This window comes from Rosa chinensis, chromosome 5 (genome assembly GCF_002994745.2).
Source record: "Rosa chinensis cultivar Old Blush chromosome 5, RchiOBHm-V2, whole genome shotgun sequence".
NCBI classification, from domain to species: domain Eukaryota; kingdom Viridiplantae; phylum Streptophyta; class Magnoliopsida; order Rosales; family Rosaceae; genus Rosa; species Rosa chinensis.
The window spans coordinates 4,582,026-4,705,306 of record NC_037092.1 but is presented as its reverse complement, the minus strand read 5'-3'; the positions used below and the strand labels follow the sequence as shown (position 1 = coordinate 4,705,306).

At 37.6% G+C, this 123,281-nt stretch overlaps 10 protein-coding genes, 2 long non-coding RNA genes and 1 other non-coding gene across 67 annotated transcripts; 9 read left to right on the top strand and 4 right to left on the bottom strand.

Annotated features, from left to right (window-relative positions):
• Nucleotides 1–4,236: 4,236 nt before the first annotated feature.
• Nucleotides 4,237–7,272, top strand: LOC112166666. The gene is made up of 2 exons (XM_024303537.2): nucleotides 4,237–4,738; nucleotides 6,854–7,272. The coding sequence occupies exons 1-2, from the start codon at nucleotides 4,451–4,453 to the stop codon at nucleotides 7,022–7,024; spliced, it is 459 nt and encodes a 152-aa protein (XP_024159305.1). The 5' UTR covers nucleotides 4,237–4,450; the 3' UTR covers nucleotides 7,025–7,272.
• Nucleotides 7,273–18,640: 11,368 nt separating this feature from the next.
• LOC112166669 lies at nucleotides 18,641–20,067 on the bottom strand. Its single transcript, XM_024303539.2, has one exon. The coding sequence runs from the start codon at nucleotides 19,895–19,897 to the stop codon at nucleotides 18,953–18,955; it is 945 nt and encodes a 314-aa protein (XP_024159307.1). The 5' UTR covers nucleotides 19,898–20,067; the 3' UTR covers nucleotides 18,641–18,952.
• Nucleotides 20,068–24,152: 4,085 nt separating this feature from the next.
• LOC112165126 (protein STRUBBELIG-RECEPTOR FAMILY 3) lies at nucleotides 24,153–30,253 on the top strand. Its single transcript, XM_024301558.2, has 16 exons — nucleotides 24,153–24,603; nucleotides 25,127–25,256; nucleotides 25,349–25,420; nucleotides 25,672–25,737; nucleotides 25,834–25,905; nucleotides 26,002–26,073; nucleotides 26,154–26,225; nucleotides 26,406–26,471; nucleotides 26,610–26,675; nucleotides 27,319–27,689; nucleotides 27,801–28,192; nucleotides 28,440–28,711; nucleotides 28,816–28,945; nucleotides 29,091–29,227; nucleotides 29,440–29,596; nucleotides 29,806–30,253. Exons 1-16 carry the CDS (start codon nucleotides 24,498–24,500, stop codon nucleotides 29,866–29,868), a joined length of 2,244 nt encoding a protein of 747 aa, XP_024157326.1. The 5' UTR covers nucleotides 24,153–24,497; the 3' UTR covers nucleotides 29,869–30,253.
• A 2,745-nt stretch (nucleotides 30,254–32,998) lies between these two features.
• Nucleotides 32,999–41,480, top strand: LOC112165125 (katanin p80 WD40 repeat-containing subunit B1 homolog KTN80.1). 4 transcript variants are annotated; one of them, XM_040506081.1, is made up of 18 exons: nucleotides 32,999–33,303; nucleotides 33,795–33,925; nucleotides 34,420–34,537; nucleotides 34,872–35,098; nucleotides 35,211–35,313; nucleotides 35,828–35,898; nucleotides 36,062–36,136; nucleotides 36,212–36,355; nucleotides 36,478–36,655; nucleotides 37,104–37,601; nucleotides 37,989–38,045; nucleotides 38,130–38,383; nucleotides 38,710–38,835; nucleotides 39,187–39,261; nucleotides 39,377–39,489; nucleotides 39,986–40,102; nucleotides 40,186–40,254; nucleotides 40,892–41,480. In XM_040506081.1, exons 1-18 carry the CDS (start codon nucleotides 33,279–33,281, stop codon nucleotides 40,974–40,976), a joined length of 2,466 nt encoding a protein of 821 aa, XP_040362015.1. In that variant the 5' UTR covers nucleotides 32,999–33,278; the 3' UTR covers nucleotides 40,977–41,480. The 4 variants fall into 4 exon arrangements, with proteins under 4 accessions (XP_040362015.1, XP_040362014.1, XP_024157323.1 ...); XM_040506080.1 differs by having other exon boundaries at nucleotides 37,098–37,601; XM_024301555.2 differs by having other exon boundaries at nucleotides 37,098–37,601; nucleotides 40,916–41,478.
• A 126-nt stretch (nucleotides 41,481–41,606) lies between these two features.
• Nucleotides 41,607–101,639, bottom strand: LOC112165129 (secretory carrier-associated membrane protein 3). 9 transcript variants are annotated; one of them, XM_040506086.1, is made up of 15 exons: nucleotides 101,248–101,639; nucleotides 100,861–100,982; nucleotides 99,789–99,897; nucleotides 93,493–93,596; nucleotides 92,813–92,888; nucleotides 92,620–92,682; nucleotides 92,133–92,166; nucleotides 91,852–91,974; nucleotides 91,400–91,462; nucleotides 91,198–91,291; nucleotides 90,787–90,829; nucleotides 90,565–90,632; nucleotides 90,364–90,408; nucleotides 90,108–90,173; nucleotides 41,607–41,970 (listed from the first exon to the last, which is right to left on the bottom strand). In XM_040506086.1, exons 2-15 carry the CDS (start codon nucleotides 100,959–100,961, stop codon nucleotides 41,925–41,927), a joined length of 1,035 nt encoding a protein of 344 aa, XP_040362020.1. In that variant the 5' UTR covers nucleotides 100,962–100,982; nucleotides 101,248–101,639; the 3' UTR covers nucleotides 41,607–41,924. The 9 variants fall into 9 exon arrangements, with proteins under 9 accessions (XP_040362020.1, XP_040362019.1, XP_040362023.1 ...); XM_040506085.1 differs by having other exon boundaries at nucleotides 100,861–101,639; XM_040506089.1 differs by lacking the exons at nucleotides 100,861–100,982; nucleotides 101,248–101,639 and adding an exon at nucleotides 97,449–97,666 and having other exon boundaries at nucleotides 92,620–92,685; nucleotides 92,772–92,888; nucleotides 99,789–99,903.
• Nucleotides 42,695–62,965, bottom strand: LOC112165127. 5 transcript variants are annotated; one of them, XM_024301560.2, is made up of 5 exons: nucleotides 62,050–62,965; nucleotides 61,532–61,943; nucleotides 60,169–60,524; nucleotides 59,103–59,211; nucleotides 43,090–48,480 (listed from the first exon to the last, which is right to left on the bottom strand). In XM_024301560.2, the coding sequence occupies exons 4-5, from the start codon at nucleotides 59,205–59,207 to the stop codon at nucleotides 47,650–47,652; spliced, it is 936 nt and encodes a 311-aa protein (XP_024157328.1). In that variant the 5' UTR covers nucleotides 59,208–59,211; nucleotides 60,169–60,524; nucleotides 61,532–61,943; nucleotides 62,050–62,965; the 3' UTR covers nucleotides 43,090–47,649. The 5 variants fall into 5 exon arrangements, 2 of the variants coding, with proteins under 2 accessions (XP_024157328.1, XP_040362018.1); XM_040506084.1 differs by lacking the exon at nucleotides 61,532–61,943; XR_002922643.2 differs by lacking the exons at nucleotides 59,103–59,211; nucleotides 60,169–60,524; nucleotides 61,532–61,943; nucleotides 62,050–62,965 and adding exons at nucleotides 42,695–42,713; nucleotides 42,800–42,916 and having other exon boundaries at nucleotides 45,120–52,086.
• Nucleotides 71,023–72,466, top strand: LOC112165139. The gene is made up of 4 exons (XR_002922663.2): nucleotides 71,023–71,126; nucleotides 71,349–71,439; nucleotides 71,530–71,763; nucleotides 71,858–72,466. It is a non-coding gene; the product is annotated as an uncharacterized LOC112165139 (long non-coding RNA).
• LOC112165135 lies at nucleotides 73,827–74,603 on the top strand. Its single transcript, XR_002922658.2, has 2 exons — nucleotides 73,827–74,063; nucleotides 74,389–74,603. It is a non-coding gene; the product is annotated as an uncharacterized LOC112165135 (long non-coding RNA).
• Nucleotides 74,669–75,748, top strand: LOC121049529 (UDP-rhamnose/UDP-galactose transporter 3-like). The gene is made up of 2 exons (XM_040507155.1): nucleotides 74,669–74,675; nucleotides 74,890–75,748. The coding sequence occupies exons 1-2, from the start codon at nucleotides 74,669–74,671 to the stop codon at nucleotides 75,705–75,707; spliced, it is 825 nt and encodes a 274-aa protein (XP_040363089.1). The 3' UTR covers nucleotides 75,708–75,748.
• LOC112165132 lies at nucleotides 76,232–78,803 on the bottom strand. 3 transcript variants are annotated; one of them, XM_040506091.1, is made up of 7 exons: nucleotides 78,611–78,803; nucleotides 78,276–78,495; nucleotides 77,538–77,615; nucleotides 77,055–77,173; nucleotides 76,783–76,864; nucleotides 76,629–76,697; nucleotides 76,232–76,549 (listed from the first exon to the last, which is right to left on the bottom strand). In XM_040506091.1, exons 1-6 carry the CDS (start codon nucleotides 78,670–78,672, stop codon nucleotides 76,665–76,667), a joined length of 594 nt encoding a protein of 197 aa, XP_040362025.1. In that variant the 5' UTR covers nucleotides 78,673–78,803; the 3' UTR covers nucleotides 76,232–76,549; nucleotides 76,629–76,664. The 3 variants fall into 3 exon arrangements, 2 of the variants coding, with proteins under 2 accessions (XP_040362025.1, XP_024157338.1); XR_005799547.1 differs by having other exon boundaries at nucleotides 76,232–76,382; nucleotides 76,461–76,864; nucleotides 78,611–78,795; XM_024301570.2 differs by having other exon boundaries at nucleotides 76,232–76,864; nucleotides 78,611–78,795.
• LOC112165134 lies at nucleotides 79,154–88,585 on the top strand. Of its 37 annotated transcripts, none has more exons than XR_005799583.1 (15): nucleotides 79,155–79,380; nucleotides 80,066–80,729; nucleotides 80,815–80,926; nucleotides 81,446–83,114; nucleotides 83,331–83,497; nucleotides 83,685–83,801; nucleotides 83,894–84,080; nucleotides 84,318–84,433; nucleotides 84,634–84,746; nucleotides 84,828–85,100; nucleotides 85,470–85,522; nucleotides 85,685–85,750; nucleotides 86,082–86,234; nucleotides 87,055–87,325; nucleotides 87,440–88,585. It is a non-coding gene; the product is annotated as an uncharacterized LOC112165134 (transcript). The 37 variants fall into 37 exon arrangements; XR_005799579.1 differs by having other exon boundaries at nucleotides 84,318–84,486; XR_005799578.1 differs by having other exon boundaries at nucleotides 84,318–84,746; nucleotides 84,828–84,936; nucleotides 85,037–85,100.
• Nucleotides 101,640–104,270: 2,631 nt separating the features above from the next.
• LOC112165131 (nuclear pore complex protein NUP205) lies at nucleotides 104,271–108,947 on the top strand. 2 transcript variants are annotated; one of them, XR_005799546.1, is made up of 9 exons: nucleotides 104,271–104,445; nucleotides 104,965–105,111; nucleotides 105,768–106,211; nucleotides 106,538–106,625; nucleotides 106,842–107,008; nucleotides 107,196–107,312; nucleotides 107,405–107,591; nucleotides 107,829–107,997; nucleotides 108,131–108,947. XR_005799546.1 is itself a non-coding variant. In XM_024301569.2 (7 exons), exons 3-7 carry the CDS (start codon nucleotides 106,065–106,067, stop codon nucleotides 107,519–107,521), a joined length of 636 nt encoding a protein of 211 aa, XP_024157337.1. In that variant the 5' UTR covers nucleotides 104,271–104,445; nucleotides 104,965–105,111; nucleotides 105,768–106,064; the 3' UTR covers nucleotides 107,522–107,677. The 2 variants fall into 2 exon arrangements, 1 of the variants encoding a protein (XP_024157337.1); XM_024301569.2 differs by lacking the exons at nucleotides 107,829–107,997; nucleotides 108,131–108,947 and having other exon boundaries at nucleotides 107,405–107,677.
• A 491-nt stretch (nucleotides 108,948–109,438) lies between these two features.
• On the top strand, nucleotides 109,439–112,067 carry LOC121049322. The gene is made up of 5 exons (XM_040506094.1): nucleotides 109,439–109,471; nucleotides 109,579–109,731; nucleotides 110,552–110,639; nucleotides 110,754–110,822; nucleotides 111,512–112,067. Exons 1-4 carry the CDS (start codon nucleotides 109,460–109,462, stop codon nucleotides 110,819–110,821), a joined length of 321 nt encoding a protein of 106 aa, XP_040362028.1. The 5' UTR covers nucleotides 109,439–109,459; the 3' UTR covers nucleotide 110,822; nucleotides 111,512–112,067.
• The last annotated feature ends 11,214 nt before the right edge of the window (nucleotides 112,068–123,281 follow it).

Below are 123,281 nucleotides of genomic sequence, written 5' to 3'. Positions count from 1 at the left end.
GTCTTCAACGTCCCAATCTCCTCCATTAACTAGTATATAATGATCCAATCGAAGATATATTTATTTATATTTTATCTTTCAATGTCAATAACGACTGAAATTGACACATTAGAGACGGATTGACACAAATAAAACCTGATAAGTTTTGAACAAAACTAGAGTCTTCAATGTCACATTCTCCTCCGTCAATTAACTGTTAGCCGACACGCCGGAGTAGGTTGCAAATTAAAAAGAAATTAAAAACCGAAAGTGGTCGGTCCGGGTGCCGGTTCAAAACAGGGTTTAGGACCCATCCCACCCTTCAGCTAGGACATGACCATGTTGCAACCTAACCCTAATTGGGCCATAATTGGCATGACAAGCCCATATAGGGAAACGACCTCACTACCTAGTAACCACCGAACACACACCATCTCATATGCCCTACAAAAGGAGGACCCCAGCATCATTTCTAGGCTGAAAAATAGACCCAGCCTCACCCCATGCTCTAAATTCCAAGCTTTCAAGTGGTCAAGGGTGTGTGCCCTAACCAGCTTTTGTGACCCTCAAAAGAAGAGAAAGAGAGGAAAGCGAAAGAAAGATTCATCATTCACGTGAACCGTCGCACGAGCCACCACACCCCACACGCCGTGGTCCCTGACCCGGCCTGAACCCTGACCCGGCCCCCGACTCCGACCTCTGAGCCACCTGACCCATGTGGACCCCACCCCCTCCTCCTCTTTCCTAGTCCACATCGAACTTGAGATCACTGCACACTTTGGACACGCCACCGCATGTGTGTAATGTACGTACCCCTGAGCACGCGTGCGATTCGAATAGCGTGTTCTTGCCTTGAACCTCGCATTCCTTTAATTCGCAGGTTTACCTATTCCTACTAGGAGTAGGTTGATTAGGCATCTTCAAGTATTGTATGATTGAGACTCGAAATCTAGTTAATATTACGCACCATTGATCATGGATTTTGAGGCTCTTAAGCTTATTGACGAGTTGAGTTTTCTTAAGAGCGTGTTGGTCTACCTCATAGTCTACGGTATTCTAGCTTGTTTTGAGAATTATGTGAGGATTGAGAGTAGACCTAGACCGAGATCTATTCGTGCATGCGTATTATTATTTATTTTACACTTACTTTCAGCACAAATCGTCGGTGGCAATAAGTTGAGTTCATACTTACCCATGAGTACTGCAGGTATTTGTGTGATTATATTACACGGCATTGTCTATCACCAGTTAAAAGTGCCACATCTTTGTCAGCCCAATTTGTTCACACTATTGGGCAATGATAACAAATTCTACACTACTACTTGAGGAACAACAACTGCAGATGAACGTGAGTACCAAGAGGCCCTAAGGCTGTGAATTTCAAATATTGATTTTGCAGGCGTGGGTGTGTTATTTGCTTGAAGAAATACAAGAACGAAAACACGTGTGCCATGCTAGATGAATGCTGACACGTATTTCACTGTGAATGTCTTCACAAGTCGTTAATTAATTTCAAATATTGTCCAATTTATCGTCAGAGTATCACGTATTCTATTTTAAGAACTCTAAATAGTTAAAATTTTACACAAAATACAACAATTATTCATGTAATTAGTTTTTATTTTAACTTTTGACCAAAATTTTGTTCAACCTTTATGTTGTTTGATCAAATTTGATAAAATCGATTTTCATATTCGAGCTTGATCACCTTTGTATTCCTGTCTATTTGCATCTCCGATTAGGGAATCTCAGTGAGCGATCAGAGCCGTTCAGAGGGGGGACAATCTCGAGGATGCGATGTTCCACCTGTTCGTTACGACCTGAAAACCCCGACACACGAAAGCTGATATGTCGGTCTTGTCATGGGAAGAGAGTAATTAATTTTAAGCTTTTGATTTTAATTTCTTTTTTTTTTCTTTGACAATTTTGGGACCAGTCCTTCTTTCCCACGTGGCAACAGAAATAGGGTCTCTTTGTGCGACGCGTGGCAGTTGAGACATACCCGACAAAGCGCATGTGACAGAGGTTAATGAAGGGTTTAGGTCACTGTTTAAGGAGCCCTCCTCACTCTTTAGGGTGCTCAAGTTGCTAATAAAGGCCATCGATAACCACCTTTGTTCCCAGTACTTTATTTGTCCATTTTCTGCTAATTTATCCATTCATAAAATAATCTCTCATCTTATTCTAAAAAAAAAATATCTCTCATCTTCGTATTCTTTGTTCTGTTTGTAACTTTGAAATCGATTAATCAAACATGTAATCTATCAGAAAATAAATTGATTCTGACATAACTGCTGATTTAAGGGACAATTTATGATGAACAATAGAGAACAAATATTTTTAACGACTGAGAATAAATGTATAGTTTTAAGTTATTATAATTTCAGTATTTTAATTTAATATATGTGATTGAAATACATTTATCTTTTACTGTCCTTTAAAACAGCCTAATAGTTTCAATGCCTATATCAAATTGTCTCTATTGTTTGATTGTTTCTATTAATTCTAGGGATATATTTGTGAGACTATTTAAGAAGGTGAGATGTAATTGACACAGATTGACTAAAATTAGCGGAAATAATTAAGGTGTTTCAGGTTATATTATATTTATTAGTTTAAAGTTTATGTACTAATACATATATACGATGAATTCACATATCACTTAGTACTATATACTCCACTTCTTTTTCATTAAACTAACAAAAATAAAGTTAAGAGAGCAGTTTTGGAGAAGAAGTTTGAATGCAAGAACTCTAAAATATGCTTTGGCAATTTCAAGGCGACAATGACACAAAATCACTTATTTTTCACCATTGAGGTAAATACATAGTGTTTTTTTGTTTTTTTTATTCAATCTCTGAATAAAACGTATGCGGGGAATTACCTCAAGAATCAAAAGAAGAGCAACTAGAGAAAAGCAAAGCAAACTAAACCCTGAAACCCAGAACATGAAGACCAATAGACATTACACATCTAGAGTAAACACTCTTACCTACACACAGTATATTGCCCTTCTGATTCTGATCAACCACAAACATGGTCCGACGGTGAAGCTGCTATTGCCTAATGATACGCAAGTCACGACAGAACACTGAAGAGACTTAATTATGGACTCGAGTTGCTTAAGTTTGTAGGGTACCCCCCATGTACATGTTGCCCTTCTTTCGATGAGAACGAAAGCAAAGAGAGCACATAGATGGTACTACTTTGTTTTCTCACTTCCCAATTCCCATGGAATCATCTGTGGCCTTATAATCTGCAACTAGCACTTTGGACTATACCGCTTTCCGCCACAAACCTTTTTTAGAGCCTACTAATTTCACCCAAATGCCCCTTTGAGGCTTTGATCACAACACAGATACGTGCCTCGATCCAAAGGTCATTGTGTCATTTTTGCCGAGAACAAAACAAAAGAGAAAATGTTTTGGAGCTGGCATGGCCCAGATCATTGATCAGTGTTTTTCTTGCTGTTGATACAATTATTTGATGGGTGTTTTGTCTTGGAAAAATTAGGATTAAGATAAAAACTGGAAAAGATATTCCTTGGGCCTGTAGTGTCTTACAAGCTTGTGGCTAGGAACACAGATTTGTCTATTGCATGTTGTTATGTCCTCCATTTTATTTGAGCTTTTAGACCTACAAGATAGAAACAAACGGTGATAAATTGTGGTCATGATTGAGGAATTGGACCTATATAATAAAGTTGGTTTTGACAGCCTAATTAAGGGGAAAGATGAAAAACCCAGAAAAATAATTAAGCACAAATACCATTTGGCTCTTGCCAAAAAAAAAAAAAAACAGTTGGGCAGAGCAAGCCATAATCCTATGTATAATTCACACCAATTGGGAAAAGGTCTCCTGCAATAGTTAAAAAAAACCCACCTCAAACTTTCTGGTTAAACAGCAAAATTTGCAAAGCTAAAGGCTAAAGCTGATATGTAACCACACTCAAAACCATGGTACAAACCAGAAAGTTAATAAAGCAAAGCCATATAATCTTGTGCAGTAAAACCCAGCTCAAACTTTTTGGTAAAACAGGAAATTACTGGTCTAAAAACATGTGGGAACCTCCAAAACTAGGCAGAGGAAAAGGCCTAGCTATTTATCTCCCCCCATTCTTGGATAGAGAGAAACTGAAAAGTCATATTCAGTGGCCATTTGACTCCTTGGTTCTTTTACATTTTTCTCTGCTTATTCATTTCAATTTCACTTAATTATCAGGGTATATATATATATATATATATATATATATAGATTATCGTGTACCTGAGGCCTGAGCTATCCAAATTCCATTAGCTTTTCCACATGCCCTTCTCTCTGTCACTAGTTTAAGTAGTCCAACAACGAGCTCTTTGATAATGGTGTAAAGGTCTTCACTTTACCACCACTGCACACAACCCTTGTCTCTGTTTCTCTCAATCTACATGGAAATGGTGTGAAGTCTGAGCCAAATTTAGTAAGGGAGTTGAAAATGGTTGGGCAAGAACATAGCTTCCAGTGGCCTCCAATTGGAGCACCACTAAATAATATGCAGCAGCAGAGAGATGAGCATATGAGTCCCTTTAATTCTTCAGTCAATGCGGTGTCGTTTGGTTTTGTAGCCACTGCCATTCTCATCTCCATGTTCTTAGTCATGGCCATCTTTGAAAGATTCCTCAGACCCACATCGCCGGATTTCTCGCCGTCCGGCCGCCGGAGAAGTGGAGATCTTGAGGCCCAGTTGGAGTTTAATGGAAAACTTGGTTACCCATCACCCAAAGTAAGCCACCCACATTCTCAATTTGCTTTTGGATTCTTAAAAAGGTTTCTGGGTTTTGTTCTGATCTCAATGGTTCTGGGTTTGGGTTTAGTAAAGTTTGTGTCTTTGTTTTTTGTTCTCGACACTTTGGGTGGTTATGTTGGTTATTTCTTTCAGTTTTTCTAGTTAATTTACAATTCTGCATTGTTATTGATGAGCCTATAAGTTAAGTTTAAGGGGTTTTATTTCATTACTTTTTGTTTCACAAAATGTGGCACCCAAGTGCATTTAGATCTCTTGCACCACATTTTGCTTTTGCTGTGAAACTTCATGAACTTCTCAAACTTGCTTCTCTTTTTCCAGTTCTTTTCATTTTAGTGGTCTGCTCTTTCTAGTATGAACACTCATTTAAGTACATAATGGTGATCCCAAACTATCATAATGTTCTTCCTCTTATTACCCTTGGCTGAATGACAGTGTTCATTTTTCACTTTCACTTTCACTTTTCACCCATCAATTGTGTTTCTGAGTTGTCTACCTTTGTGAGCAAATCTGGGTGCATTGCACTGTTTATTTTTATTTGAATTGATTTGTTTTTCTCCTTGTTTTCTGTGATATTCTTAAGTTGTCAAGAACTATGCTTTCTTGTAATTAAGACACTGGTCTGTAGTTAAGGGCCCAATCCATGTATCTGTCTGTTGAGTGGTAGGTACTTTGTCCCAAACAAGGGACGTAGGACTTTACTTACTCTTGTGTGTTTAGAGTCCCACCACTGTTTATCAGGTCCATCAATGCCAATCTTTTTCCTGATAAGCATGGCTGAGTCCTGTGTTATAGACAGGTGGTCAAACCTTTCTTCTGGGCAAGTCTTAGTTTATTCTCTTGTTATATGTCTGTACCAGCTTTAATCGTGCATCCAACTAGCTTCACTAAACAAAGAAACTAATGGGTAAAGAGGTTTATGTCCTGTGATTGTATGCTTTTAATTGAAAAGATTTTGTTTCAAAGTAACATATATATATAAGGCATGCTGTTGCCACTTTCATGAGCAACCAGGCATTGGCCTAAAAATTAATGAGGTTTTCTCAACTTTTTTATTGATATTTAAAGCCAATAGAGATCTCTATATATGATTTTGAGAGTTGAGACCATGAGGCTGAAAGTGTCTTTAAGACTGACATAGTAAGTATTGCACCAGAAACTTATAAACCTGACAGTAATGTAGAAATGAAACAGGCTCAAATCTAAATCCTTATTAAACTGATATTTTCTCTCAACCACTGAATAATGTAGGAACATTGTTCAAGAAAAAGGAAAAAAAGTCAAATGCATATGGTAGTTGTTGGGAACTTAGGATGACATTGCAACCTTATCTAATAGGTTGGAAAAATAAAAGTAGTAAAAGATGTAGTGCATCATCAAACACAGTCATGTGATTATTAGGTTTCAAGTATGTTGTTTAATGTGTTCTTTATTGTTTTTGGTACTTTCTGTTATTTTCTATTTGTATATTTCATTTGTTGCCAGAGAAATATGCACTATCAGGTTATCCATATCATTCTGGTACTGATCTGAATAATTCTATTGATCAGCATAGCATGTGCACAAAATTGTGACTCAATGGTAGCAAACCAAAACAGCATGAGCAGCGCAAAACTAGCCCTGCTGTTGTTTGAACCATTTGTTCGTTAATAATCCTATTTATTTTTTGGTGGATCATCTACTATCACAGATTTTTCACTTAACAAAACAAGGAGCTTTAATATCACCATTCACCTATCATCATTATCATCACACTATGAGGTCTTATAGCAGCAATGCAATGCAATGCACTATCTATTAGGTGTAGATTGTCTTCTAGTTCAGTGGATACTGTAAGACATACCATTGCCATATGAGATACCAGCTCACGAGTTGGGTCAGTGATGTACCAAACAGGATTAGTATCCAATTTTCTGTGATTGAAAAGGCTTAACGAAGCTTTGTTGAAAATGCAACTTTTCTTGAGTTTTGGATTTGGGTTGTAAAGTTAGTTTTTCAATCCAGACTGTAGTGTCTGAGCAATATCTTTCTCGATTTTTTCTACATTGTCACTTTTCTGGTTTATAAGTTTGTGATTGCCACCATGATGTGCAGATGTCTGTGTATGCAAGTGGAGTTTCTGTTTTGATGCCTGGAGATGACATTCCGTCCTACATTGCACACCCAGCGCCAGTGCCTTGCCCTCCCGAACGCATGTTTTGGCCTCCACACCAACACATTTCATTGCCCAATCCCGCCACCAACTCGAGCCTGAGCTCAGGTTGATAGTACATATACTAAAACAAGAACCGTCTGCCTTTTCATACCTAATGTAATTCACCATCATGAATTGAAGCAGCAGATGCAACCACATTTCTGGTTCTGCACCACACTTCGATTGCCCAATTTTTGAAGGCACGAGCACTTGTTTCTGTATATGTCATTTATGTGGGACTAGGGGAATTGGCTTCTGTACATCTAATTCATCTATTTAGTGACAGAGCCGAGAATGCATCTTAATTGCTTCAGATCCATTATCCTTTCCATGATAAGCAGGTTTATAGAATATGACTTATCCTTGGAGAGGGATTATGATGCCCATCAGCAAGTGTTTGTATAACCAGTGTTATGAATGGTAACCGATCATTAGTAGTAGAAATATAAATGAACTATAAATGAAGAATGGAATTAGATGAACTATAAATTTGATCAACTATATTATCAGTCCTGACCTTGGTTTCTCTTGCAAAATTATATTGCTGTTAATCTGTTTAATCTGACTGAATCTTTGTCTGTCATAGGTCTCTGTTAATCTTTCTTTGATCAAAAAGATAAATATATTGATAAGCAACTACATCAGAATTACAATTTCAAACTCAACAGCTATAGACTGAACAACTAGCACAGGAACACTATAGCTAAATCCGTTCGTCACCACATGCTATCTCTGTTGTAGAAAGTCATATATAGCTAAATCCGTTCTTCACCACGTGGTATCTCTGTTGTAGTAGTCATATATAGCTAAATCCTCACTTCATTTATAATTACACGAAGGCAAAAGTAGTCTCACAAATTCCTATCATGTTATGCTTGTTGTTCATTTCTGAACCTTTGTATCCACCAGACCTGCAAATCAATCAAAAACCAACGATAAGAGAAATGAATAAGTAAAGATGGTTCAGCAACCCTCCTATACATACCTTTCAAATGTGTCCAATGTTATTATAAATTAAGAATTCATATCAGCTGATCTATCTCAAACATTGAATCAGCCTTACTTGATAGCCATCTAATATATAAGTATACATTACAAGATGTTCTTTTATAGGTACAGCAATGGTTATGGTTTTGATAGGGAGGGGATATTAGCAGGGGCTAATTCTCAACTAATAACTGGTTCAGATCATGACTATCAGAAAGAAGATTTCTCATCAGATAAAAACCGTATCAAAACTTGAAAAAGGTGATGCTCCTACCAGGCTAAACAACACATAAGACCAACAAACAAGAGAAAAAAATAAAATAAAATAAACAGCAACACATGGAAAAGGCATATATCTCTATCCAATTCATATACTTCTATTCAACTTTTGCCGCACGTATATAGTTATATTACAAACCAACCTAAATTGAAAAGGGTGTACTAGACATATATGTACAACTGGTCCATGTTTGTTAATTGCTTGCAAGCATATGTGTACAGTGTGCCTTTCCACTACATTTCAATTTTTCCTAATCCCAGTTAGGTCTTTATGGTTTAGGGGGTCTCATTCTTTAAATCAATGGGTTTCCAACCAGGTGAAATACAAACGCCTTGATGGATAATACTATGAAGCAAAACATGGATGTTGTGTCCATTACACGATATCTATCGAAATTGAGATCAGTCAATTAGCACAAAAATAGCTTATGCTTTGTTGTTGTATTTGGTTCGTTCTTTATCAAGATGATCATGAACACAAGTATATAGCAAATGATCAGAGAGGCACACTACATCAAACCAAAATCTTCAAACATGAACTGCGCATTATTTTTTCAGCAAGCAAGTTCCCAAGGAATGCCTCCTATATATAACTCGATCCCTTGTCTGATCTAATATTCTAATTTGTTGTTGAGCCTTTACAGGTAGGGTAGAATGAACAAATACGACTATCATGTGTGGTATTTCTGTGACCAAAAATCAAATTCATGAAAAATGTATATTTTACACCGGGGAAGGGGGGAAAACAGAGTGGCTAGCTAGACCTTGGTCCAAAGTTATTTGAAGTTAATCGTACACCAGTTAGTGTCTTCTGATCACATTTGTATGCTCCTTTGCCTCTAGCGAGGACCTCACCATCTGAGTCCACTATCCCTTCCTTCGTTGGATCCTCAGCACGAGCACCAGGCTCCAGAATAAATGCTTTTACCTGTCGTATGTCTGCAGGAAAAAAGAGAGAGAATTAAACAGATGCAAAAAAGTTAGTGGACCTTCTCCCAAGCTCTTGGTATTGAATTCGACCTAATTTTGTGACGTTTTTGATATATTCAAGGGTTTACTACTTTTACCCACATCTATATATGCACTGAATTATTTTTGATTCGTGCATTTGAGTCAAAAATCTCTAACTAATCCCAATTGGTGGATTCAAATCTCAATTTATGTAGAAAAATTTACCGGGCATTAATTTTCCAATAAGTAGGTGCATGCTATCTAATGGCATAAGTCACAGTAAGGACTATTGTAACAGCCAAGTCTCTTGCACAATATGACTATTTCAACCTTGAATGAGGCTAGCAAATATGCTTGGCCAGTGAATCATACTCTTGAAGCAAGCTAGGCGAAATGAATAGAGCTGGTTATTTTTGGCTTGTAGTTGGGGATTGGTCACAAAATTTACAAGATCTTGTAAAAGGTACCAGTCTATTTACTCGATCAAACTAAATCTGATTGGATTCGATTCTCTCTCTCTTTACTGTTGAGAGAGAAACTGAGATCACAACTGTGATTGGTTATAAATTTATAATTTACGGCTTGTAATTGGGGGATATATTGGTCACAAAATTTACAAGATCTTGTAAAAGGACCATTCTCTTGGTCACAAAACTTAAGTTCTGCATCAATAAACCCATCTGAGCTAAATTATGAACCCAAAAGTCAAAGAGAACGATTTTTATTGTACCAAAAAGAAGTTACTAACAGAGACCCGTATTGGAAAATATGAAGAGACCATTGTGGAATGTCAATGCAACCGTTTTTTTAATGTGTAATGCAATATTTGGTGCAGAGTGAAATACTCAATTTAAACTACAATTGCAAGATACCAAGAATGAATATAGATCCACAATATGCCAATTGAATGTGAAAATTAAGGGACTAGCTTCTACTTTTACAGGTGAGGTTAGATTTGACAAGGATCGATATTGACTCGTTAATGCTCCTTCTTCCCCAAGTTTCCCACTTCCCTAAGCTGCTTCTCTTTTCTTTCTTCAGTTCCATCTTTAAAATAAAATAAAAAAATAAAAAAAACCCTAACTCACTCTACCCTTACATTCGGTGAGAATTAAACTCATAACCTTTACAATGTTAGAATTATAACTTACTAATAAGTCACAACTCACCTAACAAATTTGAATGTGAAAGTCTAAATCTTATTCCAACCGTAACTACCTTTGATAGGATTCGACTCTCTCTTTACTGTTAAGAGAACGAGAGAGTGAGATATTTTATGTAATGCAACCTTTGGTGCACCAAGTATTTCACTACCTAAACTACAATTATAAGATAACAAATTAAAAAATATATAGATCCACAATAAGCCTAAGCCAATTGCATGTCAATTGCATGTGCAAATGAAGGGACGACGTCTTGTACATGTAAGTTAAGGACTCCTTGCTTCACCGTATCTCTGTTGTAGAAGTTTGTTTCCCACACCTCCCTTTACCGTTTCACAACCATGAGACACAGCTTGTGAGTTGTGATAGAACGGTTCTGATCTTGAACCTCTGTCAAAGCATAGAACAATAACTTCAATAATAAGAAGTTATTATTGCTGGTGAGGAGTTTAGATTAATTTGACAAGGATAATGCTCCTTCTTCCACAAGCTTCCCACTTCCCTAAGCTGTTTCTCTCTTTTCTTTCTCCAGTCCCATCTCAGTTAAACAAGCAGGTTTCAATGTACCTGAACCCCATTCCAACCCTAGCTACTTTCCTAGCCTATTTATAACCTCATTTCATCTAGCCGCACTCGATCATCTCATCTTCTCATTTCATCATCTGGTTTGCTTCTGGTTCGAGCAGGGTTTGCTTCTGGTTATGGACTGTGCTTTCTTCTTCTGGTTCCGTCGGGTATGATTTTCCAGTTTTTGATACAAAGTTGTTTCGTTCTTTTTGGTCGCAAACATGCATCAATTACCTGGTATTGGTTTTTAGGGTTGATATAACTGAATTGAATTGAAAGAACTTGACATTTGTATTTAAAGAACTGCTTTGATACGTGGATTATACAATAATTTGTGGATTATTTCGTTACATTATAGGCAGCACAAGAAGCATGAACTTCGGGATTGAGTTGCATTGAAAGAACTTTGGATGATTTGCATTTGGATGCTTTCCTTGAACTGAATTGAAATAACTTTAATTTGGATGATTTACATGTGGATACCGATGTATGTAATTTTATCTACCTCAAATAACATGAACTTCTGGACTGAGAATTGCATTAATGAAAGAACTTTGGATCGGATGATTTGCATTTGGATGCTTTGCTTAAACTGAATTGAAAGAACTTTTGGATGATTTGCATTTGGCATGGATTCTGATGTACGTAGTTCTATCTATTTGATTGTGTATTTAATTAAGGAACTGCTTACTATGTCTTGATAAAACCCTTACACAATGATTTGTGGATTTATCTTGTTAAAGCTAGCCATGTCTATAGCCATGTCTCTATTAAAGCTAGCGCCGTGGCTGGTTGAATAAGAAGAAGAACCTGCTGCTGGAGGAGTTGCTGAAATTGCATTAGAGTAATAGTTCAACTCATGAGACGCGATCAGCTGGGTTTCAAAGCCAGAAGCGAGCAGGAAAGAGTTTTTGGAAATCTCGAAAGGGATCAACGAATTGTTCCTGAAAGTCCTTGCACTATCAGTTAGAGGCCAACACATTTTAGTGGTTATTGGCGGTGGCGGTGTAATGACTTTGTTGGCAATCTCGGGTTCATGTTTTTAAGTCTACTAAATTATGCTTTCTATTATCAAGTGTTTTTGGGTCTATTGTAATAACTTGATAACTTTGTTTATTTATGCACTTTGTTATATCTATGATATTTGGGACTGTATTTATGCACTGGTAGATCTATGATATTTGGGACTGTAGGATGTATGATTAGTTTGCCGAACATGACTACTCTTGATTGTAGCTTTAATTAATTAATCATTTCATTAGCTTCATGAGACTTACTCATATATATATATATATATATATATATATATATAGCTTTAATTAATTAATCATTTCATTAGCTTCATGAGACTTACTCATATATATATATATATATATATATATATATATATATATATATATATATAACCAGAAGTTTGCTTTAATGGAAGTATCACTTCTTATTTAATTACCAACTAAAACTAAGACCGACTTGTATTAATCATATTTCAGTGCTTAAATGTGGTTTTTCACCTTCAATCTTAACTTCGCATACTGTTAGTATTGAAGGGTCTGTCTTGAATCTTGATTTGTATACAAAGCCAGATTCATCAATGAAGCGTCCGCACAATATGAACAAATCGATAGTACATGCTAGTGTAGAATAGCTGTAAATCTTATGTAATTGTGATTCTTATTTATTTAGGTTATCATGTAATTATAGGAATGATTGTTTCCTATTAGGGTTAGACTACTCCTCTTGTCCTTGTATATATACCCCTTTGTGGGATGAATAGTATTATTATTGAAAACCCTAAAATCAAAGTATTCTTTTCTACTTGGTATCAGAGCAGGTTCAATCCTTTGAACTTGTCTGCATCCTTTGAATCCTAAATCCTGAATCCTGAATCCCAAAGCACACCACAAACCGCTGCGTACCACCACCATTAAAATCAAGCCATCCCTGAATTATTTGAAACCCTAGAAAAACCAAACCTGAAAAAAAAAAAAAAAAAACAAACAAACAAACAAACAAACAAACAAACAAACCCCAAATTCCTCAATGGCCGTTCAACGCCGACCAGGTCCTCCTCCAGGCTTCTCAAGTCCTTCTCCACGCCGTCCTCATGACAAACCAAACCCATACGCAAACAAAAAATGTGTTGTCTGTGGGGAAGTAGGTCATACCAAGGAGCGGTGCTATGAAGTGATTGGCTACCCTGATTGGTGGGACTTCACCAGGAAACCGCGAAAGAATCCGGGCAAGGCGGCTATTGCTACTACAGAGGAAGATCATCTCGACAATGCCTCCGCTAATGTAGCGCAGTCAGGTATGAAGGGTAAGGCTACTTTGAATAATACATGGATAATTGATACAGGTGTATCTGATCATATGACCAATGACCCTAGTCTTGTGAAAAACCTTAGACGTTCCTCTCAAAATATTGTCTCTACTGCTGATGGTACTCCAACTCCGGTCACCGGAGAAGGTTCTATTGTTGTATCTGATACCTTAACCCTTGAATCTGTCCTAGTTGTTCCCTCACTAGCTTATAATCTCCTATCTGTTGGTCAGATTATTTTAGCACTTGCATGTATTGTGACCTTCTATCCATCTTTCTGTGTGTTTCAAGACATTCTGACTCGACGGATTCTTGGTTATGGTGTTAGAAGGGGAAAATTATACTACCTGAATCTGACAGAGACTGGAGAAAACCAGAAGCATCTTTTGGGGCAAGCTAATCAGATTAATGGGGTAGAGAATGCAAAGGAAGCAGTATGGTTATGGCATCGCCGTTTAGGTCATCTATCTTTTAGTTATCTTAAGAAGCTGCAACCTCATTTGTTTTCGGTTATCAGTGATTTGGATTTCCATTGTGACATTTGTGAACTGGCCAAGAGCCACCGTATTTCATATTCACCAAGTCTTCATAAAAGTCATGTTCCTTTTATGAAAATTCACTCTGATGTCTGGGGTCCTGCAAAGATTCCTTCTCTTTCTGGAGCTCGGTATTTTGTAACGTTTATTGATGATTGCACTCGCATGACATGGGTGTCATTTCTGAAGAATAAGAGTGATGTATTTGGAATGTTTATCGAATTTCACAAAATGGTGGCAACTCAGTATCAATAATCCATCCGAGTGTTTCAGTCTGACAATGGTGGAGAGTTTGTGAATGGCCCTATGATTGAGTTTTGCTGGTCACATGGAATTCGTCATCAAACCTCCAATTCTTATACTCCTCAACAGAATGGGTTAGCAGAACGGAAGAACAGGCAGTTGATGGAAGTTGTTCGTGCTTCCTTATTTGGCATGAATGTACCTCGGTCCTATTGGGGAGAAGCAGTAAAATCTGCAGCATATCTTATCAACCGTACTCCTTCACGGGTGATTGAGTTTCAGAATCCTCATCAGAAGCTTCATACATTTTTGACCATCCCTTCTATGCCTAATTTGGAGCCCCGGGTGTTTGGGTGCACAGCCTATGTTCATATTCCCAAGCCTCAACGCAAAAAGCTTGATCCCCGTGCCCGTAAGTGTATCTTTGTTGGTTATGCTGACTTCCAGAAGGGTTATCGATGTTATGATCCCCTTACTGGCACTTTACATGTCTCTCTTGATGTTGCTTTTCGTGAATCCGAGCCTTATTACTCAGGGGGAGTTTCTCAGTCTTCCCTTCAGGGGAAGAGAGGTTGTGAAGGGAATCCTCGTTCTATTATTGATTTTGATGTCTTTGAAGACTTAGAAAATTTGGAGGATACATTTGAGGGTAGGAAAAATTTGGAAACAGAAAATGCAGTTGCCGAACAGAGCATTGTGAATTCTGAAATAGACAATGCGACTGCCGAACGAAGTGTTGCGAATTCCGAAACAGAAAATGCGACTGCCGAACAGAGTGTTGTGAATTCCGAAACAGAAAATGTAACTGCCGAACAGAGTGTTGTGAATTCCGAGACAGAAGAGACGACTTTTCTAGATAGTTTGAATCAAAATCAAGACGTATCTGAAGCTCACACACAAGATATTCCCCCTTCTACATCACCAACTGAAGATCTCGGTCAGAATGATCCGCCTCAGGTACCCCTAAACTTTAATGAATCTTCTGGGTTAGAAAGTGTCGAACCTAGGAAATCACAAAGGGTTACCAAGGGAATTCCTAAGAAACAATATGAACCAGATATCAAAGCCAAAGCTAAATACCCTATAGCTAATTTTATGTCTAACCATAGGATTTCTGGGTCACATGCACTTGTTATTGATCAATTATCTACTGTATCTATTCCTAGTAACGTGCAGGATGCATTAACGGATCCAAAATGGACAAAGGCGATGAATGAAGAATTGGAAGCTCTTCAAAAGAATGCAACATGGGAACTAGTACCTATGCCGGTTGGAAAGAAGACTGTAGGGTGTCGTTGGGTATTTACTGTGAAGCTTAATGCAGATGGAACTATTAATAGATACAAGGCGAGGTTGGTTGCCAAAGGATACACACAACGTTATGGGATTGATTATGAGGAGACTTTTGCACCTGTGGCAAAGATCAATACTGTTCGGATTCTAATCTCACTTGCAGTAAACAAAGATTGGCCCTTACACCAGTTTGATGTGAAGAATGCGTTTCTTAATGGGAATTTGGAAGAAGAAGTGTACATGGATGTGCCCCCAGGTGTTAAGAATTACCCAAGTGAAGTTGGCAAGGTGTGTAAATTGAAGAAGTCTTTGTATGGCCTGAAGCAATCTCCAAGAGCCTGGTTTGGGAGATTTTCAAAGTCCATGAGAGCCTTTGGGTACAGACAGAGCAATTCTGACCATACCTTGTTTATCAAGCGCAAGAATGGTAAGATTACAGCTCTTATTGTGTATGTTGATGACATGATTGTTACAGGGGATGATCCGAAAAAGATGAATGAGTTACAAAAGTATCTGTCAAAGGAGTTTGAAATGAAGGATCTGGGGCAACTGAAGTATTTTCTGGGTATTGAAGTTGCGAGGTCTAAGAAGGGAATTTCACTGTCACAGAGGAAGTATGTTCATGACTTACTTACTGAAACGGGGATGCTGGACTGCAGTCCAATTGAGACACCCATTGAGATGAATCACAGACTTGCCATTTCTCCTGATCAAATTCCAACTGATAAAGGAAGGTATCAACGTCTTGTAGGAAGGTTGATTTATCTTTCACATACTAGACCTGATATTGCTTATGCTGTGAGTGTTGTCAGTCAGTTTATGCATTGTCCTAGTGAAGAACATATGGATGCAGTTTTTCGAATTTTGAGGTATTTGAAGATGGCGCCAGGTAAAGGATTACTGTTTGAGAAAAAGGATGAATTGGAAGTTGGGGGATACACATGTGCAGATTGGGCTGGTGATAAAACTGACAGGCGTTCTACATCTGGGTACTTCACTTTTGTAGGAGGGAACCTTGTCACTTGGCGTAGCAAGAAACAGAAAGTTGTGGCCAGATCAAGTGCAGAAGCTGAATTTTGAGGTATGGCACATGGAGTCTGTGAAATGTTATGGATTCGTAATGTCCTGAAAGATCTAGGTTACAAGCTTAGACAACTTATGGATTTGCATTGTGATAATAAAGCTGCAATTGAGATTGCACATAATCCAGTTCAGCATGATAGGACAAAGCATGTGGAGGTTGACCGTCATTTTATTAAAGAAAATCTTGACAGAAAGGTTATTCGTTTTCCATTTGTAAACTCAGAAGAGCAGTTAGCTGATGTTCTTACTAAAGGAGTGTCCAGGAAGATATTTGACAGCTCAGTTGACAAGTTGGGCATGATAGATATCTATGCACCAACTTGAGGGGGAGTGTAGAATAGCTGTAAATCTTATGTAATTGTGATTCTTATTTATTTAGGTTATCATGTAATTATAGGAATGATTGTTTCCTATTAGGATTAGACTACTCCTCTTGTCCTTGTATATATACCCCTTTGTGGGATGAATAGTATTATTATTAAAAACCCTAAAATCAAAGTATTCTTTTCTACTGCTAGACAGCATGAAAACCAGAAAATTCTATTGCTCTTTTCATATATATAAACTGTAAATGCTATTGTTCATTGAGCAATTCCCAGCTTCATGAGAGTTGAGAGACTTGAACCTTTCCTTGGTTTAGGTCCCATGCATAAACACTGACAATGATCATTTACTGTAATCGGGAAGTGCTCTTTTGGCGTAGGACATGTTTTTGCGGTTAAGCATTTGTATCATAAACTCCCAAACTTCGAAGTTCAAGTTCTTTTCTCCATTAATAGATTTCAATTATTGAAGGATAAAACTAGAAAGAGTTTCTTATCAAAAAACTAGATAGAGTTATGAGTGTTCTTTGAATAACCTCGAGGAAGGTTTTGAGTAGTGAGCTTCATCAAGGTTTATTCAAAAAGCACTCATAGGGACTCCTAATTGTATCGATCGTTCATACGAACACTTCCTTAATGAATGTTTGTTATTTGATCAAAAACCTTAATGAAGCTCATAATATATAAAATGATCCGGAAGCTTGTTTCCAAATCCAAAGTGGTTGAGGCAGAAGCTGATATGCTCCACCCATCAAGTCCAAGTCTGCAACTGCACGTTGTGCTCCAGACTTTTTAAGTTGAAACTTGAGGATTTCCTTCTCTGACTATCCAATTTCACACGCATATGATTGGATTTTTAAGTCTATCTTTGTGTGAAAAGGACTGCAAAGATATAAGTCCAAAATAAGTGACAGACTATTTTGCTTTGTACAGAAAAAGACCAACCAACCATGTAACTAAAACAAAGCAACGCGGGCAAAGGCTAATAATGCATAATTAGAATAACATTATATATAATTAGGAGTTGAGGACCAATCTCAAAGTGCCTTAATTAACAAATTGTCCTATCCTTCAACGGCTACAAACGTAAATGGATTTCCCTCCACAGCTCCACTCTAAACAATACAAATTACATTTCAACATTTGTTAAGGAAAAGGTTATGTGCCTCTTTTAATTTTGCATCATAGGAAGTCTTAAGTTTGGCAATGTACCCTTAAGTTCCAATCTTATCCATGCTATGCTCGTCTCAAATCCTCAATGTTGTTAATTGTTTTGATAAACAAAAGAGCGTTTTCATCCATTTGGGGTTGTAGCCAATAGATGTTAATACTTTTATTTGACCCAATTTCACTCACTTTAATACCAACGGACCAACCCTCCTTTACTAGTTTTGTGTTCGATTTCTTACTACCAAATTTCTCTCTGTAAATTAAACTCGTGTAATACGTTCACAACCCGTAATTGACGTCCAAGTTAAATATTTAGTTAAGATTAAAGCAAAACAAGAATCTTATCAAAGCTAAAGAGGATTGGTTGAAACTACTTAGCCAACCACAAATAAAGTTTTTTCAACTTGGGATTGGACCCATGAGAATGTGAGATCCATGCACATCACTCTTTATGGGTTTGTTGCTAAAGAAATGTTCCCCCAAAGTATAAGAAAGAGTTGCAAATTTTCATGCATTGTCTGGTTTATTGGGTGCAGAGTCCATATAGCGCAAACAAAAAGCTAAAGTAGAAACTGCACAGTTCAATGCCCCCTCGAAGTTATAGAAACCCCCTTCTCTAAGTTAAACTCCTTTTCACTATTCTATTCACCCCATTCTGCAAAATTGCAAAATATTGATAATTTTCTAAATTCAAAGACACTAATGCAGCTACTAAATTTCCATAACTTGAGGTTGAAAAAATGGTCATTTTGACCAAGAAAACTCTAAATCCAACAAAAGTGCCAATAAACCCGTAAATCATTCACTATAGTGATTACAAATAGTACAAGGAGAAACAAAGCAATAGTAAAAATTTACAGGAGTTTGTAATTGAATAAATTACCTCAAAGTCGTGATCTTTACACAAACTAGCTAGTACAAGAAAATAAAACTTGCAGTGGAAGAAAATATCAGACATATACTACTACACTCATTTACTTGCATCAACTAGGTTGAGCTCAAGACTTGACCTCTCTACCTTTTCTCTAAGCCAAAACAGTGGAGGTTCGGATTCAATGATTCGGGGTCGGGTCAGTACCCGTTTTCATAAGAAAATGAAGCATTCCAAAGAAACATGTGGGTTATCAAGGGACTCATTTGCGGGCCATTTACCCTCCTCCATTTTGGGCTCCTCAAATATTCTCCGGGTCGAACTATTCGAACTCTCAACCGGACCAACGGGACTCCGACCCGGATACCTCCTATTAGCGGACGGGCTCCGACCCACATTTGCTCTATTAACTCCACCGTTCTCCGCAATCCTCGTCGCCGGCGATCTGGACCTCCGACCCGAGCTCTCACCCGGGTCACGCCGGTTCGACTCCGTCCTCGACCCGACCCGCCTACCACCCTGACCCGGTTGAACCACCCTCGCTGACCCGACTGCATTCCCATTCGGACCGTACCTCCGACCCGGCGACGCGTCCGTCCTCCGCGTCGGAGACTTACCCACCACCCGGCCCGGCCTAAACCCGACGTCCCGGGGGTTTTTCTGTAATTTCACCGGCGACACTCTGTTGCTGCTGTTGTTGACTACCCTCTGTTGAACCTCATCGTCTTCGTCTCTGGTTACCGTCGTCGCGGAGAAGCTCTCGCTCTGCAGGCTGCAAATCTCCGACGCCTGCTCCGAGATCTCTCCGTCGCCGCCGCCGGAAGTGGGTATTCTCTTCTCCCAGTTCTCCTCCGCCTCAAAGACAGGTAGTAGTTCTTGGACGTCGACGACCCTCTTCTGTTCTTGAACCCGATCCAGTTTCACTTCAAACACCGGTTCTTGAGTCCTCTTCTGTTCTTGAATTTGATCTTGAAACACTGGTTCTTGTTCTTGGGTTGGCTTCGGCCTCGGTGTCTCTGAAACTGAAAGCACTTCCTTCACGGTCTCTTCGTCCACCACCGGCGGCGGAGCCCTGCTGTCGTCGGATCTCTGGAAATGTGGGGGCTGATTGGGAGCTGAGGACTTGTCGGTGGCGGAGGAGCTGAGACAGCACCCCATTTTGCTGATTTAGGAAAATGAAAAATGCAGATACAAGATGAGTGAGTGAGAGTTGAAGAAGAAGAAGATGATGAGGGACCGGGGATCAAATGAGAGAAGGCATTGTGGGGTTTGAGCTCAAGGGAAGTGAAGTGTCTGCGAGGTTGGAGGTTTTGAGGGGTCAATGGATTGTATTTATTGAATTGCAGGAGGTTGGAGTATGTCCTTTTAACTGTTGAACTATTAATACATGCATATGATGAGGATGGACAAAAAGGTGGGAGAAAATCTATAACATGCTTAATTAGTTCACTAGGGGTTAATTCTTTGGTTATGTCTTCCATTACCATTTCCTTAAGTGTAATGATTTTGTATATTTTTTCACTTTGATTAATTTTTCAGTTTAACCGTCGAAGCGGTAACTTAAAAAATATTTCTTCTCAGAACTATAATTATAGCGTTTGTTTTGACATGTGAGAAGATCACGTAAGTACATTTTTGACCGTAACGCATTAATAAACATAATTTTATTAATGCTGCAATATATAATGTTGAAATATAAATAAAATTTTATTAATGTTTATTATTTCAGAGATGCTGTGTAAGTTTCAATTTTTTGAACGTCCTCCCTGTCTACTGCCTACTGGTATGTGTCACTTCTATGTTAAAGTTGGGTTTTGTTTTACATTCATTCTCAGACCAAAAAAAAAGTTTTACATTCATTCATGTTAGTGGTGTCCCTATTTGCTGCTACTTGGATTCAATCACATTGCATTGCTTACTTCGTACGAGACTTCTCTCTCTCTCTCTCTTTTTAACCTCTTCTCTTATGCATAATTCACCGAAAGTACAAATTTAATGATAACTTACACTATAACAGTACATTTTTTCCCCTAAATCTAAGAAACTATCCAAACAAATTGTGTAGTTGATGAAAAAAAAAACAATAGAAAATTAGAATTAATGGGCAGCTAAACTTTAACTTTAATCTAATTTACTATGGCTTGACCCAATGAGTTTGGTCCAAATTATTGGTCTTGATTGATACTTAGCGTCGTGATCTGTGCACATCATTTTCTCTGTGGAAAATGATATTTATTGGCAAGCTAGCGGCGCTTGTAATCATTCATTGATTTCATGGCAATTGTTTGTAAGAATTGCAGAAGAGCTATATCTATGGCTACGGCTAGCCCCCCCCCCCCCATATGTAACATGTAAACAGACAAAGGTGATGTCCAATCAAAGCATGGGATTATACGCAAGGGCCTTACCCTCCCTGAGTGAGCCATTGCATTCAATGTTTTATTATTTGGAGGAAGAACAAGTGGCTAGGCACAGGCTTAGAACTGAGGTGAATGATTTTGGTTCGGCTTTGAAGATTCAAAGGGCCAGGGGACCCCAGATATGAGAATCATAATCCATGCGAACATGGCTCTGTTTGCGATCTTAACTCTTTGACTTGTGTAGTAAATAGTGATGAACATTATTCTGCTAAATATTTGGTCCGTGATGAACGAGATATGAAACACGAGGACATGCTTTGTTATGGCATTATGCGGTCTCTACAAAAAGAAGGAGATAGCTAGACAAGCGATTCCAAGATAGACGCCATGATGCATGCTTGGGGCATGAATGACGTATATATGTGGCATTATGTAGTCCATACTGAAGAATGTTTCTTAACTACCGAGTTAAGTGAACCGAAAATTACAGTGTTATCCCTCTATGAGTGATTCAAATTTGAATCTTTATTCTTCAAGAAGGTAAAAAAAACAAAAAAACATATATTAGTACATGCTACCATTAGAAAGTATTTGTCTATAATTCTATCAATTGAATACTATTGTATATAGTAAATTTTGTGTGTCAAACCACGTATTTTATTAATCATATATAGTGTCCATTATAAACTTTAAATATTTCTCCCAATGTGTTATTATCATAGACATTGTCACTTCTAGTGTTCTACACACATTTCTTTACAAGCTCTAGCATTATTGTTATTGATTTGTTCGAATCCTTTCAAAGGCTTCACCGGACCATGGAGTAATGAATAGCCAGCTAGTATCAAAATTAATGCTGTGGAATACATGACAATGAACTAGTCCATTCTCCATTATAAATGAACCGTATAGGATGATGGGGCATACTAGTTTATGGCAATGAAATTAAACTTGTCAGAAATATTGAAGAAAGATTGAACAGAAATATCTATATTTGATAAACGTACAGGTGAGGGAATTAAAATATCAACTTTGGCAATATTAAGAAAACAAAAGTTAAAAGAAAGCTAGAAGTGGATATGTAGAGATCAGATTGGGGAAATGAGAATCAGAAAAGTGATCACTGATAAGTGAGAACCCGTCTTTATTATACCAGATGGTCAGAAGCTGGTGAAAAATGCGATCAAGAAAGGTAATTTATGGTGGATGCGTGCATCGGTAATATTTGCTGCAAAATTTACCGTCCTTGCTAAAACCTAAAGCATGAAACAAGATGTCGACCAAAAGAAAGAACAAAGGAAAAGATGGACCAGAAGTCATGTGAATATATCAATACTGACAGCAAAGTAACAAGCTATTCTTCAACATATTCTTTCATATAGGATCCGTGAAGTTAATGAGCAAAATGATTGATTGCATATGAATCTGGATTGCGGAAGTGGATCAAATTCTCCATGTACCAACTACGTTGTGTATCATATGATTTGTATCTATCTAACTTGCTAGCTTTGCATATATATAATATGCAACGTTCAACTTGAGGCCACAAGTGAGGACACTTCTTGAGGTCTCGTCTCCCTAACTTCAGATCTACGTTCCGAAGCATTCCTTTGCTTACTAGACTTGGTTGGCTAGGTATCTACTGTAAGCCAGCCTCTGCGTGTTCCAAGTACTCACTAGCAACATCCTTAACCCTAATAATGGTAGAAAAATACATGTAACTAACTCATCCAAAACTAGTTTTGAAATTAAGACGATTATATACATTAGGGCAAACAAGGGCTCCAAAGCCTTGTCTTTGGGGGGCATCATAGAAGTTTCACTACTGTTGCTGGGAATTGTAATGGGCTGATGCCGATTAGGGCTTGGGTTGAGTTTGGATCAACAAAAGAAGAAATAGACAGAACGTGGCTAATGTTGCTTGCTTAGTGCGTGCCGCATAATCCACATTTCATGATGGGGAAGAAGAAGAACCATCTATTAATAGAAATTCTACTGTAGAATTGAATATGTAGAACAAAGTTGGAAAGTAGCAAGCTAGCAATGATCATATCAGTAACTTGATTCTTTGATAAAGCTACCAACTATTTAAAAAAACAAGTTTGTTAATGTTGCGTGATATTAGCTACACTAAATCATCACTTTGGAAAGAAAAAACATTATTCAATAGAGGGGATAAAGGGTTTAACTGTGCTACAAGTCTTACTTTGCTAAAAGACTTTGAAGATGACACGACCCCATGGTGATATTATTCTGACCGTGATCACCAATTAACATGCACTGCTTCGGAGAAAGATTCTATTGATAATTATCATTGCGAACTAAGCCACTCTACCTAATTTTGCTTATTGATATGAGAGTTGACGTCAGTATCACATGACTCGAAAATGGATTATATATAAATAGGTTGAGATTGGTACAATCCGTTACAATTTCTTGTGAGCAAAGGTAAGAATGCCTGTAGCTACCAAGAAATGGGATAAAAATCAGAAAACTAATTTCAACTACAAACATTCTTGTATAACTAGTGTTTCTATCAGGGCCATTGGCCAATTTATATTATATAATTCACTCAAACGTAGTATTTATGCATATATTTAATAGCTAAATTCAAAGTGTATAGATGATTAAAAGGCGAATCCTTATTAATTTAATCGTAGAAAAATTAAACGTTATCTACAAACGCGTTAAAATGAGACTCACATTTTAAACGGCGCATTTAGTAAAATATAGGCTTAACCGGTCCAATGACTTATGATGTATTTCTTTTACCCAACTCACTATTATTTTTCCCCCCACTCATCCACAGTCTAGCTCTAAATTGCAATTTTGAACACTGAAGCATTAAATTGAAGTTGACCATGGGGGTTGTGTACTTTGTATTCTGAACGGTAGTAATTGACCCTCCAGCTATTTTAAGCTATGCCAAATACGACTAGGAAGAAGGCCAAGGGACAAAAACTAAGGAGAGCCAAAAGCAACGAACACATACAGTTCAATATATATATTTTGTTGTTGTTTGGTTTTAAAATTTTGAATACTTGAGAAACGCATCCCTTCGCTTTCAAAAAGATACAGACATACAGAGACAGCAGGACCAGCACTCACTAGAGTTTTTCGAAAAGACTGTTTTGAGTCCAAGTTTGAAGTTTTTTCTTCACTAGCTACTTTCTTTCTCTGTCAAAAAAAACCCTCCAAAACCCCATTAAAGATTTGATTTTTCTCCCCAGTTCAGTCTCAGAAGCTCAACTTTGGCTCAAACCCAGTTCTCCTCTCACCTTGAAGCTTCTTCTGAGCTCTGAACCTTTTGATTTGGCGTGGAAATTTGGGTGCTTTGAGGTTTTGTTTCCAAGGGTTTTGCTGGAAAAAAAAAAGTTGGGTTCTTGAAGCAGACTACAATGGGGTTTAGGAAGTGGGGGATATGCATGCATGTCTTCTTTGTTGGGTTTGTGGTGATTGAGAGTATGGAGTCTTCTGTTGTTGCATTGACCGACCCAATAGATGGTAAATACAACATTCATGTTTTCTGAGTCTTTTGTGTGCTTTAATGGTGCTCTGTTTGGTTCATGGGGAAAATTGAAGTAAAATGTTTAGTAGTACTCTGTTTGTTATGCCTATTTTCTCATCATTTGGTGCTTTGCTGTTTCTAGTTCTTAAAGTTTGAGGCTTTTTAAGACGATGGTAAATTTTCTGAGCCCACATTATGCAGTTTCAGTTGAGGCAGACAATGGCTTATATGCTATTATTCACAGAAAAGAAAAGAAAAATCATTTTTTTATGCTTTCATAGAACTCTATTTGGTTGTTTGAACAAAAATTGAAGGGAGTTAAAAGCAAAATCCTTGATGGCAGATTCTGTTGAAATTTGCTCAGTTTACAAAATTTGTCATGCCCATTATCTCATTCTTTTCTGTTTTGCTGTATTTGATTCTTAACGTTTGAGTCTTTTTGATGGAATGGTACATTATCTGAGCCCAATATATGGAATTTTAGTTTTATATTTTTTACTGTTTGTGTTTGCCTGCCAGTTGCTGCAGTGAATAGCTTATATGTTAATCTAGGCTATCCACCTCTTCAAGGGTGGCTTCTTGTGGGAGGAGACCCCTGTGGGGAGAACTGGCAAGGTGTTATTTGTGTCTTCGCGAATGTAACAGCACTGTAAGTTGATTTCATCTTCTAAGATAGCATCAAGTGATTGATCTTATAATCATAGTTCTCTGAACCATTAATCTGGAATTCTGGATTAACAGAAAGCTTAGTAGTGCCAACTTGGGAGGACAACTGGGTGATAGTTTGCAGACCTTTGGGTCAATAATAGAAATGTGAGTCTCATTTTCTATTGAAGTATAGCTCTCGTGCTTGCAGTTATCATATATAGAGCCATAGTTCCCTATGGTGACCATAGTTATCATTGTTTTCTGAATCTGCCTTATCATAATATATTAGGCCTAATGTTTGGAAGCCTCATTTTGTTCAAACTGGAATTTCCTGCTTGCGTAGCTGCATTAACTTAGTTACTTGTGTATCCATCTGTGTTGAATCTTATGGAGTGTTGTTCTGCTTTATGTACCAGAGATTTGAGCAATAATCACATTGGAGGGAATATTCCAATACTTTTGCCTCCGACTGTCAGAAACGTGTATGTCCTCATCCCAATCAGTTTTGGTTCTATGTTCGTATAGCCTTTTGTGCAAATGTCCTTAATAAATTCTTTTGTTTTACTTCCCTGCCTTAGTTCTCTATCAAATAATCAGCTTAATGGAAGCATCCCAGGTGGTTTGGCATCATTATCTCAGTTGATGGAATTGTAAGTTTCATTACTTTGTTGTCTCGCTGTTATATTGTATAGGCATTTCTTTTTTTTTATTGTAACATGACTCTGTTTCTATGTTGTTTCCCTCAGGTCATTAGATAATAACCATATCAGTGGAGAAATACCAGATGCCTTTCAACTGCTTAGTAGTTTGACGAGATTGTATGGGTTTTCAGGTTCAGTTAGCTTTCCCTTCTTTTTCAATTCTTGGTTTGGGTCATGATGAATATATTACGGTGCAGGGATCTGTCTGGTAATAATTTAACGGGTCAACTAGGTCCGTCATTGGGGAATCTGTCATCTCTTACCACATTGTAAGTTTAATCATCTTGATGTACGGTGGTGCTCGTTTCCTAAAATACTAAAGATCTTTGGGTCTAATCATCAGTAACATCTACTGTCTTCACAAAGATTTCTCATTATCTTCTTACTATCGATGGATAATTCCTGTAACTACATATATATATATATATATATATATATTTATATTGCAGGTACCTGCAGAACAATCACCTGACTGGAACCCTTGACGTGTTACAGGATCTTCCTCTACAGGATCTGTATATTCTTACATCCTTTAAAACTTGAATTCCTTTTGCCTTTTGGTCATTTCTTTGCATTTAACTTAAGAGTATTCCATTCTAATTCAGAAGTTGATACTTCTCTTTAGAAACTCAGAATTGTTATTTTGTATATAGGAATATTGAAAATAATCTATTCTCTGGACCAATACCAGCAAAGTTGCTGACTATTCCAGATTTCAGGTGAAGTAAGCTTTCCTTGTTGCTACTTTATTGAAATATGTGTATATGTACATGCAGCTATATTCATGTTTGAGTTATTACAAGGTATAAATATTTTAGAAACTGAATTATGCAAAAAGTGAAAATTAACGACACTAATATGCTTCTCAAGTATCTCTTCTTCTAATTAATTCTGTGCTGAGAATTATATCATTATATATTGTTGACAACCTAGGACAATCTTTTACATAATCTATGAGAACATAAAATGAAAATCGCGGAAATGAAGCATCAAGCAATAACCAATATATCGAGGTTCTTTTTTATGTAATGAGCTACATAGTGCCATGTAAATGGCCCGACAGTAGAAAAGTGAAATATACATTATTCAAGATAGTAGAAAGAGGGCGGGGAACCCTGTTTTCCTTTCAGTAAAAGAGTCCAAATCTAGTGTGTTGTTCCATAGCCAAGTTCTAGAATGCAGCTACCCAGGAAAGGATTTATTACAGTGGATTGATTTTTTGTGTGCACAATTGATTATCATTTCCTATCTCAGAATATCAAGTTGCTGGGTCTTTCTTCATTCTTGCAGCAATGTTCCAGTTATTTTACTTTATGTGCTCTTGTTTAAACCTGTTTTTTGTATGTGATATCTTCTGTGCAGAAAAGAGGGAAATCCTTTCAACACCACTATTCTTCCATCACCTCCAGCACCAGCACCAGTAGCTTCATCAATAGCTAGTGCACCTTCTTCTGGAGCAGGAGTAGAGAATCCGGCTAATGGGCCCTCTCCACTACCAATACTTATTTCTCATAGAACTGGAAAATCCTTGATAACTAAGCCGCTCACTTGGGTTGCAATTGGAGGGGTTTCATTAGTTCTGTTATTGATTTTGTGTGGACTAGTCAGATGTTTCAAAGCAAGGAGTGACAACAAGAAAGCAAAGAGGCATGACATTAGTGCATATAAGCTTCCTACAGAGAATACCAAATACACTCAATCTTCACTTGAGGAAGGTCTTCAAATGGAGAAAGGTAACATTCTTGCTGTCTGAGTGTCCGCCTTACTCAAACGTCATAACTCCCCTTTTTACGTTGCATTTAATTGTAGTGTACGGTGTGTACCTTTATGAACTTGTTTAACAGTTCCAAAAGAGGCCATTTTGAAACCACTGGATGGATATGGAGCAGAGAGCATCAGAATGGGTATGATGGCAAAACCGCAAAAACAGAAAAAGACTGATGTGAAAAGTACTGAAAGTTCAATGCATAGGAAAGATCATGGGATTAACATGACAGACACGGATGAAGAATTTTTGCCGCCGCCACCTCCCCCCCCATTTTTCCTCAGCAAGAAGGATACTGTAAATCCTGTTGGTCCTGCTACCACAAGCAGGCTGAAGAGTCCAAACCCAAGCTCTGTAAAAGTCTTTACTATTGCATCACTTCAGCAGTATACCAATAGCTTTTCTGAAGAAAATTTTATTGGAGCAGGCATGCTTGGCAGTGTTTATAGGGCTAAGCTTCCTGATCAAAAGGTATGATTCCTTTGATTTTTCATTAACTTATCTGCTGGGACTACAATCTGCACCTTTGATGATGTTGTTTTGCCTACTTCCCTGGACCTTGTTTTTGGCGTAGATTTCTTACCTAATGATATAGATAATTAAGGGTTTCTCTTGGCGGTTGTAGTGATGATGTTTCATGCATCTTGTTTAGCTTCCTCATTTCTTATGTCCATGCGCTGAAAATGCTGACATCTAATCTTCCTTGGTTTCTTCTCAGCTTTTAGCAGTCAAGAAACTGGACAGTACAGCTTGCAGCCAGCAGAGTGATGAGGAATTTCTTGAACTAGTGTCTAATATCTCTGAAATTAGACATGCTAATATTGTGGAACTAGTGGGCTACTGTGCGGAGCATGACCAACGGCTACTTGTGTCTAAGTATTGCAGAAATGGGACTCTCCATGATGCACTGCATACTGATGATAATATTCACCAGAAACTCTCATGGACTGTGCGCATCCGTGTGGCACTTGGAGCAGCAAGAGCTCTTGAGTAAGATGATCAGTGACTCAAATGAGAACCTCCTTGATGTCATATATTGGTTGTAATAGCAATCCTAATTGCTAGATTTTCACTTGCTTTCACTTGTGGTTAAGGTATTTGCATGCGGTCTGTCAACCACCAATTGTGCACCACAATTTCAAGTCTGCCAATCTTCTTCTTGATGAAAAGCTTGAAGTGCATGTCTCAGACTGTGGTTTGGCTCCGCTGATAACATCTCCCTCTGTAAGTCACATAACCTTTAGGTTAGACTGAGATTATACTTGTTAGTATAAGTAAATTAACGCGTTTGTGCAACTGAAGCTATAGAGTTGATTAAAGCTATGCTTTCACATAAGTTGTAGCTGATATTGTGTTTTTTGTTTCTCAGTTGGCTGGACACCTCCTCACTGCCTATGGTTCTTCAGCCCCAGAATTTGATTCAGGATGTTATACTCACCAAAGTGATGTCTATAGCTTTGGAGTTGTAATGTTAGAGCTCCTTACAGGGCGAAAAGCCTATGACAGGTTAGCAATAGCATTAAGAATATCATATGCTTATGTGCTTCTTTTATCTCTGGCTTTAATATGGTCAACTTTTTTGTTTTTTGTTTTAAATAAATAAGGGATTCCTTGGAAGCTATAGTGTTCAATATGGTCAACTTAAATGAACCATACCTATTTTGTTTTGAACATCTTTGGCTTCATCTAAGATTATGTGCTTGTTATTAATTCCCTAGGTCAAGGCCTCGTGGTGAGCAATATTTGGTCAGGTGGGCAGTTCCTAAGCTTCATGACATTGATGCATTGTCAAGGATGGTTGATCCCTCTCTAAATGGAGCTTATACAATGAAGTCTTTGTCACGTTTGGCAGATATTATTTCCTCTTGCATACATGTAAGTTTTGCATTACCTCACAAACCATTATTGCAAGTTTGGTTAGATGATGATTCAGGAATATTAGTTTATATAACTCTCCCGCTGAAATATAACTGTGGGAAAGTTGTCTGGTTTGTATAATAAGCATCTATTATAATACATGTATAATACTTCTCATGGAGTATTTAGCAAAGCAACAACTGACCTTATATCCAATCTTCTTGCAGCGAGAGCCAGAATTCCGACCACCTATATCTGAAATTGTTCAAGAACTCCTGCAAATGACTTAGTCAACGCCGCCACTCCAGCAATCAATGAAACGAGGAAGCAAGCTTAAAAACCAACATTACTAACGCAGGTGGTGAGCCTGCAGAAGTTGCAAGCCAGTGTATTTTCACTTTTTCAGGGTTAAGCGACCTTGAAAAACTCCTTTCTCGTATCACTGGGGAGATGAAATGCAATTTTTTCCAACCGTTTGTGTGTCAATATCGAGTGATCAATCTAATTCATTGTATGTATAGAAGACTAGGACCAAAACTGACCCGTAGTTCTGTTTCAAATTTACATCATCTGTGTTATGCTAGTAATATTGACTGTTTCAAATTTACATCATCTGTGTTATGCTAGTAATATTGATTCGGGTAGTTAAACCATTTGCCAAGTTTGTTGACCGCATCGATCTTCAACTCTTTGGCGTTCTTATCCTTCTATTTTGTGTGGAGCCTAAAACAAAGGTTGGACAATGCTGTGAGCATGTGGATGTGGTCTTTATCCTCAGTTAGACGCATGCGTGGTCGTGACTGGTCTGCTGGTTTTAACCGGTAGTGGTTATAGTGGTGGTGGTCATTTGTGGCCAGTTATATAAATCTGGGAGCAAAGTGAGAGACACAAAGTCAGAAATTCCTTTATTAATGGCAAATAGGCAAAGATGGGTGCCATGCATGATAGCTAGTTTGGTATGTCGGGTGACCCCAACATCGTGGTGGTCAAATACTTTTCTTCTTTTATTAACCAAAAGTGGGTTCTCAGTGCTGCCTGCTTCACACGTTGAAGCAATCCTATCAGAATCTATGCACTGTGATTGTGATACACATTTTCTGTTTTATTTTCCAGCTTGAAATTGTCTATGTTTAACTGAAAGTCTGAAAGTGGATTCTTAAATACAAAACACCCTCCCAAGTATCTGAAAGTGGTCAAATACTTTTCTTCTTTTATTAACCAAAAGTGGGTTCTCAGTGCTGCCTGCTTCACACGTTGAAGCAATCCTATCAGAATCTATGCACTGTGATTGTGATACACATTTTCTGTTTTATTTTCCAGCTTGAAATTGTCTATGTTTAACTGAAAGTCTGAAAGTGGATTCTTAAATACAAAACACCCTCCCAAGGTCTTACTTTGCGCCTTCACCCCTTGGACTAATTTCTCTCCTTCTATAACCTTAATTTATTTTTTGTGCGACAAATATTTAGCAGGGAGGACATGACACGTGGAAAATGTGCTTTCTCATCAATTGGGCTGTTACAACATCATGTGACACGCTTATCATACTCAAGAGTTTGTCTTTGGTCATCTAATATTTTTGAAAGAAATATGTAAGTGAATTGACGGAATTAAAATTTTATGACGTGAGAAGTTATCTAGTGGATTAAGCGTCACAAAATATTGGTAGAGGTACAAATCACAAAACCCATCATAGACTCGGCGGTAACTACCAAAATTCAAAATTCAAGCCAAAATTTGTACTGATATATTATATACTTCTTGCATTAATTTTCATTCATGATTATTTCTTGGAATGTTGCAGCAGACTGAGCTTTCATTTTACTCTTTAAACCTTAACCACAGAATAGCTGATGGCAATGGCATGCAAACCTTCAGAAGTTGCAGCCAAGTGTGTGCTTTGTAGCCGAGGCTTAACATACTCGACTTGTAGTAGCCACTGTCCCTTTCCCTGTTTCCTTTTAATTAAAGGATATATGCAGCAGTAAATATATGCCTTCTGTAGCAACACTGGGAATTGGGTTGTTGGTAATTTGTTGGCCATTATTGGATTATTGGTCTAGTTCCTTCCAAATCACGTTAAATCCATGGCTAGTATCTCACAACGGTCTAATCCAAGGTGGTTGATATAGAATGAGTGAGAGCAGAAGCATTCCTATCTTAAAAGCAAACTAGCTATGATAATCACATGCAATGTTTGGTAATTTCGTTAAGAGTTTACAATTAATGCATGACAACGTTATCTTTCATCCAACTGTAATGAAATTGACTGGGGATGGATGTAGTGATGTGCTACTGGTGATTTTTTTTTTTTTGGCACATGATATTGAAGTTTACAAAATTAAATATTTTAAAGATATTTCATCGAGCATAATTATCTTTTATCTTTTTTATAATATCTTTGTATATTATTATTTAGGCCCCATATAACTGTAATATAATGAGATATTTAACATACCTAAGAATACCGAGTCATCTCTCAATTACACAAAAGCTTATTTTAGGATGTGATTATTTTCATTCGTCACATAAAATTCAAATTTTTGTATACATACGTAATAGTTGCCCACCAAATATTCCTCTCAACTTCTCAAGTAAATCATTGTTTTCTTTTTTGTCAAGTCAATAATTAATTGCTTGGTAACATGTCTTTATCAATACAATAACCATCCAAGAAGGTTAGAAACTGTTTTTTAAGGAATCTATCTAGTTGTCAATTAGGAAAATTTCCTAATCCCTATATCCCAATTGGACAAAAGTCATTTTCCAAAACCAACAATAAAACCCAATATTTTACTCTAATCGCTATTTTAATTATCCATTTGGTATAAGTCCCCGGACATTAGGAACAATAATTATTAAATTCTTGTTTCCAAATCCACATGGTCAGAATAAAATAAAATTAAACAAAAACATAAAAAAAACAAAACAAAAATTAGAAAATTCAACAACTAAAACCACACGGTTTCAAATAATCTGTTGTGGTAAAGTTGGTTAAGCAGTCTAGCATGGAACCCCAATGTTTAGTGTTTGAGTCCAAACTCTCACTAATTTAGTAGCCATCGGGTTTAAATGGTATTCATATTTGTGCTCCTGCAGCGGCGTCGATCCTCACACAAAAGTTCATTGCTATAATTGAAACACTGCCTTATTATGCTCATATCATCGACGATGGGCTTTACGGGGGGCGGGCAGTTGGTATATCTTTGAAGGTTCATTCATTGCTAACTAAAAAAGAATGTAAGAATCTCAGCAAATTCATAGATTGCCAAAAAAAAAAAAAAACTTAGAAAGTAAAAAAGCACAGCAACGGTCACAGATACACCGACCACGGGGTTTTACGTAATTTCGCCACCCTCACACGGTTAAAAGCCGAAGGGAAACTGTATAGAGAATTGTGGGCTTTATATTATTCTGACAGTCACGGTCTTCTCAGGTTCTAAGAAAAAAAAAAAAAAAGAAGGAAGGAAGAAAGCTCTCTCTCTCTCTCTCTCTACTGTTTGAATCTGAATTTTCCATTTCTCTCGCTATAAATTTCTCCAATTCCGAATCGAATTCCAATCAGTTGGATTTCGTTTCAAGTAAAAGCTGCTTCAGCTTCAAGCACTTCTTCTTCTTCTTCTTCTTCAGCTTTCCGGTGAAGTCTTCCGGCGTCTGATTCGTGCTCCGGCGTCGTTTTGCCTCCGGATTCAGCTGCGTAATGGCGAAGCGTGCATACAAGCTGCGTATCCTTTTTTTTTTTTTTTTTTGTTGAATTTTTTGATGGAATGCTTGAAGTCGGAAGTGGAATTTGAGCTCGGTTTTTGTGGAAATGGTGGTCTAGTTCTTGGATTCTTAGGGTTTTGGTAGTGGCTAAGCTCGTCTTGGATTTTTTTTTTTTGGTTTCTGATTTTGGAAGTTGAGGAATTTTGGTTAGTGTGAAAATGTAGGAAATGAATAAAATGTGATTTTGGTGCAATGTGGCTGTGGCTCTGTTAGTTTGGGTATGGTTTGTACTAAAGATCATAGTAAGGTAACATTTCGATGAAAAGAGTCGGTTTTGGTCATAAATATATTCTCTTAGGAATTTAATTTAGTTTGGCCTAGTTATTTGATTTTGGAATTTAATGGGAAAAAAGTGGTAAGGTGAAGCGTAAGAAAAGATTTTTTTTGGTAATTTGTTGTGCATTGTGTGATTCTTGTTCGGAGGATTTTTTCTTGACTTAATGGAATATAGAGGAGTTTGTGGCGCATTCTGACAATATTAACTGTCTAAATATTGGGAAAAAGGCGTGCCGACTTTATGTCACTGGCGGTGACGATCACAAAGTCAATCTATGGACAATTGGCAAACCTACTGCGTTAATGGTATTTCTCTAATTTTAATAAGCACTTTCCAGGGGGATATGGATGATTTGTAATTGCTTTCTGCTTTCTACTTCTGGGAGTTTGTATATGATTTGTTGTGTGCAGTTGTCATTTTGGAAATCTAATTACATTGCAATTTAATAGATTGGTTAGTTCTGAAACTAGTATCTATAATGTTGTTAGAGTTCTTCCCTGATGTGAAGTACTAAAAGATGTGAGTATATAAACTGTAATTAAGGCTGGCCTCTTATGTTGTTATTTATTTATTGAAATTCCTACAACTTGTCATTCTTTTTTGTACCAGAAGTGCAGATTTAAAATCGAAAACTCCCCCTTTTATTAGCTGCATTGAAACCATTTTTGAAAATCCTCTCATGCTGGTTTTGGTCATGGGAAAGCCGCTTAGGGTCTTTTCTTTGCTGAGCTGAGCTGTAATCTAATAGTCGAATATTGACCACATGAATTGTTTTTATCTTTTTGGGGTAATTATGCAGAGTCTCACTGGTCATACAAGTCCAGTTGAATCTGTAGCTTTTAATTCGGCAGAAGTTTTGGTTCTTGCTGGAGCTTCTACTGGTGCAACAAAAATATGGGATCTGGAGGAAACAAAGAGTAAGTTGGCTGTTTGATTTATTTATTTTTTCTGCTCAAACATGACTGTCCGTTTTAGGAAAAGGTTACATCTTCTAGTCCTGCGAGGGAAAGGAATGATGCATCTTCACTTCCCAGACCTAATCAAGAGATTTTATATATTTTTAGCTGATTACCACACACTTGATAGGCTTAGTATGATAGAGGTCTGGTACATTTCTTGGGTCCAAGTCTTTTATCTTTGTTGATTGGTGTCTACAGACTAGTAACATGGCTTCATGTTGACGAAACAAGACAGTAAACATAATTTCTTCAGTAAACTTCTAATGTATTTGTTATTGTTCTTGAAGTGTAGTGGTTCGCACACTTACTGGACACAGATCCAGCTGTTCAGCTGTTGAATTTCATCCATTTGGTGAGTTCTTTGCTTCTGGTTCCATGGACACTAATCTGAAGATCTGGGACATTAGAAAGAAGGGATGCATCCACACATACAAAGGTCATACCCAAGGCATTAGTAATATTAAGTTCACTCCCGATGGTCGATGGGTAGTTTCTGGTGGGTTTGACAATGTTGTAAAGGTAACATTCCTGCCATTATACTTTCCTGGTGTGTTTGACACTATCAGTCAGTGGCTTTCAGTCACATATTTTTCAATGACCATAGTTATACTTCCCTGTCATTGCTACGTAGGTGTGGGATCTAACTGCTGGGAAGCTCTTGCATGATTTTAAATTCCATGAAGGACATATTCGGTCTATAGATTTTCATCCCCTTGAGTTTCTCTTGGCGACAGGTGAGTGACTTATTTTGTGTATATCAGACTTAAACTAACAGTGTTATTAATATAAAGTTGGCTCTGCATGTGACTTGAGAAATTGTCAGAGATATAAAATGGGTAGCATTTTCCAGGAAATTCATAATAGCCTCTCATACATCTCAAGCAAAATGAATCTTACACTTCCATATGAAATTTATTGTCTCGCTTGTTATTTATTTTAATTTTTTTATTTTTTTGGGTTTTGGTTGGGAGGTGGGGGAGGAGTAGGTATGCCAAAAAAGATTGCAATATTATGGTGGTATGAATACTGTTATTATCACACAGAAAGGAAAAGGTTTGACACAAAAAAAAAGGCCAGTGTTTTTTTTTTTTTTTGATAAGTTATGCAAAGCTTGTAGCCTCATTAGTTATTAGTGATTTGGCTTCAACTAAGCAATTTGTGTAGCTCCCTTAATACTTTCTACTTTTTCTTCTCGTCATGTTAATGTAGTAACCAGTAAATTGCTTGAATGTACAAAACATGTTCCAGGTTCAGCAGACAGAACTGTGAAATTCTGGGATCTGGAAACTTTTGAACTGATTGGATCTACCAGGCCTGAGGTGATTTATGTTAATAATTGAATATCTTTACTGTTTTGTTATCTCATCTCTCTCTCTCTCTCTCTCTAAGATTGACGGAGCATCATATATTCCTGTTGCTATGCTTTTCTTGTAATGTGACTTTCATCCAGTTAGTCTGACAATTTTTTTTTCTTGTTTCCAGCCTACAGGAGTACGCGCAATTACTTTCCACCCTGATGGGAGGACAATATTTTCTGGATTGGATGACAGTTTGAAGGTTTTCATTTGTTTGTCTTAGTACTCAAGGGGATTGTATTGAGTTAACATGTAAACTTAAGATCCCTATTTGCAGGTTTATTCATGGGAGCCTGTAATATCCCATGATTCTGTTGATATGGGATGGTCAAGACTTGCTGACTTATGCATTCATGACGGGAAGCTGTTGGGATGCTCTTACTATCGAAATTCTATTGGAGTCTGGGTTGCGGATGTGTCGGTATTCACCTTACCTTAAACATCATGTTACTTCTCTTGTACCTCTTCATAATTTTAGACGGTATTATCCTTGACACTTTTGACTGAGAGTTATTTGTCCTATTTTATCTATTTCTGTGGTAGCTTATTAAGCCATATGGAGCTGGTTCAACACCTGAGCAAAATGACTGTTTAGATGAGAAATCTCATGTAAAGTTGCAAGGAATCATGGAGAAGGTAGAGACTGGTATAAGGGGTCCGGGTTTGCGCTGTACATCTCCTGATTATGACACAAAGGAAATAAAGAACATATATGTTGATTGTAAGTTTATATCATTTCCTGTTAATTTTTTTTTTTTTTGGTTGGTTTTATTCCAATTTGGTGCTTCCATCCATATTTTTGGCATTGCTTTTTCCTTAAGCTTGTGATATGGTCATACTTTCCACATAGTTGACTTTGGTTGTTGCCTTTTAGTTACTTACTTACTCCATTCTTTCATCTTCTTTGTTTTGTTTGAGAAGACATTTTGGCAATTCTCATAGATGTGTACAAAACTGAAGTTATTTTTGCAGTTTTGTCATGTAATGGATTTTGTTTCAATTATTATTTGTGATGGTCCACTCTTGATGTTCCAATGTGGCATTAATGAAGGAGTCTAGCTTTCCAGTGTCATTATTTATGCTAACATTTGATTTTTTCTTTTCTTTTTACTTCACTTTTTAATATTGTCTCTCTGATTTATTGTTTTGTATTCTCTGTAAAGCTGCAGGTGGAAAGCCAGTTACCTCACAGAGAATTAATTCTTCAAAAGTTTTACCCCCATTGGATTTAAAGGAAACCAGTGCTAAGAAGCAGATTCCTGCAGCAGGGTTGCTCCCAAAGTCTAATGAAAAGATGGTCAATAAATCCCTGGTTTCGCCTAGCATCGTACCTCGAAGCAGTCCCAATGCAAAAGATTCAGCTAACTCTGGAAGAGAATCTGTTGCATTTCCGAAAAGGCGTGCTATGTTGCTCAGACCAGCTCATGTGCGAAGCCCATCAAATAGCAAAGTTGACATGGAGAAGCTACCGTTGGCCGTTGAATCTGAAACTTTCAGCAGTATGACGAGAAAATTGGATGGTGCAGTGGGTCTCAGTTCTCAAATCAAAACTGTATCAGAAGATAGTGATGGAGAGGCCTGTAAGGAAAAACATTCTGCAATCAAGAGTGTAGAAGAGAAATTTGAAGCAGTATTATCACTGAAGAGGCCCTCTGATCAGGAAACCAGTAAGTTATGGTTCTTTTATAAAGTCATCTGTTTAGACACCAACAAAAAAAAAAATTGGATTTCTCTTGAATGGGAACGTATTGCCTTCTTGCTTATCAAAGCCTTTAGCTGACAATTTGCCATTGCCTACTTGAGCTATACTCATTTTAACAATCTAGATCGAACAATATATTATGCAACTGACCTCAGGAAGTTTGTTTTGCTATCAGAGCCTTTATTCTCCTAAGGTCCTTAGTGAGGTCATCTTTCTTTATAAAATTTCCCCAATTTTATGTATAAAGTCCAGTTACTATTTCATTCATTCTTTTTTAGTTATTTTTATTCTTTATTTTTTAAGTTTTTAACATTTCTATTGTGAGTAGTGACTTATTTTGTTAATGTTTCAGGAAATAGATCCCTCAATAACAGCAAGGAAATGAGCCCTGTTAAAGTTGTCAATGGAGGTTTGTTAATGCTTACCTTACTTCTGGTTCTATATAACATAGTAGTGGATGCAACTTGATTTCTTAAGATTCCACTTTTGGCAGTTGCCGTTGTACCAGGAAGGACTCGCACCCTGGTTGAGAGATTTGAAAGGAGAGAGAGATTTAGTAGCAATGATGATCAAGCAACGGGCGTATTTGGTCCCGTGATACCTGAATATCAAGCAACCAGCATATCTTGTACTGTGATACCTGAAGATCAAGCAAGTAGCATATCTAGTCCTGTGATGCCTAAAGATCAAGCAACTAGCATATGTAGTCCCGTGATACATGAAATGGATAAAGCATTCACCATGCAGGTATCTTCTATTCCTAAACATCGCTTTTCTAAACTGCAACTGTCCATGGTAGTAGCATCAAGAACATTTGAAGTTTCAGTTTCCAATTAATATAGAAGAAGCACTGCACTTCAGGCTGAAAACGAACACTTAATCAGATATCTTTTTGAAACATAATAAAGTTTGTATATTAAATACTGTCATATATGGTATTGAATATATGAAGTTAGTATACTAGCTTAGACCTTTAGAGAAATGCAGAAGAATAAGAACCTTAATATTAATTGTCATGTGCATATCGCTATTGTATCAATCTGGAACATGATCTGTATTTCTTGTTTGGTTAGCGAGAAGAAGAACCTCAAATTTCTGGGAGGCACATGTCATCTGCAAACAATGATCCTGCTGAAGATCTGATGCAAACTCATGATGCATTCCTAAGTACCCTTCGATCCCGCCTGACAAAACTGCAGGTACATATATCTTTTGGTGCATGTTCGTGTCATTCATGAGTAATGACACAATCTGTTACTAAACTTTTCTGAAATAAAGGTTTTGTTGAGACTGCAACCTAATAACGATAACTTTACCACATAAGCTTGTAAAGTGTTGGAAGCCTGTAGTTTGTTTTCAGATTTGCTCCAATCTAGTATTCTATACTAATGCGTACTATTAATGGCATGTGAATTGCTTCATTTATTGTAATGATTGTACGCTGGAATAATGTATAGGTGCAATGTTAGTATTGCATATCTTTCGGTGATGAGTCATATTTGAGTTACTTGAATATTTCTCTGACGCTGCCCCCTTTGTGCAAACTGCAGGTGGTGAGGCATTTTTGGGAACGAAATGATATTAAAGGTGCTATCAGTGCTATCAGAAAGCTGCCAGATCATTCGGTGGGTATTTATTGGATAATTTCGTTTGTTACTTGTACTGATTCCAGTGGTCTTAAAGGTCTGGTGTTTTTCTCTCCATATTTGGTTTTCTAATAATGATCTGATCATGGTGCAGGTACAAGCAGATGTGATTAGTGTTCTCCTGGAGAAAATGGATATTCTGACATTAGATCTCTTTTCGTGTTTGCTGCCTGTGCTTCTGGGCTTACTTGATAGCAAAATTGAGAGGTAACTATTTAATGGATGAGATACTCTTGAGTGTAGGAATTTTTGGGGGAAGTGGTAAAAATCTGACACATGAGAATTGCTACTATGTATGGTTAATAGTGAGTACTGACAGAGGAACGAAATTACTCTACTAACTGTTTCCAATAATTAAGGACGACTCCATTTTAATATGCGAGTCAGATTGTTGCTTCCTAACATTTTTAGATGATATGATTATAGGGAGATTACCTTTGAAAGAAACTAATATTAACATGAGACCGTTAGGAGTTTTAGTCTTTTATACTATTTCTTGGGAGAATTTGTTCTTGATGATATATTATAAATGCCATTTTGAAATCTTCCTGACCAATAAGAGTCATGCAGTTTAATACTTGAATTGAATCATGTGCATGTTGATATGGTATTCATGTAAAAGGTCTATGTCAAATTCCCATGATTGTATTTTTGGTGGTGGATTGTGTTTCTTACAGAAATTTATAATTTTGCAAATGTACAGGCATGCAAATGTGTCATTGGAGATGCTGTTGAAGCTTGTAGCAGTCTTTGGCCCAGTGATACGGTCTACCATTTCAGCACCTCCAGCGGTCGGAGTCAATCTTCAGGCAGAGCAAAGGTATTACCACACTCTTCTTGTAAGTCGTGAATGAATGTCTCACTGTAGAACAAGTTGTGATTCAATATTTAATTTGATTACAGGCTGGAATGCTGCAACCAATGCTCTGTACACCTGCAAAAGATCCAGAAAATTCTCCCAGTCTTTGTAAGGTTAGATCCTGACACCAATGATGTGATAGTACACTTCTATAATAATAGTTCTATGCAATTTTGTGAGTGATTTTGGCTTTCCGACTAGCACTCCACATGTAACTACTTCAAAACTGGAGTGCAAGTGGTAAAATTTGTTGAAAAGTGGAGTGCCAAAGTTACTCCGCAGCTTCTTCTAAAGGTGTCCTCAATCCACCACCCTTAAGGATGTCCATGTGGATGGATGTTCACTTATGAGTGAATATAATGGCAGGCAAAATCCTGCCCTTGTTTGAGAATTTATTCAGCAGAACTAAGTTCCAAACACAATTCTCCACGTGCACACAACCCATTTTGGAGGTGAAATCATGCATTGTAATAGTGACCAAACCATACCCCTTCTTTTCTACTGAATGAATGATATGCAGTAGAATTTCCCATTAAAGTTCTGATATTCTGATCTTATTCTTGCACGTGTAAGTTTTGGAGGTGGAATGACCTTAAGGAAATATTTGTTGCTATTCCTTTTCAATTAGATGGTACAGATAGTAGCTATTCATTTATTGAACATATGGGGTCATCTCTGCATACTTATATCACTTTCATTTGGACATAATTTCTTATCTAGTTGAAAATATAGTAATCGACGCTCAGAAAGTCTATCCTGTTATTTTGTTTGTAGGAAGGGGGGCGTGCTGGCAAGATGTGCTCTAGAATTGAATCTAATTCTTCAAGAGTCATAACAGATACCGTCTGTCAGAACTGCAAAAAGGTGGCTTCGCTGATATAATGTGTAACAGGATTGCATACACACATTCATCCCAAGTTACAGTTCCTATCACAATTGTCTCAATGCTCTCTACCTCCTCTAGTCATACACCGAGTCACTTAATATTGGTAGACTAGCTCAGGAATTTTGTGAGGCAAAGATTAAAGCAGTATCAGTCTTGCCTGAGGAGCTTGAAGACAGAAGTAGTCATCCCTTCCTAGGGTCATCTTCAGCATTACTTAATATCGGTATACTAGAGCTCTAGAATTTTGTGAGGACAGTCTTGCCTGAGGAGCTTCATGACGGGAGAAGTGATCCCTGCAGTATTCGCGTTCAGGCATTGTGCAAATTCTCCTGATTTTGATGGTCTGATGTGGGAGATTGCAATTTGTGTCTTCATTACCGTGTATCTAATTCTCATATATATGTACATTGCAATGTAGATCCTTCAATGATATAAATATAAAAATTAAAAATATATGTTCAAAACTTTGCGATTCTGGGACATGAGTTTCCTATAGTATTTAGCTAACTGCATTGCCTTTAGGATGCAATTAGCTTAACAGAGGAGAAAGCAATACTTAGGGTACTCTAATGAAACAAATTAATTACAATTAAACAACACTGGCATTAATAAAGGAAGTGAGTGTTTGAATCCAAGTGCCCTACACCTTCCCTTGCTTCTGTTGCTTCAATCATTTAATTTGCTATAATATTTCAAAAAGCAACTAGTGAGATGAGATCTCTTGTGAAATATGTGAAATCAAAAAGTAAAGACTCGGGCAAAACATATGTATCCGCAAATCCTGTAGCTAAGGGCCTATACAATCTAGATCAATAGAGTCACCATATTTTTTCTTCTGAATACATGTTTCTCTGCCTTATACAGCTGCCTCACCAACTTGTCATGCTCCCTTACGCTTCATTTTAGCAGCTTTACCACTTCCCGGGACGTACATGTATACTTGCTGCACATGTAAAGAGAAAAAGGTGTTAAAAGAAATCAAGAAGCAAGTGCTGCAACAGAACCAAAGATAATGCATATCATTTCGTGACAATTTGACAAGGAGAACAAGACCTGAATAATCCAGATGAGTCAGAACATGCCGAATCCAATACAATAGAACAACTATAAACAGAACAAATTCATCAGTATCAGCCATCAGATCTTAATACTATAACACGAATATGAAAACTACAAAATTATATATGCCAACTGCTTATAGGTTTTGTACACCATTAAAAGAAAAGAAGGCACAGTCATATGATAAGCGGACTTCTATATAGTCTTACCCTAACCAAAGCATGATCACTTCGAATATCAATTGCAGCCAGAATGCCACTGTTCCAAAAGCACACAACAGGTAAATCATAAGTAGATAAACAATGTTCAAGCATATTCCCAATTTTAATTCCTTAGGCATCCACTAGTTATATAATTTTATTGTGTATAAATCTGTGCAATTCAGTAATCAAATTAATGTTTCGAGCAACATACATGAGAGATTTTCCTTTGAACATTATAGGGGGAGCAACCGCAGCAAAGATGCAGAAGCCAATGTGGATCTGTACAGAAAAGAAAATATAAGTGAAGGGCTATGCTAAAATTTCCATGCAATCAGACTTTAGAATTTCTTTCAAGTCACACCTCTTCACACTTTCTCAGTTCAGCTTCTTTAGCTTGGAGTTCCCTCTCCCTCTTTTTCAAATCCTAAATCAAATAATAACAACTAAAATTAGAAAAACACTATGCCAAATACAAGTAATCTAATTAACAGCCTCTAAATTCAAACTCACCCCACTTCCATCAACAGGTATATCAATGGTTTCACCAACACCATAATTGAAACCAGCACATTCTGGAGGCAGAGGTGATAGTCTGGAGTTCTTGGCAGGAGCAACGCTTCCATGATTCTGGTCAATACAAATGCATTAGAGCTCAAACAGGTATAGTTTCTATGTTTATACATACAAAACCAACGGCTTTCTCCGTGCCTAATGACTTCACAGTCCATGCTACGACTCACCAAAATCGATCTAACAACCAAGGAAAGAAGCACGAAAACTGAAATATTCAGAAAACTATCTTCCAATGAATGTTGTAACATTTCCATTCAAAATAAGGTCAACAACCCACATTCAATTACATTAACATTCAATTACATTAACAGTCAAACTAAAAGCCTGTGTAAGATATCATCAAATCTCAGCTAAACCATCCTTTCTGAGCCGCCTCGGCCCTCTCCTCAGCCTTCACCGCCCCAGCCTTCACCGCCCTCTCCTCGGCCATCCTTTCTGAGCCGCCTCGGCCCTCTCCGCAGCCTTCACCGCTCTCTTCTCAGCCTTCACCGCCCGCTCCTCCTGCCTCACGGCCCTTGCCTCGGCGATCTCCTGAGCCTTCACCGCCCGCTCCTCCTGCCTCACGGCCCTTGCCTCGGCGATCTCCTGAGCCTTCACCGCCCTTGCCTCCTCCCTGACCGCCCTTTCCTCAGCCCTCACGGCTCGCATCTCCGCAAGCTTGGCCTGCTGTGTCTCGTGCAGAAATCGAACTCGATCGAGGCGGTACGCCTTGCGTTGGATGGAAGCTGCATAGAGAGAGATGCCCAAGCCGGCCCCTCCCACAACACCAATCCTGGACCACGGAACAATCCTGGACCACCGAAGAAGAAAACTCCATTTGCCGGCAACCGGCTGCTCAATAAGCATGAGCTCATTCCTTCCAGCCGAGGTGGAGTAAACGCGCACAGGGATCGGCATCGGTAACCGGTAATGTTGTGTGTGTTAGGGTAGAAGCCCCAACTGAAGGGAAATTGCAAAGAAAATTAAAGCAGGAAGAACTATTTTTTCAACGATGAGGCTGATGGTTACAGCAAGGGGGTTTATATACTCCAAATCATGTGGACACTTGTCCCACATCGAGTGAGCAAGATGGGATAAAACCCTAACATGATTAATTAAGCATAACAGACTAATTAACAGATAACAACTAATTAACTTGGTTAACTAATTAGTTAACTAATGAGCACGTGCCAGCCACATGCACGGAGATGACCTTTCCTACTAAGATCAGGAGACCACGTCTTTAACAATCCAGCCCCCATAAGATAAGCTTGTCCTCAAGCTTGGAATTAAGGAAAGCGCTGCGAGATTTTTTCAGCATCCTCCTATGTGGCTTCCTCCTCTGTCATGCCAATCCAATGAATTAACCACTTGGTTACTGGTTCATTTCCCTGTTTAAAAAGCTTCCTATCCAATATCCTAGCAGGATACCACCTGGGATTATAGGGATCTACATTTGGGGGCAAATGTGCGGAGACCACAGTTGACTGTCCAATCTTCTTTTTTAGTAGAGACACATGGAATACAGGGTGAACTCTAGCTGTACTTTGCAGCTTCAGTTTGTAGGCCACTTTACCAATCTTCTGCTCAATCTGATATGGTCCATAGAATCTTGGGGCAAGCTTGTGAACAAGTCTTTTCTTGACTGATTGTTGTCTGTCCGGCTGGAGCTTTAAGTATACCCATTCTCCTTCTTCAAATGTCCTCTCAGTATGGTTCCTGTCATAGAATTGCTTCATTCATGCTTGAGCTACTTGTAAATTCCTTTTAACCATAGCTAGCACTTCATCCCTAGTCTTGAGCTGGCTATCAAAAGCTGCTGTTGCAGTGGAGCCTGGTATGTATGTCCTGATGGAGGGAGGCTCATAACCATACAAGGCTTGAAATGGAGTCATGCCTATAGCAGAATGGTGAGTAGTATTATACCAGTGTTCAGCCCAAGGTAGAGCATCCACCCAAGAGTGAGGCTTCTCTCCCACTACACATATCAAATATTGCTCTAGTGTTCTGTTGAGATTTTCAGTTTGGCCATCAGTTTGGGAATGGTAAGATGAACTCTTATCAAGAGAGGTTCCTTGAGCCTTAAAGAAAGCCTCCCAAAAGTTACTTAGAAACACAAGATCTATATCGGAAATGATGGACTTAGGCATTCCATGAAGTTTGAAAACATGTTGAACAAAATTCTGAACAATGACAGTAGCAGTGTAGGGATGGGCTAAGGGTTTGAAATGACCATATTTAGTTAGTCTATCCACCACAACCATTATGACATTCTTACCTGCAGAAGTGGGTAGCCCTTCAATGAAGTCCGTCGAGATCCTTGTCCATGCCTTGTCTGGGATCACATTTGGCTGAAGCAAGCCTGGTGGCAGTATAGTCTCATAGTGATTCTGTTGACAATGATGACATTCATCCACATACGTTTTAACATCCTTGTGTAGCCCTGGCCAAGCAAAACACCTTGTAATCCTCTTCTTTGTTCTGTGAATTCCAGCGTGACCACCACTATAACCATCATGAAATTCTGCAATAATTTTAGCCCGCCAACCAGCCTGTTGTGGGACATACAACTTCCCTTTATACATTAACTGAGAGTTAAGCAAGGAGTAAAGAGATGAGATATTGGTACCCTGCTCCAGTTGTTGAATGATTTGGCTGGCCTCAGGATCAAGAGCAGTAGCTTTTTGAATATCTGTGAGATAGTTGTGCACAGGTGAAGAAATCCCAGTAATTGTATTTAGTGTTCCATACTCGGTGATGGTTTCAGAGTGGATATTACTGAGCTCTTCCCTTCTTGACAAAGCATCAGGGGCTGAGTTGTTCTTACCAGCCTTATAAGCAATAGAGTAGCCATAACCAGCTAGTTTCAACAGCCATTTCTGTTATGTTGGAGTGGAGATCTTCTGATCCAAGAAGTATTGGATGGTTCTATGGTCTGTATAGATTTTAAAATGGTTTCCCAGTAAGTATGGTCTCCAATGTTGGACTGCAAATACCATTGCAAGCATCTCCTTATCATAAACTGATAATGCAATGTGTCTAGGACTCTAGGGGCCAAGGCTTTACTGAGAAAGGCAATGGGATGCCCTTCTTGGGATAGTATGGCTCCAATCCCAATTCCTAATGCATCACATTCAATAACAAATTCCTTTGAAAAATCAGGCAAGGCTAATACAGGAGTGTTCATGAGGGCTTGCTTCAATTTCTCAAAGGCTGCCATTGACTCATTAGTCCATTGAAATCCTCCAGTCTTCAGCATGTCAGTAAGGGGTTTGGCTATGGTGCCAAAGTGCTGCACATATTTCCTATAATATCCTGCAAGCCCCAAAAACCCTCTCAAACCTTTAAGAGTTTGTGGTCTACCCCAATTTTTGATACATTCTATTTTTGCTGGATCCACAGCAACTCCTTGAGCACTAATCACATGTCCCAAATACTCCACTGTTGCAACACCAAAACTGCATTTGCTTTGTTTTACCTTGAGGGAGTGTTGCTGCAAGGTCTTAAAAATTCTTTCCAAATGATCCAAGTGTGCTTCTATAGAAGGACTGTACACTAGAATATCATCAAAGAAAACCAAGGCAAATTTTCTCAAATAATCTCTCAGTACATCATTCATCACTAACTGAAAAGTGTATGGGGCATTAGTCAAACCAAATGGCATGACCAAAAACTCATAGTGGCCATTGTGAGTTCTGAAGGCAGTTTTTTTTTTTTTTTGGTACAAGTTCTGAAGGCAGTTTTACTTACATCAAAAGGGCTCATTCTTATCTGGTGATATCCAGACCTCAAATCTAATTTGGTGATGATGGCGGACCAATGGATTTCATCTAATAGCTCATCTACAACTGGGATTGGGTATTTATCTTTGACAGTTGCAGCATTCAAGGATCGATAGTCAACACACATTCTCCAAGTCCCATCCTTCTTCTTAACCAACAACACTAGGGAAGAGAAGGGGCTTACACTTGGCTTGATCATCCCATTGGCTAACAATTCTTGCACAATCTTTTCTATCTCATATTTCTGAAAATGGGGGTATATGTAGGGCCTCACACTTACTGGTGGTGTGTTAGGAAATAACTCAATCTTATGATCTTGACTTCTAGCTGGAGGCAAAGAAGTAGGTACAGCAAATATATCCGCATATTTTTCAATGAGTGTCTGTATCTGAGGTTGAGGTGTCTCCACAGTTTGGTTCATGATTGCAGGTTGTACTTGAATCAGCATGGCTTCCCTTTCCTTCTTAAGTAGCTTAGTCATGGACTTGCAACTGATAACAGTAGCTTCAGCTTTGGTCTCCCTTTGCAATTGAACATCATTATTACCAACTGTAAATTTCATCTTCATCGTTTCAAAATTCTACAGAATGTCTCCCAAGGATCTGAGCACCCTGCTCCTAATACAATCTCACATCCAGTTACTAGTAATATATAGAAATCATCCATGAACTTGAACTGTTGTATCTGTAATTCCACCTTCACTTCACCCTTGGTCTGCATTTTAGCTCCACTAGCTAGTATCACATTCAATGGTGAGAACTGGTGTACTTGCACTTTGGAACCCTTAAGCAGCTGGGGATGAATGAAGTTATGTGTGGCTCCCGAATCTATTAATATGTGAACCATCCTTTTGTTGAATACTCTCTTCAATTGCATGGTAGCTGGCTGTGAATTCTCATCCCCCATAATTTGGAGCCTGATTAGTGGTTCATCAAGGTCAACAATGGGAGGTACCTCCATCAACTGCTTCTCATCAATCTCCTCTGTAAGTTATCCTTCATTTGGTATAATTTCCATGCTCATTAACTATCCTTTCTTTCTGCAATTGTGACCAGGCTTGTAGGGTTCACTACAGAAATAACATTGATTCTTAGCTCTCCTGGCCTCGAATTCAACATCTGAGAGTTTAACTCTTACATTATTGCTACCAGGTGAAGGTCCAAAATTGGATTGTGTGCTCCTTGGGGTAAACATGGACTGCCCTGGTTTGGAGCTGGTCTTGGTATCTGAAGTAAACCTAACATTACTTCCAGTGGGTGGTTTATGGGTGAAACTCCCTCTAGAATGATTTCTGTGGCCTTCATTCCTTGTTTCATAAACCCTGGCTAGTTTACATGCTTCATAAAGAGTCCTAGGCTTTTGAGCCTGCACATCAACCCTTATCTCTTCTTTCAAACCTCCAATAAAACAAGACAAAAGCACCTCAAGTGGGAAACCAGGTGCCCTTCTTGATAGCTTAGTGAACTGTTCCATGTAACCTTCAACAGTACCTGTTTGATTCATTCCAGCCAAGGCCGCTTGGTACTCAGACATGTTGTAGCTGCTGAATTCCCGCATTAGCAAATCAACCAACCCTTGCCATGTACTTGGGAATTCATGCCGAAACATATACCATCTGTCTGAGGCTTTGTCCGACAAATGCATGGTGGCAGTTGATAGCTTCCTATCTTCAAGTATTTGGTAAAACTCAAAGTATTGATCTGCCTTGTTAAGCCACTCAACAGGGTCACCCCCACTAAACACACTGAACTCCAATCTCATCTGCTTCATTGTGGGTAAATTTGGATCAACATGGGTTGTGAACAAGGGATTAGGGTATACTTGGTTGAGTGGGTAGCCATAGTTAGGAGAAGTGACCTGAAATGGATGATGATGAGTGTTAGAGACATGGTGAGTGGTAGTGGTAGTGGCATAAGTATGTGGGATGTAAAGTTGTTGTGGTGGTTTTGAATGTGAAAATTGGGGTAATGCAAATGACAAGGGTAGTTGAACAACTGATGATGGGAAATTGATCATGGTAGTGGAATAAGGTCCTGAGTAAGTCATTGTAAAAGGATCAGGACCTTGTATTGTTTGACTGGCTCCCTGCATCATTCATGCATGATATGGGCTAGAAAATGTGTGGCAAGGCTGTGAGTTGCTTAGATGGTGAGACTGATGGTTAAAAGTGTTACTAACAGAGGGACTAACATATCCCATTGAACCCTAACTCTGCAAGGGTTTTGATCCCACATCATTCATCATAGTCTGAGCTCTACTACTACCATTAAGAAAATTAACATTATTTAGATCAGGAATAGTAGCCACAGTGGTAGCAACCACCCCACTAGTAACTTGCAAAGAAGAGTTAATTTCCACACCATCATTCAAAGCTCTAATAACCCATTGAGAGGTGTTAAGTTGTGAAACGTTACCCTCAGATCGAGAAACGTTACCCTCAGATCGAGCCACTGGAGATGAACTCGAAGCGGCCACTGATGGAGATGGGGCGACCGACGAAGGTAGAGATCCAAATCTCACTGTTCCATCCATGTAGGAAATCGCCATACTCCTCTGATGGACGAGCTCATGTGAAGGAATAGGTATGTGTTCCTTGACGATGGTTGTGAGCTGTTGCTTGAACTCATCCATCAACATGGACTTGAAATTGGTCAACAAAGTGGCCATGGCTTCCTGTAAGGAAGTCTGCATCTCATCGAGTCTTGAGTTGGTCTCCTCCCGATGCGCTTACAACTCATATTCGAGGTGGACAAGCTCGCTAGAGACGTGTAGCGCGTCGGAGACATGTGGCGGAGATGAGGGTTTCCCACCCCCTTGAGCTTAACCATGATCGACTGGCTCTAGATACCAATTGTTAGGGTAGAAGCCCCAACTGAAGGGAAATTGCAAAGAAAATTAAAGCAGGAAGAACAAAACAAACTTGTATTCATCGATGAGGCTGATGGTTACATCAAGGGGGTTTATATACTCCAAATCATGTGGACACTTGTCGCACATGGAGTGAGCAAGATGAGATAAAACCCTAACATGATTAATTAAGCATAACAAACTAATTAACAGATAACAACTAATTAACTTGGTTAACTAATTAGTTAACTAATGAGCACGTGCCAGCCACATGCACGGAGATGACTTTTCCTACTAAGATCAGGAGACCACGTTAAAGCTATTTTTCATAACAGTGTGGTTGTCTGGTCTAGAGCCGGACATAAGAGATTGGCGCAAGATCAGAACCTTAGGGCGGAAGCGGCTGGTGTTAATGTGGCTAGGGCTAGCGTGGCTACAACGTCAAATGTTGTTGTTCAGTGTAATGGCCTATATTTATTTTGGTGTATATACTTTACTTTCAACCGTTGCGGTTGATTAATTTAATAAGAATGAATGATTCATTCACCTTTCAAAAAAAAAAAATAGGGACTCAAAAGTAAGCCCTTCCTAAAAAAACTTAGACTTAGGTATTTTACTTAAATTTCCGTATATACTTAAGTAGTTGCAAACATATGGTGAAGATTATGGATATATTTGGAGTTCCAACTGTGGAATAATTTATAAGATAGGTAGAGGATGTAGAGCAAGTGCTTAAGAAAATCCTAATCAAAGTGAAGTTGCAAGAGATCATAATATGACTCAAGGGATTGATGGTTACAAGTTAGGTAGAGATTGTTAGGATTATGCTGGTCGATACAAGCCAAGGGTACTATATGATAACCCTATAGGTGGATCACGCGGTTACATTGCACGACAGTTTGGGGATTATCTTTTATTTTCTTATTGGCTTGGGTCTTTGTGCACTAGTCTTAAATGGAGCGTAAATAAGGAATTTTTGGGGACTTATAATAATTTGTTTTCTGACAATCTAGTTTGGAGTCCACATAATTTCTCTTATCATGCTTAGATGAGTGTTTCATGAACAAAGAGGATAGCTATTATGGTTAAATACTGATTAATATCCTGTGGTTCGGGTCTAAAATCAATTCAGTTACTTAACTTCTAATTTAATAAAAAACAACATTGCACTTTCAATTTTGATCTAATAAGTCAAATCCGTTAGTTTTGCATTAAGTGAGTCCATTTACTCACTGATGTGGCTCATATAGGGTCTATGTTTTATAATGTGGTGTTGAGGTGGCATGCATAGTCAACTTATGAGTGGGTTCCACTATTAAAAATCTATCAAATAAAATGTTTTTCAACAAGTAACCTAACCATAACTTGTATCCACAACCTCTTACGTACAAGTCACTCAACAAATCACCACACTAACCCCACAATATTACAAATTTTACTTAGATTTTATATTTATACTATATTCCTTATAAAATTAAATAAAAATGTTTATTTATGATATTCGGTTAACCTTAGTTTTTATATTAATACCATATCCCTTGAATAGACTCAAGTAATTCAAAAATTTCATCATTAAGTTTTTTAGTTTGTTTTGTTTCTAAGTACTTTTGATGAAGATAAATGAATACTTGTTAAATGAAAAACACATTATGTGTTTCATCAAAGTAACTAATGAAGAGGAAATTAAGGGATTAACGATTACAATTCAATTATCATTTACTGTCATTATTGTAATTGATATTTCCATTGTAATTCTCTCCCAATATGAAAGGACTATCTAATGAAATAAATATACCAATTTCCATTTTACTTTCACACGTTATCAGCACGCTCAGTGCCAATAGCTAAGAAAAAAAATTTAGAATGAAAATATTATCATTCTACCTAAATAGAAATATTCTAAAGAATATGAGATATATTTTTGAATTCTTTAATAATACCCCCCATTTACTTGTAGGAATGAATCTAGGAGAACTTGAGTGCTTAGTTGATAGTGGGACTACCCACACCATATTAAGGAATAGGCAATTATTCATTGAATTAATAGCCTATAATTCCTCTGTGACTGCGATGATTGTAATAAAAGAGCAAGAAACTGCCAAATTTTCGTTGCCTAACGGCACAATGTTTAAAGTCACAAATGCTTTTTATGCACCAAGAGCTAATCAAACCTTATTAAGTTTCAAAGATATTCGTGTCAACAGTTATCATATAGAAACCCACTGTGAGAATGGAACTGAATACCTTTATATTACCTCTAATGAATGTGGAAGGAAACGCATTTTAGAGAAACTAATGAGTCAATTTAGTAGACTGCACCTCACTACTATTCTGATCAGTGAATCATATGCCATCACCAACAATGAAATGTGGGACACTGACTCATACAGGTTTTGGCATGTCCGCCTAAGGCATCCTGGTCGTGACATGATGATCCGTATTTTAAAGAACTCACACGAACATCCCTTCTTTCAAGTGAAAAATGAAATGTAACAAAAATCCACCACATTGCAAGGTGTCGGTCCTAGTACTGCTCAAATGCAGGCATTGCCTTCTGAAGTACCAGAAGCACTACCTTCCTCTCATTATGCCTCATTGCCTATTTCAAAGGCACATCACTCATTTTGTAAAGACTGCTCTTTAGCAAAAACAGGACCGAGACCTTCCTATGCTAAAGATACAAAACAAAACATTCTATTCTTACAAAGGATACAAAGAGATATTTGTGGACCTATCCATCCAGAATGCGGACCATTCAAGTACTTTATGGTTCTGGTGGATGCTTCGACACACTGGTCACATATCGCATTATTCTCTACAAGAAATACTGCATTTGCAAAACCCCTAACACAAATTATACATTTAAGGGCTCACCACCCTGATCTCCCTATCAAATCTACATCAAAAACATTTGATGATTATTGCATGTCTACTGGGATCGATGTAGAGCATCCTGTACCTCATGTGCACACACAAAATGGTCCTGCAGAAGCTACCATCAAAAGGCTATAAATGGTGATTAGGGCACTCATTATGCGCACCAACCTGCCTATATTTGCCTAGGATTATGCAATATTGCATGCAGCTTTATTTATTCGTTTCAAACCCACTGCTAGCCAACCATTTTCTATGTTTGATAACTGGATATGAACCTGACATTTCACACTTACACATATTTGGTTGCGTAGTATATGTGCCTATTGCGCCCCCACAGCGCACTAAAATGGGTTCTCAGAGACGATTAGGTATTTATGTTGGATACGAATCTCCAACAATTATCTACTATTTGGAACCCTTAACAGACGATCTCTTTATTGCTAGATTTGTGGATTGTCACTTTGATGAGACAGTCTTCTAGTCGTTAGAGAGAGATAGGAAAAAAGATTTTCCAAGAGAACGATAGGAATTGTAGTGGTTTGTCCCCACTCTGTCTCGTTTTGATCCCCGCACTTCACAATGTGAAAGTGAAGTGAAAAGAATAATCAATCTTCAGAACATAGCAGATTTGATGCCTGATGTGTTTGCTGATATCGCAAAACTGACGAGATCACATATATCAGCTGCAAATGTGTCTGCAAGGTTAGAAGTCTCCAACAAGGGGCACAGCACCGCAGATAGAGGCGCTGCAACCACACTTAGTGGAGGTGTTGTTGAGGCGGTGGCTTCCTAAAGGAAGAGGGGGAGGCCACTTGGTTCGATTGACACTCACCCAAAGAAGAAGAGGGCGAGTAAGGCACAAACCAATTCATTAATAATCAATGTAGAGAATCCCTCACATGAGATTGTCTCTTATTATAGTTATGCCCCTGAATCAATACTGGAGGACGCTATGATGTATAAAATGATTCTAGAGAACAAAGAAAACTCAATGGATTATGAAAGTGTGTATGAGTTGATGGAAAGATCTTCCGCACACATTGATGATGTATTTGCATGCACTATTGCTCAAGAAATCATAGAGCACGATGATATCGAACCACGCTCTGTTATAGAATGTCAACAAAGAGCAGATTGGCCTAAATGGAAAGAACCAATCCAGAAAGAACTAGATTCTCTGGCAAAGAGACAGGTATTTGGTCCGCTAGTACTAACCTCACCAAGCGTAAAGCTTGTAGGACATTAGGTCTCTGTCAGAAAGCGTAATGAGAAGAATGAAGTCCTGAGGTGTAAGGTTTTCCTTATGGCACAAGGTTTCTCACAACGCCCTGGAATTGATTATGAGGAGACATACCCTCTCATAATAGACGTTATAACATTCCGCTACTTAGTTAGCTTGGTAGTTTTCAAAGGACTTGAAATGCAGCTCATGGATGTGGTTACTGCATATCTCTATAGGGATCTTGATTCAGATATATGTGTGTGTGTAGACACACATATATCTGAATCAAGATCCCCATAGAGATATGTAGTAACTACATCCATGCAGTAACCATATATATATATATGGTTACTGCATGGATGTGGATATATATGGTTACTGCATGGATGTGGAAAAGTGCCTGATAACCTTACATTACCCAAATTTAGTTACTCTAAACCACGGAGTACATTTGCAATTAGGTTGATGGATTGAAACAATCCTAGCGGATGTGGTATACCCGTCTAAGTGACTACTTAATTTGGAAGGGATATAAGAACGATGAATTATGTCTCTGTGTATTCGTAAAGAAAACAAGTTTCGGACTTGCAATTGTACCTGTATATGTCGATGATATGAACATAATAGGTACTCTTGATGAAATAAGAGAAATTGTGGGCTACTTGAAATCCGAATTTGAGATGAAGGATCTTGGGAAAACTCGATTTTTTCTAGGCCTTGAACTAGAACACCGAGTTTTTGGAATACTAATCCACCAGTCTGCGTATGTCCAAAACATGCTCAGACGATTTAACATGGACAAAGCGCATCCTGCTAGCACTCTCATGATCGGTTGAAGTTTGGATGCAAAGAAAGATCCATTTTGTCCAAAGGAAAATGATGAAGAGGTGTTAGGAGCTGAAATTCTCTAAGTGCAATAGGCGCATTATTGTACTTAGCCCAATGCAATCGACCAGACATTGCATTCTCAGTGAACTTGTTAGCTAGATTTAGCTCAGCACCAACGCAACATCACTAGCATGGTATCAAGAACATTTTTCGATACCTAAAAGGAACCATTGACTTGGGACTGTTCTTTCCCTGCAGAGAGACAAAAGGGGCCGCAAATGGAACTGCAATCCCCAAAAGAAATGTTGATGGCGAAAGTGCTAATGACAACACCGAAACCCCAAATAATGTTTTGGTTAGTTTTGCTAATGTTGGGTATCTCTCTGACCCACATAAAGATTGTTCCCAAATTTTTTATGTATTTACCATTGGCAACATGGCGAGATCTTGGAGGTCAACCAAGCAAAGTGGCTACCTCCTCGAACCACTCTGAGATAATTGCTCTACATGAGGCGTTAGTTAGTGTATATGATTAAGAGCTATCATTGCACATATTCTAGGGACAAGTGGTTTGAGTTCTACAACCGAATAGCCTACTTGCATTTATGAAGATAATGCAGCTTGCATCGAACATATGAAGCTTGGTTATATCAAGGGTGATAATACAAAACACATATTGCCAAAGTTTTTCTACAATCAGCAACAACAGACTCTCCTCAAAATTCAAGTGAATCAAGTAAGGTATGAGGGAATGTGGCAGATTTGTTCACCAAATCATTGCCTAAGGCCATATTTGAGAAACATGTGAAAAACATCAGAATGCGAAGACTTTCTAAGATCCCTTGACTAATGTAAGGATCAGAGGGAGGTGTAGACGTCATGGGAAGTCTAACACACACATATCATTATCAAATGTAATAGGTGCATTGTGCTCTTTTCCTTCGACCAAAGTGCACTTTTTCTCCCATAAGATTTTGATTTGACAAGGTTTTTAGTGAAGCAACAATTCATGCACCATTTCGTTTTTAACTTGGCACAATGGGGAGTGTTAAAGGAAAAACACATTATGTGTCTTCGTCAGTTGTGTGTCTTCGTCAAAGTAACTGACGAAGAGGAAATTAAGGGATTAGCGATTACAGCTCAATTATCATTTATTGTTATTATTATAATTGATATTTCCATTATAATTCTCTCTCTGTATAAAAGTACTATCTAATGAAATAAGTAGACCAAGTCCCATTTACTTTTACAATACTTGAGTTTTAATTGAGTTGTATCTATTGCGAAAAAATTAAATATTTTCCTTTGAACAAAATTGTTTCTCTTTTTTATATGAAAATATTTCATTTCTCATAAAAAAAATGGTTAATGAATTTTTGTTTCAAATTTTAAGAGATATAGTTTGATGTCGGTGAGCCGTGGCCTGTTGGTTAGCTAGCCTAACTAACACTATGGAGGTCATGGATTCAAATCTCACTGACATCAGGAGTGGGGTGGGGAGTTACATTGTCGTCCAAAGTCAAAAAAAAAAGAAAAAAAGATATAGTTTGATGAAGAGAAAATTCAAAGGACATTGGATAAACATAAAAACTGAGGATAATTTATAACAATGTAAGGTTAGAATGGTGGTTTGTTGTGTGAGTTGTATTCTAGTGGTCATGGATTTGAGCCATTTTTGATAGTTTTCTAATAGTGGCATCCACTCACCACTCATTCACTCACAAGGTGATATGTCATCAAAGAGGATCCCACCAAGTCAATGTAAACTCCTAATTAGCTGACTAGGCATGTCACCTCATCGTCATATAATAAAATATGGGCCCCACACGAGTCATGTCATCAAGATAACAGACCCACTTAACGGAAGACTAACATTTTGGACCTATTAGATCAAAATTAAAAATAAATGGATGCTTTTGATGAAATTAGAAGTTCATGAACTGAATGGATTTTAGACCTAAATCACAGAGTAGTAACCAGTATTTAGCTCTAATTATTATTATTATTATTATTAAAGGATTTGTGACTAGTATCCGCTGTCAAGATAGAGAGAATATTCCTCACCGATACCTAACGTACATGCGTAAGGAGCTCCCCACCACATAGATATGATGACATTCTTGTAATAAGGTCCATTAGCTAGTCCATTTGTAAAAAAGGTCCTCCACTGCTATGTAAGGAAGACACCCTCACAACATTACACGTTTACCACTCATGAGAGTTAACTCTCCTAATAGAGCTCTTACTTCTTGACCCTTGTAACCCCTTTACCCATAGTGCATATTGAATTGGACGTAGCCTAGCTCCACACTGGACAAAGGTGAACCTCTACAAAACTCTTCTATGTGTGATGGTGTGTGATTGTAGTTATCGATGATTTTTCCTAACTGATTTTGCAGGAAACGGCATAAACAGTTATGATAAATGGAGAGAGACTCTAACGAAGACTACTAAAATGAGGACTTTTTTGTGAGACCCACTTTTGGATTATATTTTTGCAAAGGAAAATATTTAAGAACAATATACCACATATGACCCACTCCAAAATTCTGTTCATTTACTTTCAAATAAATCAAAACAATACCAGACTTTCAAAACCCAACACACTTTTAGTATATAACGTCAATTACACCGTTAATAATTTAGTATATTTCCACCCCCCCCCCCCCCCCCCCCCCCAACACCCAAAAAAAAAAATGTTTGATTTGGACACCCAAATTTGATCTTCTCCCCCTTCTCCCTCCCTCCTTGATATCAAGGTTTGGTTTGTTCTCCTCCTTCTTTCTTGTCCTTCCTTCCTCAGTCCCTCCCCCATATCAAGGTTTGATTTGGATACCCAAATCTGAGTTTCTTCGATCTCCTTGTTATTCTTCTTCCTCTTCCTCTTTCTTTTTATTTTCTTTTTTAATTTTTTGTTTTGTTTTTTTTTTTCATCAATCCTTGAAAAAACAGATTTGCCCTTACAAGTTTGACCAAAATCACATTGACTAAATGAGGATGTAACAATACGTACCAATTTTAGGTTTAGTTTTCAACTTCATGTACTGTCTTGATTTCTTTGAAAGAAAATGTACCAATCTTCATAGTGAGCCATATGTGTTTGGGGATGGGGATCACAATACCATCCCCATCCCCGGGGTCATTCTCCACCGCCATCCCCGCCCCAATCTCCACGTTGGGGATTCCTCGTCCCCATCCTCACTGGGGACTAAGCCTCCAAACCTGCCCCAAATCTCCAATAAGAATTTAATAAATAAAATACTTTTGTTCTCATATTGCCTTTTTTAAAATCAAAATCTACAACAAATAAAATTAAAACATTATTAAATCCATAAATCATAATTCAGTGAGTGCAAAAGTCAAAACACCATTAAATTAAAAGTGTAGCTATTAAAGTAAAATAGTAAATGTATATATTTGTGATTTATATTATAAAAAAATAAATTTATAAATATATATATATATATATCTAAATTAAAAGGTCTGCTCACGTAAGGGACAGTTTTTAAGGGACTGTGAGGGACAAGTGAATATGATGGCTGAAAATAAATGCACAGTTTTAAGTTATTATAATTTCTGCTTTTATATTTAATACATGTGGTTGAGATGCATTTGTCCCTCACAGTCCCTTAAAACTGTCCCTTAGGTGAGCAAATCTGTATAAATTAAAATATATATATATATATATATATATATATTAAATATATGTATATATTATTAGGGTGGGTTTGGAGATCACAATATCATCCCCGCCCCATCCCCAATCTTAGATAGCGGGGATTGGGGATCCCCATTTGTCCCTGAATTCTCCCCCATTAGGGGCGGGTATCCAATGGAGCTCCGCCCCGCTAGGGATTTTTGTCATCCCTAATGTGTTTTTCTGTTCTTAAAAAATTTCCTTTTGCAAATCAATCATTAGATGTTTAGATATTCATGTGTAGATCATTTATTCAATTTTTGACTCAAAATGTAAATCGTTAAGACATTCATAATCGTAATTTATCAATTATAACATGAACAATTCATGTTTGACATATTTGGTTCGTATATTGATTTGATTTTGTTTGGTACCTTAACAAATAACAATTTGGAAGCAATTTTTTAGAAGTGATCTACTCATGCATACATAAACATCTAAATGTTGATTTACCGTAATATAATTGAAAAGTAGGTCTCACATACTGTTGATTGGAAAGTTCTCAACTAGTCTTCATTAAAGTGATCCTTATTAGAAAGGCTCCCATGATAAATGGTTTGTTTACAAAAATTCATGTGTAGTAGTAAATGAATTTATTGTCTTACACTAATATAATTTATTGTCAGACAACAAAAAGAAGAAGAGAAAAGCTTGGAACATAGTGTTCTGGTCCTATACCGTAGTCCTATGGTTAAATTAATATATTGTATCTAGCTAATTTAAGTAAAATTTTAATGCATTAATTTTATTATTATTTACTACATCAACTAGTTTTTTGTAAGTCAGAACTCCACAATCTTCAACTTATGAAAATGAGTCAATATCACTAAACTAAATGGTATTGAGCTACTGCATTAATATTCTATAGATCATCAAATTTAAAATTTTTGTTATAAGTTGCATTACTAGGCAAATATTTTGAATTCATTTAATGGAAACTTTAAAACCACGCTTACTATGAAATAGCTTTGAGAAAAAGTGGATTGGAAGGTCTGCATGAGAGCTTACTGGAATCCAGCGGGCTTGCCTATCAATGAGATGAAATCTGACTAGCCATTCTTTTGACCAAGATGAAATCAACCACGTGAGACCTCGAGTTGATATACCGCTCATATTCCTGCAACGATGAGCACTAATATGAATTAGATGCACAAAGATAAATAAATAATTTTAACAATAATAAATATAATTATAATAAAAAAAAATTGTAAACAATGAGCTCCAATCATCAACTCATTTGTTTTAATAGATCTTCAACTCAATTTAAGTGGAAAACCTGATCGAGAAAAATGATTTTCAAACCAATTTCAGGATATATGCAGAGTGCTAGTCGTTCTGAAGGATATGTTTATGTTTTCATTTTAATTTTGTTTTTCTCATGATAACAATAAATGTATAACCAATATAAGAAGTCAAGAACCAATTCAAACGCACTGATAATGTGGATCTCTCTGTACGGGATGAATGCCACTAAAATAATGATCTCTTTAGTAATAATATGTATAGATGATGATCTCTTTAGTAATAATATGTATGCATATACTGATATTAAGAGAAGAGAGATCGCATCTTTCTCATGTTTAAATAATTTGCATTTTACTTGCTAATAATGTATTGACAGTTCTATTCACCTAAATCACAGATTGTAAGGACTACAACTCAAATAGGTACACGGAAGTTCAATTATAAACAATACTACCAGAGCCCACATATGGAATGGTGGAAAGTTTTTTCTCAATGGGGAAGTAGTGGAAAATTGTTTATAGTCATTCGATTTCGTTATATTTTATATTTTTATTTATTTTGTATTTTATGTATTGATGCTATTGTTCTTGATAATTAATTTAATGTTAAAAATTATTAATATTTCAGGACTATAATCGTAAAAAAATCAGTTATGGAGAGCAAGTTTTATTATCTTAATAACAGTATAGATTAGGTATTTGTTTTTACAAATTCACATATAATTGCATTCACATAGTAGGCCTTCGTTAATGAACATATTTAGTTATTTACAAGTTACTACATACAAGTCCCTGCACTGCAATCAATAACATCATACTATGTAACGTACCTGCTAAATGGGGGGCTTAATAAGCATACCAAATTCCATATAGATAGTACACAAGTTCCATGCAGTTGGAGACAAGTTTCCAATCAACTAACTCATGCAATAATACGCAAGGAACTGGTTTACCACCGTATCCAATATGTCTGTACTATTTGAAGCTCGTCTATCATTGATGTCCGAATTTAGTAGCATATTGTAGACTTCTCCTCCTTCAAAGACCACAATCGAGTCTCCTCTCTTCCTTAAGGATCACACTGACAAGTGCATCTTTAAAGAACGTTTGGAAACCAACACGTGCTTCGATATCGTAAGGAGCATCTAAGGACTCAAAACTCATTCATCACTTCAGCTCGCGACACCTGCTAGAAGCAAACATAAAATACAGTAAGCGGAGGTTGAAAGTCTTATCGTGCTGCATTGGGGAGTATTGAAACTAATAATTATGGAATTGTTAGTTTGGTCATTGTTTGCAGAGTGATCATACGATAAATTAATCAAACGACACCGAGTTTCAGAATTCTAATACTCGGGAATACTACCCCAAAACAGACTAATTAAATTATAAATTATTAGAAAGAAAAAAAAGGAAAACACATTTAATTGAAATCATAATAAATCATTTAATCCTTGGGCTACGTGTGTATCCCTATAGGTTACAGCCTTATAGATTTCTATTAATAACTACTTTTCAGGACAAATAATACTAATTAAAATTGAAAAAGAAGAAGGAGTATTAATAACTACTTTTCAGGACAACATTTGCATAGAAGTATGAAAATGAATGTCAAATCAATCAATTTACATATTAGTGTCAGGTATTTGTAACAAATAATACTAATTAAAATTGAAAAAGAAGGAGTATTAATAACTACTTTTCAGGACAACATTTGCATAGAAGTATGAAAATGAATGTCAAATCAATCAATTTACATATTAGTGTCAGGTATTTGTAACAAATAATACTAATTAAAATTGAAAGAGAAGAAGGAGTAAAAGAAGGACAAATCAATTCCTAACAACGAGGAGATGTACAAATTTACACATTAATATCAGATCTGTAACAAATAATAGTATAATACTAATCAAAATTCAAAAAGAAGAAGTAAAGCATGCACTCGACAGGCTCCGGTTAGGGTATTCTTAATTGTTTGCAGAAAAAACGAGATAATCGTAAGTCTGAAATTAAGGAAAATGGAGAGATCCATCTGAGTGGTTCCTGATCGCTGGCCACCCTACTTGCAGAGAAGAGAATTGTACGGAAAAGAAAAAACAAAAACTTGCAATAAATTATATCAATCAGATCCTGGCCTCTGCATGTAAATCGTCAAGGCCTGTATGAGACCTTGAAGATCGATGGAAATTATACCTTTCGATGAAGTTGTTGATGAGAAAATGCGTCAACGCATCAGTTTTAATGAGTATTAGATGAAATCGAATGACGAAAATTAGTGAAGACCAAATCCATGCTTGTGTAGAGTCCAGAGCCGAAGACGTACAGCAAAAGAAAAAGAAAAAAAATCAGGCAACAAGTCTGCAGAGCTAAGAGATGCCTACTCTCATGATATGATATGTACTGATGGCTGACTGGGTAGGGTTGGTATCATTGGTTCTCAGCCGTTGGATGCCGGAGATTGCCAGATTTGGTAAAAGAAATATGTATGGCTCCAGTTGTTGGAAAACGCACTGGTTGAAATTAAAAATACTTTACTGCTGAGTTTGTTACTAGAAGAGGTCAAATCGATGGCTATGTTTGGCTTCTCGATCTTCTCAACAGTCAGCTGCCCACATCTTGGATTTATAACAAACTACGACCAGAAAAAAAAAAAAAAAAGAAGAAGAAGAAAGAATGCAAGTGAGTGAGACATGAGGATTGTGCTCCTTTACCTTTTCCTTTTTTAAAGACTGAAGTTAAAGAGAAGAGCATGCATGGAGCTTCTGATGATCGGCAAGCTGCCGTTCCAGAGGCTTGTGAGGGAGATTGCTCAGGATTTCAAGATCACCAATCTCCGGTTAATTCCAGAGCAGCTCCAGGGAGGCGGCGGATGAGCTAGAGAGGCTTCACTTGCTTCGTTTCTCCTAACTGTGAGGTAGACTTTTCCTCTTTTGCGTACATGAACAACGACGCGCGAGTTGTCGGTGCATGGTGCGGATTGAGATGCAGAATTAGCAAGCTTGTTAATATGAATACTTTCAAATTGAATAAAATAAGAAAAATTCGCTTGTGGGTGCTGCTTCTTGAACCAGAGAGATGAGGAATCATGGGTTTTGGTGGTTGGCGCAGTGGTCATCTCTCAAAAGAATGAAAAACCCAACACTGATGCTAGTTGTCTCTCAGTGATGGAGCGGTACCGGTAGGCGAGGCTTTGCATGGACTTGCCGGAACCCCCCGCGCCGAGCACAGCCAGCAGTTCACTTTCTTAAGCCTTGCCAGAATCGAACAGGGCTCGGAGTAGCACCGCCAGCAATTCACGTTCTTGAGCCTTGCCGGAGATGTGGGAATCGAACAGAGCTCGGAGTTGATTGAGTCGAACGGGACGTCCATGCCAGCGAAATTGGACGAATCAGAATAATTCAATTTTCGTTGGCGGCGACTCTTTGAAGACGTGAATGAGGCCTCCATCCCACTCTAGCTACTTCGCGGTTCGAGTCGATTCTTCCTGGCGAGAGAGGGACGGCGTCGGAGACCCGTGGCGGCGTGGTCGGTGAATAGGTAGGCGTCGTACCAGGCAGAGAGAGAAGGAGGGGGGAGAGAGAGAGAAGAAGTCACCAGCAAAGAGATAGGGAGGAGAGAGAGAGAAGAAGTCGCCGACAGAGAGAGAGCGAGGAGAGAGAGGAAAGAAAGAGAGATGGCAATATGTAATTTTTAAATTTCTGGAGCCTAAAATCGTCATTTAATCTGTTAAATTGGGTTAATAAGAACAAAATTCTCTTAGAGCAACTCCAATTTGTATTATAGGGAAGCAAAAGTCAAATCTTTAGCCTCTTTTTCTTCTCCAAATCCAACAGATTCCCTATTTTATAACAATCTCTAAAATTTCCATATTCTTCTTTAAAATTTTAAGTTTGCTGTAAATATATGGAATTTGGTTTTCTTTTTCCTCATTTTCTCAAAAATAGGGATAGTTATAGGGAATCTATTGGAGCAAAAGAGACTTATTTTTCCTTAAACTAGAGAAAAATCAAAATATAGGGAATCTGTTGGAGTTGCTCTTAGTGGTGTAAGTTGGCTAATTTTAGTCTATTTTGGTGCTATGGGTCAATAACTCTAAATTATATGCTTGGATTTTGTGGGTAATTTAATTGGGAGAGAGGGGCAAAATGGTAAAACAAGCATGAGGGGTAGAATAGTAATAAACACAACATTAGAGACAAAATAATAAATCAATATGAGCATTACTATTCATTGAGAGTCAGAATTTTAGTAAATGTAATATCAGTGGTAAATTATTTTGTCATGCATCTTACATGTCTGGTTGATTTTTATGATTTGTAATGGTGCCTTTTCTGTATAGAGCTCCTCCGCCTCCTCGATGGGCTAGCGTCAATCTCGGGATCTTTATATGGATGCAGTGTTCCAGGGCCCCAAAAAGTCTTGGGTTACACATCAAAGGTGGCATATGCTTGTCCTATTTATATATGGAACTTCATTGCATATCCATAGTACTTCTATGTGAAAGCGTGCTATATGCTCTGTGTAATTATGATTTTGATGTTGATGCAAGTGAGATCTGCCACTTTGGACACATGACTTCTAGAGCATATTGAATTTATCCAATATGAGAATGGAGTGGGCTGCAATGAACCAACCGAAATGTAGACCAAGGGGGCCGAGTGACGTGGCCAGTTAACGTCCTCACAAACTGATTACTTTTTGTAGACTGTTAATAAGACGTTAACTGTAATTTTTGTGCCGTCGTGGTGAAAGGCCGAGGGGTTTCTGGGATGAGAGGCTTACAGCTAATATATGGGTAGGCATCTTCTTCATCAAAACCACGAAAGATATCTGGTTTGGCAGCTTCTTCATCAAAAGCACAGATAAGCGAGAAGTTCAGCATTCACGGTCCAGCAGTAAGTTGTTTATGCTTCTAGTCTCTCGTTTCCTTCACTTTGCCGTTACTCTATGATTCTAGTTGAACTACAACACCGAAATTTCAGTTGAAGCAGTTCAAAAATTATCTTTGTAGGGTTTACCTCTCTCTATAGTCTCTACCCAACAACACTGAAACCCACAAACCCAGTGGACATGGGTTCTCTTATAAATGAATCAGAGAGAGAGAGAGAGAGATGACAAGGAGGAGGAAGAGCCCATTGTAGTACAGCAAACCCAGAGATTCTGTATGTTTCCCATCAGGTACTAGCAACTTTGGGAGATGTACAACAAGGCTGAGGCTAGTTTTTGGACTGGTACATGTTCATTTAGTGAAACAAAGATGAAAATTTCTTTCTTTCATGTCAATTTTGGAGTTTTCTTGTTTGTATATGTGGGTTTTGAAGTGGGTATCTGTTTGTTTTCTTGAATTTGATTCATATTTGTTTAAAGTTGGGGTTTGCTTTGCTTGGAATTGAGAGGGTATCTGAACAATGGTGGTGGCTTTCACTTGAGTTTATTGGAATTCAGAGGAAATTTAGTGAAATTCATTGATGCATGTTTTAATTTATTTGTATTTAATCTTTTTCTATCTATTTTTATTTAGGGTAAAATCTTTGTATGGTACCTGAACTATTACGAAATGCACTTTTTGGTACCTACAAATTTTTAGGGAGTCTAGTGGTACCTGTATTATCACTCCGTTAACCATTTTAGTACTTCCGTCAATTATTCCGTTAAAGTAAGGGTAAAATCGTAAAATATCTATTTTTCATATTTATTTTACAAATTTTTGATTAAACTAAATTAAAATAAATTAGACTAGGTTAAAATAAAGACCTAGACTTGAATTTAGTAAATATCTAGATTTACCTACCATCTCTATTGATTAATCCTATTAATTGTTCGAGGAAAAAGTTATCACCAAATTAGTATATATTAAATTTTCATAAAATAAAAAAAAATTAAACAAAAATAAAAGTACTTAAATTAATTGACCCAAGTATCCCGATAACAGTGAAGAATAAATTGGGTATTATTTATCTTTTTTTTATGTGTCAAAATGTTTTTTAATTATAGATATTCAATATATTAAATTCTATAATTCTAATTATGAATGAAAATACTATTTTACCCTTACTATTTTACTCACATGAATGTCACATGACCGCCACGTAGGCATTTTTAACGGACTAATGGACGGAGGTACTATAAGGGCTAACGGAGGGATAGTACAGGTACCACTGGACTCCTTGAAAATTTGTAGGTACCAAAAAATGCATTTTGTAATAGTTTGGGTACTATATGAGGATTTTACCCTTTTATTTATTCGGTTTCAAAATTGAGTTGGTTTTGCGGTTATGTGACTTATTACTTGCAAGATATGGTTACTCTCTGACTATGAAAGCAGTTTCTTGACTTCTTCCTTTTCTTTAATGAGGCCCATAACATTACTTTACATAATAGCATCTGGTTTTGTCTCTCAGTAGATCTTCTGATTTGGGAAATGAATTCTTTAATCTTTTCCTTTGTCTTAAAATCAGTATACGTGATATGTTTACAGAGCAATACAAGGGAAGGGAATGAATTCAATCAAATGGAATTTGATGCTTTAAGCACAAACCCATTTGGGGTAGCAAAATTAACTGCAATATATATGTGTGCTCTCAGTGAGTGATGTGCACGTGTATTTCTTTGATAAAATAAATCCTCATGATTCTAGGTGTACAGAGAAACAATAACAGTACTAATTTTGAAAGCCTGGTTTGTGTCTGTGGTAATAGCACTAGCAAGACAATAACGATGACATGATATATGTGCTATTGGACTCCGGATAGGCATATCTGGTCTTTAGGGTCTGTGGATGTATTATAAGTTGGAATGCGTACATAAGCCACAAGGCCTATATCCAGTCAATTTTTTGTTCCCTTTTTTGGAGGAACCTGTTAGTTCATTGTGTTCTGCATCCACAGTTATTCTTATGACATGTTAATTGGCTTACAGCTGAGGAGGTTGATCTCTCCCAGGATGTACAGCAGTGGGAGGCTCTGATTGACTCCAAGAAACACTTTATAAGTCATGTCCTGGCATTTCTGAGGCAAGGTGAGGCCAAGGTTGCTCGACCTAGTTCTGTACCTCCCGTTGCTCTGAAGGTTGGTGGTGGAATGATGAAACTTGGCCCAGTCAAAACAAAGATGCCTTCAGAACTGAGAGTAAGTTTTTCAATTCCTAGTTGTTCTTTATAGGCTTATTCTTATTCATAGTGGAATCTTATATCATTGTCTGAGTTATATAAAATAAAACTTATTAATTGCATGTACTACCTCTTTTCTTGTTTTTGGTTGGAAACTTTAGAACTCATCAATTGTTGACTGTCAAACTCAATGTACTGTTTGTTATTTTGCTTGTTGTGTATAGAAGAGTATATGAAATTTACTCTGTTGGTATTTGAAATTGCATCTATGCTAGGTCTCAGTTGGTATGGAATACAAAACTTATGTAATTATATAACTACTCATTAGTTAAGGAATAGTTCTTAGCTTCAAATGAAATCTTAGAGTGTTGAGTTCTATATATTTATCTAGACATCCTTGTTCAAAGATACATTGATCTGTACTCATAAATTGGTGGTTTTTAAGACTTAAGAGTTGCAAGATGTACAAAAATGAGTTTAGAGGACTTGCTCGCAGCCGTGCTCTTGTTCATATTAACCAAGCTATTTTTGGAATTTTAGGGATTTGTTAGGCTACAACAAAACTTAGTGAAGACAAAGTTAGGCAGTGCATTGATGCAAGACTAGGAGGAGATAGTGAAGACAAAGTTAGGCAGGATCAAATTTTGAATTTACAGGCACACTGCTTCCATTGCTGCAGGAAACCATGGCATTCCATTGGTTGTTGTTGGGCATCATTTTGGACATGCAAGTGGGACGGCTTATCGATCGCAGTAATTAATCTAGACCCGAGTCTCTTTGTATAATCCTGTTGTGTTTGTTGCTGCTGGTAGAAATGTAACTATGTAGCTTTATACAATCACTTTTTTTGTTTTTCCCTTCTCTGCGGCCATTTTGGGTGTGTAAGAATTGTGAGTATATTCGGTTATACCGTTTTAATCACATCACTCACATGCCTATTGATTCCACTTTACAAAATCTTTGGAGGCTTTGCTGCTGATATTGTTGCTGCAATAGACCAGGTACCTGCAATTTGCTTGGCATTTCTGAAAACTATAACCTATTAAACAGCTGATGAATCTTCAGTGAGGTTTCTTAACCAAAACGAAAAACAATTTTATTTTTATGTTATCCTTTGCTAGCTTCTGGAATATTTAATTTTGATAATTTATTTGCATTCCAGGCTGCTTAGGATGGGGTTGACATAATAAGCTTATCAATCACTCCCAATAGATGTCCTCCCGGAGTTGCAACATTTTTCAACCCCATAGATATAGCTTCACTATCAGCCGTAAAGGTTGGTATATTTGTTGTCCAAGCAGCAGGAAATACTGGACCATCACCAAATAGCATGTCTTCCTTCAGTCCATGGATCTTCACTGTTGATTCTGCTTCTCATGACAGAACCTACAACAACTCTATAACCCTTGGCACAACGTCACCATTCCTGGAATTGGACTTGCACGTAAGTTTGTTCCCTGCTGCTTATTGCTCAATTTTTTTTCCTTTTTTTTTTTTTTGGCTTATAGGATCATTGAACATCTCGAGCCATGGCATTACCACTTGCATGTGACGTTGTGAACTATATCAACCAGTTAAAATGAAAGGTGAACCTGATACCTTTCATTCTAGGTGAATTGTTAGCTAGGTGGATGGGCTCGTAAAATAACACCAGAAAAGAACTAAGAATAGGTATTCCACCTAAGAAGTTAGTCAATACATGCATCTAAGCTTATTACAAATTTTTTCTGGTTATCTAAGCTTATATCTTATGCACATTCATTGAGAATTTGCAATTGCTACAGGCAGACATTCCTATTAAAATAACTTGTTGCCTTTTCTTTTACTGCTAACGTAGTCTCTGCTTTGTTGAAGGATTGGTTGGTATATCTGTTGTCATTGATTGCAAGGTCATTGCACACAACTAATATACTGGTGGTTGATTCACAGCGTGACCAATTTTTTCTGGATAGATTGGAGTGCAAGGTCAAACAAAATAGTTACTTCATCTCATGATTGGAACTTGTGAGTACCTAAATTGAGATATTTTTATTCTGCTCTCTCTCTCTCTCTCTCTCTCTCATGATTTTAAATTGACTATATTGACACTCTTATTTGTCTTTGTATCATTTGGAAGGAGAAGACTTCCTTGTACCTCCCTTGAAGAGGAAACAAGTTCGCATCGAATGAATCTCTGATCCACTGATCCATACGATAGGGAAAAGAGGCAGACTTGGCATTGAAAGCCATTTTTTTGTTTTTGGCATTGGAGGAATCTGGATGTTGAAACACGTTGTAAAGAGATGGCATCGTGATCAAATCCAGAGCTCTTTTCATCATTGGAGTATAAATGACAAGTGGTAGTTTTTTTTCAGAAATTTGATGGGAATGTTAAAACAGGCCAAGGTGTCCAAATTCAGAATCAAGTTGTCAATATGATTGAAGCCTAGTCCCCGTTTATCTAATATTCAGTATATATAGACGCTTTAATCTGGTCAATCAAGCACTTACACTAACTTTGAAGTTAGGATAACCAAAATAATGAAAACAGCCAATTTCATCTTTATACAATGTTTATCAGTAACATGTACTAGAATTGAAGTTCTTTACCTCCAAATGCAACTACATATTATCTGCAAGTGTGCAAGTTCAACTCCTAGTCAAACTGTTACATTGAGTGTATACGTATCTATGCAAGGAAGTGATTTATACACAAGTTCTATACAATGAAGGTAATTTAAACATGATTTCTACGGGGAACTCTCACAAAATTTCAATTTACATGCAAGGAATAGATCCACAACAAGATCAAGGAAATTCTGTACAAGGTTTGTGCTTGTAAGCAAGGTAGTCTTGAACAACAATTAAGCATGAACATGTCCCATCCACTTGCCCTCTTTGCTCCCCTATTAAGATGTATCCAGCAATTAGTAACCACTAAAAATTAAAATAGAGCGATACTAGGAAAAACTTCAGAATTTCTGACATCTCCAAAAAATTTCCAACCAACATGGCAGCAAGATTTTGATAAAAAGAAAAAAAATAAAACATTGCAGCAAGACATGTCAGACAAGAATAGTAGTAACAGCAAGAAAACTAACAACAAAAAGCTAGTGCTCCAACATCATAAGCTAGTAGCATACTAAATACCTAGAACTCGAAGATATCAACGATTAAGATCATGTATGTATGAGCATTCATTATCTTTAAAATACTACTTTACTACTTATTTGTTGTTAGTTTATGCAAGACCCACATAATACACATATTGAACTAGCTAAAAGAATATCCGCGAGGACTATTGTACCTGGATATAAATCACTCATGATAGGAAAAGATGGATATAATTAAACTCATTCACCATCATTAAAAGCTGTGACCTGTAAGTACCATTTCTTTTCTTGTTGGGATAATTATGGTTATTGCTTTTTAATTTCTGTTCAAACAAAGAAAACTCTGATTAATTAGGAAAAGCAAACACGAATAAAATTTCAAACAGATACCAAATCCTAAACAAGCATCAAAATCTGTAAAATTTCATCACCCTCAATTTCATTGACAATTTTGAAGCAGATGATGAAATTTGGTTTGGTTGAATCAGATGAAATTTTACAAGATACCAAATCCTAAACAGTTGAAATCTACTTTGTCTACAGCAGAGATCTGGTTTGCAAGAGAAGGACCAAAATCCTACTTCATGGAAAACAATCTATCCTTTCTCCTTACTAAATTCCGTTGTTTGGTTGCAGCATGTCGATGCAATTTTTCCAGTTTTAAATTACTATGACATAAATACATCAATATCGGCTATGTAGAACCTCATATTGGAGATAGTGGTTTATCTTGCTCAGCTTTATGATCTAAAGGTCCTGATGACTGAAAAGTCCACTGTAATTCTTGAAATCACCATACTTGAGTTGCGTAATTTTCTTCAAACTGATAGCTGATTAGAGTGAGCTATGAATTGAGGGGCAAAAACAAAAATACCAATTGAGCCTAGCACCTCAAACAAAAAGAAAACAACTTAGTTTCTTCAAACAGCCTATACAGAAAATCTCATCACTGCCCAAATGCAAAGTGACAAACGGTTCAGAATTAATCAAAAAGAGTAGCAAAATTACGTTATATTAGACTCAACGATCACAAATGAAGGATATCTCATCCTTGTCAGCGTACTGCCGTAGCCATTCTAATTGTTTTGTTTGTTTGTATTAACACTGGTGGTGTATATAGTTCAAACTGGAGTATTAACCAGACCCAAAAAAAAGAAGGAAAAAAAAAACTTTATATGAACATGCAGCTTCTTAATCATGAACTTGGATTTTAGTTTGATACACAAGAATGATTCATAGAAACACAATGATTAACCAGAAAACAAGTGAAAAATAAGAAAGATAAACAGATGCCTAAATCACGAATCATTCTAATTACCATCCGCCTCGTTGAAGAACAATTTGATTGTTGGATTACCTGCTTGTCTGAGATTGTGATTGACGATAGCAAAGCCCGGGCGATCTACTACCTTGGCAACAAAGCGTGTTGGAAATTCACCCTGTTTTGATACATCTGACCCTTTCTTCTCATTCTTATGGTTTGTTTGCAGGTTTATGGTTTCTGAAGACTTCAACGACCACAAGACTTCCAACCTTATCTCCTCCTCGATGCAGCTGCCTCTCTCCTTCTTCCCTAAAAGCCCCCGTGGTAACTTAATTCATACTTCATAGTTTCATCTTCCCTGTCCCATGTGAGTTGATGCGGTTAATCTAATGGAAATCCTGACGGCATCTGTTGGTCTACAATTCAGTTGGTTCATTGTAGACAAGGCCTGAATCTTATTCCATGGGCTTTTTAGTTTGATGGAAGTTGAGTTTAAAATTGTTATGCAATTACTGAACAGTTATTTTGGTTCATTGTTGCTGCTAGCTGTGAGAAATGAGAAATCAAACAGTTACTGGGAAGCAGAGTCACCTCCTAATTATGACAGAGTTGGAATTGAGAATTTCATCCGTGCAAAGTATGACTTACATTGGTTTTTCGTTTACAGTACTGATTTTTTGTGTTATGCAATACTAGTTATTCATTGTGGTTCATATTCTGGGCCTAGGTGTTTTGGTGCTCATGTCATCCATTAGGCATGAATCAAAGAACTGGGTTCCAAGGATGGCAAACTAAAATCACCTCCGAGGGTAACTGGGCAGAAAACTTCTGTTTATAGAGCAAGGCGTGAAATTAGAAGCAAGCATGCATTGTGATGTCAAATATATTGAACGGCCTTATGAGGAGCAGAAAGGTGCATACAGCTGGTAGAATAAAGTCAATAAACAGCACACCTAAGTAGGTACATATTATATGTTGTTCATTTGCCCATTTCTCAGTGCTTCTTGTTTTAGTGTGTCCTGATTTATGGTCTTGAATCTTGATGGACATGTTAGTGATGATTTGAAACCGAAAAGCTTTGAGAAGAAATCACAATTGAAGCAAGTCAAAAACCACGAGAGCTGCTCAAGAAATTAGAACCGGTAGCTCCAAAAGCTAAACCAGCAAGCCAGGGAGCTAGTGCTTTCAATTTGCGTACAGTGGATTATATATGCTACTGATTTGTTCAATATATATATGCTCTCTATGGAGGACTCAAGATTGATTGATTTTGTCTGCAACCTGCCCCCCAAGTTATTCAGTTGGCCACACAAAAGGGGTGAAGCATTGGCCAACAAGTTCCTAGCAACCTGACGCCCCCTAATCTACAATATTAGTGTGGTGGTGCTTATGAAAGAGTTTGCTTACAGCTACTGTTGTCCGTCTGAAATCTTATCTCTTATGTTGTTTTCTTGGGCCAGATTGGGAACGGCTATAATGCACGTCCCACAGGCAATGCAGTTTGTTAAGTCTGAATCATCAATTGAGTCAGATCCCCTAGATTAATCTGTTCATAACTTCTAATCCCCTAGATTAATCACCCATAAATTAATCCCCTAGATTAATTCCTTAGATTAATATCCTAGATTAATCTGTTCATAATTGTAATTATTTTTCACCTTAGCTTCAAGCATTTTTGTGCCCTATTACCCCCTATATATTTGTTCATCGTATCAGATCAAGGAGAATAATTTTCTACACAGTTTCTTACTTGACATCGAAGTACACATCATAAGACCTGGTTGATCAGTGATTTGTTTTGTGTATGTGACCTTTCATGAAAGCGATGAAACTATGATAAATTTACGCCCACGGGGCTGGTATTGCTCGTGGCGGCTTGCGATGGAAACAGATCTGGGAGCAATATCTGGCCCCCACTTCGGGCAAGTGGTATAGCCGTATAGATAGAGAGAATCAATCTTGCATCCCCTTAAAAAATTGATTTGAAATAGTGTCCACACTCCACTCTCTGTGTGCAGTAACAACTAATTAGTGTAGCCACCCTAGTGTTAGAAGGCAAAGAAATTGGAGAGAAAACTTTAAAAGTAAAAGGCCTTGGATCCCATTTGTCTAACCTTATATCACCCTCCCTGGCCTCCATATATCCCGTTCCCAGGTCAAACAGGCACTTTTTATCCCCACAATAAATTTCTCCAAATTAGTGACGCACCATTGCAAAGCCATGAATTCATCCTTTATTATTATTATTTTTTTGCTATTATTATTATTATTATTTTTTTTGCTAGAGCCTCCAATTTGTTCCTGTTAGATGTTTTGCTTTGATCAGCGGGTTGACGAGAGTGGGGAAAAACATTACAAGCCAAAAAGTTTTGGCTAGCAAATATAGCTTTATTGAACATCTCAAAATCTCTAAAACTCAAAGCGCAATTTCTCTCATATGCACCAATGCATCCCATTTTTTATCTCCACCCTTTCCCCACCAAAACCTGGTAATTTTGGCAATCCAAAGACACTCATCGTATACTTACCAAAAAAAAAGACACCCATTGTATGAGGGGTATTGCCCGGGCCACTGCTTTCACTAAAATCATATTCCCTGCAATTGAGGGAAATTTTGCTATGCCAATTCTCCAAGTGGTGATCTAATCTTCTTCTTTATTCCTCACTGTCACTGTTGCCTCTCATTAGGTTCAATTTAAATGTACTTAAATTCTTATGCATGAAACTAAGGGAAGAAAAAGAAGAAGAAGGGTGAGCTACTTATTATATTATACGTGTACCAAGTTTCACTCCAAAGTTACATACCAAAAGAAAAAGAAAAAAGTTTCACTCCAACGTATCAAAAAAAACAAAAAAAGTTTCACTCCAAGCGGAGCTGAGCTTCTAAAAATATAATACACCCCCGGCCCACTTCCTTCTCTATGATGGGACTAGGACTCCCTAAAAAATTAGGCCATAAACCCCTAGGAAACTAAAAGGGCCCAACCCAAGACCGTGTGTCCCGGTATATAAATAAAGGCATCGTTAGCTATAACGAACCCTAAAATCCAGAAAAATTCCCAATTCTCTTATTGTCGCAATCATGGCATGGTCCAACGCGGTCTTTGCTCTCCAAGGCTCCGTTATCGCACTCGGGATTTTAGGCAACGCTGTACTCTGGACACAATTCAGTCGAAACGTGCTAAAAGACTGGATAGATATGAACGAGCAAGACGCTAAAAGGATTGATAGATATGAACGAGCAAGATCTGAGTGGAGGAGGTCGGTTAGAGAAAGATTGATGAGATCAGATCTCAGATATCTTGTATTTCCTTGTTATTTTTCTTTTCCTTTTCTTTTTTTCCAGATTACTGTAATGATATAATTCCTTTTGAGTCTTTCATCGTTAGCAATCTTCTTTGATTCTTCTTTTGGTCCAATTAATTTTGTGTAAAAAAAGTCTTTACATATTCATTTGTTAATCAACTGTTTTTATTTTCATTTTTTTTTTTATCTCTTCAACCTGTTTCTATTTCAACATTGAGGATAGGATTCTTATGTGCCATTAACTTCTTTGTCTTACATATGGTTTTTGATTGATTTGCAGGCATGGATATCCGTAAGCTTCGCAAATGAACCCGAGTACTTCTGGCTTGATATAATTATAACTACCTAAGTGTTGTGGGGATATCTCATGGCTTAGTTTAGACTGTTCTGTTTTGTACCTTAATTTTATGGGAATGTTGTGTAAGACAGTAAACTTGTCTGGATAAGTATCAAAATCTATCTGATGTTTGTTTTAATTTAGTTTATTTTTTTTCTTTTCCTTTTCTTTTTGGTTTGGTGTATTTTTACATATGCAAAAGATATTTACAATCGATATTAATATGAAGGGTATATATCTCTGTTTCTGGGCCGGAGGTGAGAGCATAGCCTGCACTCTGTCTGTCTCTACCTCCCTTTACTTTATAGATTGGGGAAAAAGGCGAGAGGGAGGGAGGTTTTTGTTGATCAGCTTGTTTTGAGAGTGGAGGCTATCCCGCCCTATGTAGTGAATCCGTCCTATGTAGTGAATTGTTTCGAGTTACCGAAACATCTATGCAATGAGATGCATGGATTGATGGCCCATTATCATGGCCAACAATCAGCTTATGCCTCCCGCTCGCTTTGTTCCACTTCTCTGTTACTGCATTGGTTGGTTTCATATCAAATGCATCTGGGTACTCAGCATCGAAACATGTTCCTCTTTGGGAACTTATTTGGTTCTCACTTGTAGCCAATGCCTCGATTACGGGGATGAACTTGAGTCTCATGCTTAACTCTGTCGGCTTTTATCAGATATCAAAGTTGAGCATGATTCCGGTGGTCTCTGATTTCTCAAGGGAAGTCAAGATTGCTGTGGCAGTGGTGATAATAGGTGTGGGCATATGTACCGTCACCGATGTTAGAGTTAATGCCAAAGGTTTTCTCTGTGCTTTTGTGGCCATCTTGTGTACATCATTACAACAAATTTCAATAGGTTCATTACAGAAGTCAGAAGATGAGAAGAAATACTCGGTAGGCTCTTTTGAATTGCTCAGAAAGACAGCTCCAATTCAAGCTATCTCCCTTCTCATTCTTGGTCCATTTGTTGTCTACTTTCTTACTGGAAAACTTTTAACAGATTACAAGATGACGTCTGGTGCATTTGCATTCATAATGCTCTCTTGCTCCCTAGCAGTATTCTGCAACATCAGTCGGTACCTCTGCATCGGTAGATTCTCAGCCGTGTCATTCCAGGTTTTATTCATTTTAGGCCACATGAAGACTGTCTGTGTCTTGACATTGGGGTGGCTTCTCTTTGATTCAGCGCTCACATTTAAGAACTTGATGGGAATGGCTCTTGCAGTTGTCGGCATTATAGTTTACAGTTGGGTTGGAGGCTGAGAAGCAAACTAGGACGTCCCTGCTAAGCACTCACAAAAGATCTGAAACCATTGAATGAGGGAATTGCGGAAATCCCATTGAATGGTGATGCATGATTCTATTAAAATGTCGGGCGTGGGGATGAGCCTCCCAGCTTGGCTGGGTTTCAAAAAAGTGACCATCATCTTAGAATCATATGAAAAAGATTTAACTCTATATTTTCTTTTGAAGAAAAATGACTAATTACAGCCAGGAGATGTAGAAACTAGAAACCACATCAACTGGAAAGGTTATGGAGAAAAGAAAAAAAAAAACACAAAACACCTGCCGCAATTTAACAGCAGTACTGGACGGATGAAATATGACACACCTGCCGCAATTTTACAGTAGAAATCTAAGTTCGTTGAAACTATTTGAGTAGTGTCAATAGAATATGGGCTTTAGCTGCTGGTTATTAGAGATCATACCCCAAAAAGGTTAATATCACATTTTCGTTACTACCTAATAAAACTAGGACGCAGACACCATATAAATCTCAAAACACACCCTGCCCAAAACGTCTACATCTATCCCTGAATGTCGTCTGGTACCTGTTCACTTCCCCGCTATTCTTGTAACCGTCACCTGTAATCTGCTTGGCTTCTTGCAAAACTTGATAGAACTCAGATCTCTCATGTATGACATCTTACGTTTCCTCTTCTTCGACTGAAAACAAACTTAAAAGATCTTATTATAATTTTATGGAAAACAAAGGTAACTGAAAACAAACCTCACCCGAGAGGCACACACCACCTCAGCAACCATGTCACTGAAATCCTCTCGCTGACTTCGCAGCTTCTTCTCCCCCCCTTGCTTGTTCATACCTGTGGAAAACATTACAAGTCACAAACTAGTTCTCTCCCGCTAAAAGGCAAAGTGGAAGAATTTGAAACTCAAAGTTACTTTTCAGGCAAGACGTTCTCCATAGCTTCTAACTCTTCAGGTTGTAGTAACATCCACTTTATATGCTTTCTGACCTCTCAGAAGATCCATCCTTTTAGATTGCTACCGACAACACGTGTTAGTCGTTAAAGAAAGTGTCTGCCATCGTACTTACTTGGTATAAAGGTCTTTCAGGCTCCTTTCTCTGCTGCTTGTGAAGGTCAATGACATCAGGTTTCTCATTGCCAGTGGGAGTACTGAGAAGGAAGTGCGGAAGTTTGTTAGAAAAATTGAACCAACTCAGAAAATTACCTCAAGTGCAAATGACCCAAGGAAAAAGGAGTTCTCTCAAAATTACCAGCATGTTAAACTACAAAGGGAACTACAAAATAAGGAACTTTACAACGATATTAAAACAAAATGAAAATGGGAAATAAACAAGGATACCTTGAAAGGCTATCTACAGATTCAATACCATCTTCTAGATCTTTGCCCTCCATCGGTTCTTCCTCTTCTTCCTCTCTCTCCAAATCACCCCAATGCTTTGTCTTATCAACTGGCTCTTCCTAAATTTCAGAAGGAACAGAAATGTAACGTTATATAATATGCAAATGATACAGTCTAATGCCAATTACAACTTTATAGGCGCCATTCTACTAGTGAAACCTGATTGTCCAAATCACAAGCCATTCATAACTAAAGCAAGTATGGTACATCAGACCAATGTTATGCATGATTGCTTCAAATAATACAGAACAGAAATGCCATTCATGACTATGGGAACTTTTAGAATGGATACTAGCAGCTGTATGAACCACGTGTGGATGACCTAATTATAACGAGTTACACAGACAAATTACTTAAATATAACAAGCAAATAGGTGACCTAAATACGAAAAATCAAAATAAAAAGCCCCATGACCAATTTACCTGTCTAATTTTCTCAATTCCAGTTGCAGCAATGAAATCAGGAAGCTGAAACGGTTGTTTTCCGGTACCACATTTACCCTGCAAAATCAATCCAGTCTGTATGAGATACCAGTAATAGCTACTCTCAAATCAGCAGTCTAAATATATTAAAATTATAGATGAGCGCCGACACTGAGCATTATGGGAAGGCCTCTGAAAGTTCAAAGTAGATACACCAGCATGCACCTTTAAAATAAAATAAAAATGTACATTATGCTAAGAATATCCCAAAATAGGGGCCCTAATTATGCCTTGATCACGAATCAACACTAGCAGATACATAAAAAGATGAATCAATCAAGGGTGCCTTTTGCCAAACACCTACAAGTACAGCCTCCACAGTAGCCACATCGCTCTCCTGCAATAACCACGTATATAAATATAAAAGAAACCTCATCGACGTGATCTTCCCATACGCTATTTACTAATCCTATCAGTTTAACCATACCCAATTAATCATGCATCCACGTTTTAATAAATAGTTTTAACATGGCAGCGAATCACTAACCTGTAGAAATTTCCTTTTCTGGCACCAAGGACCAATGCCTTGGCACCAGTGCAGTATTCCGAAACAATTTCAGAAAGAAAAGCAGTAAAAACAATCTTAATAGCAAAGGTATACAAATGGACAGAAAACAACGGACAGAAACAAAAGGCTAACCAGAAATGGAAACAGAATCAGCGGAACAGCATTCATACCTCAACAACATCACAGAGCTTTTTCAATTCTGCAATCTTCATTCGCCGTTGAAGCTGAAAGAATGACCACATTGGCATTAGCCTGAACAGAAAACTACAAAAACCCTCTTTCTTTTTGTTTGAAACGCCTTTCTCTTTTAGGTTGTTATCCTCTTCAGAATCTGAATCAGCCTTCTTCTTTGAGGCTCCTTCGTTCGTGAGACTCATCTTTCTTTTCCTCCTGAATGCATAAAAGAAATAATGAATCACAGAATGTCATAGAGATACATATGACAGATACATAAAAACGTGACGCACACGAAAGCTGTTAAACCAATCGAGAAGGATCAACGTACTGATCAGGTGATCGAATCGAAGTAGTAACAATCCAGCCAGCATGATTAAAACCCTTGGACATTCGTTTTCATTACTTCACTAGCAGCTTCATACAGAGTATAGACCACACAAAGCAAGCGAACGACGGTGACGTCACCGGCGGTGGCCTGAGAAGCTTTCCGGTTTTTCTCCTCCCCTCCAACAGTCAACTGGGGAAGAAGAAGGAATCGAAAGAGAGAATCATTAGTAATTAATATATATATATATATATATATATATATATATATATATATATTTGGGGGGTTTTGCTTGGCTTGGTAAAGGAAGGAAATCATGGGGATTGGGCACGTGCTAAAGACGCTTTGGGCCTTATCTCGCCCAGTATTGGAGAGCCTGCGAAATTAAATGATGCCATGGAGAAATGGGCCTTTTAATCTCAGAATTGGGATTTTTATGGACTTGAGTTGGGCCGTTTAACGGAGTTGTTGTAGATTTGGGCATAATAAGTAGAGGCCCAAGTATACCTGAGTGGTATGTGGGCAGCTATATATATATATATATATATAAAGGTTGTGGAACCCTAAAATCCCAGTAGATAGATGTTGGGAAGAATGACGATGTGGTCAAAAGTTTTCTCTCTCAGAGAGGGCTATGCGATGGCGGAACCCTCCTTTCGTGCAAAGGTGCAACTCGCTGTGAAAGCCGCAACTTGTGCATCTTTTGCCATCCTTTTTTTGGGGACGGCCCCCTTGCTCGTACGCGTCGTCAAAACGGAAAGGGAGGTCGCCAAGTAAGAATTTCTTCTTTATCATTCATTCATTCTAGATCTAAATCTCCTTCCTTTAGAATTTCTGATAATTATTATCATTCATTCATTCTAGATCTAAATCTCCTTCCTTTAGAATTTCTGATATTATTATCATTCATTCATTCTAGATCTAAATCTCCTTCCTTTAGAATTTCTGATATTATTATTGTTTTTTGTTTCTTCAATTTTATCGTTTCTTACTGCTGAATTGATCTATTATTTTTGTGTAATCACACGTAATCTTTAGTTTTCTCTCTTCGGCGGTGGCCTCTTGTTCTTGTTGTTCTGTATTCATATGTTTTGGCTGTTGATGACATTGAAATTGGGTTACTGTTTTACTCAGCTTCCGTCAAGATTAATACTGAACAAAAAAGTTAGAGAAAATAGGAATGATTAAAGGAAGGACAACCCTAGGACCAATCGATCTTCAATCCGAGTAGGTTGCTAAGGCTCATATAAGAATCCATTTACTATGTTGAAAATTTAATCATGTCAATTGATAAATGAGACACCTTATGATGAGTCTTGGAAACAGTACAAAATATCTATGATTTTCATATGATGAATGAGACACCTTATGCGTTGTAACTCTTGCTCTCAATCCTTATAAATTCTGTTGATTTTTAAACTCTTGCTCTCCCTTACACCATTGTTTCTGGTTTTATAGGAGGTTTGAGGCAGCGCTCTTCCCTGAAGAAGAGGAAACAGAGTGAAGAGAAACAGAGGCCTTAAGCATCCAAGTGAATTTATTTTGCTGCTTATATAGACTTTAATTTAAGGGTGCCCTTAGTCTAATTTCAATATGCGGGAGGTTGTTATTATTCACGTATGTATGTTAACTGTCTAATGTAATATGCGAGTAGTTGTCATTATTCGCATATGTATGTAACAATGGTCTTATTTTGAGACTCAAAAGTATCATTATTTATATGCTACTGAATGTTTAAGCATTAGTCCCATATGGAGGTCCTGCACCTATTTCTTTGCAAAATGTTTTGTGTGAATGGAAGTTCCTGCAAGTATCACCAGATCAAAAAAAAAAAAAAAAACATAACCATTCATGTCACAAAAGAAAGAAAAAAGAGAGGTAAACTGGAAAAGCAAATAAAATGAGGAGTACAAGAAAAGAACATTCTCATTATATTAAGTATGGTTGTTGAAAACCAATCTGTAACTGAATCAATGGAGGTAGAAAAGAGAACAGGAGCACCACACTCTGCCAATATTATCATTTATCATGTTATAGTCCAGACGAAATAGTGGGAAGAGAGCCGGTACAAGTGTTTTGTTGCTCTGGTACACACAGAAGAGGTGTCTATACACTTTTAAGGGTATCTCTGTCCTGATCCTACCTCATCCTTTTACCTATTACTTCGATCTCTTCATTCTCTTGCTAACATAACATTGGTTTCACAGGATTTTGTGCTTGATCGGGGACTTGAACCTGACGGTTGTATCTGACATTCAAATATATTTGGAAAAGACTATCAATCATGGCTTACACAGAGGTTCATATCAGAGATATAAGGTTTGGAATGGTTTTCCCATTGTCTTGGGTTTTGGATATTCTGTCGAGAATTTGTTGGAGAGTGTCTTACTTGTATCTGTGATTTAGTCCAATCTGGTTGCACTGGGATGTCAAAATATTGAAATTACTAATTAGCGTAAGATCTAGAATACTTTACTCTTGTTTTATTGGAGTTTAAAAAAAATGTTGACAACTGATGTCTCTTGTCGTGTCTTTTCTTTAACATTGGGTTTTCCCAATTGAGATGATGATTATGCTACCAATTGCTTCTGACGTTTATGTATTGCTGAGATTATCAAAGGCAACTTATTGTTACTCTTCTGCCAATCTTCTTCCATGACTTCACAAAAGTATTTATCAATTTTCAAAAAGGAATCTTCTTCTATCATTGATATGGTAATATGGAAGCAACACTAAATTTGTCTCAAATGTCACCTTGATTAGTTTCTTTTGATTAATTTCACAATTACTGTCATAGTTTGATGTACTTTTAAGGAACTTTATTGGTTTTCATTGTAGGAACTTAATCGAGAAGAACCAGCTGGCATGGCCTGGGTGGACCTCATTCTGGATGTTATGTTCTCGAATCTAGAGGTGCTCTTGTTTCCCGGGAAGGGCTTATACTTGGACATTGCCTCGTTTTTTCTATTCTGGTTGTGCAGTCAAGTAAGCAACATGTTTATGGGTTTGTTATTACAGTATAGCATTGCTTTCTTACAACATTTGAAGAGTTGACTCCACAGATGGGATGTTCCATTTTTATGCTTAATGCTGCCTAATTGATGGCTACAGTGCTAGATCTTGACCTTTTTTAGATTACATATTGCATAGAGGACTTTGGATGCATTTTGATTGACTCGATGTGTGTGTGTGTGTGTGTATACATACATACATACATATATATATATATATATTTTTTGTGTTAAAGTAGCTTTCTGTTGTATTGGCTATATATAGCTTTTGTTGGAATCGTATGTATTATATGCTTGTTTGAACAAAACCAAGGATAGTGACGGTACTAAGCAATGACTTTCCCATGCTGTCTTTTGTTGAGACAGTTCATGTTAATATCCTTTTGTTATAGACTTATATCTTGTTTGCAGGTCCAAAGAATGTAAAGGATAAATTTCTCGTTTATAAATATAGTGCTTCTGAACTTGGTGGGACTAATGACACCATAAAATGGCAGGGATGTTCCATCCTTTATGTTGAATGATTTACTTCTGCTTCTCTTCTAGCAAACACGATTTTATGTGTATCCATTTATTAAGTAGTATGTTTTTGTCCATTTGTGTTTGCTATTCGTATATTTCACGTTTTTTGCAGATTACATTCAGTCTTCTTTTTTCTTTCGTGATTGCTTTCGTACCAGACACTCTGAGTGCAGCACCTGATAAAGCATCTGTCCTGTCCCGGGTGCCTCCATTCGACATAAATTTCATGAAATTGTAAAAAAAAAAAAAAAAAAAGATTGTGGTTTTTCCTTCTTATTGTTTATGAATTTTGTGTTTGGAAATTGCTGCTCATCATTTGAGCTTCAGGTAATGGCAGCCAGAAATGATCCAAATCTTGAGGGCTTTGTCATTACCATAAGGCCAGCTTGGGATTTACACTTGATGTTAATACAAGATGCTCTTACCGGAAGGGATTCTATTTCAAGTGGTTCATCGAGTGATTTGGGTTATCTACAGTTGTGTTTGGAAGTGTGTTTTTTTTTTCAAAGAACGTCTTCCAGTTTATATTAGATAAAGTTCTTAAAACTGCAGCATTTGAGGTTGGTTCTTATGCTCTGTATTCTGTTTTTTTAATAGTTGCGTCAAATGCTTAACACGTTGCTTCATCTTCATGTCACCTAAATCCTAACCCCGGTGTATGTTACCCAAGTAGCCTTACATCTAGTCCCATTGAATAAGTCGGTTTTCTATGATTTGTTAATTGGCTGTTTGAGGCCAGTTAGGGGATTGCTACTTTTTCTAGTGGATGGTGTCAAACGGGGTTAATCTACGGTATTGCATTTCCTACATTGTTTTCCTTTTGAATAGAAACAACCCTTTATTGTTTTTCACTGGCATTCCTGTAAGGATGGTGTAACATGTGTAGAATGATGAAGAGGATATGTGCAACGCCTATCTTCAAAAGTTGATCACCTATTCACCTGCTTCTTACTCACCCACTTGCCAGAGACAAGGTCAGTTGATATTTTTCATTCAGTATAAAGTCAATCTAGTTTGTATATTTTATGGTAAAAAAATTCATTCATCTCAGTTATTTCACAAGAAGAAAAAGAACAAAACAGGGGTTCTGTTGAATTTCAAATATTTAGTTTCACCTACCTGTGTATTTGGATTATTTTGTTCTACCCCCTCCTTTCCAAAATTTAGTTTTCTGTTTCAACTCCTTTCAGGTCAAAGAATCAAAGAATTAAAGGAGAGGGCTATGAGCGTGCTTAGTCCATACTGCCTGGTTGGGTCACATGAGCTTTCGCATGATAGTAACCAAACCGCACAAGCCTCTGAAAGTGGTCCTCTACCATTTGTCTCTCTTTTGGAGTTTGTGAGTGGAATTTATCGGGTAAGTTTGAAATAAAAATTAAATACCTGAGGGCTGAGGAACTGTCTAGTTTTGTATACTTTAGTTCAAGTTAATAGTTTATATGCTCTTTTATTTTATTTATTTATTTATTTTACCATCCATGGCTCTGCTTTTGCTTATCCATTGGACCTCATATTTACTTTCTTTTGTAAATAATTTTTTCCAGAAGGAGCCAGAGCAATTGTCTGGCAATGACGCCTTGTGGACATTTGTGAACTTTGCTGGAGAGTACGATACAAATTTTTAAACTCTTGTGGCTCTCTTGAATATGCTGAGTACCTTGGTATGAAGACGTACATGTTTGAGCTGTTTAATACTTGTAAGAATGCTTTGTCACGAAATAGTTTGATGTCCATGATCGTACTTTCATTTCAGGCTTCTAGTCAAGAAGGTGCTGCAACGGTTTTGGAGTTACTTCAGGGCAAAGTGTTTCGTTCTGTTGGGTGGAGCACCTTGTTTGATAGCTTGTCAATTTATAAAGAGAAGTTTTAAACAGTCCCTTGCTGGTGCCATATTACTGGAACTCCCAGAGGATGATGCTTATTTGAATCTCCTTCAAAAGGTTTGTGTGCAAAAGCTTTTCTGATTAGGTGAAAATCAGCAGCAGAAAAAGTCCATGACTTGTTTCAAACTTGTCTCTTTGGTCATGTTCAGTTTACTTCTACCTGTAGCCTACCAACATGAACCTGCCATTGTTAGGTTGATACCTTTTAGCACTCTTCGCAGAGGATACAATGATACATCACAATCTTCTCATTGTTTTTATGTTGAAAGGAATAACTTTTTTTTATGTCTACAGGTTGTGGAAAATGGAAATCCCCTGGAACGAAATATTTGGAAGGATGTAGTTTTCCAGACACTGTTTGTGCTTAGCTGTTAGAAATTTTGAGCATTAAGCTTTGCCAATTTTGTAAGGTCAGAAGAAGAACGACTTCATGGACTTTCCCCGGCAAAAGTAACGAGCTAATGTCAGTTAGAAGCCATATGTTCTATGTCTATCACCATTTAAATCACATACTCTCTGGAGTGGTGTTATTATATGCTTTTTTATTTTTTATTTTTTATTTTTTTGATCATGAAGCATCTGTTTTCTAATTGATTCGTTGATTCTATAGGAGGTATACCACGATGGTGGAAATGTGCCGGGGAATAGAGATCAGTTAATAACTATGTTGCTTCCACTAGTGGAACATGTGCTGAATGTCTTCCTAAGCCATTTTCAGAATAGGTATGTAGGTATGGATCTTATATATCTTCTTCCTCCCCTTCCCCTGCCTTATTTTTTCAAGAGAAGGGTTGCTGGTGGCAGTATATGTAGAGCCTTGTAAGAGATTGTATCATATTTATGGAGATATTCCCATATGGACTTCAGTTCCGACCTCTAATTACTTGTGATTAGCAAAGGCTGCTGCCTGCTGGTACTAATGATTCATGACTATTTTGATTTCATTTTGTCCTTGAAGTATTGTTGGTATTGATTGGCAACTTTCTTTGGTTAATCTTACTTTTTCTTTGCAGTTCTTTGGCATCTGATCCCCCTGGTTCTTTGAAGACAATTACAAATGGTGCCAACTGTGGCCCGGTACAAGACATATCTTTGTAATCTCATTTAGACTTTAGAAAGACTGAATTACTTAGTGAGGTCTACTAAGTATTATCTTTGTAATTTATTTACTAATGGATATTTAGTATAGTTTTATTTACTTCTGTTTTATTTACTAATGGTAATTATTTACTATGATAATTAACTCTGTTCAAGATTCAAATGGAAGCTCCTTTAACCAGTGTAGCCCATCTTGCAGTTCAACTCATTTGATTCTAGCTAAACTAGAGCCTACACTTTTATTTTCTGACTTTTTCAATATATATATATATATATATTTTTTCCATACACACACATATTAGTCTGTTTACTCACCTTACTAGCTGACATCATCATTTGGCTATTCAGGTTTAAAGCCGGCAGGAACATGGGAAGTTGATGGAACAGGATCGATAACTTAGGTATCTTCTTTTTCTATGTATCTTCTTTCTGGTAGTATCCTATTTCCATTCGTACCTTATTTTTCTTTTCTGAAAATCAGTTAACTTCTGTTATTACTGTCAGTTTTCTGTTAACTGTTACAACTTACAATACCCATGTATTTTCTTCTGCATTTTCTACAGCTTCTAATTGACAATATCAGTCGGACAGCTCCCAATATCACCCATTTGCCACTCAAATTTGATCTTGTCAGTCCTATTTCCAATTTATTATATCCTTCTAACATTTTATGGATGCATGTTTCAACTACTTTTTAAACATAACTGAACCCTCAAATGACTATCCTTTTTCTAATGTTTTTTGAGTGCATCTCCAAACTGTTCCTTACTAAACACTAATTGACTGCTTGCTTATCTATTTCATCGGCTTCATGTGTATTATACACTTCAGAAAACCATGCACACCAAAGTAAAACTCTTTTCGCTTTCCAAGATCTTTCATTACAATCAATTTGAATTTTACAATGAAAATGCTCCCTTCTTATGACTTATATTTTTTCCTCTATTTGTGAATCTTCAGGTAATAATAGATGCTACTCAAGGAAGTGAACTTGGGAAAATAATATTACTCTATGTTTTGGATGCAATCATCCGTGTAGATCATGAGAGATATTTCCTGGACCAACTTCAAAGCAGGGGGTTTCCTATGATCATGTCCTATGAACATCAGCAGGTATCAGGTGCTTGTTTAATCAACTAAGTCAACTCTGATAGTTTGTTCGCTAGACATCAATAAAAATAAAATAAATAAATATTAAATAGGTAACAGTTAAAGCAGACCATGCTTAGGGTTGGGAGCTGGTGGTCAGCAGTTCAATTCTACTATGTTGGAACATTTTCCTGATAACTTTTGTGCTTAGCTGTTAGAAATTTTTTAGCACTATGCTTTGCCAATTTTGTAAAGTCAGAAGAAGAGCGACTCATGAACTTTCACCATCCAGGCTTTTTAATCTTTTCTTTATTCCTCTACCATTTAATGGATAGCAAAATTGAGAGATAACTACTTAATGGATGAGGTACTCAAAGTGTACTAGGAATTTTTGGGGGAAGTGGTAAAAATCTGACACATAAGAATTGCTACTATCTATGGTTAATAGTGAGTACGACAGAGGAAAAAAATTACTCTGCTAACTGTTTCCAATAATTAAGGACGACTCCATTTTAATATGGGAGTCAGATTGTAGCTTCCTAACATTTTTAGATGATATGATTATAGGGAGATTACCTTTGGAAGAAATTAATATTAACATGAGGCCGTTAGGAGTTTTAGTCTTTTATACTATTTCTTGGGAGAATTTGTTCTTGATGATATATTATAAATACCATTTTGAAATCTTCCTGACCAATAAGAGTAGTGCAGTTTAATACTTGAATTGAATCATGTGCATGTTGATATGGTCTTCGTGATAAAAGGTATTGTCAAATTCCCCTAATAGTATTTTTGGTGCTGGATTGTGTTTCTTACAGAAATTTATAATTTTGCAAATGTACAGGCATGGAAATGTGTCATTGGAGATGCTGTTGAAGCTAGTAGCAGTCTTTGGTCCGGCGATATGATCTACCATTTCAGCACCTCCAGAGGTTGGAGTTAATCTTCAGGCAGAGCAAAGATATTACCACACACTCTTCTTGTAAGTCGTGAATGAATGTCTCACTGTAAAACAAGTTGTGATTCAATATTTAATTTGATTACAGGCTGGAATGCTGCAACCAATACTCTATACACCTGCAAAAGATCCAGAAAATTCTCCCAGTCTTTGTAAGGTTAGATCCTGACTCCAATGATGTAATAGTACACTTCTATAATAATAGTTTTATACAATTTTGTGTGTGATTTTGGTTTTCCAACTTGCACTCCGCATGTAACTACTTCAAAAGTGGAGGGCAAGTTGTAAAATTAGTTGAAAAGTGGAGTGCCAAAATTAGTCCGCAGCTTCTTCTAAAGGTGTCCTCAATCCATCAGCCTTAAGGATGTCCATGTGGATGGATTTTCACTTATGAGCCCATGTGAATATAATGGCAAGCAAAATCCTGCCCTTGTATGAGAATTTATTCAGCAGATGTAAGTTCCAAACACAATTCTCCACGTGCACACAACCTATTTTGGAGGTGGAAAGACCCTTTTGTCTAATGAAATCATGCATTTGTAATAGTGACCAAATCATGCCCCTTTTTTTCTGCTGAATGAATGATATGCAGTAGAATTTCCTATTAAAGTTCTGATATTCTGATCTTATTCTGTGCACATGTAAGTTTTGAAGGTGGAATGACCTTAAGGAAATATTTGTTGCTATTCCTTTTCAATTAGATGGTACAGATAGTAGATATTCGTTTATTGAACATATCGGGTCATCTCTGCATACTTATATCACTTTCATTCGGACATAATTTCTTATCTAGTTGAAAATATAGTAATCGACGCTCAGAAAGTCTATCCTGTTATTTTGTTTGTAGGAAGGGGTCCGTGCTGGCAAGATGTGCTCTAGAATTGAATCTAATTCTTCAAGAGTCATAACAGATGCTGTCTTTCAGAACTGCAAAAAGGTGGCTTCGCTGATATAATGTGTAACAGAATTGCATACACACATTCATCCCAAGTTACAGTTCCTATCACAATTGTCTCAATGCTCTCTACCTCCTCCAGTCATACGCCAAGTCACTTAATATTTGTAGACTAGAGCTCAGGAATTTTGTGAGGCAAAGATTAAAGCAATATCAGTCTTGCCTGAGGAGCTTGAAGACAGAAGTAGTCGTCCCTTCCTAGAGTCATCTTCGGCATTACTTAATATCGGTATACTAGAGCTCTAGAATTTTGTGAGGACAGTCTTGCCTGAGGAGCTTCAAGACAGGAGAAGTGATCGCTGCAGTATTCGCCTTCAGGCATTGTGCAAATTCTCCTGATTTTGATGGTCTCATGTGGGAGATTGCAGTTTGTGTCTTCATTACCGTGTATCTAATTCTTATATATGTATGTACATTGCAATGTAGATCCTTTAATGATATAAATATAAAAATTAAAAAATATATATTCCTTCAAAACTTTGCGATTCTGGGACATGAGTTTCCTATTGGCATTTAGCCAACAGCATTGCCTTTAGGATGCAATTAGCTTAAGAGGAGAGAGGAATACTTGGGATACTCTATAATGGAACAAATTAATTACAATTAAACAACACTGGCATTAATTAAGAAAGTGAGTGTTTGACTCCTAGTGGCATTAATTTAACTTGCCATAATTTTTCAGTGAAATTAAGCTTTTTCAGTACAGCTGAACATGCAGCAGTGTGTTTCTCTTCCTCTCTAAGACTAAACTTGGCCAAAAATCAGGACTAAAGATGCTTGGCTCCGGTGTGGGGAGTTCTACTCTTTTCATGGAAGGATGTCTTTAGGTCCAAAAAGCAACATTCCTTGGGCGGTGCAAAACATATGCCATGCTCCCATTCAGCACAAGTCTCTATATAAACAAACAAGAACAGACCGAGGTTCAAGCTATGTAGAACTGTAGAAGCACCAAAATCTGAGCTCAGATTCTGGAATCAGCGAATTCCAAAATGACGATCGAATTTAGAAAATCACACAAACAATCAATGATCAATCAAAGAAAGTAGTAGAGAGTTGAGAATCCAAGCCATACCTCGATCGATCTCTGTTACTACAAAACTGATAATCAATTGCAATCTGCTACTGCCTCGAAAGATCGACCTCGCCGCTCTCCTAACAAGATTTGCCTACATATTCCACGTATATATGTGATTGTAAAGAAGGTTTTGCAAGTTACAAATTAGAGTATAGTGGGAAATTATCTACTTAGACATAGGATTAGTAGGAAGATATCTGTAGATGACTAGTTATCAAATATTTTGTTCTTTTAATTATTTTATCAATATTTTGTTATAAAAACCTTCAAATATTTAAAAAAAAAAAAAATTTAAAATAATACATGGTGTCTGGATTTTCATGTCTTTTTCGTCAAAATGGGTTCTCTTAATAGCATAGACGGATATACACTAGTTATCTGTTAACGTCTGATTGTTTTATTATTGTCAAAAATGAAGGGAAGAAAACAAACTTGGTTTCCAAAACATTGCCCTCAAAATTAACCCTACAGAATTTGTAGAAGCAGCAGAATCCAGAAAACCAACAAGCCCTGGGTTTCAAGTTTCATTATCACTCCAGTATACTAACAGAGGTAGCACTTTGTGAGATGAGATCTCTTGTGAAATATGTAAAATAAAAAAGTAAAGGCTCGAGCAAAACATCAGTATCCGCAAATTCTGTATCTAAGGGCCTATACAATCTAGATCAATACAGTCACCATATTTTTTCTTCTGAATACATGTTTCTTTGCCTTATACTGCTGCCCTCACCAACTTGTCATGCTCCCTTACGCTTCATTTTAGCAGCTTTACCACTCCCGGGACGTACATGTATACTTGCTGCACGTGTAAAGAGAAAAAGGTGTTAAAAGAAATCAAGAAGCAAGTGCTGCAACAGAACCAAAGATAATGCATATCATTTCGTGACAATTTGACAAGGAGAACAAGACCTGAATAATCCAGATGCTAAGCACTGATTCAAGACAAAACATGCCGAATCCGATACAGTAGAACAACTATAAACAGAACAAATTCATCAGTATCAGCCATCAGATCTTAATACTATAACACGAACATGAAAACTACAAAATTATATATGCCAACTGCTTATAGGTTTTGTACACCATTAAAAGAAAAGAAGGCATCTGAGATGAGTGAAGGGTACATGGACAGTCAAATGATAAGCGGACTTCTATATAGTCTTACCCTAACCAAAGATCACTTCGAATATCAATTGCAGCCAGAATGCCACTGTTCCAAAAGCACACAACAGGTAAATCATAAGTAGATAAACAATGTTCAAGCATATTCCCAATTTTAATTCCTTACGCATCCACTAGTTATACAATTTTATTGTGTATAAATCTGTGCAATTCAGTAATCAAATTAATGTTTCGAGCAACATACATGAGAGATTTTCCTTCGAACATTATAGGGGGAGCAACCGCAGCAAAGATGCAGAAGCCAATGTGGATCTGTACGGAAAAGAAAATATAAGTAACGGGCTATGCTAAAATTCCTGGAGTAAACTGCAAACCTACATTGCAACAAGAAATGTAGGACAGCTTTATCAAATAGAAATCTGAGACAACAAAACCTAATACAAAAATAAATCTGAGACAACATTACCAGAAACATGAAAAACCATCTGTACTTCAAAGCACTCTCAGACCTGCAGGAAGATTAAATGAAAGAATACCAATCAATAGCAAAGCTAACACTATATTCAACAGTTAATGCATTATTCCACTTGCTTTCAAAACTTACGCATGCATTAGCATAAATTGTCAGGAGAGAGGAAATTCTACAATGCATGTATTACTTATTTGAAACACATTGATTGATCATAACTAACAGAACATAGTGTCATATTGCAACATGTTCACTCTGAGAACAGTTGCTTCATTATAATCTAACACAATGTCCAAGCTTCAGAGAATTTCTTTGTGGCTTATTAACAGGGGAATAGTAAAACTGGAGCTTGGTAGTTAACAACAAAAGATATCAACAACCAAATTTATCACCAAGAGAAAGTAATACCTGAACACACAGCAAAGAGGACGGTACCACGACACATAAGATCCAGGGGCCCCAGCAATGAAATATATAACCGCAAGGAACCAAATTGTCACCCCTATACCAACATGAGGAAATAATCAATTTCACCGAACTCGAAACAGCAGATCCAAAATTAATATTCAAGCAATTGCAGGACAGACGCAAAGTATATCTTTGTACTCACCTTCACCCTTAATCCAGGCAGTAGTCACAGCTCTTATATTCCAGAATAGGCAAGCAACAATTCCTGCATAACATCACCATTCATCAATAAATCTCAAGCCTTCAGTATATAGTAGAAAAACTTATTCATACAGTCTACCTGACAATCTAATCATGCTAGCAGAAGACAAGTTCATGCAATGATATATGGATTACAGAATAACAAGAACTGTTAAACATCAGTTATATTATCTTTGACCGTAATAGTTTTAAGGCCATCAAAATTGAGGCCTCAACACCATGTTACAAGGCCAACCATCATGGCACCAACAGCCATGATTTCAACGAGAGAAAACTATAGCCAGCACATGTATACATCTTTTTTTTTTTCTTTTTTTCTTTTTTAATTGCATGCAATTACAATCCCGACACATGTTATCAGACAATTTATAAATCAAGCAACAGTTGACATACCTAACCATGTTGTAAATGCAACATACATCACCCTTTGTAAATGAATTGGTATTTCGTTTGCAATATCAGGATGGATAAGTGGAAAGAAAGGAGGCCAATTTTTTTCCTCCAGAACAATTCCAGCTGCAAAACAAAACAGAGCATGTCAACACTCTAGGTGATAAACTTTCAGAGGACATCCACTTTCTTAGTTTTCTGGTAAGGTTTTGAACACATTCATTTAACCCCAAACAATGAGAAGACTACCGATATTTCAGCAAAATAAGGGCAAGGCATAATACCTCGTGCTGCAGCATCCTCTTTCTGTTTTACAATCTACATGAAGCACCAAAAAAAAAAAATGAATGTTGAAATTTGTATTGTATGGACCAATAAAGAATTATAATACAAATTTACAGGAACATTTGATGCCATGTTTTTTTTTTTTTTTGTTGGAAAGGTAAAGTAAGAAAAAGATCAACAACAGACAAAAAAAATCTGCTCTAAGAATACTCAAGTAAATATCTCAGAAATCATTCCCAGAAAATTTAGTCCTCACAAGATACTCCTATTCATCCGTAACCAGGGTCACCAAAAAAAATGCATAATGGCAAACATCAGTGCTCTACATCCTTTATGTTCAGGATAGTTAAGAAAATTTTCAGTCTCTTTATGAAAAAATATATATAAATAAATAAAAATTTGATAAACAGGTTGACAAACATCAGGGCCCTACAGCTGAGTATTACATTTCCATGATCAGAATTTAGAATTTCTTTCAAGTCACACCTCTTCACGCTTTCTCAGTTCAGATTCTTTAGCTTGGAGTTCCCTCTCCCTCTTTTTCAAATCCTCCTAAATCAAATAATAATAACTAAAATTAGAAAAACACTATGCCAAATACAAGTAATCTAATTAACAGCCTCTAAATTCAAACTCACCCCACTTCCATCAATAGGTATATCAATGGTTTCACCAATACCATAATTGAAACCAGCACGTTCTGGAGGCAGAGGTGGTAGTCTGGAGTTCTTGGCAGGAGCAACGCTTCCATGATTCTGGTCAATACAAATGCATTAGAGCTCAAACAGGTATAGTTTCTATGTTTATACATACAAAACCACCGTCTTTCTCTGTGCCTAATGACTTCACAGTCCATGCTATGACTCACCAAAATCAATCTAACAACATCTGAAATATTCAGAAAACAATCTTCCAATGAATGTTGTAACATTTCCTTTCAATCTAAATATAAACCTAAAGTGGTGAACACAGAAAAATCAGTTTCTACAAGCAACTCCAATGAAGTCCTGACTGATTATTTTTACACATTGAAATTTAGATCTCAAATTTCTATCGCAAGCTACTGTAACACATATTCAATTACAGAGACTTCAAATCCATGGAGATTCTACCAATTCAAACTGAATAGCTACAAACTTAACATGATTCACTTCAATTTCACTGAGAATCCAAAACTGAAAGGATCGCAGATCTTAAGATGTACTAACCCGCAGCCAAAAATCGCAAAGACTAGCTAAAAAGTACAAAACCTTTCAAGTCAACCTACCTTCAAATCTAAATTTGACTAGATTCAGAAACCAAATCATCGCATCCAAATACATCACAACCAGAACCAGAGAATCGCAAAAGGACACTCACCGAGAACGGATTGACTTCCCCCTCTTCAAAGAAATCTGAGACAACATTACCAGAAACATGAAAAACCATCCGTACTTCAAAGCACTCTCAGACCTGCAAGAAGACTAAATGAAAGAATACCAATCAATAGCACAGCTAACACTATATTCAACAGTTAGTGCATTATTCCACTTGCTTTCCCTTAGCATAAATTGTCAGAGGAGATGGAATTGTACAATGCATATATATTACTTATTTGAAACATGCAGCACGTGAAACAAATCGATTCCCCATAACTACAGAATGGAGTATCATGTTGCAGAAAACCGTTAAACTCCTTTCCACATTTTCACTGAGCTTGTTCTCAGTTGCCTCATTATAGTCTCACATGATGTCCAAGGTTCAGAGAATTTATTTGTGGCTTAATAACAGGGGAATAGTAAAACTGGGGCACAATAACTAAATTTAGCACCAAGAGAAATACAGGACAATAGATTCTCAAAATAAGGTCATCAAACACAACAACCCACATATTCAATTACATTAACAGTCAAACTAAAGTCTAATAGCCTATGTAAGCTAGCTGCAGCAGACAACAATATCATCAAATCTCAAAACAACGCCCATCAGTTCTACTTCTTCCATCTGTCCTCTCGGCCCTCTCCTCAGCCTTCACGGCTCTTCCCTCAGCCCGCTCCTCTGCCCCGACGGCCCGTTCCTCCTCCCTGACGGCCCGTTCCTCCTCCCTGACCGCCCTCTCCTCTGCCCTGACGGCCCGTTCCTCCTCCCTGACCGCCCTCTCCTCTGCCCTGACGGCCCGTTCCTCCTCCCTGACCGCCCGCTCCTCAGCCCTCACGGCTCGCATCTCCGCCAGCTCGGCCTGCTTATCGAGGCGCACCGCCTTGGCCTGAATCGAAGCTGAATAGAAGAGAGAGATGCACAAGCTGGCCCCTCCCAGAACACCAATCCCGGACCCAAAGGAAATTCTCGGCATGGCTAGGGCTAGTCAAATGCTGCTGTTCAGTGTAAAATGGGCCTATATTTGTTTGGGTGTATAAACTTTCAAGAAACAAAAAAAAAAAAAAAGGGACTTAAAAGTAAGCCCTTCCTAAAAAAACCTAGACTTGGGGGTATTTTACTTAAATTTCCGTATATACTCAAGTAGTTGCAAACATATGGTGAAGATTATGGATATATTTAGAGTTCCATCTGTGGAATAATTTATGATATTTGGTTACCTTAGTTTTTATATTAATACTATATCCCTTGAATAGACTCAAGTACTTCAAAAATTTCATCATTAAGTTTTTTAGTTTGTTTTGTTTCTAAGTACTTTTGATGAAGATAAATGAATACTTCTTAAACGAAAAACACATTATGCGTTTCGTCAAAGTAACTGACGAAGAAGAACTTAAGAGATTAACGATTACAGCTTAATTATCATTTACTGTCATTATTGTAATTGATATTTTCATTATAATTATCACCCTATATAAAGAGACTATCTAATGAAATGAGTAGACCAATTTCCATTTTACTTTCACACGTTATCAGCACGCTCAGGCTAATAGCTAAGAAGAAGAAAAAATTAGAATGAAAATATTATCATTCTAGCTAAATAGAAATACTCTAAAGAATATGAGATATATTTTCGAATTCTTTAATAATACACCCCGTTTACTTGCAGGAATGAATCAAGGAGAACTTGAGTGGTTAGTTGATAGTGGGACTACCCATACCATATTAAGGAATAGACAATTATTCATTGAATTAATAGACAATAATTCCTCTGTGACTACGATGATTGTAATAAAAGGGCGAGAAACTGCCAAATTTTTGTTGCCTAATGGCACAATGTTTAAAGTCACAGATGCTTTGTATGCACCAAGAGCTAATCGAACCTTATTAAGTTTCAAAGATATTCGTGTTAACGATTATCATATAGAAACCCACTATGAGAATGGAACCGAATACCTTTATATTATCTCTAATGAATGTGGAAGGAAACGCATTTTAGAGAAACTAATTAGTCAATCTAGTATATTGTACCTCACTACTATTCGGATCATTGAATCATATGCCACCACCAACAATGAAATGTGGGACACTGACTCATACAAGCTTTGGCATGACCGCCTAGGGCATCCTGATCGTGACATGATGATCCGTATTTTAAAGAACTCACACAGACATCCCTTCTTTCGAGTGAAAAATAAAATGGGACAAAAATCCACCACATTGCAAGGTGTCAGTCCTAGTACTGCTCAAATGCAGGCATTGCTTTCTGAAGTACCAGAAGCACTACCTCCCTCTCATTATGCCTCATTGACTATTTCAAAGGCACATCACTCATTTTGTAAAGCCTGCTCTTTAGCAAAAACAGGACCGAGACCTTCCTATGCTAAAGATACAAAACAAAACATTCTATTCTTACAAAGGATACAAAGAGATATTTGTGGACCTATCCATCTAGAATGCGGACCATTCAAGTACTTTATGGTTTTGGTGGATGCTTTGACACATTGGTCACATATCGCATTATTGTCCACAAGAAATACTGCATTTGCAAAACCCCTAACACAAATTATACATTTAAGGGCTCACCACCCTGATCACTCTATCAAGTCTACATCAAAAGCATTTGATGATTATTGCATGTCTACTGGGATCAATGTAGAGCATCCTGTACCTCATATGCACACACAAAATGGTCTCGCAGAAGCCACCATCAAAAGGCTACAAATGGTGACTAGGGCACTCGTTATGCGCACCAACCTGCCTATATCTACCTAAGATTATGCAATATTACATGCAGCTTTACTTATTTGTTTCAAACCCACTGCTAGCCAACCATTTTCTATGTTTGATAACTGGATATGAGTCTGACATTTCACATTTACGCATATTTGGTTGCGCAGTATATGTGCCTATTGCGCCCTCACAGCGCACTAAAATGGGCTTTCAGAGACGATTAGGTATTTATGTTGGATACGAATCTCCAACAATTATCTGCTATTTGGAACCCTTAACAGACGATCTCTTTACTGTTAGATTTGTGGATTGTCACTTTGATGAGACAGTCTTCCAGTCGTTAGGGAGAGATAGGAAAAAGGATTTTCCAAGAGATCGACAGGAATTGTCGTGCTTTGTCCCCACTCTGTCTGGTTTGTCCACACTCTGTCTCGTTTTGATCATCGCACTTCACAATGTGAAAGTATAGTGAAAAGAATAATCAATCTTCAGAACGTAGCAGATTCGATGCCTGATGCGTTTACTGATATTGCAAAACTGACAAGATCACATATACCAACTGCAAATGTGCCTGCAAGGTTAGAAGTCTCCAAGAAGGGGCACAGCACCGCAGATAGAGGCGCTGCAACCACACTTAGTGGAAGTGTGGTTAAGGCGGTGGCTCCCCAAAGGAAGAGGGGGAGGCCACTTGGTTCGATTGACACTCACCCAAGGAAGAAGAGGGTGAGTAACGCACAAACCAATTCATTAATCATCAATATAGAGAATCTATCTCATGAGATTGTCTCTTATTATAGTTATGTCTATGAATCAATAATGAAGGACGCTCTGATGTATAAAATGATTCCAAAGAACAAAGAAATCTCAATGGATTATGAAAGTGTGTATGAGTTGATGGAAAAATCTTCCATACACATTGATGATGTATTTGCATGCATTGTTGCTTAAGAAATAATAGAGCACGATGCTTAAAAGGTTTGGTTTGTTCTCCTCCTTCTTTCTTCTCCTTCCTTCCTCAGTCCCTCCCCCATATCAAGGTTTGATTTGGATACCCAAATCTGAGTTTCTTTGATCTCCTTGTTATTCTTCCTCCTCTTCCTCTTTCTTTTTATTTTTTTTTAATTTCTTGTTTTGTTTTTTTTTTCATCAATCCTTGAAAAAACGGATTTGCCCTTACAAGTTTGAGCAAAATCACATTGACTAAATGAGGATGTAACAATACGTACCAATTTTAGGTTGAGTTTTCAACTTCATGTACTGTCTTGTTTTCTTTGAAAGAAAATGTACCAATCTTCATAGTGAGCCATATGTGTTTGGGGATGGAGATTACAATACCATCCCCATCCCCGGGGTCATTCTTCACCTCCATCCCTGCCCCAATCTCCAATAAAAATACTTTGGGGATTCCCCGTCCCCATCCTCACTGGGGACTAAGCCTCCAAACCTGCCCCAAATTTCCAATAAGAATTTAATAAATAAAATAATTTTGTTCTCATATTGCATTTTTTAAAATCAAAATCTACAACAAATTAAATTAAAACATTATTAAATCCATATATAAATCATAATTCAGTGAGTGCAAAAGTCAAAACACCATTAAATTAAAAGTGTAGCTATTAAAGGAAAATAGTAAATGTATATATTTGTGATTTATATTATAAAAAAATAAATTTATAAATATATATATATATATATATCTAAATTAAAAGGTCTGCTCACGTAAGGGACAGTTTTTAAGGGACTATGAGGGACAAGTGAATATGATGGCTGAAAATAAATGCACAGTTTTAAGTTGTTATAATTTCTGCTTTTATATTTAATACATGTGGTTGAGATGCATTTGTCCCTCACAGTCCCTTAAAACTGTCTCTTAGGTGAGCAAATCTGTATAAATTAAAATATCTATAAATTAAATATATGTATATATTATTAGGGTGGGTTTGGGGATCACAATACCATCCCTTGAATTCTCCCCCATTAGGGGCGGGTATCCAATGGAGCTCCGCCCCGCTAGAGATTTTTGTCATCCCTAATGTGTTTTCCTGTTCTTAAAAAATTTCCTTTTGCAAATCAATCATTAGATGTTTAGATATTCATGTGTAGATCATTTATTTAATTTTTGACTCAAAATGAAAATCTTTAAGACATTCATAATCGTAATTTATCAATTATAACATTAACAATTCATGTTTGACATATTTGGTTCGTACATTAATTTGATTTTGTTCGGTACCTTAACAAATAACAATTGAGTTTTTCTATTGGAACCTCCAAATTTACTCACTTGACCTCTATACTTTTTACACCTCTTATCAAATTTTCAAATACTAAATTTACTTACTAAATTTCCTCAAATAACCTCACTCATATAATTTGCAAACAAATTATTATCTTTAAAATAAAAAATTTAGTTATTTCAATGATTTAATCACTCTATAAATCTTAACTAAATATACATTTCTTAATCAAACTTGAGTTTGAAAAATTAATGTCTAATCAATAAGAAAATGCCATGAACTCTTTTGTTTTTAATTTTTTTTTTCTATTTTAGTTGTGCACTAAAAAAATGAAGAAATCATTTGTTTTTAAGCTAAAAAAAAAAAATCATTTGTTTTTTAATGTTTATTTTTTTTTCTAAATTGTTTGTACCACATGATTAATTATTTAAATATAATCATATTTTTAATTCTTATTAAATATATATGAATGCTTTAATGAGTATGTAGTGAAATTGGAAAATGAAAATAGATAAGGAAAATAATAAGAAATACAATATAATATTATTGAATTGGAAAGTCTACATAAAATAAATATAATATTTTTTGGTATAATTATTGTCCTTAATAGTCATTTTATAGTAGGTTATATATGTCATTTAATAATTTATAATAGAGTGAGGTCAAATGAGCAGATTTGGAGGTCCTAATAGAAACTCTCATAACAATTTGGAAGCAATTTTTTAGAAGTGATCTACTCATGCATACATAAACATCTAAAGGTTGATTTACCGTAATATAATTGAAAAGTAGGTCTCACATACTGTTGATTGGAAAGTTCTCAACTAGTCTTCATTAAAGTGATCTTTATTAGAAAGGCTCCCATGATAAATGGTTTGTTTACAAAAATTCATGTGTAGTAGTAAATGAATTTATTGTCTTACACTAATATAATTTATTGTCAGACAACAAAAAAAAAAAGAAGAGAAAAGCTTGGAACATAGTTTTCTGGTCCTATACCGTAGTCCTATGGTTAAATTAATATATTGTATCTAGCTAATTTAAGTAAAATTTTAATGCATTAATTTTATTATTATTTACTACATCAACTAGTTTTTTGTAAGTCAGAACTCCACAATCTTCAACTTATGAAAATGAGTCAATATCACTAAACTAAATGGTATTGAGCTACTGCATTAATATTCTATAGATCATCAAATTTAAATTTTTTTTTATAAGTTGCATTACTAGGCAAATATTTTGAATTCATTTAACGGAAACTTTAAAACCACGCTTACTATGAAATAGCTTTGAGAAAAAGTGGATTGGAAGGTCTGCATGAGAGCTTACTGGAATCCAGCGGGCTTGCCTATCAATGAGATGAAATCTGACTAGCCATTCTTTTGACCAAGATGAAATCAACCACGTGAGACCTCGAGTTGATATACCGCTCATATTCCTGCAACGATGAGCACTAATATGAATTAGATGCACAAAGATAAATAAATAATTTTAACAATAATAAATATAATTATAATAAAAAAAATTGTAAACAATGAGCTCCAATCATCAACTCATTTGTTTTAATAGATCTTCAACTCAATTTAAGTGGAAAACCTGATCGAGAAAAATGATTTTCAAACCAATTTCAGGATATATGCAGGGTGCTAGTCGTTCTGAAGGATATGTTTATGTTTTCATTTTAATTTTGTTTTTCTCATGATAACAATAAATGTATAACCAATATAAGAAGTCAAGAACCAATTCAAACGCACTGATAATGCGGATCTCTCTGTACGGGATGAATGCCACTAAAATAATGATCTCTTTAGTAATAATATGTATAGATGATGATCTCTTTAGTAATAATATGTATAATATGTATGCATATACTGATATTAAGAGAAGAGAGATCGCATCTTTCTCATGTTTAAATCATTTGCATTTTACTTGCTAATAATGTATTGACAGTTCTATTCACCTAAATCACAGATTGTAAGGACTACAACTCAAATAGGTACACGGAAGTTCAATTATAAACAATACTAGCAGAGCCCACATATGGAATGGTGGAAAGTTTTTTCTCAATGGGGAAGTAGTGGAAAATTGTTTATAGTCATTCGATTTCGTTATATTTTATATTTTTATTTATTTTGTATTTTATGTATTGATGCTATTGTTCTTGATAATTAATTTAATGTTAAAAATTATTAATATTTCAGGACTATAATCGTAAAAAAATCAGTTATAGAGAGCAAGCTTTATTGTCTTAATAACAGTATAGATTAGATATTTATTTTTACAAATTCACATATAATTGCATTCACATAGTAGGCCTTCGTTAATGAACATATTTAGTTATTTACAAGTTACTACATACAAGTCCCTGCACTGCAATCAATAACATCATACTATGCAGTACCTGCTAAATGGGGGGCTTAATAAGCCTGGAGCTAAGAGATGCCTTCTCTCATGATATGATATGATATGTATTGATGGCTGACTGGGTAGGGTTGGTATCATTGGTTTTCAACCGTTGGATGCCTGAGATTGCCAGATTAGGTAAAAGAAATATGTAAGGCTCCAGTTGTTGGAAAACGCACTAGTTGAAAAAATATTTTACAGCTGAGTTTGTTACTAGAAGAGGTCAAATCCATGGGCTATGTTTGGCTTCTCGATCTTCTCAACAGTCAGCTGCCCACATCTTGGATTTATAACAAACTACGACCAGAAAAAAGAAAAAAAAAAGAAGAAAAAGAAAGAATGCAAGTGAGTGAGACATGAGGATTGTGCTCCTTTCCGGCTTTACCTTTTCCTTTTTTAAAGACTGAAGTTAAAGAGAAGAGCATGCATGGAGCTTCTGATGATCGGCAAGCTGCCGTTCCAGAGGCTTGTGAGGGAGATTGCTCAGGATTTCAAGATCACCAATCTCCGGTTAATTCCAGAGCAGCTCCAGGGAGGCGGCGGATGAGCTAGAGAGGCTTCACTTGCTTCGTTTCTCCTAACTGTGAGGTAGACTTTTCCTCTTTTGCGTACATGAACAACGACGCGCGAGTTGTCGGTGCATGGTGCGGATTGAGATGCAGAATTAGCAAGCTTGTTAATATGAATACTTTCAAATTGAATAAAATAAGAAAAATTCGCTTGTGGGTGCTGCTTCTTGAACCAGAGAGATGAGGAATCATGGGTTTTGGTGGTTGGCGCAGTGGTCATCTCTCAAAAGAATGAAAAACCCAACACTGATGCTAGTCATCTCTCAGTGATGGAGCGGTACCGGTAGGCGAGGCTTTGCATGGACTTGCCGGAACCCCCCGCGCCGAGCACAGCCAGCAGTTCACTTTCTCAAGCCTTGCCAGAATCGAACAGGGCTCGGAGTAGCACCGCCAGCAATTCACGTTCTTGAGCCTTGCCGGAGATGTGGGAATCGAACAGAGCTCGGAGTTGATTGAGTCGAACGGGACGTCCATGCCAGCGAAATTGGACGAATCAGAATAATTCAATTTTCGTTGGCGGCGACTCTTTGAAGACGTGAATGAGGCCTCCATCCCACTCTAGCTACTTCGCGGTTCGAGTCGATTCTTCCTGGCGAGAGAGGGACGGCGTCGGAGACCCGTGGTGGCGTGGTCGGTGAATAGGTAGGCGTCGTACCAGGCAGAGATAGAAGGAGGGGGGAGAGAGAGAGAGAAGAAGTCACCAGCAAAGAGATAGGGAGGAGAGAGAGAGAAGAAGTCGCCGACAGAGAGAGAGAGAGGGAGGAGAGAGAGGAAAGAAAGAGAGATGGCAATATGTAATTTTTAAATTTCTGGAGCCTAAAATCGTCATTTAATCTGTTAAATTGGGTTAGTGAGAACAAAATTCTCTTAGAGCAACTCCAATTTGTATTATAGGGAAGCAAAAGTCAAATCTTTAGCCTATTTTTTTTAGAGCAACTCCAATTTGTATTATAGGGAAGCAAAAGTCAAAGGGTCCTTGCCCAAAAGCACCAAAATGAGCCAAATTTTTCCCACTTACCCCAGCAACAGATTTTTATTCTCACTAACCCAATTCAGAGTACAATGACAAATATACCCTCAGTCTAATTAAACAACTTCATTTTATGCCATTCTCTCATCTCTCTCTCTCCAGCACAGCACGATTCTCTCTCTCTCTCTCTCTCTCTCTCTCTCTCTCTCTCTCTCTCTCTCTCCATAATCACGTACAGATCACCGACCACCTTCACCGGAGAAAGTTTCACGGTGACATGGAGATCTATTCTTCCCGGACGGCGACTAATTCAACCACGGAGACGACGCAGAAGACCCATGGCTCTACACTGTTCGACGCCGTCTGATTTGGACCGGAGGATTTGCAGAACGGCGGCAGGGATCTGTCCGACTCGAGACATCGTTGAGGAGGTCATCACCGGCTTCGATGAGATCGATCTCCACCGCTCGACCCGAAGACCCGATCCAGCGAGGGCCTCAGCTCCGTTTTGCAGAACCACCAGCCGCCGTCATTTCAGCCTCGGGCTCCGGCGAGTTCAGATTTGTTTCAGTGACCAGCCAAATCGAATTCGATTCAGGCCTCGTCTCCAATTCGATCCTTTCAGCGCTAGAGGAGGAGTCGTGGACGAACGTCCGGTGCTTTAGAAGGTGAGGCCGAAACGAAGAGTATGGTTTTCGATAGACTGGGGGATTTGGTGCAGCAAGAAGAGAGGGTTCCGGTCAATTGGGGAAGAAGAAGATTGGGTGCCCAGATCATTTTCTGGGTGCCCAATCAGTTTTTTTTTTTTTTTTTTTTTTTTTAAAGTAACGGGACAGTGAAAGAAAAAAAATTTTGAATGTCTATTGGGGGACAATAGACGACTATTGGGGGGCAATAGACGTCTATTGCGGGGCAATAGATGTTTTAAATTGATGTAATCTCTTATTTTTTTTTCGTTAATTAAAGTTTTATTTGTTTAATTTTAGCAAGATTAATTTTCATTCCGGCAAACGAAAGTTCTATTGGCGGGCAATAGACGTCTATTGGGGGGCAATACATGGCTGATAGTCATCTATTGGGGGGCAATACATGGCTGATAGTCGTCTATTGGCCCCCAATAGACGTCTATTAGGGGGCAATAGACGTCTATTGCCCCTCTATTAGGGGGCAATAGATGTCTATTGGGGGCAAAAAAACTTTCCGGTGAGATTTTCAACAAATTCCGGTGGGCGGCAGCCGGTGACCGGATTCCGGCGAACGTTGGCCGGATTCCGGCGGCCGGTGACCGGAATCCGGCGAAAGTTGGCCGGATTCCGGCGGCCGGTGACCGGATTCCGGCGGCCGGTGACGGGCTCCGGCGAAGTTTCCTATAGTTTCTCTCTCTTCTATTTTCTCTCTCTCTCTCTCTTTCTCTCTAAGTAAATAAGGGGTGAAGGGTAAAATGGTATTAAAAAAAAAATAAAAAACAAAAAAAAATCTTAATAGGGTATTAGGGAAGACTCCCTTAGAGTGTATTGGGTAAGAGAGAATTAAAAAAACTCAATGGGGTTAGTGGGAAAAAAATCCCTAAAAATGGGGTAAATGGACAAAAACCCAAAGTCAAATCTTTAGCCTCTTTTTCTTCTCCAACTCCAACAGATTCCCTATTTTATAACAATCTCTAAAATTTCCATATTCTTCTTTAAAATTTTAAGTTTGCTGTAAATATATGGAATTTGGTTTTCTCTTTCCTCATTTTCTCTTTCCATATATGGGATAGTTATAGGGAATCTGTTGAAGCAAAAGAGGCTTATTTTTCCCTAAATTAGAGAAAAATCAAAATATAAGGTGTCTATACACTTTTAAGGGTATCTTTGTCCTGATCCTACCTCATCCTTTTACCTATTACTTTGATCTCTTCATTCTCTTGCTAACATACCATTGGTTTCACAGGCTTTTGTGCTTGATCGGGGACTTGAACCTGACGGTTGTATCTGACATTCAAATATATTTGGAAAAGACTATCAATCATGGCTTAGACAGAGGTTCATATCAGAGATATAAGGTTTGGAATGGTTTTCCCATTGTCTTGGGTTTTGGATATTCTGTCGAGAATTTGTTGGAGAGTGTCTTACTTGTATCTGTGATTTAGTCCAATCTGCTTGCACTGGGATGTCAAAATATTGAAATTACTAATTAGCATAAGATCTAGAATACTTTACTATTGTTTTATTGGAGTTTAAAAAAAATGTTGACAACTGATGTCTCTTGTCGTGTCTTTTCTTTAACATTGGGTTTTCCCAATTGAGATGATGATTATGCTACCAATTGCTTCTGACGTTTATGTATTGCTGAGATTATCAAAGGCAACTTATTGTTACTCTTCTGCCAATCTTCTTCCATGACTTCACAAAAGTATTTGTCAATTTTCAAAAAGGAATCTTCTTCTATCATTGATATGGTAATATGGAAGCAACACTAAATTTGTCTCAAATGTCACCTTGATTAGTTTCTTTTGATTAAATTCACAATTACTGTCATAGTTTGATGTACTTTTAAGGAACTTTATTGGTTTTCATTGTAGGAACTTAATCGAGAAGAACCAGCTGGCATGGCCTGGGTGGGCCTCATTCTGGATGTTATGTTCTCGATTCTAGAGGTGCTCTTGTTTCCCGGGAAGGGCTTATACTTGGACATTGCCTTGTTTTTTCTATTCTGGTTGTGCAGACAAGTAAGCAACATGTTTATGGGTTTGTTATTACAGTATAGAATTGCTTTCTTACAACATTTGAAGAGTTGACTCCACAGATGGGATGTTCCATTTTTATGCTTAATGCTGCCTAATTGATGGCTACAGTGCTAGATCTTGATCTTTTTTAGATTACATATTGCATAGAGGACTTTGGATGCATTTTGATTGACTCGATGTGTGTGTATACATACATACATATATATATATATATATATATATATATATTTTGTGTTAAAGTAGTTTTCTGTTGTATTGGCTATGTATAGCTTTTGTTGGAATCATATGTATTATATGCTTGTTTGAACAAAACCAAGGATAGTGACGGTACTAAGCAATGACTTTCCCATGCTGTCTTTTGTTGAGACAGTTCATGTTAATATCCTTTTGTTATAGACTTATATCTTGTTTGCAGGTCCAAAGAATGTAAAGGATAAATTTCTCATTTATAAATATAGTGCTTCTGAACTTAGTGGGACTAATGACACCATAAAATGGCAGGGATGTTCCATCCTTTATGTTGAATGATTTACTTCTGCTTCTCTTCTCGCAAACACGATTTTATGTGTATCCATTTATTAAGTAGTATGTTTTTGTCCATTTGTGTTTGCTATTCATATATTTCACGTTTTTTGCAGATTACATTCAGTCTTCTTTTTTCTTTCGTGATCGCTTTCGTACCAGACACTCTGAGTGCAGCACCTGATAAAGCATCTGTCCTGTCCCGGGTGCCTCCATTCGACATAAATTTCATGAAATTGTAAAAAAAAAAAAAAATTGTGGTTTTTCCTTCTCATTGTTTATGAATTTTGTGTTTGGAAATTGCTGCTCATCATTTGAGCTTCAGGTAATGGCAGCCGGAAATGATCCAAATCTTGAGGGCTTTGTCATTACCTTAAGGCCGGCTTGGGATGTACACTTGATGTTAATACAAGATGCTCTTACCGGAAGGGATTCTATTTCAAGTGGTTCATCGAGTGATTTGGGTTACCTACAGTTGTGCTTGGAAGTGTTTTTTTTTTTTTTCAAGGAACGTCTTCCAGTTTATATTAGACAAAGTTCTTAAAACTGCAGCATTTGAGGTTGGTTCTCATGCTCTGTATTCGGTTTTTTTAATAGTTGCGTCAAATGCTTAACACGTTGCTTCATCTTCATGTCACCTAAATCCTAACCCCGGTGTATGTTACCCAAGTAGCCTTACATCTAGTCCCATTGAATAAGTCGGTTTTCTATGATTGGTTAATTGGCTGTTTGAGGCCATTTAGGGGATTGCTACTTTTTCTAGTGGATGGTGTCAAACGGCGTTAATCTACAGTATTGCATTTCCTACATTGTTTTCCTTTCGAATAGAATCAACCCTTTATTGTTTTTCATTGGCATTCCTGTAAGGATGGTGTAACATGTGCAGAATGATGAAGAGGATATGTGCAAAGCCTATCTTCAAAAGTTGATCACCTATTCACCTGCTTCTTACTCACCCACTTGCCAGAGACAAGGTCAGTTGATATTTTTCATTCAGTATAAAGTCAATCTAGTTTGTATATTTTATGGTAAAAAAATTCATTCATCTCAGTTATTTCACAAGAAGAAAAAGAACAAAACAGGGGTTCTGTTGAATTTCAAATATTTAGTTTCACCTACCTGTGTATTTGGATTATTTTGTTCTACCCCCTCCTTTCCAAAATTTAGTTTTCTGTTTCAACTCCTTTCAGGTCAAAGAATCAAAGAATTAAAGGAGAGGGCTATGAGCGTGCTTAGTCCATACTGCCTGGTTGGGTCACATGAGCTTTCGCATGATAGTAACCAAACCGCACAAGCCTCTGAAAGTGGTCCTCTACCATTTGTCTCTCTTTTGGAGTTTGTGAGTGGAATTTATCGGGTATGTTTGAACTAAAAATTAAATACCTGAGGGCTGAGGAACTGTCTAGTTTTGTATACTTTAGTTCAAGTTAATAGTTTATATGCTCTTTTATTTTATTTATTTATTTTACCATCCATGGCTCTGCTTTTGCTTATCCATTAATTGGGCCTCATATTTACTTTCTTTTGTAAATAATTTTTTCCAGAAGGAGCCAGAGCAATTGTCTGGCAATGACGCCCTGTGGACATTTGTGAACTTTGCTGGAGAGTACGATACAAATTTTCAAACTCTTGTGGCTCTCTTGAATATGCTGAGTACCTTGGTATGAAGACGTACATGTTTGAGTTGTTTAATACTTGTAAGCATGCTTTGTCAAGAAATAGTTTGATGTCCATGATCGTACTTTCATTTCAGGCTTCTATTCAAGAAGGTGCTGCAACGGTTTTGGAGTTACTTCAGGGCAAAGTGTTTCGTTATGTTGGGTGGAGCACCTTGTTTGACAGCTTGTCAATTTATAAAGAGAAGTTTTAAACAGTCCCTTGCTGGTGCCATGTTACTGGAACTCCCAGAGGATGATGCTTATTTGAATCTCCTTCAAAAGGTTTGTGTGCAAAAGCTTTTCTGATTAGGTGAAAATCAGCAGCAGACAAAGTCCATGACTTGTTTCAAACTTGTCTCTTTGGTCATGTTCAGTTTACTTCTACCTGTAGCCTACCAACATGAACCTGCCATTGTTAGGTTGATACCTTTTAGCACTCTTCGTAGAGGATACAATGATACATCACAATCTTCTCATTGTTTTTACGTTGAAAGGAATAACTTTTTTTTATGTCTACAGGTTGTGGAAAATGGAAATCCCCTGGAACGAAATATTTGGAAGGATATAGTTTTCCAGACACTTTTTGTGCTTAGCTGTTAGAAATTTTGAGCATTAAGCTTTGCCAATTTTGTAAAGTCAGAAGAAGAACGACTTCATGGACTTTCCCCGGCAAAAGTAACGAGCTAATGTCAGTTAGAAGCCATATGTTCTATGTCTATCACCATTTAAATCACATACTCTCTGGAGTGGTGTTATTATATGCTTTTTTATTTTTTTGATCATCAAGCATCTGTTTTCTAATTGATTCGTTGATTCTATAGGAGGTATATCACGATGGTGAAATGTGCCGGGGAATAGAGATCAGTTAATAACTATGTTGCTTCCACTAGTGGAACATGCGCTGAATGTCTTCCTAAGCCATTTTCAGAATAGGTATGTAGGTATGGATCTTATATATCTTCTTCCTCCCCTTCCCCTGCCTTATTTTTTCAAGAGAAGGGTTGCTGGTGGCAGTATATGTAGAGCCTTGTAAGAGATTGTATCATATTTATGTAGATATTCCCATGTGGACTTCAGTTCCGACCTCTAATTACTTGTGATTAGGAAAGGCTGCTGCCTGCTGGTACTAATGATTCATGACTATTTTGATTTCATTTTGTCGTTGAAGTATTGTTGGTATTGATTGGCACCTTTCTTTGGTTAATCTTACTTTTTCTTTGCAGTTCTTTGGCATCTGATCCCCCTGGTTCTTTGAAGACAATTACAAATGGTGCCAACTGTGGCCCGATACAAGACATATCTTTGTAATCTCATTTAGACTTTAGAAAGACTGAGTTACTTAGTGAGGTCTACTAAGTATTATCTTTGTAATTTATTTACTAATGGATATTTAGTATAGTTTTATTTACTTCTGTTTCATTTACTAATGGTAATTATTTACTATGATAATTACCTCTGTTCAAGATTCAAATGTAAGCTCCTTTAACCAGTGTAGCCCATCTTTCAGTTCAACTCATTTGATTCTTGCTAAACTAGAGCCTACACTTTTGTTTTCTGACTTTCTCAATATATATATATATATATATATATATATATTTGTTTTTCCATACACACACATATTAGTCTGTTTACTCACCTTACTGCTGACATCATCATTTGGCTATTCAGGTTTAAAGCCGGCAGGAACATGGGAAGTTGATGGAACAGGATCGATAACTTGGGTATCTTCTTTTTCTATGTATCTTCTTTCTGGTAGTATCCTATTTCCATTCGTACCTTATTTTTCTTTCCTGAAAATCAGTTAACTTCTGTTATTACTGTCAGTTTTCTGTTAACTGTTACAACTTACAATACCCATGTATTTTCTTCTGCATTTTCTACAGCTTTTAATTGACAGTATCCGTCGGACAGCTCCCAATATCACCCATTTGCCACTCAAAGAGTCAGTCCTATTTCCAATTTATTATATCCTTCTAACATTTTATGGATGCATGTTTCAACTACTTTTTAAACATAACTGAACCCTCAAATGACTATCCTTTTTCTAATGTTTTTTGAGTGCATCTCCAAACTGTTCCTTACTAAACACTAATTGACTGCTTGCTTATCTATTTCATCGGCTTCACGTGTATTATACACTTCAAAAAACCATGCACACCAAAGTAAAACTCTTTTCGCTTTCCAAGATCTTTCAAATCAATTTGAATTTTACAATGAAAATGCTCCCTTCTTATGACTTATATTTTTTCCTCTATTTGTGAATCTTCAGGTAATAATAGATGCTACTCAAGGAAGTGAACTTGGGAAGATAATACTAGTCTATGTTTTGGATGCAATCATCCGTGTAGATCATGAGAGATATTTCCTGGACCAACTTCAAAGCAGGGGGTTTCCTATGATCATGTCCTATGAACATCAGCAGGTATCAGGTGCTTGTTTAATCAACTAAGTCAACTCTGATAGTTTGTTCGCTAGACATCAATAAAAATAAAATAAATAAATATTAAATAGGTAACAGTTAAAGCAGAACATGCTTAGGGTTGGGAGCTGGTGGTCAGCGGTTCAATTCTACTATGTTGGAACATTTTCCTGATAACTTTTGTGCTTAGCTGTAAGAAATTTTTTAGCACTATGCTTTGCCAATTTTGTAAAGTCAGAAGAAGAGCGACTCATGAACTTTCACCATCTAGGCTTTTTAATCTTTTCTTTATTCCTCTACCATTTAATGGATAGCAAAATTGAGAGATAACTACTTAATGGATGAGGTACTCAAAGTGTACTAGGAATTTTTGGGGGAAGTGGTAAAAATCTGACACATAAGAATTGCTACTATCTATGGTTAATAGTGAGTACGACGGAGGAAAAAAATTACTCTGCTAACTGTTTCCAATAATTAAGGACGACTCCATTTTAATATGGGAGTCAGATTGTAGCTTCCTAACATTTTTAGATGATATGATTATAGGGAGATTACCTTTGGAAGAAATTAATATTAACATGAGGCCGTTAGGAGTTTTAGTCTTTTATACTATTTCTTGGGAGAATTTGTTCTTGATGATATATTATAAATACCATTTTGAAATCTTCCTGACCAATAAGAGTCGTGCAGTTTAATACTTGAATTGAATCATGTGCATGTTGATATGGTCTTCATGATAAAAGGTCTTGTCAAATTCCCATAATAGTATTTTTGGTGCTGGATTGTGTTTCTTACAGAAATTTATAATTTTGCAAATGTACAGGCATGGAAATGTGTCATTGGAGATGCTGTTGAAGCTAGTAGCAGTCTTGGGTCCAGCGATACGATCTACCATTTCAGCACCTCCAGAGGTCGGAGTTAATCTTCAGGCAGAGCAAAGATATTACCACACACTCTTCTTGTAAGTCGTGAATGAATGGCTCACTGTAAAACAAGTTGTGATTCAATATTTAATTTGATTACAGGCTGGAATGCTGCAACCAATACTCTATACACCTGCAAAAGATCCAGAAAATTCTCCCAGTCTTTATAAGGTTAGATCCTGACTCCAATGATGTGATAGTACACTTCTATAATAATAGTTTTATACAATTTTGTGTGTGATTTTGGTTTTCCAACTTGCACTCCGCATGTAACTTCTTCAAAAGTGGAGGGCAAGTTGTAAAATTAGTTAGAAAAGTGGAGTGTCAAAATTAGTCCGCAGCTTCTTCTAAAGGTGTCCTCAATCCATCAGCCATAAGGATGTCCATGTGGATGGATTTTCACTTATGAGCCCATGTGAGTATAATGGCAGGCAAAATCCTGCCCTTGTTTGAGAATTTATTCAGCAGAACTAAGTTCCAAACACAATTTTCCACGTGCACTCAACCCATTTTGGAGGTGGAATGACCCTTTTGTCTAATGAAATCATGCATTGTAATAGTGACCAAACCACACCCCTTCTTTTCTGCTGAATGAATGATATGCAGTACAATTTCCCATTAAAGTTCTGATATTCTGATCTTATTCTTGCACGTGAAAGTTTTGGAGGTGGAATGACCTTAAGGAAATATTTGTTGGTATTCCTTTTCAATTAGATGGTACAGATAGTAGCTATTCGTTTATTGAACATATGGGGTCATCTCTGCATACTTATATCACTTTCATTTGGACATAATTTCTTATCTAGTTGAAAATTTAGCAATCGACGCTCAGAAAGTCTATCCTGTTATTTTGTTTGTAGGAAGGGTGGCGTGCTGGCAAGATGTGCTCTAGAATTGAATCTAATTCTTCAAGAGTCATAACAGATACTGTCTGTCAAAACTGCAAAAAGGTGGCTTCGCTGATATAATGTGTAATAGGATTGCATACACACATTCATCCCAAGTTACAGTTCCTATCACAATTTTGTCTCAATGCTCTCTACCTCCTCTAGTCATACACCGAGTCACTTAATATTGGTAGACTAGCTCAGGAATTTTGTGAGGCAAAGATTAAAGCAGTATCAATCTTGCCTGAGGAGCTTGAAGACAGAAGTAGTCATCCCTTCCTAGGGTCATCTTCAGCATTACTTAATATCGGTATACTAGAGCTCTAGAATTTTGTGAGGACAGTCTTGCCTGAGGAGCTTCATGACGGGAGAAGTGATCCCTGCAGTATTCGCGTTCAGGCATTGTGCAAATTCTCCTGATTTTGATGGTCTGATGTGGGAGATTGCAGTTTGTGTCTTCATTACCGTGTATCTAATTCTCATATATGTATGTACGTTGCAATGTAGATCCTTCAATGATATAAATATAAAAATTAAAAATATATGTTCAAAACTTTGCGATTCTGGGACATGAGTTTCCTATAAGTATTTAGCTAACTGCATTGCCTTTAGGATGCAATTAGCTTAACAGAGGAGAAAGCAATACTTCGGGTACTCTAATCAAACAAATTAATTACAATTACACAACACTGGCATTAATAAAGGAAGTGAGTGTTTGAATCCAAGTGCCCTACACCAGAAGCAAGGGAAGGTGCTTCAATCATTTAATTTGCCATAATATTTCAAAAAGTAACTAGTGAGATGAGATCTCTTGTGAAATATGTGAAATTGTTGAAGGAAAATTGACTTAGTGTGTCTTATCAAACTAGGAGTAGTAATAGGAGAGAAGATTCTAGAATTCCTAATCCTGCGGGGATTAGTATTCCTTTTAACATTAGAATATGTACTTGTAATCCCTATATATAGGGCTCCTATTCTCAATAATACTACACACAATTCTCTCTCGATTCCCTTTTACTTAAACACGTTATCAGCACGAGCCCTAACCCTAGCTTTAGAAACCAAAACCCCAGAAATTGATCAAGCTCCACCGGATTAGTCTTGATTGCGCTACTGCTGCCCCCGCAGCCCCCGCGTCGCAACTCAACGCTAACTTTACCAGGTTAGCCTCGCTGCCCCCGTAGCGCCCGTTCGCCTGCCCTCCGACCGCGACTCACCAGCGACCCCGCGGCATCTCCAAAGCGTCCTCGCGGCCCCGCGGTATCTTCGCAGTGACCCCGCGACATCTCCGCAGCGGTCTCTCGGCATTCCAGCAACACCGCGACACTTCCGCGTGATATCAGAATAGTACCCTCGCGCACGCTCGCTCCTTCCGCAAATGCTTGCCTGCCCTCGCGACTCCGCATCCTCGTGGCTCAGCATCCTCGCGGCCCCGCATTCTCGCGACTCTGCATTCTCGCGACACCGCAACCCCGCGACACTCCAGCAACACCGCGACCTCTCCAACCAAGCCATCATCACCCAGCCAACCAACCTGCCACATCTCGGCCCAAATTTCTGCCATCTTTTCCTGGTTTCAGCTAGCAACCCCAAATCAACTTCAAGTCCAAGATTTCAAGCTCCAAAACAACCAAATAAGTATTTACATTAAAGTTCCCGCTTTCCGAATTTAATTTCTCCTTATTTTTCTTCGGGGACTTGCAACCTTCCTTCTTCTACATCCCACCTTTCTTATCACGTGGGTTCGATTTGGAGAAAGCGGAATCGTGGGGATTCACGCAATTAGCGAACTAAGAGCGTTCGTAAGACTTCGGACTAAGAGCGTCCGCAAGCATCGATTAATGACCTTATAAACATCATTGTTTCGGTCTAATCCAATCATTCTTGGAAATCGATTTCTTGGTAGCATAGCTCGGAAATCTTATTATTTATTAGTTGTCGTGGAAGTTTTAAACTCCGAAACTAATATATTTCTTCTTCTTATTTCAGGATGTCGAAGCCAAAACTTGACTTTCCTATGCCTGACTCAACTGGCTCCAAATATCATAGTTGGGTCACGGATGTTGAGAACCATCTCACTTCAAAAGGGATCCTTCCCGTAATTTAGGCACCAAATCCCGACCTCTTATTTGAGCGTACGGCTACGAATAATGCCACCACACTCATCTTGATGAGACGCCACATGGATAAATCACTCCGATTGGAGTACATGGCAATCAAGGATGCTAGAGAATTATGGGTTGCGCTAGAAGAGCGTTTTGGTAATGTTAAGGATACCCTCCTCCCTGACTTGAAAGTTCAATGGGGCAATCTACAATTCGCCGATTTCAAGTCTGTAGCTGAATATAATTCAGAAGTTCTGCGCCTCAAAACCATGTTGGGGTTCTGTGGACAACTTGTCACAGAGCAAGAACTAATTGAGAAAACTCTCTCCACCTTCCCCGTCTCAGCTATTTTGCTATCCAGGCAATATCGAACTGAACACAATACTGGACGGATCACGAGGTTTCATCAGCTAATTAATGTGATGTCTATAGCTGAGAAACATGATAATATTCTCGTGAGGAATTATAATTCAAGACCTATAGGAACTAAGAGCGTTCAAGAGGCGAATTATAATAATGCACCCAAAAGAGGGCGCAAAGAGCGGAACCCTAAAAATAAGGGACACAACGGATGTTTTGGTCCATATAACCGCCCTACAAAGGAAGGTAATCGTCAGAATGAAGGACGAACACGTGGCAATACATGGCAACATGGGAGAGGAGGCTGTGGGGCTCCAGGACGTGGAGGAGCCACCCAAGGCTGTGGGAATGGCGCCAATTCCTCTAGGGGACGCCCCAAGTGCAAATAATGCACCTCAATTAAAGGGAGAAAATCATAATGATGCATGCCATAGATGTGGATCTATTGAACATTGGTTCAAGCAATGCAATGCAAGCAAGCAATTAGCTGCTCATTACAAGGCATATAGAGACTTTAGAGAGCATGAAGCCTATCTTGCCGAAGAAGAAGAAGATGGTGATGATGCCAACGTCAATCTCACCATAGCGGACTTCAAATCTGACAAGGAATTGCACAAGGATGCTGCAGATTTTGATTAGTGTAGTCCTTTATATTTTCAAGAATTATGTAATGGCAATTATGCCTTAAATCAATAAAATGACTTTTTGTATTAACTTTTTCCCTCTAGGCGTACTCAAGAGTACTTGTGATGCCTAGGCAAGGTTTGATCTGAGACAACGGTTTTAAAAGTGAGCAACGCTCCACCAAAATCTCGCCTTACCTTACCTGGTCACAACTAAATTGAAATTACCGAACGGATTAAGTGACTACGATTTGTCTACGGTTTGATTTTTATGTTGGATTAGATTTTGGTCAAGAAACTTTAATGTAATCATTGGCTATTATTAATAAAGTCTCGATTTATTTTTATTCAATGTCTTGGACATATTTTAATTTCGAATTTTATTATTTTTCAGTATGTTTCTAGGAGAGCTAGAATGCCTCGTGGATAGTGCAACTACACATACTATCCTTCGTAATAGATAGCTATTTCTATGGATGACACCATCTCGATTTTCTGTGACTATGATGGCTAGATCATCTCAATTGATTCATGGTCGAGGACCAGCCCAATTTATGTTGCCCAATGGCACAATTTTAAATGTCACCGAAGCTCTATATGCTCCTAGGGCAGGACGAACCCTATTGAGTTTCAAAGATATAAGAGCCAATGGTTTTCATGAGGAAACGAATTGTGAGAATGGACAAGAGTTCATTTGCATCACCTCTAATGACTACGGATATAAAAAGGTCTTAGAGAAACTTATGTGTCGATCTAGTGGGTTGTATGCAACCACTATTCGAGTTATTGAATCCAACCATGTCATGAGAGATGATTTATGGGATTCTTACACATATAGGCTTTGGCACGACCGTTTGGGACATCCAAGTCGTGATATGATGATCCGTATATTAAAGACTTCGCACGGACATCCATTTTTCAGAATGAAAAGAAGTAAAAATCTGTTTTTGGACACCGAAGGAGCCCTTGCGCCTCACGGCACCGTTCACCCCCAAATCCGGCCATCCTTGGCCTGTGCCGCCATCCCCTTACTGCCTCAGGGTGGCATTGACGCCACCAAGGCTCCTTTGTCTCCAAATTTTACTTCTAAAGTTCATTGTGACTTCGTGGCTCAACCAAAATCCTCATTGGTTATTTCTAAAGCCCATCATTCGTTTTGCAAAGCCTGCTCTTTAGCAAAATTAGGATCGAGACCATCCTATACAAAGGACACTAAAGAAAATATACCATTCTTGCAAAGAATCCAAGGTGATATTTGTGGACCTATTCAACCACCATATGGACCATTTAGATATTTTATGGTGTTGGTTGACGCATCGACACACTGGTCACATGTCGTGCTATTGTCCACTAGGAACGCTGCATTTGTTAAACTCCTAGCCCAGATTATTAAGCTAAGGGCTCACCACCCTGATCATCCTATTAAGTCTATAAGGTTAGACAATGTTGGGGAGTTTACATCAAAAACTTTTGATGATTATTGCATGTCCATTGGGATTGAAGTTGAACATCCAGTTCCTTATGTTCACACCCAAAATGGTCTGGCAGAAGCCGCCATGAAAGGACTACAAATGGTCGCTAGAGCATTGGTAATGCGCATCAATCTCCCTATTTCTGCTTGGGGCTATGCAATATTGCATGCAGTTGTGCTTATTCATCTGAGACCCACTGCCACTCAACCCTTTTCTGAGTCCCAAATGGTGACTGGGTATGAGCCTAATGTCTCACACTTACGCATATTTGGGTGTGTAGTTTATGTGCCTATTGCGCCGCCACAGCGCACCAAAATGGGTCCTCAATGACGATTAAGCATTTACGTTGGATATGATTCTCCAACGATTGTCCGCTATTTAGAACCCTTGACAGGCGATCTCTTTACTGCTAGATTTGCGAATTGTCACTTCGATGAGACGGTCTTCCCGTCGTTAGGGGGAGATAAGAACATAAATGTTCAACAAGAACGACAGGAATTGTAGTGGTCTGTCCCCACTCTGTCTCATCTTGATCCACGAACCGCACAGTCCGAAATTGAAGTGTGGAGAATTCTCGATCTTTAGAACGTAGCAGAATCGATGCCTGATGCGTTTTCTGATATCGCTAAAGTGACGATATCACATATACCTGCTGCAAACGTCCTGCAAGGATTGATGTCCCTAAAATTAGAGAGCATGACGCCACCTCAAGTGTACATGAGTATGGCGCCAACGTCCCCACCCTTGGTGACGTTGTAGCTAGGCCTACGGCTCCTGCCAGGAAGCGCGGGAGGCCCATAGGTTCGATGGATTCTCGCTCAAGAAAGAAGCGAGTTTGGCACAAAATAATCCATTAATCATCGATATAAATAATCCATCTCATGAGAATATTCTGGATTATGGTTATGTCCAAGAGACATCATTAGGGGACGCTCCAATGTCAGAACCAATTCCAGAGAATAGAGAGATCTTCATGAATTACACTAGTGTATATGAGATGATGGATAAAAATTCTATGGCAATTGATGATGCATTCGCATATCATGTTGCAAAAGGAATCATAGAATATGATGACATCGAACCTCGCTCTGTCGAAGAATGTCAACGAAGAGTGGATGGGCCTAAATGGAAAGATGCGATCCAGGCTGAATTGGATTCACTAGCAAAGAGACAGGTATTTGGGCCTACAACACAGCTACCCCCAGATGTAAAACCTGTTGACCATAAATGGGTCTTTGTTAGAAGGCGTAATGAGAAAAATGAGGTGGTACGATATAAAGCCCGCCTCATGGCGCAAGGTTTCTCACAACGCTCTGCAATCAACTATGAGGAGACATATTCTCCCGTAATGGACGTTATAACGTTCCGCTACCTTGTCAGTTTGGTAGTTTCCGAAAAACTTGACATGCAGCTTATAGATGTGGTTACAGCATATCTCTATGGGGATCTAGATTCAGAGATATATATGAAGGTTCCAGATGGACTTCAATTACCTAAATCAAGTGGCTCTAAACCATGGAGCGCGTTTTCAATAAGATTAAAACGCTCACTATATGGATTAAAACAATCCGGACGGATGTGGTATAACCGTCTAAGTGACTACTTGATTGGAAATGGATATATTAATAATGAAATATGCCCATGCGTGTTCATTAAAAGAACAAGTTTCGGATTTGCAATCGTAGCAGTTTATGTCGATGACATGAACCTAATTAGAACTCTAGATGAGTTAAAGGAAACTGCTAAATATTTGAAATCCGAATTTGAGACGAAAGATCTTGGGAAAACACGGTTTTGTCTCGGTTTAGAACTCGAGCACGGTAGTGATGGGATTTTGATCCATCAGTCTGCATATACTCAGAAAATTCTAAGGCGCTTTCATGAAGATAAAGCAAAGCCTGTGAATACTCCCATGATTGGTCGTAGTCTTGTGCCAGGAAAAGATCCGTTTCGTGTAAAGGATGAGGAGGAAGAACCATTAGAGGCCGAAGTGCCTTATTTGAGTGCAATAGGCGCATTATTGTACTTAGCTCAATGCACAAGATCAGACATCTCATTCGCAGTGAACTTGTTAGCTCGACATAGCTCTGCGCCAACATGCCACCATTGGATTGGTGTAAAGACAATCTTTCGATACCTAAGAGGTACGATTGATATGGGCCTATTTTATCCCTACAGAAAGAAGAGGAATGACGGAAGAATGGGATCGGACCCCACTAGGTATGGAGCCGCCGTCCATAACATGACCGTCGGCCATGTTGTCACCGCCAGCGCCGCCGCCGCCCATGGTGGCCGGCCTCACCCTATTCCCCTCCATCAAAACGACAACAATGTTTTGATGGGTTTTGCTGATGTAGGGTACCTCTTTGACCCTCACAAAGGTCGCTCCCAAACGGGTTATGTCTTTACCATGGGAAGCACTGCGATATCTTGGAGATCTACGAAACAGACCCTTTGTGATGCCCCGGAAATTCATATTTATTTTTTGAGGATTTTCTGAAATCTATTTTATGGTTGTTTGACGGTTTCGTGGCTCGTGGACGGAGCGGAAGTGTTTCGGACGAATAAATTATTCGAAGAATATGGTTTTAGGGGGGTTGCAAAGGTTGACCTTTTATTCGTTGGGATTCTCAGAAAACTTCCTTCACGAAAGTTGTAGAGCGCGTCGATATGAGTTCGTGGACATGTGGAACGCGAGAATCGGAGTTCGTGTGAGAAAGTTATGGCCATTGGAAGGAATTTCCATTTTTGTATAAATAGAAGTTTCCCAAGTTGGAAACTTACTATTTTCATTATTTCCTTTTCCGGAAAGCTTTCTTCTCTCTCTCTTCTCTCTCGGCTGCACCTTCAGTATCGAAGAAACTCGATTGACCCGACCCGAACCCGGACGATCCGACCCGGCTTTTCCGGCAAACTGCGGCGGTCTCCGGCGACGAAAATTTCCAGATAGGATCGTCTCCTCCGTCTGGTCGTCCCTCTGGTGTCCTCTAGCACCGATTCTCCTCCACGGAGGCGCTGAAGGACGGTGCAATTTGAGGATTTCGGACCCGGTCGGAAATCCTTGTTCCGACGTCGGTGAGGCTTTAAGTCTTCTTGGTTGAGCTCAGAGTAGCTTCCTTGATCGATCCTTGGTGGTTGTTTGGATCGATTCACGCGAAACTTGGTTCAACTCAGTTTGGGTTACTGTTCACGGCTTGTGAGGTAGTTTTCGACCTCTTATGCTTGTTTTCTGACTTTGAGCTAGTTATGAAAGTTCACAAGCATGCTTAGATAAAGCTTTTTGATGTTGGGAGTTTTGTGAAATAATGAGTTTTTGGCTGGCAACGGTGCACCACCGTCTGTGGTGGCGTTCCGGCGGTGTTCCAGCCACTTAAGGAACTGTTTTTGGTATTATATATGTTCTACTCGTTGATACGAGCATTTCGATATATAATAGGCAAATTTTGGAGTTTGTATGGAATTGTTATGATTTTTGCAGTTTCATACCGATCGATTTATTAGATCCGTGAGGATTCGAGGGTCCGATCGACTTGTGGTTTGGTCATATCGATCGTGGACGAATTCCGGGGACTTTGGGAGGTCTCGGATGTGGTTTCGCCTCATTTGGCGTCACCTTGGGAATTTTGGTTCGATTTAGGGTTTCGAACGTTATTCCTTGTGATTCGTTGACTGAATGAGAGCTGTAATTCCTTAGGTACGTGACGAGGTATTCTTTGGACAGCTATTTTGGGTGGTTTGGCTGCCTTGTTCTATATTGAAGACGCAGCGGGAGATTCGAGGTGAGTAATCTCACAAGGTTCATTAATGAACGAATTACCTTTATCGTTTGGTGAGTAAATCTCACGATATTTGTTATGAGTAGGATCGATATGTGTTATGAGTGGGATTGATATTTGTTATGAGTAGGATCGATATTTGTTATGAGCAGGATCAATATTTGTTATGAGTAGGATCAATATTTGTTATGAGCATGATTACCCTATTGTCTTGGAGTTATTAGGTTAACTACGACTATAGTTGGTATTAGTGGCATTCTGAGTGGATGACTATGTGTGTGTATATATATATATATTATGGGATATATATATATATATATATACATATGTATTCATGTATTAGTGGTTTCATGGTGAATCTTTGTGATGATTGTCATGTAAAGCTTTTGTAGGAATATTAATTGGATGGTTGATATCTGTGTGATGACTGGCGATATCTGCGTGAATCTATGTGATGACCAACGATATCTATGTGATGATTAGTAAGATGATTGCTATCTACGTGATGACCGGCAAAATCTATGTGATGATCGCTATCTGTGTGATGATTGGCGATATCTTCATGAATCTATGTGATGATCCTTGAAATCTATGTGATGATCAGTAGGATGATGAATATCTGCGTGATGATTGATGAAATCTGTGCAATGATCAGTGTGATGACTGCTTGGTAACGGAGCTGAATTGTTATTAAGTTAACAAAGATCGAGAGGACTGCTGTGATGGTTGGGGCTACCTACAGACGTCAGAGTGTGGGACTTCGATGACTACTTTGTCTTGAATTGCTTAACTTAATGTGACCTCCTGAACTAAATTATATGCAGGGGTTACTATAAATTGTTTTGCTTGTTTTGATATGTGATTACCTTGATTTCTCCTTGATTGTATTGATTTATGGTTTGATTTACATTAAGAGCCATAGTGGTGATGAATTGTACTCTGTAGTGAGGATAGGAAGGTGATTCATTGTTTTTCACCTTTGATGTCATGTTGATGACAAAAGCTCCTAGGGGGGGGGAAGGGAATGAGTGTGATGTTGGAATTCGCCGTAGTGCATTAGAATGGCGTCAATCATTGCTTGAGGAAGTCTTGTTTGACCGAAATTTGTGTAATTGGATGCTAGGATTGAGGTTCTGAGCTTGAGGCTTTAGTCACCAGTTGACTTACGTAAGCATAATATGGAAGGATATGGAATTGATGGCCGTAGGTGTGAGCTGTGTATATCGTGTTTAGGTTGAGGTGACTTAAGAAATGTGTTTTTGCTTTGTGGTTTTGAGTTACTCATAGGAGCTTCATAAGCTTACCGGGTTTATTGTGTGGCAACCCGGTGCACTATTCAATGGAATGGTGTAGGGGTTAATCCTGCAGGTCAGGGAAATCGTGGCTGAAGCTGAGGTGACGCCTGTGCAGCTTCACGGTAGGAAGCTATCTTTGTAACTTTACCGTTGATTAGGACTTCCGTTGTATAGTTACTCTGAGCTGCATTTACGTTTTATTTTGTTGTTGATAATTTAATTCGTAAGCATTGTAATATATGACTCTGTGGAGCGGGTCAATATTGACATAGTGGGTTCTGGGCATCAATATGTACTTGGATTAAAAAGGGAAAAAGTTTCTAGGTATTTTGTATTGATGGCTGAACGTTCACGCATATGTAATTATGAGATTATATATATCGATTTTCATGTGTGTAAAATCAGGGGTGTGACACCCTTGTTGCTACTTCCTCGAATCATGCAGAGATTATTGCTCTACATGAAGCCGTTCGTGAATGTATATGGCTAAGGTCTGTAATTAGACATATTCAAGGAAGTTGTGGTTTGAAGTCTACCACAGATGAATCTACATGCATTTATGAGGATAATACAGCTTGTATTGAACAAATGAAGTTAGGTTTCATCAAGGGCGACAACACCAAGCATATATCGCCTAAGTTCTTTTATAATCAGCAACAACAATCACTTCTAAAGATTGAAGTGAATCAAATCCGATCAGAGGATAATGTAGCGGACGTATTCACTAAGTCGTTATCCAAATCCACCTTCGAGAAACATGTGAAGAGCATCGAATTGAGAAAGTTATCTGAACTCCCATGATTGTAGCAATCAGGGGGAGATGTCGACAGCAGGGGGACTTATGATGTCTTCATGTTCGATCTCGAAGAGTGAAGGACGTGTTGTGCTCTTTTTGTCCTTCGACCAGGGTTATTTTTGTCCCACATGGTTTTTGTTACCTGGCAAGGTTTTTAACGAAGCAACGAATGAAGCGTCACCACCAAGTTTGAAGCGGCACAAGGGGGAGTGTTGAAGGAAAATCGACTTAGTGTGCCTTATCAAACTAGGAGTAGTAATAGGAGAGAAGATTCTAAAATTCCAAATCCTACGCGGATTAGTATTCCTTTTAACATTAGAATATGTACTTGTAATCCCTATATATAGGGCTCCTATTCTCAATAATACTACACACAATTCTCTTTCTACATTCTCTCTCGATTCCCTTTTACTTAAACAGAAATCAAAAAGTAAAGGCTCGGGCAAAACATATGTATCCGCAAATCCTGTAGCTAAAGGCCTATACAATCTAGATCAATACAGTCACCATATTGTTTCTTCTGAATACATGTTTCTTTGCCTTATACTGCTGCCTCACCAACTTGTCATGCTCCCTTACGCTTCATTTTAGCCGCTTTACCACATCCCGGGATGTAAATGCATGCTTGCTGCACATGTAAAGAGAAAAAGGTGTTAAAAGAAATCAAGAAGCAAGTGCTGCAACAGAAACAAAGATAATGCATATCATTTCGTGACAATTTGACAAGGAGAACAAGACCTGAATAATCCAGATGCTAAGCACTGATTCAAGACAGAACATGCTGAATCCAATACAGTAGAACAACTATAAACAGAACAAATTCATCAGTATCAGTCATCAGATCTTAATACTACTATAACACGAATATGAAAACTACAAAATTATATATGCCAACTCCTTATAAATTAAAAGAAAAGAAGGCATCTGAGATGAGTGAAGGGTACATGGACAGTCAAATGATATGCGGACTTCTATATAGTCTTACCCTAACCAAAGCATGATCACTTCGAATATCAATTGCAGCCAGAATGCCACTGTTCCAAAAGCACACAACAGGTAAATCATAAGTAAATAAACAATGTTCAAGCATATTCCCAATTTTAATTCCTTAGGCATCCACTAGTTATTCAATTTTATTGTGTATAAATCTGTGCAATTCAGTAATCAAATTAATGTTTCAAGCGACATACATGAGAGATTTTCCTTTGAACATTATACACAAAGTTAATATTCAAGCAATTGTAGGACAGACACAAAGTATATCTATGGTGGTCCCTGTGCGAGCTTACTCTACGGTGGCGGCCGCTGGAAGGAAT

What these genes read in the sequence shown, in the direction of transcription:
- LOC112165127 (XM_024301560.2), bottom strand. Translation starts at nt 59,207, where the DNA reads ATGAGCGGTATATCAACTCGAGGTCTCACGTGGTTGATTTCATCTTGG. An exon ending in GGCAAGCCCGCTGGATTCCA is followed by an intron (nt 48,481 to 59,102) that starts GTAAGCTCTCAT and finishes CATCCATTTCAG; the next exon opens with GTCACTTCTCCTAACTATGG.
- LOC112165129 (XM_040506085.1), bottom strand. Translation starts at nt 100,961, where the DNA reads ATGATACCAACCCTACCCAGTCAGCCATCAATACATATCATATCATAT. An exon ending in TGCCTGGATTAAGGGTGAAG is followed by an intron (nt 91,292 to 91,399) that starts GTGAGTACAAAG and finishes ATGTTGGTATAG; the next exon opens with GGGTGACAATTTGGTTCCTT. An exon ending in GATGGTTTTTCATGTTTCTG is followed by an intron (nt 90,633 to 90,786) that starts GTAATGTTGTCT and finishes TTTTCCGTACAG; the next exon opens with ATCCACATTGGCTTCTGCAT.
- LOC112166666 (XM_024303537.2), top strand. Translation starts at nt 4,451, where the DNA reads ATGGTTGGGCAAGAACATAGCTTCCAGTGGCCTCCAATTGGAGCACCA. An exon ending in TTGGTTACCCATCACCCAAA is followed by an intron (nt 4,739 to 6,853) that starts GTAAGCCACCCA and finishes CATGATGTGCAG; the next exon opens with ATGTCTGTGTATGCAAGTGG.
- LOC112165131 (XM_024301569.2), top strand. Translation starts at nt 106,065, where the DNA reads ATGCTCTTACCGGAAGGGATTCTATTTCAAGTGGTTCATCGAGTGATT. An exon ending in ACCCACTTGCCAGAGACAAG is followed by an intron (nt 106,626 to 106,841) that starts GTCAGTTGATAT and finishes AACTCCTTTCAG; the next exon opens with GTCAAAGAATCAAAGAATTA. An exon ending in TTGTGAGTGGAATTTATCGG is followed by an intron (nt 107,009 to 107,195) that starts GTATGTTTGAAC and finishes AATTTTTTCCAG; the next exon opens with AAGGAGCCAGAGCAATTGTC.
- LOC121049322 (XM_040506094.1), top strand. An exon ending in TGTCCTATGAACATCAGCAG is followed by an intron (nt 109,732 to 110,551) that starts GTATCAGGTGCT and finishes GCAAATGTACAG; the next exon opens with GCATGGAAATGTGTCATTGG. An exon ending in CCATTTCAGCACCTCCAGAG is followed by an intron (nt 110,640 to 110,753) that starts GTCGGAGTTAAT and finishes ATTTGATTACAG; the next exon opens with GCTGGAATGCTGCAACCAAT.
- LOC112165125 (XM_040506080.1), top strand. Translation starts at nt 33,279, where the DNA reads ATGGCGAAGCGTGCATACAAGCTGC. An exon ending in TGAGTTTCTCTTGGCGACAG is followed by an intron (nt 35,314 to 35,827) that starts GTGAGTGACTTA and finishes AACATGTTCCAG; the next exon opens with GTTCAGCAGACAGAACTGTG. An exon ending in CTTGATAGCAAAATTGAGAG is followed by an intron (nt 39,490 to 39,985) that starts GTAACTATTTAA and finishes GCAAATGTACAG; the next exon opens with GCATGCAAATGTGTCATTGG.
- LOC112165126 (XM_024301558.2), top strand. Translation starts at nt 24,498, where the DNA reads ATGGGGTTTAGGAAGTGGGGGATATGCATGCATGTCTTCTTTGTTGGG. An exon ending in CTGTCATCTCTTACCACATT is followed by an intron (nt 26,226 to 26,405) that starts GTAAGTTTAATC and finishes TTTATATTGCAG; the next exon opens with GTACCTGCAGAACAATCACC. An exon ending in AGGTCTTCAAATGGAGAAAG is followed by an intron (nt 27,690 to 27,800) that starts GTAACATTCTTG and finishes CTTGTTTAACAG; the next exon opens with TTCCAAAAGAGGCCATTTTG.
- LOC112166669 (XM_024303539.2), bottom strand. Translation starts at nt 19,897, where the DNA reads ATGGGGTGCTGTCTCAGCTCCTCCGCCACCGACAAGTCCTCAGCTCCC.
- LOC112165132 (XM_024301570.2), bottom strand. Translation starts at nt 78,672, where the DNA reads ATGTCCAAGGGTTTTAATCATGCTGGCTGGATTGTTACTACTTCGATT. An exon ending in TCGATTCGATCACCTGATCA is followed by an intron (nt 78,496 to 78,610) that starts GTACGTTGATCC and finishes TTATGCATTCAG; the next exon opens with GAGGAAAAGAAAGATGAGTC. An exon ending in AGCTCTGTGATGTTGTTGAG is followed by an intron (nt 77,616 to 78,275) that starts GTATGAATGCTG and finishes TTGATTTTGCAG; the next exon opens with GGTAAATGTGGTACCGGAAA.